The following is a 144,179-nucleotide window of genomic DNA, read 5'->3' on the forward strand; positions in this document are numbered from 1 at the left end:
TGCTGATAGGAAGTTAGGCTTTGAAGGGGAGGTGATATAAATGTAATTGTCAGGTTGTCCTTGGAGCCAAGGGACAACAGGAGATGAAGCCTTTCTTTGGCATCCCTCACTTGTCTGGAGAGAAAGGCAGCAGTTTGCGCTGATGAATCATCAGGTGTCCCAGATCCCAAGTTTAAGGAGCCAGAGATAAAAGTGTGGATCTCAGGCTATTTTATGGTTCAAATGGGTTGGAAGGGAAAACATTTCTTGTATACCAGCTGTGTGTCAAGGGCAGAGAGCAATCAGATCCAGTCTGAACAGTAGAGCGGAAGCTTTGGGAGCAGCTGGCTGGGCTCTGACTCAGGGCTGCATGGGGAAGTGTTGGTTGGTAGGGCTTCTCACAGGCCATGAGCTCAGGGGAACCATTCCTTGGCATTAGCACTCTCCAGCACGATGTGTTGGAAAACCACCATACACTCTACCTGCTTACCATACATTCTACCATACTCTGCCTGCTTCATTTTGGGGGTGGCATGGGCTGGGTGCTAGCCACCTTTATTTTGAAGCTATCACTGGTGATTTCCATGTGGAAAAGGATCACAATTCAGAACTAGACTTTCTCAGGTTTCCTACAGCCTGAATCAGAAGCAACAACTATACGTCCATAAAGAAGATTTGGGAGTCCTTGTTCACAAACTATTAAGAACTCCATGATGGCAAATTGTGGGTTAAACCATAGTGTGGGGCTCTTCAAAGGGCAGACATCTGTGGCTTCCCAGGCTCATGCCCACAGAGCCAGGCCTTGGTCTTTGGGCACTGTTTCTCCATAAACCTCCTTAGAAGGACCCTGGGCTTGCTTTTATCCTGGTGGCTTTTGTAAGTAGGATAGAAGCTGGTCCTCAGACCAACCACTCAGGGGTAGCCTCAGCACCAACGACATCTCCAGAAGTAGGCAGGGAAGCCTTGGCTCTTCTGCTTCTCTCCTGTTCAAAGTGATCTTATGCTTCCTCAAAGCCCAGTGCCTGCTGTTGGCCTGGGCCACCCCCTGCACCCCCGGGGGCCAACCAGGGGAAGTGAGTCTGCTATCCCATTCCTTGGCAGGTGCTGGTCACCAAAGGTCATTTTCCAGTTGCAATTTCAATCTTCTAGAATGAGAAGTTGGAGGGAAGACAGACTTTCTCTAGTCATGCAATGCAGTTTCACTGGATAAATGGCTGCTTGGTGGGCTGTGCTCATTCATCATTTCACAGCGACTTCTGGGGCAATGGACAGAGGGTCACAGAGTGGATGTCCTGCCCTCCCGGTGTATTTGGGGAACCTCCAGTCCTGTTAGCATCCACATTTCCATACCAGAGCCAAGACTGTGCCTTAAAACAGGATGTCCTCTCTAATTTACCTTCTTTGATTTTGTCTAGTTGGTGCCACACTCTGGAAAGTGGTGCTTCATAAACATTTTGTTATTATTATTACTTTGAAGGGTCACATAAGCACCCATGTTTGGAAGGCCAAGAATAAAGCTTGTTTGCTTCCTTCCCAGTTCTAATCTCACATGTAGAAAAAGGTTAATATTTACAAAATGAAATCAAGTAATAAATCAGCCAAGGATTCCAGAACATCTAAGACAGATGTTCACCTTCTACATGAGGACCAGAGGCCTAGAGATTGGAAGCTCCCAAGTCTGTGGTCAGTCGTGGATTGCTCATAGAATTACTTGAGATGACAGGTGTGTGCCACCATATCTGACCCATATCGCTATCTGAAGGATTTTATATTTCTAAAGGTAGCTTAACTACACATTGATCTTTTCTCTCCCCCCCCCCCCTTTTTTTTTCACGCTCACCAGTTCCACTGGAAGGCTTGGCCAGCTTAGAAACTGGTAAGATTTTTGTGATCATTTGGCCACTCAGCACTGATTCATGCTATTCTCAGTAACAGTACCTGACGTTTGTCTTAAAATGCGTCTTTCTTTCAATCTGTCTTTGTGGGTTCACGGAACAAGCTGCAGCCCTGGCTCAACAGGGTGGAGTAACTCAGGGATGGGACCCACAGTGTATTGCTAGGAAGTGATCAGTTCAGAAACGAACACTGAGGTTTGAACCCAGAGGATATGTACCCTGTCCTCATGTAGGTCTTGGGAGTCAAGCACATACAGGAAGTAACTTTAAAATATTTGAGAACAAAGAGTGCTCTGTACACGTGCAGAATAGTTGCTATGTCCACGGTTGGCATTTGAGGTATTTTCAAATGCTCAAGGTGTTGATGATTCACCAATGAAAACAATGCAGATGAGTGGGTGGCTAGAGACTCTATTCTCTCTCCCCTCTCTCTGCTTGAATGGAATTCAGTTTTCCTACAAGACCTCCCTAGTCTTTGGGACATCACATGATTCCCTAAGAGCAAAGCTTCACATAAAGTGCTCTCTAGAGAACTGAAGACACAGTGAGCATTAGGTCATACAATAGGTTCTGCGATGTTCTCATGCCTTTTGCCAAGGACATTTTTATGCACTTGTCAGGTTTGGGTCCAAGACTTAACTTTTGGAGTTATCCTTCCAAACAGTGAGGTCAGAGAGAAGACATGCCTCTAAGAGCTGGCATTCACCCCTATGGAATGACCAAAGTGTCTTGAGGAAAATCTGTTCTGATGACATTGGGTCCTGAATTCCATTATGCCCCTGGAGTCCTAAGCTGCCACTTTTTCCTTAATATCATGTAGGGCAAGGCTGCACTAAGTGGGAACCAAGTAGCACAAGATACTGTTATCCTTGTAAAAACAGAAATGTAACACACATTGCCACCTCTAGTTCACGCCATTTTATTCTGGATGTATATTACAGATAACACAACTCAAAACATACCAGTAGATATTGAAAACTAAGGCCATTCTGTGAGTTCTAGTTAAAACTTGGTGTTTTCCACATTATAATCTCTTTAAAAATGTAATATAAAAACCAAGATTCTGTTGTGAAATAAGAATTTAAGGTAAATACAAGACAACTTTAGGGCCAGATCTAATCTGAAGCTCCTAGTGTGGCAAAACTTTTCTCATCTATAGTATAAACAACGCTAAGGCAACCGCTACCTTAGCATCGAGCTCTCCTCTCACATTGGGATATAGTAGTGTTTACCAACCAGCAAGTGGCATTCACAGACCATTTTCCTCCCAGTGAGTAGCAGGGGGAAACTTAACCTAAGAAACATATTTACAGAACTCTTGGAACAAGAAAAATAAAAGGACCCGTAACTAAGGCACTGAAAGCACATCATTTATATAAAGAAATGTAAACAATTTAACACCAACAGGCTCTCTCCATTACTCTTTATTGTAAGAGTGCACGGGTTTATTATTGTTGTTGGGCCAGAGCATGAAGTCTAGGTGACATGGAAATGTCTGCCTGTCTGCAGAGTTCAGTCTTGGCTATACAGATTATTGACACAGTGCTGTTAAAGTAACTAATCTCAAAGTGATTTTAAAATGGAAGCTGTTATTTATTCCTCTCGAATCTGCATTGTGAGGGCATAGTAGGAAGATTTTATTGGCAGTCTTAAATGATGGGCTCTTTCAAATATTTATCTAGTGAGTTTTTAATCTTCTACCAAGCTCTTCAGCTGTGTTTTGGAGTTCCTTTGGTTTGTTTCATCAATGATGTGTGGGAGAAGAACTTGTCACCTAGCCAGTGCCCCTCCTTCTGGATTCATATTTTAAATAATTGGTCCATGTTATAAATAAACCACACTTGGTATGTTTCAAACCTTTCAGAATGGTACCTTTGGCAACTAGACAAGTGGCACTGCAAACATTTCAAAGTCTACCAAGTTCACTGTTAGAGGCTGAGCAGGCACATGGCACAGACCTGTGGGAGCCAGACGCACAGCTGCTCCGAGCCCAGGGCCACGGATGCGAGTGCGGCAGGGGGTGTTTTTGAGGCCTGTCACAGTTACTGAGGTTTCCTGAATTTACACTAGACACTTGTACTCATTTAGGATAGTCCTAGGCTCTAAATCATTAGCTATAGTTCTTTTAGTTGTTTTTAAAAGAAGAAACAGGTTAACACAGCTAACTGTAGAGGCAAGAACGAATAATTAATAAAATGGAATAATTTAAAAAGCCATACTGAAAAGCAATTTAAAAAGGAGACCTTTTTGTTTTTTGAAGGTATTTCTAATTTATGAAGCAAGTAGAGTATGTTTATATTCCTTGGTGTTGGAGCTTTATAATTACAAATTTTTGGTAGGTAATATTTGTTGTCTTACCTTAAACATGTTTTAAGAGAAAAAAAGATTTTCTCATCTAAAAGCTGTAGAGTTTGAGGATCCATAAGCCGATGGGAGTTCTACCTTGCCTAAGAGCACGTGGAGTCTACAGGGACGGGAGCTACCTATCTGCGTGGTGGGATGTGGCTTTTCTCTTTTACCTGGGACAAGTATAATCACACAGTTAAACTATTTCCATGTTTAAATACAAGGAAGTCTCACAGAAACATAGAAGACTCTTTCATTAAGGAAAGGAAAAACAGTTATTTCTTTTAACTTAAAGTCCACAAAGTTAAACATCTCAGTTGGGGATATTCATACTCATTAGTAAGTTCCCAACAGGATTAAAATCAGCTTTGAAGGAGCAGTACTGAAATAGGAGTTGGTACATTTCACTAGAGTAACTAGTTAATACTCTTTCAATAAAAACAGCATTCTGTCCGACTAGGGCTTTCTCAGACAATCTGCTAGGTCCAGCTCCTGTGTATTTACCTTTCATGACCACGCATGATTCAACTGCTGAGTAAAAAATCACTGCCAAGCTAAAATGGGATGTCACAAAAGAGAAGGCATTCATGCCCAAAGAGTACATAAAGCAGGAAGTGACCTTAGAGGCTGTATCAACACAGGAGTAAAGAAAACTGACAGATCTGCCAACAGCTATTGACTTTTAATTGCCTTTTAAAGCTTCAATGGAGTGGAAACAATAACAATCCTTTCTTTAGCCCCAGAAGGATCATGGTGGTCCAGAGTGGACTTAAATATTACCATTGAGAGAGGTCTAAAAAAAGGAGATTCTGTGCTATCATTGAAAAGGGTTTATTTTGTATTTTAAAACTACAGTTCATCAGGGGTACACGGTTGACTAATTCAGGAAAAAACCATTACTGCCCTGTTTGTAGGCATTTTTGTTGTTTTAATGGTAGAAGCTAGGAGCCCATGAACACGTGGAACACACAATAAACCTTCCTTTTTTGGTAAGTTTTAAAGAAATGTTTCACAAGACAGTTTCTGTTTGTAGAAACAGAATGTTCCTCAAAGTGTGCCTTTAAAAAAGTATGAGACTGCATGTGTACCATTTTTAATGGAGAAAATGTTACACCTGGCAACAAGTTGGAAGGAAGCCAGCTCTGTGCATGCAGGACTGACGGGAATGGAGACCTTAAGCTCAATTCCTACTTTTAAAAATTCAAATGAGGGTTTCCAAGTGGAGAGCCTGTGGTTGCTCCCTGAGACGCGTGCTCGTGATTTCCAATGGGAAAGGGCACAGGTGGTCTTCTGATACTCGGTCAGCACAACACACTGGGAGGAACAAAGCGCTTCCTAGCAAACTGGACATCACTCTCGGTGATTAGTTAAGTTCCAGTTTCTGACACTAGAGAAATAGAGTGGGTTTAAGGATGAGGGCAGTGCCCAAAGAAGGAGTCTGGGCATCACCTGCCCAGGCACCTTGGGGGCAGGGTGCTCACCTCAGGAGGTGAGATGGGCAGTCAAGTATTAGCGCGTGGTGGGCCAGTGCTTGTGAGTTCAGACTCTGGCTCTGGGAGTCTATTAGGAAATAGGGCTGGATCATTCGGAAAACTGTGCGTGCCTCGTCTGCTAACAGCTTGGTGATTGTTAATAATATTCTGGCCCAATCGATCCCTGCTATATACGCAGCATCAAAATTACATTCAGAGATTAAAAAAAAAAGTAGCAATATTTTCTGCACAAAATGAAGTGCAAAATATCTTGAACGAATAATGATAGTAAGAAACATTTGACATAGTCATGCAAAAATGTATCTCAGTTTACAAAGGCCGAGAACTACTTCTAAAATATCCCTAGGGTTTTCACATTGCGAACTCACCCCTCTTACTCCTTTTTCTTGGAATTTAAATTTGGCTGCTTGTATAAAAGACGATAACATGCAAGTTCGATCATTTCTAGTCCACCAAATATTCTCTCTTGCAGCACAAAGAAAACAATGACGACTATGAAATACCACCTAACGAAAGTATAGTAATATATGAGCAGGCACATTGCAGGGCTGAATAGGGTCCAGTAGAGTATAGACATCAACTTGACCACAATGACCCTGAGCTCAGACTTGCAAGGTGGAATCACACTCTGTCCTGTGAATTGAAAGTTTTTCTCCCCTTGGTAGAAGGCACGCAGCCTCTCTTCTTTCTCCTCCCACCGCTTGTGGCACCAGAGCTGAAGGTCCTCGTTGGAGGCAGGCAGGGTGTCTACTGGGTACCGATGCACGTGAAAGTGGATTTCCTTGGGGAAGTTCCCACACAGGAGGTGCTTCTCTGTTTGAGGAATGTTGTAAGGGTATGCCACAGTGATATCGTGGACAGCATCAAGGTTCTTACCTAGGTTTAGAAGAGATAAAAATATCTTGGCTTTAACAAGGATCAACTGGATGGAAATGCTGATTCACACTGCCAGGTAGAACCAGAAACACTGACAAATCAGGACAGAGTGAACCATGCTGAACAAATAGAGGCTATAAATACTGTTGTTCCAGGGCACTTGGGTCAATGTTAACTAGTCATCTTTAGTTGTTATTTTTTTTTTTCCTGCTTGTTAATTACTACCAAGACCTTTAGAAAGAAATTATCTTAATTCCCAGAAACAGTCATCTGCCAACAAAGAACTAAATGGATCAATACGAAGTCAGCTTTGAGATACACATTCAGGCATATAGACCCCCTTCTACCCGTGGGATTTGCAACCTTGACACCTCTCGTTTAATATACCCATCTCGCTCATCTTTAATTCAAATTTCTCTAACTACTAGAAAGAACATTTCAGGATATCTGAATAACTGGTCAGGATCACAAGAATGCTTTCATTTTTAAAAAGGTTTGAAAAAAACTTATCAAGCTTTAATAAGACTCTGACTTGAGACACCATCCTCTGTAGTAATTTCACTTAGGGGTTGTCTTTAGCTGTCACGTGCCAGATTCTAGACACAGAGAGGAGTAAGGCAGTCCTGATTTCCTTCCTCAGGATATTTCCAACATGGTCATGGAGAAAGGCACATGTAAGGTCCCTCCAAGCCTGCAGTGACACAGAAGGGGACTTCAGAGGGAGGGGCTGACCAGGCAGGTAAAGCAGTAGCAGAGAGCTCAGTGGTAATGGGGCACTGAAGGCAGGCTAAAGGCACAGCCCTCAGGCCCTCCTGTTGTCAGACCACTGTGGGGGGTAAAGAAGCATGTTAAATGGTGAAGAGTCACTGCAGGACTTGAAACTGACAATCAAGGCTTACCTGGAGGCAGTGATAATTGTGTAGATTAACTAGGGTAGAGCTAGAAGGAAGATTATTCTAGCAGCTGGTACAACACAACAGGCCTGAATGAAGAGGAGGCTAGGGGCTAGAGGAAGACACTTCTCCAAAAAGGTTACAAGGAAGAACTAATTTGTCGTAGCAGTCAGTTGGATGTTGGAGGATGGAAGGAAGAAATCTGGCTTGATTTTTCCTCCAGGCACTGCCTAGGGCATTTGTGATTAGAAGTCTTGGTGCAGAGTTAGACCTCTAAGGGACCAATATCCTAAACTTCTCTATCCCTTGTGTTCCCATGTTCTTTCTATCTCTGAATGTGTTTTTCATACTGTGTTAACTTTAGTGAGACTTTGGGGAGGGCTTTAATTTCTTACAGAAGTAAACAATACGGATTAATCTGCAAAAATCCAATCAGTGGTTTCCTATGGGGTGACAGAAATTTCTTTAAAGTGTGGATTAGATGGTATTATATTTGTCAGAATCATCATAGTGAATGTTTTAACTTACATGTATTTCCTTCTGTGTAAGTTTTACTTCAAAAGAAATGAAACGACTCTCATATTACACCACCATGCTCACCCTTTCCCAATGAACCCATTGGACTGGATGCTGTACAAATGGCTCTAGTCTTCCATAAATGTTTCAGTCTCTGTTGCTTGTGATTTACCTTAGGGTAAATCCAGGTTTCAGCTTGGTTTCCTAACAGTCTTGATCAGCACTTGGTAAGAGCTATGTTATAAAAAATAAAGCAAGGGGCTGGGAATGTGGTCTAATGGTAGAGTGCTTGCCTCGTATATAGGAAGCCCTGGGTTCGATTCCTCAGCACCACATATATAGAAAAAGCCAGAAGTGGCGCTGTGGATTAACTGGTTAGAATGCTAGCCTTGAGCAAAAAGAAGCCAGGCCCCGAGTTCAAGCCCCAGGACTGGCAAAAACAAAGCAAAACAAAATTTTATGCATCAGCAAGGCTTAGGCTCAAATATGTGGAGAGACAGAACATTGTTAAAGTGTGAATTAGGTGGTGTTAGATCTGAAACAACCATCAGGCCTTATTCAATTATATTCACATTTCATCCACATTTTTATAATTCATTCCAAGCTTTTCTATAGGCAGTAACTCGAATCCCAGCTTCTGCCTAACCTCTTTCCTCAGTCTTATCCACACTGCTGCACCCACATTGACCTGCCTGCTACCCCGCTGTATCTGCTTTCTTCATTCACTCTCACAATTCAACTTAGAATTTTAGGAATGGACCTTATCTGTTCTTAAATAGGCATCTGTCCCAGCCTTTCTCGTGCAAGTGGTCCTTAATGCTTATTGATCAACTAGTCATGAGAAATTGGTATCCAAATGTTATGAAAAATTTGTTTTATTAAGAAACTAAGCCACTCCATACTTTAGTTTTTCCTCTTGACAACCTCCAGGAAAAGGGCATGTGTGTGTGTATGTGCAAGACTATCATGTTCAATTATAGAAGCAGCATGCTTTGACAATGACAATGTCTACAATGCTGACTCAGCCAGCCTCCTGATGAGTTACCTAAATTTCTCTGTGATTCACTTAGTTCTTTTATCTATAAAGTACCTCTTAGAGTGTTTGTGAGAATTCAATGAAATAGTAAATGTAAAGACACTGATGAGCATGAATGCTCAGTGAATGACAGGCATACCATAATGTGAGGAACAAGAGACAAAGTGAAGAAGATGGCTCTTTCAACTGTCTGTTCATTTCCGAGTTTTCCTTAAGCAACACAAACTTAGAAATGTGTTAATTTTATACATCAAGAGGATGAATGGAGAATGGTGATCTACTACCCTGATAATTTTATATTAACAGAGGTCTCCAGTTAACACAAATCCAGGAGCCACTCTACTGCTGCAGAAGAGATAACTCCCAATTCCAGGCATGTGGAAGAGCTTGGTTCTGCCCCACCCTACTCAGAACTCCAGGCCCAGAAGAACCCGTGACACCAGACAAGTAAGCTTCCTCTTTGAGCGAACAGGGAAAAGTGTGGCTTGGCAAGACAAAAGTTGAGATGTGCCTTCACTTATCAGAACAAGAGTAAAATAATATGAAGATGAAATTATATTAACAAAAGAACTCTGTAATTATCAGGGATTTATACTGCCTTTAAAGGCAATGGGTATTTAAACATGCAAATTAAGATAGCTATTATCATGAAAAAAACATGTTTAGATCCCTTTGCTTAATTTGCTTAAATTACAAGCCTAGATGCTGTATTTTAGTTATCCACTTACAAGGGGCTTCGAAAGTAGATCTGTTCTGTTCTGGTACTGTTTCTTCTGGAACATTTGATACTTCACTGTTATTTTATAAAGCCAGCACTTTTAGAACGGCCATACTTACTTGGGCCCCAGTAGAAGAGCAAAGTAATTGCTTAATACTTCAAATCCTGATTTTTATTCTTAAGATTGAAACCAAGGAAATTTGAATATTGTACTCATGGTAAGGAAATCAGTGGAGGTTTGATAACAATGACTGACTTTTACAAATGATTTATCCAGAAGGAAATGTCTCCAACCATGTCATGAGTTGAAGCTCATGAGCCTTAGAAGGGTGCTACCCAACATGAAAAGCTCATTGATAATGGGAGACACCAAAAACCTTATGAATTGTATGTTTAATATCAGAGAACTGAAAGAAGTTTTTGTAGACTCTAAATGCATGTTAATGTGTAGAAGTTCTGATCTGTCCTTGCTAGCTAAAGTATCAGCTCTAGCTGCATACAGTTCACAGAATAATACAAATGTAGTTTTCAACCCACTGATGTTTTAATAGAGCTTGAAACATTTCAGTTTTTCCCCATTCCATAGCCAAATATATGTAGAACATACAAAACTATAATTTATTTTATATTTCATTTTGACACTTGACTCAAAAAACTGAGATGCAAAATACAAATCTAGTTTCTATTTGCTATATATAAATCTATAAATTTAATGACATACATTGGTGAGATAAAGTAGCCTGTCATATAACATGCATTTGTGTTCAAATAAAATGCTGAGTGCTGCTGATTTTTATTCATTGTTTTTCATGTTAAAAAACAAAAATCCATCTCACCTTAAGAGGAAAGAAGTTGGATTTAGTAACTAAGTAATCATTCACTGTACCACTCTGGTGCTGACATGCAACTGAACATTGCTAATAATAACACATAGCAAACTGGCTGAAGTCTCTATACTCTGAAGAACAGTCTTGAACTAATTCAGACATATGTAGTCTAAAAATACCAATAAATAAGATATCTTTCAGCTAAAAGAAAAAAGTTTATGTATGAGTCACTTAAAACCAACTGGCACTAAGATTCAAACAGTATCAACTACTTTGTTAGAGAAATCACTATCATTTCCTACTTGGAATGTCATTCACTTTTTCTTTGGCTTAAGTTGTTATAGAACAACTGGTGGAGTCAGACAGCTCTATTCCTGTCTCTTACCAGCTTCACAACATAGGCCTTTTCACTTTAAGCCTGTCTGTAAAGGCAGACCCTGGTACCTTCCCCATTCTGTGGATTTGTGATCACCTGGGATAAGGGCTGTAAAGTGCTTTGAGATGTAGCCAGGAAACAGAAAGTACATGTTTTGGGGATTGTTGGGTACTAGCATCCTTCCTGTCTGTGGGTGTAATCACCTTTAAAAGCTTAGGTGACTTTAAGTGTAGGCTGTTATTCTCACCTCACTTCTTTCTCTAGATTCCCTCATCCTTTGGTAAAAATGCCAAGTCTGTTATGTGTGTGTATATGTAAACACATACACACACACACACACACACACACACACACACACACACACTACAGTTTATTGCTTAACCATCAGTTCCTTCCTCTTTCATGGTAGAGAAGCACAGCTGTTTGGAGGGCTGACCTTAGCACTAGTAGCTGACACATATTCCTCTCTACTACTTTACCCACACTTTAGACATTTTAAGCTTAGCACAGATGTTCCATCTGCTATTGGCATCAAGAGTAGAATCGGAGGGGCTGGGGATATGGCCTAATGGCAACAGTGCCTGCCTCGTATACATGAGGCCCTGGGTTCGATTCCCCAGCACCACATATACAGAAAACGGCCAGAAGTGGTGCTGTGGCTCAAGTGGCAGAGTGCTAGCCTTGAGCAAAAGGAAGCCAGGGACAGTGCTCAGGCCCTAAGTCCAAGCCCCAGGACTGGCCAAAAAAAAAAAAAAAAAAAAAAAAGAGTAGAATCTGACTATTTGTGCTGTATGGTCATTGTCTGCTTGCCCCATCTTGTATTTTAAAATAAGGCAAAGGTGGCACTTAATCTTTTTCTAACAATAAAACACCCTGTACTTAAAAAAAAAAAATCATTCTTCAGACAGAAAGGTAAACATAAAAATGGTATCTTTATCAACAATCTTGCTTATCTTATCTGGATTTGCTTTTTTTTTTTTTTTTTTTAATCTTTTTTTTTTTTGGCCAGTCCTGGGCCTTGGACTCAGGGCCTGAGCACTGTCCCTGGCTTCTTCCCGCTCAAGGCTAGCACTCTGCCACTTGAGCCACAGCGCCACTTCTGGCCGTTTTCTGTATATGTGGTGCTGGGGAATCGAACCTAGGGCCTCGTGTATCCGAGGCAGGCACTCTTGCCACTAGGCTATATCCCCAGCCCCTGGATTTGCTTTTTTACAGATAGTTTTAGAGCCATCTATTTTCACGTCTATGTTGTAAATCTCCTGAACTTCGGTGTTTTATAAATGTGTGAACCTTTTCAGGTGTCTCCCTTCCAATGATCATTAGTATTCTGGATCTTAAAACTAAGTTTAATATTCCAGATGGAATGAAAATATTTGACATGTTCCATAGTGTGACAACACTGGTGCATTAACAGATCATCAAGGCAAGATCTGAGAGAAATTCAACCTGTGTCTAGTCACTCTATAGACAATGACCAGGAGGACCTGAGAAACACAGGTCAGCCTAGAAGGCAAAAGGAGAATGAGGAGACATAAGTTCTAGGGAATTCTAGTTTAACCAGACGGGTTCCCTCCTCCTCTAGACCTTCATTTCTGGTTTGTGAAGCCAGCTCTAGCTGCTAGCTCTTCTACCAGTGACTGTTGGTGCATCTCAAGGCTGGAGTTCTGGGTTCGGTGTCTCAGGTAGATACATGCAGCCCTCTGTGGACAGCAAGGCATGGAGGCACTTTCTAGTTCCTCCTCAATTGTTGCTATCCTTCTGCTTTCCTCGTTGCCTAACCAGGACTCTGGGAAGTTAGGGGAGTCAGGACCCTGGAGGGCGCACAGCAGACGAGACATCTGCAAGTTTCTTCTGGATCTGCAGAAGTCGATGTTAGGCAGTTTTGACCATGTCTTCATGGTTATTTCATTATTAGTAATTATTGATAGAGATTTTAAATTGAACAAAAATGTGAGTTTTATCGTAAGAACATGAACCCACATGTGATCAAAGTATACACAAGATTTTCTTATTACATATACACAAACTACAGATTAGCATGTGTACATAAAGGTTTGCTTAATAAATATTTAAAATTCAATGTGAGAATGTAGTGATAAGTATACTTTGTCTTACTGATGGATTCAGCAAATTTGCTTAGATGTTGCCCAAACCCCTGGACAGGAGTAGATAAAAGATGAAAAGATTAGATGTGTCAGCACATGCAGACTTTACTAATTTCTAGCCTCTGAAATAAAGGTGAACAGAGTTGGCACATTACATCCCCCATGCTCTGAGGGGAGGACTGAAGATGAGTAATTGTGCACTTAGACATAACTGAGTACCTACTCTGTATGAGCCATGCATTATTCATTCAACATGTAGTCTGTAAAGCGCTTACTCATGTGCCAGCCACAGCTGTAGACATGTAGGCACACTGGTAGACAAAAGAGATTCCTGCCTATATAGCATTTATCAGAGCACACAGTCACACCGAAGTATTTTAACAACCCTTGAGTTATCATATCTGTTAAAACAGCTGTAGAAAATGAGTCAAAGACAAACACAGTCTCCTGAAAAATCATAGTTAGCTGGCAGTCAGTTCTCTAAGGAAAGCCTTCCCCGATACTATTCTACTTTCTCACAGCTGAATAGTAAGAACAAGAGCTATAGCATCACACTGGCCTGGTTTTATACCTAGTCAATAATTTAACCTCCTTGCACCTCAATAATGCTTCACTTAGAGGCTAGAAACACACACACACACACACACACACACACACACACACACACACACACACACAGAGGAATCTGTTAGGCAGGCATTCTTCCACATGAACCATATTTCCAGCTATTTTGTGTTTGTTATTTTCAAGGTACGATTTCATTTTATGATTGGGCCAGCTTGGGCTGCAATCCTCCTACTTGTACTTCTCTTGCAGCTGGGATAACAGGTGTGCTTCATTGAGCCCTGCTATTGGCTGAAATGGTCTTTCAAACCTTTATGCCCGAGCTGGTCTCATACCCTGGCCTTTCCCAAGTAGCTAGGATTACAGGCTTTTCAAGTTTGCTATAACCTTATACTGAATTATTTTCATTTTATAAATTTCCTTTTATTGTTCACTCCTAATGAATAGGTCTATTAAACCAGAAGGTAGGTTCTCCCATTCATTTTGTGGCAGCCAACTCTAGCAAAATAAATACATTATAATCTTGTAAATTCAGAACACACACACAGAGCTCCAGTGGCGCAATCGGTTAGCACACGGTACTTATACAGAACACACACACACACACACACACACTTAAATCTGTAAATATATGCCCAAGGCAAAGTGTAATTACTACCTTACTATCTTCATTGTATATGTGATTCTGCCTGTAATTTCATTTTTTAAAAAGGAATCATATATTTGGCCAAGAAAGGGTTATTGTTGATACAGTGGGAAAGTGCTACTGTCTTCAGGAGCCAATAACTATCAAGTAGAAGGTGAATGTCTCTGGCTCTACTTTTGTCTTCTTAGCCCTGGGTCCTGCGCAGGGAACCAGTCTGGTCCGATAGTGTCAAAGGCCTTACAGCTTATCTTACACCATCTGGCCTGTTGTTTTCAATCACCCAGAAATCTGAATGCCCATTCAGTACTGTTTGGGGGTGGTAGCTTGGGCGGAGGGGGGGGGTGGGGGGTGGATAGAAGGATCAACAAAGATGAGCTATCCATGGTCTAAGGCATTCCAAATTAGAGACTATTAATCCAAAATAGCCTCTCATTGATGAAGGGAATGAGGGGATATATCTATTCTGAAGACTCATTTCCCATTGTTTCCCCTCACTGTTACCTGCTCATACAACCCTCCCTCACAGTCAGGTTAAAAATTCCATTGAGAACATACTTTATGGCCTTTATCTGCTTAACAGAAATAGTAATAATTCATTTATCCTTACCCTTGTTCTTTACAGGGCTCATTAAACAAAGAGAGGTGGTGGTCAGAAAGAAGGTGGATCAATACAGAGACTACTTCAAATTTCAAACAGTAAATTCTCAAATGTGGGCCTCCTGTATGTCAAGCTTTTCATTGTGCAATGGCTGCTACTACTGTGATGAACACAGTCTGATGGACTGTTACTTTTTTTCTACTAAGAAGGCAAAGAATCAGGTTACATGTAGCTCAATTGCAAGATAATAGTCTCTGGTTCTTCCAAGAAAGTAATATAACAGTAGGCTCTATTCTTCACAGAGTGTATGGGAGGTCTTTTAAACTTAAGAAATAAAGTATCAAAAGAAAATGGACTTCTTTCCCCCAAAAGATACATTTCAAAGAACAGAGTAGACATATGGACAATATCATCATCATACACCATTCTGATAGCTGTGGCCAAAATAGATTAATTTTTCTCTTCCTTTTTCCTTCCTTTCCTTTCTTATCTCAAATACAGAGGCTCACATTATACCAGATTACAAAACAACAATAGTATTCTATAGGCTAAGGTGTTTTATTTATCTTATCTTGGTATCAGAACTGGGGCTTGAACTTAGGGCCTATGAGCTCTTGCTCAGCTTTTTTGCTTATGGCTGGTGATCTACCACTTAAGCCAAGCATCCAATTTTGGCTTTTTGCTGGTTAGTTGGAAATACGAGTTTCTTGGATGTGGTCTACCTGGTCTGACTTTGAACTAAGATGCTCAAATCTCTGCCTCCTAAGTAGCTAGAATGACAGGTTTGAGCCACAGGCACCTGGCTAGGCTGATTCTTAACAGGCAGTTTCATTCTTTGCAGATTAACTATGAGGAAACAGGAAGTAAAGAGGAAAAGCACTTTCATCTAGGAGTAACTCCTATGAACTTGCATCTGTCTGAGTTGGGCTGCTTTAACCAACTGTCATGTTCGGGTCCCTTAAACACCACAGATTCATTTAGATGCTGCAGATCCAGGGTGTGGCTTGCAGATGGCCATCAGCCCTAAAGCTTGGGAAGAGCTCAAGGCTTTCTTGTCAAGGCTTTAATTTCAGACCTTGGCTTCTAAAAACTGTGAGGAACAAAATATTTAGTGTTTTAAGCTACCAAGCATGTAGTAATTATTTAATGGCAGCCTAGGAAGCTAATATAGTATATATTTTAAAATAATTAATATAAAAAAGAAAACAGGTAAAAATACTGAATATCAAGGAGTTTTTTTTTGTAATCATAATTTGGGGGAATTTTTTTTTCTACATTTTTATGGTAGTTTTGAGCTGTATAATGGTAATTTTGAGACTAAAGAGCAAGATTATTCGATCATTATCAATAGCTACACACAAACTGGAGACTGTTTTCCAAGTCTATCTGATCATGTGAGGAGCAGGACCCTGTGGTACATGTGGAGCTGCCCCATTACACAGGTCCTTCAAACTGGAGAGGTGCTCCTTAGCAGTGAGGAAGGGCGAAGAGTCTCAAACTCAGAAGTAACCTAGGAATGAAGCACCAGGGGACCTGGCTGAAAACAAGTTGTGAGTGTCATTTATTCTCAGATTCCTATTCAGTTTGTATGGTCAGGATCACACCAGGAAATCATTGTCTGCTACAGAGGATTGAAGGAACAATCAGGAAGAATACTATGGATAATTCTAAACACAGAAGACCACAAAGAATTGTGTTTAAGTATTACGTTCTGGACAAATATAAGACTCTGGCTTATTTGCTTCTGGGAAGATTGAGATTATATTTAGAAAGTGATCAATGAACGTTGCCTATTCAAATTATTTTCAAGTGTATTCAAGCAGAAAATGATTTGAAGGTCTAAATACCCATGACAGTGTAAATTACTCAACTTTAACTACTAGCTACCATAGGATGTGTCCATATAATGCACAACTTCTTTAGGGTATTGAGGAGTTTATTACTATCTTGGGACATGGGGGGAAAAAACATCTCTAGATAAGATTTTGATAATTGTGGGGCAGTGTTAGGGAGACAAAACAACAAAAGGAAAGAAGGCAAAGATAAGGTCCTCTGATATTGCAGTTTTGCTCAAAGATCCCAGTAGTTTCTAAGATTACCACTGAAAACCATTCCATGTGGATTCTGACATGTTCTAAACCCAGGCTAAATTGGCCTCCCTGACCTTTATTTTAGCCCACTAGGAAAAGAACAGGAATGAAAAACAAATAAAAAGCAGGTGTGTGAATGAAGTGCCTTTTTTGTTGGTCTAGAGTTCCTAGTAAAGTTTCAAAAGAGATTAGGACAACTTTGAAGTCTTTTATGTGGCTCAGTTGGTTCTATGATGTATAAATATTCGAGCACCTAAAATACTGATTTCTGACTTTTCTCCATCCACACCCATTTTCTGGGTGACCAAATATGTGATGATTAAGTTTCAATCTCTAGTATTTCCTCTTATTTCTAGACTCACATACTTGGTGGTTAATTTCACATTCTCTCTTGGCTACCTATAAGTATCTCAAATTTAACATGACTTAAATTGAACCTCATACTGGCCTTTTCCTCCCAAATCTGTGCTTCCTACAGTCTTTGTCTCAGCTAGTGGCAAAACCATTATTGCTCCAATCAGGACAACAACCATGAAGTCATCCTTGTTGTCTTACCATTCTCTTAATATCCACATCTAACCCCTTTGAAAATCTTGCTGGTTTCATGTAAAATATACTCAAAATCCAGCCATTTCTTATTACTTGCCAATTTAACCTCCAGTCACCTCCTCTATGGGTGCATCTGACACTGTCAAGCCTCTGACCCTCTGCAATCTTGCCATTCTCTATCAGTGCCACTGTTTCTAAAAGACTGTTAGTGCTGATGGGTGATCGGGCTGCCTGAGATGGTAAAGATTCAGAAGATAGATTGTGAAGTCACAGTCTCATGTGTGTAGTTATCAAGCTGGGGAACTAATTTTATAATCTTAGAATATTTACAAAGCTTGACAGGTCAGGTAACTAGTGACCTATGCAATGTGGGTAGGTGCCTACTAAAGACTTTGAAATGTCCTATTCCCCCTTTTCATTTCAACCTCTAGATGAATGTTTTGTAGCTTTGGCATATTTAACAATGGTAAGCACACAATACTGTTTTTAAGCTGAAATTTGGAGTGCAGTTCTTTATTAATTGAAGTATTATACTAGAAAGATTTGTTTCCTAATCAATTCTCAAGAATGTGTCTTAAAAAAATCAAAACCACCAACCTCTTCACAGAGCCTTTTCATTCCCTACTATGACATTTCCCTCCACTTTCTATGCACAAAACACATGGAGCCTTGGGTAGCTGATAAGTAATCACACAGAGGTGACATTTCCATTAGTGCAGACATTTTTCTGAGAGCAGTAACTGTTGAGTTACACTAACAAGACAGTTACATTCCTACTCTGACCTTTCCAAAAAAAGGCTCTCTTTTAAATGCTCATAGTACTTCTCCAGAGTTATGGGTTTTCCTTCTCCTTGTACTATTTCACACAGCCTATTTCTGCCAACCCAGCTGAAGTCCAGCTTGAAGGTAAACTGTTTTGAGCACCTCAAATCATGCCCAGGCCTGTGGTCTCTCAATTTCTAAGATTTCATGGTTACCTTCTTTCTCTTCATCTCTTAGCCTCTATTGACTTGGGACTCACTTTCATAACACTGTTTTCAATCAGAAAACAAATCCTGAAAGGCAGTGAGCAGGAGAGAGAGAGAAAGAAGAAGGGAAGTGTCAGCAGCTCTCAGGTAATTAAAGGGATATCACTGGATATGAGGAAGAAGCTAGAGGGCCTTTCCTTCCCTTCTCACAAGAATACTTTCTCCTCCTTCACTTCCTCTTCCCTACACTCATCCCTCCCTGAGACCTCCTGAAACGGCAGCTAGGTCATAACTGGGACCAATCATTTGGTTGGCTTTCCATTGGGCTTTATTTGTATCACATAAAAGAATGGTATTTTTCAGGATTTTTTTTTGCTACAGCAAATTAAGAAATATGCTTTATCTTTAAGTGATTAATTTGTATAGTTTTATCTCAATCAACAGATAGTAACAAAAGTATTTTCATACGCATATGAGAGGAAGGAAGAAAGGCTAACAGAATCAGCAATAAAAAGGAAGCTGGAGCTGAGCACTGGTGGCTCACACCTGTAATGATAGCTCCTCAGGAGGCTGAGATCTGAAGGTCGTGGTTCAAAGCCAGGTGGGGCAGGAAAGTCCATGAGACTCTGATCTTCAATTTATCACAGAATAAGCCAGAAGTAGAGTGTGGCTCAAGTGGTAGAGTGCTAGCCTTGAGCAAAAAGGAGCTCAGGGACAGCACCCAAGCGGAGGTCAAGCCCAGGATGAGCGGGGAAAAAAAAGAAAAAAGAAAAGGAAAGAAAGAAAAAATGGAAGCTGGGCAAAAATGCCAAAAGAAGGCAATAAGATCATACCTGTAAGAGAGGAATGCTGCAGGAAAGATGAACAAAGGAAGTTAAAATATCCTAACAAATGAAATTCAGTATTTAGTATGTACTTAATGGTCAGCATTGGGAAACAAGAAAAGCAGAAAAATGGAAAGGGTGAAGAAGCAATTAATGGTTAAGTACAAGTAGTTAAGTAATTTTTTTTTTAAAGATGAGTAGCATTACCCAGTGCAATAGCATTTTCTATCACCACAAAAACAAAACCCCAAATTCCTCTCCAAGTTATATTTATGACCACATATTATGATCATAAAGACTCCCAATTCAGAATACATATCCATGATCTACTTGTTTCAAATACCACCAAGCTTGTAGTAAAACAGAACAGATGTATTAAATGTGTAGCACCAACTAGTTTGAATGATAATTGATTCCTAAACCCAAGTAACACAAAAAAGTACTAAGTGGCTCCAACATTTTAATACACACACACACACACACACACACACACACACACACTCACACATATACATGTCTCTATCAGAATCAGTGTGTTGTTTTCAATGATAACCTGTTACAGCAATTATAATACTCTTGAATTAGCCGAGTGACATGAGATCTAAGCTTGTGTACTAATTCATACAACCAGGTATTAAATATGTGAGAAACTTGTGAATATGACCTTACTATGCCCAATCCACTGGTGTTAACAACAATTTCCACCATACTTTGATACATAAGTGGATAAACCATATTAAATTAAATTAGTCTTTTCTTGGGAAGCAATCCTAACCAGAAAGAGGTTCAATGACAAGCCTCAGCTTAGATGAATATGGTAATTATTACAGGCTAATATTTGTTCACACAAAAAAAGTTTGTTTCAGGATTAGTCAGAGACCAGAAAAAGCCAGAGGCATCAATTCAATAATAGAATGCCTAATTAAATGATAGTGGAATCCTAATTATAATGTATTGCATTGTCTTGCAAATGATTGATTTAGCACACTGCTTTTCACACAGTTCATTAAGGAAGCTTAAGTAAAATACAGTTACTAAAAATGAAAGAAGAGGAATTTGTAAAAAGTTACAAATTCTTAAAAATGCAAAGAAAGTTGCTAGGCGCCAGTTACTCATGCCTGTAATCCTAATTACTCAGGAGGATGAGATTCAGAGGATCACAGTTTGAGGCCATTCCAGGCTGAAAGTTGCAAAAAGTAGGGCTGGAGGCATGGTCCAAGTGGTAGTATACCAGCCTACCAAGCATGAGGCCTTGACTTCAAAGCACAATACCACTAAAACAAAACCAGCACAAAACAACAAAAATAAAAGGAAAAAGTCAGATGTAACAGAAAGTCTAAAGACTAGGTAAAAAGGAAAGTCTGTTGTAGCAAGCTGAGTTTAAATAGTACTAGTAGAAACAATGTATTTGTCTCCTTAACTTGACCATTGTCTTTATGTGCTTTAAATTATGTTAAAATGACATGGATCCATGCTGCAAGTGCTGATCAAGAGTTTATAAACTGCCACTACTGCAAATTCAAAGGTCTGGAAACAATCCTTGCCTATTAGACATTTAAAATGTAGTTGAAATGCAACACAGAAACTTGAGAAGAGTTAAGGAATAACATAGGCAAAAAAATAACAGCTAAAATAAAAGGTTAAGAAATGTAAAGTGAATATGGAATATCTAGTATAGAAAATGAATACCCCAAGTTTAGAAGAAGACAAGATCACTGTGGACCAAAATGCCTCAAACAGTTCTGTAAGCACGAAGGCTATTTTGACAAAAGACATGCATGCGCTACTTCTTAAGAGTTAGAAGAAACTAGGTTTTCAATGGTCAAAAATTCAAAAAAGGCAAAGGCCAATGAACAGAATAGAGTTCAAAGTCAGTTCATAGATGAGAACTTGATACACAATAAAGGAGGTAAAACCAACTTTTTACTACACAGTGTTGGGGACGAACTCAGAGACTCACCAAACAGATTCTGGTAAATAACAAATGTGAAAGTTACTTAATTAAAAGAACAAAATGGAGACTATAGAGCAAGGAATGTTTTCTTAAGCAAATAAGCTTGAAGAACATAAATAATAGGGCAAAAATTAACATTACATTGAGAATTTCTATTCAATAAATATGTGATAAAACAATATATGTTTGCAAACTGATCATGGGATTAATATCTGAAACATAAAAAACTAGTTAGTTCAAATAAAAAAATCAATAGACTTCATTAGAAAAATAGATGCTCAAACAGGAAATTTATAAAAGATGACACCAAGAAAATAACAGGCACTATGAGACAACCCTATTTGTGAAAATTTAAAAAAAGATAATAAATCTATACTAAAATTTTATAGGAGCCCAAAGAAGCAAAAAAAAAAAATACACATTAACTATAGCAGAATGATTAGTTATAGAAAAAGAAAGAAATGGAACATAAGGGAGAAGAGAATAACAACAAAACAAGTTAAACACCAAGATCAATGTCCCACAATGTCCCACAAACTGAGGTGTGATGAACTCTAGCCTCTGAACCTGATTCATTAATTAAAAATATTCTTAAATAATTAACAGATACTGGAAATCAATTCCTTTAATATTTATTCCCAGACCCTTCCTTATCCCTTCAAACAAAGGTGTATTTAGGAATATTCTAGTTCATTTTTTTTGGCCAGTCCTAGGCCTTGAACTCAGCCTGAGCACTGTCCCTGGCTTCTTTTTGCTCAAGGCTAGCACTCTGCCACTTGAGCCACAGCACCACTTTTGGCCATTTTCTATATATGTGGTGCTGAGGAATTGAACCCAGGGCTTCATGCATATGAGGCAAGCACTCTTGCCACTAGACCATATTCCCAGCCCCTTTAATTCATTTTTATTATTTATTTTTTGAGATAGGTCTCTCTGTGTTGCTCAAGCTGGCCTTGAATTCCTGGGCTACAGGATGGCTCTGCTTCAGTGTCCCATGTAGTTGGTGCCACCACACCTGACTGAACACTGTAATTTTAATACATTCTTAAATGCAGGAAAATAAAGGTCTGGTTTTGGTCCCCGTAAAACCTGTTGTAATATAAACACAAGATTATTTAGAATTCTTTGGTTCTTAGGTGCATCATTTTAGTTTTAGATTGTATAACTGCTGATACCAGCCCAATATAGGAATATAAATATAAGCATGAGTGTGCTATGACTTCTCAGCTCCCCTGAAGCCTCACACAGCGCTGTCATTTTATTAAGGTTATCTGGATTCAGATTTGATAAGGCACACATTAGGTTCCTCCAATAAATCCCACAGCTCTTCAGGTAGACTTCTAGTACTTAGCCCTTTTTCTAGTTTGTATTAAGTGTTAATATTGAATCAGCATAAACTCTACTTCATTGTTTTTCTTTAATAGGCTGCTCTATACTAGGCAAACACTGTTATCACTTGAGCCATGCTCCCAGCACCCACTCTGTTTTTGCTTTATTTTTTAGATAAAGATTCATGCTTTTAACTGGACCAACATCAGACAGTAAGAGATCCTTCTGCTCTATCTCCCATGTAGTTGGGATTACAGGCATGTACCACTATACCTAGCTCAAAATTTTATTCCTTGGATTATACACTTCCCAAGAACAGGTTCCATGACTCTCTCATCTGAACTTTTTAAATATACTATTCATACAAATACTGCCTATAGGAATGACTTGTTTTATGAAAACTAGGAAATGAGAAAAAATAAACACAAGGAAAGTCAAATGGTAGACTAAGTACCGTCTCATTAGTTTACTCACTATTCACAGAAGCCTCCTAAGGTGAGTGTTGAGACTTGAGACTCAGTCCAGGGTAACTGGGGTAACTTTTCCAGTTACAAAGCCAGACAGGGATGAAGTGATAGTTCAGCCAGGTCCATTCAATTGCAAAAGCCTGGTGTTAAGAACTGAACATTAGGAGACAGTTCATACTTTCTCCTTTTCAGTTTGATACACATGAGAAGAGAGACATTAGAGATTTTTTTTTTAAAGGTTTAGAGTTGACTAAGTAGGAGGATTATTCCTTGCCTCCCAGTTTGGATAGCTCTTTCCATGACATAAAAGGACATGGAGTGAGCCCCTCCTCCAGTTTTATTTGTGTTCTCAATAAACACAATTTTGAACACTGAAATCTGGAAGGATATACTTGGTCTTTAGATTATCTTTTTAAAAACACCTTAAAATGTTAACTTTGGCAGAAAGACTTTTAGACAAAGTCAAGTATCTTGATTTTATTATACTGCAAATTTAGCTGAAATTCTTTCCATTTCTGAAATACATTATAAACATCAATTAATCAACATTTACTCATAGAAGAGGAAATACACTGTCCTGAAACCAGACTGGTATGTTTTCCTGTATGTGATTCTGAACTAAGAACATTTTCTATATTTTCTAGGTATGACTATTAATACCTAATTTTACTTGAAAGAATTATGGCATATGAATCCCTAAATTCTTTCACTGACCTGTAATAAAGTGAGAAATGACATTACTTATCACACTGTGAGGGAGACCTATGTTATTATTCTAGTGAATTTAGATTGCTGTAAGTGAATTTCATATTGAATTAAAAATATTTTTTTTTACTAAAGTATCTTTTATATCCAGCCTGACAAAAAAACCTAAGTTTACAAGTCAGTAGGATGACGTGTGTTCTACTTATATATTTTGTTTTGTTTTTTGCCAGTCCTGGGGCTTGAACTCAGGGCCTGAGCACTGTCTCTGGCTTCTTTTTGCTTAAGGGTAGCACTCTACCACCTGAGCCCCAGCGCCACTTCCAGCTTTTTCTGTATATGTGGTGCTGAGGCATTGAACCCAGGGCTTCATGTATACAAGGCGAGCACTTTACCACTAGGCCGTATTCCCAGCCCCACTACTTATATATTTTTTGGAATATTTTTATTATCTTCAAGTAGTTGTACAAAGGAGTTTATGAATATAGTACATCCTAACCAATGTCACCCCTTCCAACATTCCCACCCATCCTTCCCAACCCACTCTTTCCCTTACTTTCTTATATGTATTTTTTACTTACTGATTTACATGGGTTGATTTTATATGCTACTTTGACAAAGTTTAGAATCAGTTCTAGTAGCTTACAGGAGGAGTCTATAGGGTCCTTTAAATACAGGATTATGTCATCTGCAAAAAGGGATAGTTTTATTTCTTTTTTCCTTATTTGGATTCCCTTTATGTTTTTCTCTTGCCTTATTGCTCTTGCTAGGAATTCCAGTATGATATTGAAGAGGAGTGAAGAGAGTGGATAACCTTGTCTCATTCTTGATTTCAGATTTTGGTTTTTAGATTTTTCACTCAAGTATAATGCTGGCTGTATTCCCATGTATAGGTTTTATTGTATTGAGGAATGCCACATGTATTCCTAGCCTCTCCAGAGCTTTCATCATGAAGTCAGATTGGATCCTGTCAAAAGCTTTTTCTGCATTTATTGAGATGATCATGTGGTTCTTGTCCTTGCTTCTGTTGATGTGTTGTATTACAGGTATTGATTTACATATATTGCACAAGCTTTGCATCCTTGGGGTGAATCCCATTTGACCAGTTTATGAATTGGTTGACTAGAATCTTATTGAGAAGTTCGGTACCATTGTTCATCGAAGAAATAGTTCTCTTTCTTTGATGGGTCCCTATCTGGTTTTGGATAATGCTAGCTTCTAGAATGAGGTTGGTAGTGATCTTTCCTTTTCTATTTCACTGTAGAACTTGAGGAATATCAGTGCCAGTTCTCCATTGAAAGCTATATAGAATTCGGCTGTAAATCCATTGGGTCCTGGGCTTTTCTTGGATGAGAGATTTTTCATTGCCATTCCAATTTCATTCCTTGTTGTGTGTCTACTTAATTGGTCTAAATCTTCTTGGTTCAGTTTGGGTACAAAGATGTTCAATAGGAATTTTCCATTTCTTCTATATTCTCTTGTTGGTGTAAAGTTTTGCAAAGTATTCCCTTATAATATTCTTTATTTTGCTTGTTTCTGTTATGATGTTCCCTTTTTCTTGTCTCTAATTTTATTTATTTTTGTGATTTTTCTTCTTTTGTTAGATTTTTAAGGGTCTGTCAAAGAACCAACTCTTTGTTTATTCTTTGTATGGTTTTAGTCTCTAATTTGTTTATTTGGGATCTAATTTTTATAATTTCTTCTGTCTACTGGTTTTGCATTTGGCTTGTTTTTCAAGAAGCTTGAAGTGCATCATGAGAGTGTTGGGCACTCAAAACTATAAATTTTTCTCTCAGTATTGTCTTTGCTGTGGCCCAGAGGAGCTGGTATTTTGTGTGTTCCATAAATGCTTGAATTTCCCTTCTTTTCTCTTCATTGACCCACCAATCATTCAGCAATGTGTTGTTTAGTCTTCATGAGTTAGAGAATTTTCTGTGATGGCTTTTACTGTTGAGCTCTAATTTAATTCTACTGTGGTATGACAAGATACAGGGAGTAATTTCAATTTTTTGAATTTGCACAGATTTGCTTTGTGAACTAGGATTGTTGAGAAGAATGTATATTGTGACACTGCAGGATGAAATATTCTCTAGGTACCGGTTAACAGTCTAGCTGGTCAATGCAGTTATTAACATCTGAGGCTTCTTAGCTGAATTTTTGCCTATCCAAAGGTGACAATGATGTATTAACATCACCCACAATCAGTGTGTCTGGATCTATGTGAGTTGTTCAGTCAAGTACTGTAGTTCTGGTTTGATGAAGCTGAGTGCTCCAGCTGTTCAATGTATAGATATTTAGAATTATTGTATCCTCCTGATGAAAAGATCTATTTGTGAATATCTAATATCCTTCTTTGTCTCTTCAACTGGAAGTTGAAGTCTATTTTTATCTGAGATTAGTATTGCTATTCTAGACTGTTCATGGGGGCCCTTTGCTTAAAAGGTTTTATTACAGCCTTTGAGTATGTATATTTTTTTGTCAGCAAGTTGTGTTTCTTGTAGACTTCAGATGGAGAGAGCTAGGGTGGTTCCCTGTTGCTACTCCATCATCTTTTCTTTCTCCCACCTACTTATTTCTTTCTAGTTTTATCTTACAGTGTTCTCCTCATCGACAATTCTCATAAAAATCCATCAGTGCTTCCTGGGGTTGTTATTCCTTTCTCTCTATGGAAACAGAAACATTCCCATAGTTTTGTGATAAGTTGACTCAACTAGAGACCCAAGTCTCTTTAGCTTGATTCTCTTGACATCTCTCTCTTGTTGGCCTCAAATTTTCTTAATTATGTGTATATATCTATATCTACACATATATGTATATTTCCATCCATCCATCCATCCATCTTCCTATCTATCTCTATTTGAGTGAGTGTACCACCTAAACTGAGAAAGCTAGAAAAGGCAACTTGATTACAAAAGCACATTCAATAAAACTCACCAGAAATACTAGATTGCATATTTAAAATGAAATCTAAACTTATATTTTGGTATAACTTTTAGTCAGGCAAACACCCACTCTAACGAGTCATCTGATTCATATATTGTGCTGGGTACTGTTAACTAAAAATTTACCTAGTCTAGTGGAGCTAGTGATCTTGGCCTAAATTCAGAGGTCAAAGCCAGTTTCATATGAAGCTGTTTCTGTTTCAAGAGGTCCCTGAGATGATGTTATTCTTGATTCTACTTGTGTTTACAATGTTCAGAAAAATCCATTTAATCAGCTACAGACCCCTAAGAATATACCTATAAGAAAACCAACACTGGTAACTTCCAGAAATTGTCAGAAATCCTAGGAATCCATCACTGAATCAAATAAAAACAGGAGGTTTTTAATTTCATCTTTTCTTTTAACTACATTTTATTTTTTTGCCAGTCCTGGGGCTTGAACACAGGGCCCGAGAACTGTCTTTGGCTTTGTTTTGCTCAAGGCTAGCATGCTACCACTTGAGCCTTAGTGCCACTTCTGGCTTTTTCTGTATATGTGGTGCTGAGGAATTGAACCTAGGGCTTCATGTATGCTGGGCAAGCACTATAAAGCTAGGCCACATTCCCAGCCCTTTTAACTAAATTTCTAAAACTCAAAAATTCTGTTGTAAAAGTATTCCTAGATTGTAGCTGGGCACTGATGGCTTGTGCCAGTAACCCTGGCTACTCAGAATGTGAAGACCTGAGGATTGAGGTTCAAAGCCAACCTAGGCAGTAAAGCCCATGAGATTCCTATCTCTAATGAATGATCAAAAGCAGGAAATAGAGTGTGACTCGAGTGGTAGATCACTAGCTTTTAGCAAAACAAGCTAAGAGATAGAGTTACTCAGACCCAGAGTTAAAGCCCCAGGACTGGCCAAAAAAAAAACAAACCCAAAAACCAACAACCCCCCCCCCCAAAAAAAACCTAGACTGAACACATTGTCAAGAATGTTTGAATATTATAATATCAGTTTATATTACATGCCACATAGGTCAATGCTGACTTACAACCATTCAGTAAACATATACTGAATGAATAGATAGCTGTCCTCACTGGCTTAATCAAGATAACTAATTCTTGGTAATATTAATTTTCATTTAAGGACCAATAAGAGATATTAAAGTATGTCTTAAAATATTAAGTAACTTAGGTAGTAAATTGACTTTTATGCTCCAGCCACCAGGAACGATCAAAGGTAAAAGTATCAGATTGTCTAGAAGACCAAAATACTACTTTCCCTTCTGTATCTACAGCTCAGTCAAACCTAAGAATGGCAAGAACCACTTTAAGTATGAAACAGTGGAATGCTACCTGCTAAACTCTTATTTTAAAAGCTAATTAGGGCAGTTCTATTTATAGTAAGTAAGCAGCAATAGTCCTGAGGTGATAGCTTGGGTTACCCTTCATTTTGAGAAAAAATAATCTTGCGGCCCCCAGGAATTATGTTCATTTTAATAATTCCAAATGACTTAGAAATTCTTGATCAGATTACCCCTAACCCAGATATCTGAGAACAAACAGTCTCTGAATGTCAGTGAAGTAGAAGTTGAAGGTTACCTGACTGAAGGCTAATTACAATTTCACTGAATCATTATTAATGGGAATAGACTCCTATGAATATCAGTGGGCCGAAAATAATCTAAATCTACTGAAATGGTCTAGAACACTTTTTGGTTTTCATGAAAATAAGATGAACTATTTGATTTTCTACATTTATTCTTTGTGCACCACCTCTAACGTGAGAATAGATAACAATGGTAAGAAGAGAAAGTAGGATGTCAGGGAGACATAAAGCAGTTTGGTTTTACATATACTGTATTTGAAGTGATAGTGCAATATCTAGATACTACCCAACCTCTTTACTAAAGAGTTACAGGAAAATCAGAAGTCAAGAGCATATATCCAAGAATCACCAGCAAGCAGAGGACAGTAGTATCACACTATAGAAGAAATCTCTAGTAGCAACCAGAAAAAGATCAGTTGGAGGTAGAAGTCAGAACTCTAGAGAACTATTTGTACATAGGAAAGCAAAAAGGGAAGACACCCTTCTAAGGTAGTCTAAAAGACAAAATCGTTCTGAGGAGCATGAGTATGAAGGAAAGATACTGGCAAACATGTGAAAAGTGAAGTCCAAGATGCCCAGAGTCCACGAACATTCAGATAAAACTTTTATCTATCTGTACTTTGCAAGGTGTGACCATTCTGATCATGATGTGATATTCTTAGTTTTTGCCAGATCAGCAGAAAGAAACCTCTTGGAACAGCTCTTTTGATTAACCTTCCTTTATGGGATATAAGCATTTATGGCATATAAGCATAAGAATTCAGCATTTTTGAAAGTAAAAATTTAAAGTTGGTAACTGTTATTTTTCAAAACATGAAAGGTGCCAGGTGCCAGTGGCTCACTCCTAAAATCCCAGCTACTCAGGAGGCTGAGATCTGAGCCACGTGGTTCGAGGACAGCCCAGGCAGGAAAGTCCATGAGACTCTTACCTTCAATTAACTACTAAGAGAAGCTTAGGGACAACACCCAGGCTCTGAGTTCAAGCTCCAGGACTGGCACAACAAACAAACAAAGAACAGAAAGGTAATTGAGGGCCTCTCACTACATGTAATATATATGTATTTGCTTCTTCATTTCTCTACTAGTTATCAGATTTATTCTGATCATTCACTTCACCAACATGATATTGTACCTTTAAAAACCAGATGTTATGGTATATGTCTACAGTCCCAGCACTCAGAAGGCTGAATCTAGAGGTAAACTTGGGCTACATGATGAAACCCTATTTCCAAAACCAAAGAAAGGTACAGCTTCAGAGCTATAAGGAGAAAAAAAGGTTCAATCATCTTAGAAGTGGAAACTGTGTCACTGATGAGGAAAATGGCTTTGGGAATTCTTTCTACATTAATGTAGCTAGGCAGCAACAGACCTACATATTTAAGTATTTTAGATATTTGAATACTTTAAACATTAGAGTAATCCCTAAGAATAGCAATGTTGAGAAAAATCTGGAGAAATAAACTAAAAACACAACATGCAAATTAGTCCTCTTTAGAATAAATCTGCATATAGTGTCTTGCAGTGGTACATCTTACAAAGGGAATTAAAGCCATGAAATTAACATTTTAATGAAGCAGACAGACTATTGAAGAAGTCAAGACAAGTCACTAATTGGAGCTTCCAGGTGGCCAAATGAGCTGAATAGTCTAAGCTAGGGCTGTTTGGAAATGACTGAATTTAAATTAGAAAACATAGCTGTGTGCAAACATGGTTAGGCTAGCAAATAGTCTTTGTAAACCTTGGTCCTATAAATGCTTAAGTTAAAATACTCATACACACATAGGCACACTCACACTTCAGTCTTTTGCTGAAGAATAGCTCTAATGGTCAGGGAGTTGGTCAATTTGGAAAAACATTAGAAGAGCTTTATATGAATGACACCTCTGTGTTAGAAGCCTTGTGATGTAAGAGCTGAGAGGGAGCTTGCAGGACATCTAGGGCAACTTCCTACCTATGGGATTAGCGCAGGACTGTAGGCAGACTCTTTCATTGTAAGCACCTTTTAAATGTTTTCATTACCTGAAGAAATAGGAAGTTGGAATTTGTTTCCCTGGGATTCCTATTTTTTTAATCTTATCTTCCAAAAGTAAGAGAAAATGATAGTATTACCTTTTGTACTTTATAGTTCTTCAAATGTGTAAGGCACAGATCAGTGAAGTACAACCAATAGACCAAGTTCACCTGTTTTTGAAAAGCCGGTAAGCTAAGGTGTTGTTGTTGTTGTTGTTTTTGGGAGAGGGGTCGTGTAATGGTAGTGATACTGGGGGTTTGAACTCAGCCTGCTAGACTTTTTCCACACTGCTGAACCACATCTCTAGTCCTAAGAATTGATTTTGCATTTCTTAAACGGTGAAAAGAATTTTATGACACATAAAAGTTCCATGAAATTCAAGTTTCAATTTCAACAAATGAAGTTTTACTGGAATACAGACCAACTTGTTCATCTGCATTACAACAGCACAGTTAAGTAGCTGCAGAGCCTAACTGGCCCTTGATATAGCATTTGCCTACCAGATTTACAAAAGCTGTCCTTTGTTCCCTTTGTATCCTTTTCATTAAGAAGTCATAGTTCCAAAGAGCACAGACAAGATTTCCAGACTACCAGATGCATTCCAATTTGTGTTTGTCCCTTCAAAGTTGCTAAGAGGCGGGTGACAGGTCCCATTGAGGTAGAAATGAGAAAAGCCTCTGCTCTACAGTCAGAGTTAGTGAAGGCCTAGACAATCACATGTACTTCTGGACACATATGCTTCTCTTTGCCAGGAAGGAGAATAACACCATATTCTGTCACAGCATCAGTGAGGTACATAATGTTTATATCACACAGCTAGACAAATAGCCACAGTGGAGTTAAGTAATAGCAATTACATTTCTTTCTTGTTCTACTAATCAGTACCTTACTTTCCTCACTGCTGCATTTTCTAGAGAACTGTCACTTGTTCATTCCTAAACTGTCCATGAGAACTACAAATTATTTTCCCATCCAACTCATCAGCTTCATGTTCTTGCAGACATTCTTCCTGGATCCCTGCACGTCCTTACTAGGACCAGCTTTGTGATGTGGACTCTAGTGGCTCACACTGTTATCTTGGAGACTGCTTTCCTGTGGTGTTTTCCTTTCCTTATTTCCGAAATCACTGATCATCAATATTTTTTGGGTTACTGTAATATTTTGTTTGAAATTTTGGCTATGTTCAGAATTCTTAGCTTGAACCCATTTTCCTTTTTTTAAAAAGGGAGGAAGAGATGGAGAATAAGGAAAAAGGTATAGAGGGAGGGAGGGAAGCAGAGAGGGAGGAATTTTTTCTGTCACTATTACTTAGAACAATATAATATCACACTAATTTCTGATCTTTGGACTTTATTATTTCTAATCTTTGGAGGCTTTTGAGATCCTTGTATTTTTTTTTTTTTTTTTTTTTTTTTGGCCAGTCCTGGGCCTTGGACTCAGGGCCTGAGCACTGTCCCTGGCTTCTTCCCGCTCAAGGCTAGCACTCTGCCACTTGAGCCACAGCGCCGCTTCAGGCCGTTTTCTGTATATGTGGTGCTGGGGAATCGAACCCAGGGCCTCGTGTATCCGAGGCAGGCACTCTTGCCACTAGGCCATATCCCCAGCCCCGTTGTATTTTTATTAGTGTGTCAGTGTTCTGAAATTTGTTGGTGCCTATGCTATGTGGTGATTTTTTTCTTTCACTGTATTATGTCTCCATTTAGAACGCTGAGGAAGCAGTTTTCGAACATTTACTCTGTGCTACATATTATTTCTTATACATTGATTCTATATTTTATATAACATATTAGTACCCTCCCCCACATATACCTTTTTTGGCAGTGCTGGGGTTTGAATTCAGGGCTTTTCACTGATTTTCTACTTCTGAGTTACCTCTAGGCTTTTACCTCTAGGCAATTAGTAAAAGTTGGCTTATTTTAGTAGCCTTAAACATTGGTCACAATGAAAACAAGACATTCTAAAAAAAAAAAAAAAGCAATCACATAAGAGTTCATAGTAATTTACAAGTGGATGGTATACATAGACACAGAGGTAGAAGTTCACTTTTACAATGTTCCACTAATACACATATACCAAATTCAAGGCACAAAAGTTTGCTTTACAAAAAAATACTGTAAAAAATGTAATTTGCTGTTTTTTGGGTTTTTTTTTTGCATTGCTTATTTTGTTTTGCTTTGTTTTGTTTTGGTCAGTCCTGGGCCTTGGATTCAGGGCCTGAGCACTGTCCCTAGCTTTCTTTTGCTCAAAGCTAGCACTCTGCCACTTGAGCCACAGAGCCACTTCTGGCTGTTTTCTGTATATGTGGTGCTGGGGAATCGAACCCAGGGCCTCATGTATACGAGGCAAGCTCTCTTGCCACTAGGCCATATCCCCAGCCCTGCATTGGTTATTTTGGTGTAAAGTTTCACTTTCTGCCTAGCCTGTTCCTGGATCATATAGTACACTGATTTCACATTTTATTACTGTAGCTGAGAAAATAGGCATGAAGCCTCACAAGTTTTCCTTTTTTATTTTTTTGACACATCTCCTGGAATCATGATTTTCCTGATCTTAATGTCCCATATAATTGGGATGACAGGCACATGTATACTTAGACCTGCCTCAATCAGTCCTCCTGATCTTAGCCTCCTAAGTAGCTAGGACTATAGATGTGGTTTGAAATTCAGTTTCTCAGCTACATATTTTATTTCACTGAGGCAGCATGAGTATTGTAAGGTAAAGCTTTATTATCTTCACTTACCAATAAGACAGTAAATAACAACTAGTGATACGGAAATATGACTCTAGAGCAATTCTTAAAATTCCAAATTCCATGCTATAAATGGTTAAGCTTCACTGTCCTTGAGAGATCTATAATCCTTATTCCTAGAGATTTTCTTGTTTCTCTCTAAATTTACATTTTGTCCATTAAAGGGGATGGGAAAACAGTTGATCTTACAAATGAGCTAGTGTGGCTGGAAAAGCCTCATTCTAGGATATAAATGATGCTATCAAAAAATGGCTCAGATAGGGCTGGGGATATGGCCTAGTGGCAAGAGTGCTTGCCTCGTATACATGAGGCCCTGCGTTCAATTCCCCAGCACCACATATTCAGAAAACGGCCAGAAGTGGCGCTGTGGCTCAAGTGGCAGAGTGCTAGCCTTGAGCAAAAGGAAGCCAGGGACAGTGCTCAGGCCCTGAGTCCAAGCCCCAGGACTGGCCAAAAAAAAAAAAAGGCTCAGAGTGCTTAAGTTTCCCACCACTGGAACGACTGCTTTATTTCACAGCACTAAAGTAAAATATGATTCTTTGTTTTTTGTCAGTCCTGGGGCTTGGACTCAGGGCCTGAGCACTGTCCCTGGCTTATTTTTGCTCAAGGCTAGCACTCTACCTCTTGAGCCACAGCGCCACTTCTGGCCTTTTCTGTTTATGTGGTGCTGAGGAATCAAACCCAGAGCTTCGTGCATGCTAGGCAAGCACTCTACCGCTAAGCCACATTCCCAGCCCTAAAAGATGATTCTTAATGTGCAAATGTGTAGAAAGGAAGAACACGTAAGACATAAGGAAAAACAATCCATTTGTGACAAGCTCTTAAATAAATCAGGCAGAATGATGCTTTTGCACAGGGCAGAGTAGAGGAAAATTCCTAGCACAGCTAATTCTAGGCATAAGTCCAGGCCAAAAGAAGATCAGGCTAAGTCAATGATGAAACGTATTGAGGGGTAGGTGGTGACAAAAGCTGGCTTCATGCACTGACTACTGAAGGTCTTCCTCACTTTTAGGCTGAAATACTTTGGATTGGTAGTCTGCTGCAAAAAGGAATGAATGTAACTCTTCTGGAGAGTGTTTTCATATTCCAAGTTGCTGATAAGATCCAGTAAGTTACACAATTGCAAACAGTGTTAGTGGTTTTAAAAGCTCAGTAATCTGCTCTGTGGCATCAACATAGATGTAAACAGAAGCTTTCTCAAACACTCTTATCTAGCCATTATTTGCTGGTGAAAGCCCAGTAGGCCATCCATTCTTTTTATCTGATTAAATCTGATTGCTATAGCCTGCCACCCAAAAGCCTTGAGAAAAAAGTGTAAAACAACCAATCAACAAATCTTTTATCCAGCAAGTGAAGTTTCTGGACATCCCGTATTTCACTCTTAACAATCCACTTGCAGATGGCCCTAAATCTGACATGTTCTCTACTTTGTACTTAGAAGATTATATCATTTAACATCCATTTTGTATGTATGTGTGTATATATGTACACATATGTATATACACATATGTATGTGTATATATACACACATGTATATATAATGTACATGTGTATACATGTATATATGCACATATATACACACATATACAAATTAGAATGTACTATTTGCAAAGAACTTATATACATCATTTATCACTTAGTTGACTATCACTGTATAAATGTAAAAAGAAATATAACAAATATTTAAATGTTTTCATTAACATGCTTTATTCCTCTTATCTGTTAACTCTGGAATTCGCAGCCTACACTGCTATTGCAAAGGAACATGTGTTAAACTGGCTGTACTCAAGGGAACCCTGAAGGTATTCATTGATGTGAAGTTAACTGGCCCACATGGGATGAAACCCACAATCTTGGTCTCATTGGTTCTCAACCAAAAGAAATAATGAATTGAAGTAAAGTTAGTGCTCTGGCTTATTTTCTTTCTGTTTTTACCACTTTAAAAATTATGTTCACTCACAGAGCAACTTAATGTTCAACAGGCCCTAAAATATTACAACAGTTCTTGGCATGTAGCAAAAAATACTTGAAAAAAACGACAGCATGCCACATTCAAATTTAGTATCCCAAAATTTAGGCTTTCTTTTGGAAATCTATGTATACCTACCATCTGAAGTCCTTGCTATAGATATCATCTTGATATAAATAAGCCCTTCTAATGTATTATTTCTAAATGTACCTATTACATTCAGCAAAGCTCAGAATTGCTAGGGATAGTCTTCAAGTTTATGTTTATAAGAGAAACACAAATATTTTGCAATGCTCTATGGGTACTTGAAATATTTATTTGAGAATTATATAAGAATGATCCAACATGGCTAAAACTACATAGGTACCTTTAAAAAAATCTAAGAAAATGTGATTTACTTCTTTTTCCTAGAGAAGTATCATTATACACTATTTCATTTCAATTAACATGGTACTCCTGAGAGAAGAAAATGATCCAAATTATGTGCTGAGAAATGAAGGAGAATCCAATGGTAGTGACCGTTCACTCTGGTGTAAATGCCTAGGAACTCTGGTTCTACAAATGTGTGTCCACATGTGCATAAGCACAATTAAGGAATTCTAGTTAGATATGGCTCGAGAGAACAGTGATACAACTTAATGAAAATGAAGGACGTAAATAAAAAACAAAGGGACTCACAATAGAACCTTGGTTTGGGGCTCATACACAATTCCCATTCAGCTAGTCTGTCTCTCTTATTAGCATGTTGGCTGTATTAGATGAGGCAGATCTGTGTTCCTTAACTTCTATGTTTTGAGGGCCTGGTTATAGTAGATCACCAAACCTAGATAACAAAAAGTATTGTAGGGTTATTTTCCTCTTAGTTACCTTAACATTTGAAATATATTTGGAATATAAAAGTTGTTTAAAAATTTGTAGATAATGACTAAACTTCAAATACCTTATTTAATGTCATAAAACAGTTCCCAAACTCCTCTTTCATTTATCATTCCTTTTTGCACTCACAGCCTTGAACTTGCTAGATAGGTGCTCTATCATTTGAGCCATACACTTAGCTCTCTGGACTTTCATTGGCTGTTTAATAGGTTCTCTCATTTTGCCTAAGCTGGCCTGGACCATGATCCCCCTATTTAAGCTTCCTAGGTGCTGGATAGGACATTCACTGCACCTACCTTTTTATTGGTTGAGATAGGGTTTCGTGGGCTATTTTGCCAAGGCTGTCTTTGGGCTAGGATGGGCAGGTGTGAGCCACTGGTGCGCAGCTTCTTTTATTAATCTTTTTTTTTTTTTTTTTGGCCAGTCCTGGGCTTTTGGACTCAGGGCCTGAGCACTGTCCCTGGCTTGTTTTTGCTCAAGGCTAGCACTCTGCCACTTGAGCCACAGCGCCACTTCTGGCCATTTTCTGTATATGTGGTGCTGGGGAATTGAACCTAGGACCTCCTGTATACAAGGCGAGCACTCTTGCCACTAGGCCATATTCCCAGCCCCTTTTATTAATCTTAACGGGTAAAACATAAAGATTTTACTACTGAACTTTAACACTAAGCTCAATGTTTAGCAGCTAAAAGCTGTAAGTAGATAATTAATAACAACTATGATTATGTATTTAACAATAAGGTACTGTTATGTACTTAACAATCAGGTACTGAGCTAAACTCTTCACCCAGATGTTTTGTTTCTCTAAACAATCCTGTCAGACAGGCATACTCATGTTAGATATAATAGAGAGTCTAACAAACTGATCATCATGCACTTTGAATGGAAAATAACTCAACATCTTTTTCTTCAGTAACTATAATATTTCCATCTTCAAGTTCAGTTATGACTAAAGTATTTTTTATAGTGCCTTAAATGTGAGAGAAGTGTTTATTTAGCTCTGGATTAACAATCCAATTTTATTTCTAAGGTCAAAGACTGAAATCACAGCACAGCAGCTTCAGTATTACAAAACCATTTAGTACATTTTATTTGTGATTTAATATGCAGACATATTAGCATTGGTTGGGCATTTATTTGTTGGTTTACTGGCACTGATTGTTCTCGTTTTAATATACTTGGTACCTCTGAACTCTGTGTGTGTGCACGTGCGTGTGCAAGCGCTGGTCCTGGGAACTCAGGGCTGAAGTGCTGTCCCTGAGCTTTTCTGCTCAGGACTAGTGCTCTATCATTTGAACCATAGTTTCACTTCTGGCTCTTCTTTTTGGTGGTTAAATGGAGCTAAGAGTCTCATGGACTTTCCTGCCTAGGATGCCTTTGAACCACAATCTCAGCCTCCTAAAATAGCTAGGATTACAGATGTGAGCCACTTGTGCAAAAATCAATGAATTTGGCTGTTTTACATTCTGGCTTAACTAATTGAGTTTTCCATGAGTATTTAATATATTTCTATGTCATTATTTGGTGTTATATAAATTAGTACATGAAACTCTAAGTTTTAAACAGTGAAGAATCTCAAAGTAAACATATAATCACTTTATTCAGTCTCTTCTTCCACGTAGAAGCCATGCCTTATTACTCCTGGAATATATACTAGGACCATCTCTAAGAAATAAATTTACTACCTCTTCCTAGGGCAAATTAAATGTTATTCTAATTCATTCATCACTTTTTAAAAAAGAAATCAAGTGCTTTCCCTGCCACCTATAAAGTTGCTGTAGCTAAGGAATAATGAAGTAACTATCTTTTATCCTACCCCAAAAGAAATAACAAAAAGTCATAGTTAAGAGTATTCTAAAGGTCAGGTATGATGGGGCACCCCTGCAATACAAGATACTTGAGAGGATTGCGGTCTGAGGCCTGCACAAAACCTCAAGAACCTATGTGAAAAATAACTGAAGTAAAAATGGACTAAGAGTGGGGCTCGAGAGAGTACCTGCCTAGCAAGTACAGGCCATGGAATTCTTAAAGAAAAAGCATGTTTCAAAAATCCTCTCTAGAAAAAGCACTAGAATAGTAATTGTAAATTGTAAATGAAGCAGATGTAACTCCAAGGCCACTATGAAGGCAAAAGGCCTTGAACTTTCTCAGGAGGAGTCATAACCATCAACTCTTTTTCAAGGCAAAGTAATTTCATAAAATAAAATTTTAAATGCCATACAAGGGGCAAAAGTTGTGTGAATCATCTCTCAGATTCCAGACTTTATTGTAGGGATTGCTTTTCAAACATGAATGAAAGGCTAAAAGAATCTTGGACTGTTACTGAATATCTGTCAAAGACATTAAGTGGACACAAAGCATGTTAAGAGCATCAGTCGGTTGGGCAAGCAGTTCAGTGGTAAAGCATTTGCCCAACATGCTTGAGGGCCTGTGGTTCTTGATTTGATTTTCACAAGGGAGGGAGGGAGGGAGGGAGGGAGGGAGGGAGGGAGGGAGGGAAGGAGGGAAGGAAGGAAGGAAGGAAAGAAGGAAGGAAGTTAGGAAGGAAGGAGATACAAAGGGATTTACAGATTTTCTAGGCAAAAGTTCATCCCTCACCAAGCTGGTGACACACCTGTAATCTTAGTACTCAGGAATCAAGAGGCAGGAGAATTTTTAATTCTAGGACAGCTTAGGCTACACAGAGATACTATTGCAACCCCCATCCCCCAAAAAAACCCAAAAAACGTTCACCCCTTGTAGTTGGATACTTTAATATTTGCCTTGAATAACAAGGATAAAATAGACACAATCACAAATATACAGATATATTTACTTTGCTTAAAAAAAAAGACATCCAATATACTATGTAAATAACTCTAATAACATCAGTGTTTAAAGACTAGACTTCTTAAGGACTTGTATAGTCGAGGAACCAGATGAACAAGAGGACATATTCTTAATGGGGCTAATTAAAATCTTTAGTAGACAAGTGTTCCTCTATGGCCACACAATGTCTCTTCTCAGCCACTTCTCAGGGTTAGGATGAGCACATACATACTCTAGTCACTGGGTTCTCAATTCGTCTAACTGAAAGTAAATGCTGACCAAGGTCATCATCCAGCTTTAACTATGTTGCAGAGACTCTAACATTGTGTCCTAGAAGAACTACTGCTATCCTGCTACAACATCCAATCTTAAGATGACATTTTGTTCTCAATAAAACTAAATGTGGAACAGTCTTTCAAACGAAAGACATTATGTAATATTGCAAACAATGTTCCTGAAGCCCACTGTCATGAAAGAGTTATGGCAATGAGAAGTCTCAAGTGGGCCTAACTGGGATTTAATATCTGATGAATAGAAAGCAGGCCAATTTGCTAAAGGATTAGTCTGCCAAATAACCAATTTGCAGAATTTACAAAATGTACTGTTTACCAAAATCCTGTCTAACTATCAAGTATGTAGCAATTTGTAATGGAAACTTTTTTTAAAACAAATATTTTTAAACAACTTTTAAAGACTTCTCCAGTTTTATTTCACTGGATTTCATCGAATCTTTTATTAATTTGTTATAGCTGAACCAACTAAAGGATTAGGCGATCTGAGACCGAAGAACCCTGGAGTTCTGACTCACAACAGCTTAATCCTATTTATAACATGAATTTTCATCCACCCACCTCTCCTTTCCCCACTCCCATATATGTGCATGAAATGATATGACAGTGAGGAGAAGATCTCTGAAGAGATGACTGAGGGCCAAGCCACAGGAAGAGCATAAAAAAGAACAAAGACAACCAGGTGTTTTCCACCAAGGATTACATGTGAGTCAGAGGGATTATTAGATACCAGAAGCTTCTAGTAAAGGCTGAAGGAACATTTACTAGGACAAACTTTAATCTATTTGATCCTGGGGATGGGAGGGGGGGTGTCACACCACAGAGCACACAAAGCCACACTCATGGTTGCCACCAGCCTGTATAGCCATGACTTGATCAAAGTAGCTTCCTTGAAGGGCAGACTTCTACCAAAGGCTGAAGCTCATGAGACACTTACTGGTAGACAGGTAGACATTATTGGTGGACACTTGGAGAGAGATACTGAGGTTTTAGCCAGGTTGAAAGAGGCATTAAAACAAGCTATTTGGTACGAACAGAACTTCATCTGCATTTTTAGGCTAGGAATCTTGTAATCAATCATCTTGAATAAAAATGAAATTGTTTCTACTACTAACAAACTCCCAACTATTTTTTCCAAAGAACTATTAAAAACAAAATGTTTGCCCTGAACAATTGAGTCTTTCATGCTATAGATAATGGGTCATAGATAATACACCTATATTTACAGTTACAAAAGCCTTACAATATTATAAGACTTCTCAAACTTCAGATCCTCCAACGATCAACTTAATGTATCAAAAACTGTCTTCAGATCTTGTGACTTCAAATTCAGTATAGCTAAGTTTCTCTAGAGTGCTTTTCTGAGAAATTTTATAATAACAACATAGCTAAAAAAATAGTATTTTTAAAACTATAGTAACCACATGAGAAGGATGTTGAATTCAGTAGCCACAATATCATGAAGAAACACTACCATGTTTAAGTAACCACAAATTGCCTAGGTTTATAAACAAAAAGAACCACAGATTTCTGAAATTTCTGAAAAGCTATCAAATCTTGTAAGTGAAACATCTTAGAAATAGTTCAAAAAATTTTTTTATACCACTTGTTCCCCAAACTGCTGTCAAGGGACAGAATGGAGGGGACAGCAGGGCCAGTGACAAGGAGCCAAAGACTGAATTTGTAACCAAGAGATTCAGGTGTAGTAGGCTTTTAGAGGTGAAGGCTGACTACAGGGATGGAGTTAATAGGAGTAAGGATGTGGTGATTGGATAGTAAACAGACCTTCCAAGGAGCTTGTGCCTGCCGGGAAGAAAAGTGAGCAGAAACTGGAGAAGTAGTAGGCAGAGCATCAGGGTAAAGAACTGTGTCTTCATCTTTTTAAAAGACCAAAAACATTTGAACATAATTAAACGCTGAAAATAAGTGAGTACTAGAAAGTTAGAGCTTAATGACCCATTAGGCATGGGATGCTGGAATGTGTGGTGGGCAGGGGAGTCTTGACCTGTAGAGAATGGGAAAGGTGGCTAGGGAAATAGTCAATCAGGATAAAGGGCCCAGTTGAGACTGGTAGCTGAGTTGAGTGGTGGTACCCCCAAATTTAAGTCCACTGAAAGCTCAGAAAGTGAACTTATTGGTTAGACACAGGGGTTCACATTTATAATCCCAGTTATTGAAGAAGCAAAGAATGGGAGGATTATAGTTCAAGGCCAGCCTTGAAAAATTTGGAGACCCCCATCTCAACAAATAAAAAGTTGGATATAGTATTGTACACCTGTCACCCCAGCTACACAAGAAGTGTAAATAGGTCCAGGCCAGGCATAAATATAAGATCCTACTAGAAAAACAAAAGAAAAAAAAAGTCTGATTATGTGGCTTAAGTGGTAGAGCATCAGAGCTCAAACCCTAGTAGAGCTAAAAAAAAAAAGAGGTAGCTTTATTTGGAAATAGGTCTATTGCATCTGGAAAGCAGACACCATTAGTTAAGTAATGATGAGGTTACTTAACAGGGTTAGGGTGGATCCTAAATCCAGTATGTGTAGTAATTTTAGGAAGAAGAACACAGGGCAAAAGGCCAAATACAGATGAAGGCAAAAGACAGAGTTCTGCTGATACAAGCCATGGAAGCCCAAAGACTGCTGACAAACACCAGAAGCTAAAAGAAAAGGATCCCTCTTTATATGCTTCAGAGACAGCAGTCTTTGGGGAATAGTGACTCTGATATTTCGTGTTCAGACTACAAGACCAGTTAAATGTCTGCTTCTTTAAGCAGCCCATTTTGTAGTAGGTTGCTACAGCAGCCCCTTAAAATAATATGGCAACTTTCACTTATAAGGACAGCAGGAAAGAAGCAGAAGGGTAGTCAAACATATGAAAATGGAGCCCATCTTCCTGGTAAACAAGATTAGTTCTTATTCAGTGTATATTTACCTAACCTAGTTTGTAACTTGGTTATTACACAAACACACACACACACACACACACACACACACAAAACCATTCTGATTTTTAAGACTTTATTCACAGCTCTTAAGTTAACCAGAGATTTTTTAAGTATTTTGAAATATGGTGATACTGGTTCTTGCTAGGAAAGTAATTCAGTCTTCATTAGCAAACTTCTCCAATTCTCTAAATTGTAGAAATAAAATAACAGATAACTGATGTTTCATGATATTCTTGTGAAGAAAAGGCCATCAATAAAGACATAAGCCCAGTTTTTTATAGTCAAGAATATAGTCACTTCTTATGGTCATTAGTAATTAGAGGGCCAATGATCCTAAGGATAACAGAAAGTGGACTAACGATGATTAAAAAGTGGAGTAACTGTCATCATGAAAAGTCTTTTTCTAAGCTTCCACAGCAAATAAAAATTCAGCTACTAAAAAAACAAACAAACAAAAACTCCATGTTATGGAAACAACTGTTATATCACTGTTGTAATTACTTTCAACATGCCATGTGAAACCATAGCTTCTAGAGTTGATGATCCTCTTGTATCCCCTTCCTGTAGTTGTACCCGCACTATCACTGTATCTTATCTGAGAACACTGGAAACTGTATATACTGGTATTAGAACTAGGAAAGTGAAAGGGAATATCAAAATCGAGAGACAAAGGATAAAAAGACAAATTACTCCAAAAGCAATACTTGCAAAATCATTTGGTGTAAACCAACTGAACAACTCTTGGGGGGAGAGGGAACAGGGAAGGGGGAGGGGGGAGGAGGGAGGAGGTAACAAACAGTACAAGAAATGTACCCAAGGCCTGACGTATGAAACTGTAACTTCTCTGTACATCACTTTGACAATAAATAAGAAAACAAAACAAAACAAAACAAAACATTATCCCTTAAAGAATAGCATTCAGTAACAGCAATAGTCACAAGATAATATGTTGGAAATTAACTGTACAACTTGGACAGGAAGATTGGGGGCAGTGAAAGTGGGAGAAAAATGAGGGAGGAGATAACCATTTTGACAAGAAATGCACTCACTACCTTACGTATGTAACTGTAAACACCCTGTACATCACCTTGACAATAAAAATTAAACTTAAAAGAAAAACAAACAAAAAAACCTCACTGTCCAGTTACACACAGACAAGGAGCTAGAGAGAATCATAGCAAGAAACCCAGGGAAGCTTCCAGGTCATTGTCAGAGCATGGCTACATGCCATCAACTTGCATGCCACACACTGCAATGATACCCTTTAATCTGTGAGACTGTAGCATCTGCATCAACCATTAGCTACATGTTATCTTGAGTGGATTCATTCATTATAACTGTGAACCAGACAGCCAGAGAAGAACAAGTGTCACCAAAACAAAGCCATTTTTGCTGTATGTGTAGAGGGCAGGACCAAAAAGATGAAGCCAGGGCAGGGAAGCTGTCGATATCCTCTTCCCTATTTTTTCTATATCTTATTCACATTACAGACCTGAGGTTCAGAGTTTTATCTGCTCTGATGCCATTCCCTACAGTGAGTTTGGCAGTATTTTGCTGGAGATTGTACTGGAGGTTGGGGGTAATCTCCTCATTCACTTTAAGAGCCAGTATTATGGAAAGAAGAAAACAATTGACATACATGTATATTAGGAAAGGGCCAATGGCAGGCAGAGAAGAGCATTGCTGTTATGGCAGTGCGTAAGATAAGTTCCGGATGATCTGTCTATGATCTTAGAGCTCACAGAAATGGAATTTGAGTTGTAACAGGTAGCTCTATTGCACTAGAAGCAACTGTGAAACTTCTGGTTTAGGGATTCAAGTGAATAGAGAAATTTATACTTGTAATTACAAATTAAGGTTTAAGTACTAAGTTTTATTTTAACAGTAAACCCCAACAACACCCTTTTAAGTAATACTCAAATAGCTAGCTATATCTGCTGTCAGCTAAATTTAGTTCATCTTAAATTTGTGTGGGCTGAATTTCAGATGAAAATACCTAACTCCTAGAGTATAAAGTAAGCTGGTCATAAGAAAGGAAAATTTTGAGACAATACAAAGATCTGAGTTATTAAAAATTCTGAAGCCATAAAAGAGAATGACCTTTTTAAGAGAGCAGCAATGCACTTCAATTTATGGAAATGTTATGAGCGACTTGCCAATGGACACAAGGCTGCATAAAGTAAAGAATTCTCAGGCATGCTCCATCATCTTTGGGACATCTAATGTTCCTTTTTCTGTAACTGATGCCACTTTGATGTTTGAATCCTGAGTTTGTCCCACCTTGGCAAACTGTAAACCAAAAGTATAAGATCTAAAGTTGGTACACAAAGTTCCCTTAACACAGCACAATGAGGCACAGAGTAGGAAATGAACTAAAAGAAAACTTAAAGGAAAGCCTAATAGGAAGAAATTTAAAGAGGGATCTTTGGGTTTAGGGTACATTATGGCATTAGCATCTGACTGTTAGAAAACCCAAGGTAAGAGCTGTACAACAAGCAAGGATGGACACAATAGAGACTGTGCTTCAGGTAGGCTGCTAATAGCCCAAATAATGCAAACAAGTCAAATACTAAGATATCAATACTAAGATACCAAATACTAAGATACTAAGATACTGAGATACAAACTTAGGATAATCACCTACAAATGAATTTTACTCTTAAGGTAAAAAAGGATGTTATATATCTGCATAAAGCAATGTTCACCAATTGCTTATGGGATTATTAGTTTGGTAAAAAAAAAATTCTGACAACTCCTATAAAGGTTCACTGGTCTTTTAATTAACATGGTTATGGTGGGTTTATTTCATTCAATATTTACGAACAATTTGGCACCAGTGTTTTAGGTGGGCCTGAGGTTTGGGGTGGGTAAAGAGAAGGAATAGGGGAGAGGGAAGGAGAAACAGAGATGAAGACAAGACATGGTTCTTGTCCCCAAAGCACTTAAAATCTAGTAGACAGAAGATATATTTGCAAGCTGTAGCAGACTGCACAGAGGTTTGACAGCACTTCCAGCTGAAGGGACCAAGAAATACTCTTATGAAGTGAACATAAAAACATAAGATGTGAAGACTTCCAAGAGAAGGGAGTCCTGCACAATAGGAAAAAGCTGGGCCATTGTGAGGAAAATGAGGTTACCACAGCACGTGGAGCTTAAAACTCAGGTGGCTCAGAGTTGTCTAAGGGTATAGGGCTTTGTGAGGCTTTCACTTGGTTGTGGTCAGCCTCCTCTTCCCTCAAAAAACTGCCTCCATTACCTATCCCAGCAACATTATCTAACCTCAGAACCTTCCAGAGAAGCATCCTTTTCCTTTTCATCACCTAAGCCAGTCTCAACCTTTCTCTCTCCCTTAGAAAATGAGAAATCCTCCCAACTTTATTTCTATATCTATTCCTTTCTGATAAAAAAGTTCCATTATGAATCCATTCATCTTTAGCTTTACTCTATTGAATCTTCTCAGATTTAAAAACACTCTATTCTCCTGTTCTTTTTCATATGACTCTCTTTTTGTTGACTATGCTAGCTCTCTTCTTACCAGCAAGCCTCTGGTGGGAGCTAACCTCTCTCCACTTACCTCAATATTCATTATCATTATAACTGGCTTCTGTCACTCTCATTCCTGTGAAATGGTTCTGTCTCTATTTCTCCAAAAATTTGGTAGCTGCTTACCCAAAGGACCTTTCTAGGATTTCACAAAGATGTAACTGGCTAAAGAGTCCAGAAAAATTGGTGTTATCTTAGAAAATGTACATACATTAAAGTTTATGAGTAACAAAACCTGCAAATTGGCCAACTACTACTGAAAAAGATTGATTCAGATAAAATCAATACCTGATGATATAAAATCGTGATCATTTACACATATACAGAAAAGGCAAGTTTTTTTTAAAGTCTGGAAACCATTAATAAAAATATGAATAAGACGTTTCTTTAGTGATTCTTTCCTAGGTAACATCTTGGTTTGTAATTGGGATAAATCATATTCTATTCATTCTATATGCATCATGCAGTCTGTAACTATCTCACCCATGGTTCAATGGGGATGTAGAAAAACATGATGTGCAATTTTACTGAGTATCCTCTTAAATTAAACATAATGCAGGATCCTTAAAACATGATACTATTTTGGGATAATGGTGCTGCTGACAAAACCAAGAGATCTTATTTTTTCTAAAAACAAGTAATAAATGACTCAGGAAAACAATAAACTCTTCTTAGACTACTAAAAGGGAAACATATTATTCACGAGTCTTAGAGTACTTAAAAAGTCACAATGATTACTCTCACAACTCCCACTAGTTCTGGTTCCTTGTGTTTCCAACTTTGTGAGATATGAGATTGTGTGACAAGTAAAACTACCATTCTAACCCAGCTAATAAGATGAACTCTGAGACCCACCCAGACCAGTCTCCTCTATGAGACATATAACATTAACTATACTCTCCTAAGTTACAAATTCAAATCCTACTATCCCTCATGATCTAATGGATACACATCTGTCCAAACATGTACACACAGATGTGTTCCTCAGTTTCTATTCTGATGCTGTCACCAGCATGCCTTGATCACAAGGTATTAACAAAAACACAGGCCTTGCCTAAAATTCATATTACATGCATTTTCAACAAAGAAATTTTCTTTAGAATATTTAAATATATACCTTTAATACACACATGTTTAAAGAAGACGCATAGGAGAAGCTCTTTATGTTTCTCTGCCTAAACTATAGTCATCCATCAGGTATAAGCAAGTCCAATCAAGTGTTTTCTTATTATTTCACATCTTGCTCAATATGCATCCCTAAAGGATTAAAATATGAGCCTTCACTAAAACTAATTTAAGAAGTAGCCACAGGCTACCTGAATTAGTGAAGAAACAATGAACAAACATAGTAAAATTGCTTTTTGCTGATCAGACAGGTTGTTTTTAGGCTGACTAATGACTGTAATCTCAGCTACTTGGGGGGCAGGGATAGAAGTATAACATTCCCAAGTCTGGGCCCAGGCAAAAAAACACAACACACTATATGAAAAATAAAGCAAAAAAAATGGCAGGAGGTGAGGCTAGAAGAGTAGAGTTCTAAAGGAAAGAAGCAAATAGTTGGGAGGAGCATGGGGAAAGAAGGGGAGGGGAGGAGAGAGGAAAAGGAAGGGAGATGTTTAAAAAAAATTGAGATACATTTATTTCACACTTATAGGGATATGAAGCATCATTACAAGGTATATAGTGAGAAGAAATGCCCAAATCCCATAGGAATTCCAAGCAAAGCAAAACTCATACCTTAATCTACATCTTGATGTATATCTTGATCCAAGGGAGTTTTGTTTATATTGCTGTTTTGGCCTTGAAAAGGTAAAGTGATTTTAATTTCTGTAACTAAAATTAATTGATAAACTACTTGGATATTCCTCTTGGATTTAATATTATGAACCTCCTGTGGTCACTAATACACAGTTCTGGGTGAAAACAAGCAGATCATGCAATTCAGAAAAGAAGGTGGGAGAAAAAGGAGGGAGGAGGTAACAAGTTTGACAAGAAATGTACTCACTATCATACATATGTAACTGTAACCCCTCTGTACATCACCTGACAACAAAAATTTTTTAAAAAAGAATGTTCAACTCCTTGTTAGGCATTACCAATTACAGATGAGCATGAGTCATTCCCATGTACTCACATTAGGAATAGTGTAAATTCCTTTCCTGAGTGAAAGCATATCATGGTCAAGTTGGTAGGTCTTCTGTAAGAATGAATAAATGTAGAACAATCTGTAAAAAGAGTCTGTTGTCCATCTTTGAGGAAAGCTGGCTAACTGATCCTGCTATTCAAGAAGAATGATAAACATACCCACAAAAAAGGTCATTGCCATTGCAAATCATAGAAACCTAATGCAATGAAGAAAAGAAAAAAAAAGACAGGAAGAGCCCTAATGCCATGACTTCTAAGAAGGTCAGTGCTAAAGCTTATGTTTGACTAAAGCAGCTTTCCTTAGCTGGGATAATAACATGCCAGCCCATCAAGTCCAATGCACACATAGATTATTACTTGCCTTTGGCACTTTGAACCACGTTTCACTTACTTTACCTTCTGCTAAAGACCATTTAAAATCCTATGAAGAAACAGGGATAAATAAAATACGAATATGTGATTTTTCTTTTTTTTGTACAACAGCCTCAAAAGTTCTGTTAAGGGTTTCAACATGAGATCCAAACTACTTTCTGGCTACATTTGTACAACAAGAAATTAAACCAAAGAACTGCAAATTTGGAGAGATAAAATCTGCCAATAAAAGTGGATGCCAATCTACAGATAAACCAAATGTCTCTCAACCCAAATTTCTCACATGTATTATCTAAAACATTGTGTAACATCCTCACACTACCAAAAGCTAGCTGCTTAAAAGTCCACAAATGGACGAGTAGAATTCCACTGTGTATATATACAACGTTTTCTTCCACCGAGGGACATCTGGGTTGATTCTATATCTTGGCTATAGTAAACAATCCTACAATGAACATGGTTGTGCTGGTAGCTTCAGTGTAGCATTGTTTGTGTTTTATTGGATAAATGTCCAGGAGTAGGATTGCTTGGAAGGTCTATGCTTAGTTTTTAAGAAACCTGCACACTGCTTTCCAGAGTGAATAAGTTTACATTCCCACCAACAGTGTAATAAGAGTGCCCTTCTGGCTGCATGCCCACCAGCATTTGTTAATATTAGTTTTCTCAATAATGGCCATTCTAACTGGGGTGAGTTGGAACCTTAATGTTGTTTTGATTTGCATTTCTTTTATGGTCAGAGATATTCAACACTTCTTTATGTGTATATTGGCCATTCTCCTTCCTCTGAGAAGTTTCTCTTTAACTTTTTAGCACATTTAATGATTGAGCTGTTGAGTTTTTGAAGGTTTACTTTTGGGGGGTTTACTATTTGTAAGGGAATGGAAAGACTTGGAAACAATTATATTAAGCAAAGTAAGCCAGAGCCAAAGAAACATAAGTTGCAAGGTTTCCCTCATCTACAATGTGCCCATAAGTCCACAAGAAAACAAACTGAGTGATTATATATACATATATACATATATATACACACACACACACATATATATACATATACACACACAGGGACCTGATAAATTATATAGGACTCTAGATATTCTATTCATACACTGAGGCCAAAGGAGGGTATGTATGGGAGTGGTTGACAAAGGCTCAGTAACTTGTGCATATGATCATATAAAATAACATTATGAAATGAGCTCCAAGAAAAGGAAACAAGATGTATTTTTAGTTGTCATTGTTGCTGTTTTTGTTTTCTTTTCCTTTTGTCTTGTTTCTGTTTGTATTTGGGAGGGTGAAGGGAAAATGTGGAACAAAGGGTGAACAAATACAACAGTGGTATCACTAGACACCATGTGGAAAATGAACTGTTCATCTTGTGTGTAGAAATGTGAGGGACAAGGTGGGAGAAAGTGAGGGAAAGAGAGACATGGTTCAAAAAGAAATGTACTCATTACCTGATTCATGTTATAACTGTAACCCCTCTGTATATCAACCCTACAATAACAATAATAATAAAAATAATTTAGTAAATAGAGTCCACAAATATCCTTGTCAATTATCTTAAATATGTTAAACATGACAAACAATTTTAAAATCACAAATAGTTACTCAATAGTACTCAGACAACTGTTAGAGAGATACATGTGTGCCATCACAATCAGGCATGTAAATGTGAACCATAGATAATGGTAATGGTAAAAGACAAAGACAAGCAGTGTAACATGGAGTTCATGTCAAGCTATCACTCCCACCCATAAGCTATCACTCCCACCCATCCTAGCCTGAGTAACATTAGTATAAAGCAAACTAACAGTGTAGATTACTGTATTTATTATAATCAAATGCAACTATAGAAAAGATACTTTATAAAACAAAGCTTGAGAAGTTTAAATTAGTGGTCTTACCATTTTGTCTCTCAATTACCATTCTCTATTTAAAGAGATGAAAGAGCCACAATAAAACTGTTTGGGTTTTTACTGATTATCACAAAATCAAACACACTAAAACATTCATTTTGTGTATGTGTACAATCTTGATGGATCCTGCCAAATTAAAAAAAAATACTTGGAATATGGTCAAATGTAAAGCTCTTGTGGAGGGATGAAAGCACCTAAAAACATACATGCTTTTTTCCCTCCTGTGTTACCTCCCTGGAAACAGAGAGATGAATCAGAAACATCTCACGCATTATGTAGTACCAAGGAATCAATTTAAGGTAAGCACAGCAGTAGTTTGCTCCACCCAATTTCTATTACAGAGCAAGTATGGGTGCTTTTAGCAGTCATATAGCAAGTACAGGATGCATGCCTATGTAACAGATAAGTGCATTGTTATATTTTATAATAATAAATATAATTATTCTATATTGAAGAATATGAAAATAATCTAAGCAGAATGAAAAAACAGCACTTTCAATGAGCCAGTTTTCTACATGAATAATTGTGTATTTACTTTAAGCTTATCATAAAGCAAAGGAAATGAGTAGAAATGAATAAGAATTTGCAAAGAAAAAACAAGGCTTATACACATACAAAATGAACATGTGATAAACCACCAGGCATAAGCCACCAACACAGGGCAATGTTTGTAAATCCAGAATAGCTTTTTAAGATCTGTTTTTTCATCCTTCCTTTGGTACTGGAGTTTGAACTTATGCTCCCAAGGCAAGTGCTCCCACAACTTGAGCCATTCCTCCTCCAGCCCTGGGACTGTTTTCTGGTCAGAATTTGTTTTTCAAAAGGGAAGGCATGTATACTTGGTTTGCATGTGCACACACACACACATACACATAACAACTAGATATAATACTTGCATACTCTGTAATACTCAAATATCAGTTTACTTTTTTTTAAATGGATGAAAAGTCTAACTGGAAAAGAATGCAGAAATTTTGAATAAGGATAAAGAACAAGAAAACTAGAAAAGGTACATCATTTATAAATAATAAAATGGACACAAGTCTAGAATAAAGGACAAACAAAGCAAACATTTTTTGGATAAACCCAAAAAAGAAGTAAAATATTCACCATAAAGGTACATACTGTACAGAACCAAAGGTAAGCATATATCCCTGTTAAGATAAATTTTTGGATTTGTGGATCCATTATATTCGAAAGTCTCAGCTGTACTGGGAATAAATTTTGCTCTTCATATTGAAAGGAAGCTACAGTATACAGCTGCATACAATTTTCATAGTTATCTGAAATCTTTTCCTTGTTTCAGTTTTTTAAGGACTTAATTTGGTGCACACATTACAGTGTATGCAACAGTATTCCTTATGGTTTGTGTACAGTCCATAAATGTTATCACTCACAAGCAATCTCACACATTTTACTTACAGAAGTTGCTTCCACAATTCTAAATTTTAAAATAAACATTTTATAAATGTCAGTTATCAGCATTTTTAGGATGCTACTCTTAAGAATTTAATGTAAATTTTATAATATGACATCAATATCTAGTCATATACAAGTTTTCAGAATAAGTTTAATAAATATAATTTTCACTCATCAATTGTTGGGGATTCTCACTGCCCTTCAACCAGCCCTGGGGCAGTGTGGAAGGGAGCCCCTCCACCTTCCGGCCTCAACCGGAAGAGAAGCAAGCCCAGCTTGGCTACATGTCTAAGGCGGGGCCCGGCCCGTGGGGGGGCTGTAGTCCCCGCTCACAGAGGAAGTTTCATGACATCACCTGATGGGCATCCCAGTCAGCCAATCAGTCAGTCACCCCAAGTCCTTCCCCTTCCGCCTTTGTCATCATAATAAATCCTTCTCCCCGCCCTCTGGGCAGCTGAGACCTGTTCAACCATCAAGCTGTCTCCCGGGGATTCTCTTCCTGCACCAGACACATGAGGGAGGCTGGCGGGGAAGGGGATTTCGGCATTTCTCCTCAACTCAGCAAAGTCCACAAAGATACGCCTTATTCCTTCTGCCAGTGGGAGGGGTAGGGCTGAGTCTCTTTCATAATTTTGGGGTTCAGGCATTTTCCCCAGGAGGTAGGGGAAAAGGGGTCCTCAGAGGCCCCGACAATCAATAAAAAATAATCCTCTAGTAACAGAACATATATTGAGACCTCAAAAAAAATGGTACCCCAAAACATGTAGTCATTATATCTAAGCATAGTTTTTTAAATCAAGAGTAGACACATAATAGTGAATGGCATTTGAGAAACAGTGTATCATCAGCTCAGGACAAAATTTTTCTCCTACTAAAGTCAAGTGGTAAAGAGATGCCCAACTATGATGGCTGTCTCTTCAATACCATCTCAGAATCTGAAACTCCCTGAGTAAGCTGATAAACCATGGGAACATTAAGAAACACATTCTCATATGTATTATACATGACCAATGCCAAGATTTTATTCATCTAGGTTACAAAGAACATATTCTGTTTTACTCTACAAGTAGCCCTAATCTACCACAAAAAAGACCCTCATCTTTTTATCTTTCAGTAGTTAAAAAAAATAAGAGAGTGTCTTTAAGTTAGTGATTATTATCTGTGTATCCCTCAGCTAGCCTTCTACATTGCTATTAATCATACCTCAGTCTTGGGGATTCATCTTGGCCTTAAGGGGGGAAAGGGCGATGAGAGCGCTCCCGAGACGCCGCCCTTCCCCCAGCCCTGGGGCAGTGTGGAAGTGAGCCACAACTATCTCCTTCTGGGTCCAGAACCAGAAGGGATAGCTTTGAGACCATCCCCCACCTTGCGCCAGCGAGCACATGTGCTCCCCTTTCGAGGGCTTTGCCCAGAGGGCCGTACTATGGGAAGTGACGTTAGCCCATGAGGGAGGTCCTTGGGAGCTGCTCTTGGACGGACAAGCTCGCCAGCCTATCGCCAGCTCATGCTCAATCCTCCTTATCATCACTATAATACTGTGAGCCCCTCCTGAATAAACCAGATTGCTCTTGAAGCTTTCTCCGAGACACCGCGTGCGCCTGGCTTCCTTCGTGGGTAAGGAGGGAGGAAATGGGATCTCGTTCGGCTACGTGCACCTGAGGCCTACCCTAACTCCCCCACTCCACTCTGGCCTGCCTGCAGGTGGGGCAGCCAGGGGAGATAAATCTAGCCCAGCATTTGGCAGCCCGAACGTGGGGGCACAGAGCCCAAGGGAGTAAGTCTGCGGCTACCGGTAGGCCCTCAGGGAAATTTATTTATTTATTTATTTATTTATTTTGGCCAATCCTGGGCCTGAGCACCGTCCCTGGCTTCTTCCTGCTCAAGGTTAGCACTCTGCCACCTGAGCCACAGCGCCCCTTCTGGCCGTTTTCCATATATGTGGTGCTGGGGAATCGAACCGAGAGCTTGATGTGTAGGAGGCAAGCATTCTTGCCAGTAGGCCATATTCCCAGCCCCATAAAATATTTTTAAGCTTCAATAACAAGAAAGAAAATTTAAAACAAGGAGAAACAGTTTGAAAGGATAGAACTTAGAATGATATATATATATATATATGTATATATATATATATTTATACTCTAGTAGAAACAAAGCAAACACACAACAGTGGAAATCAAGGCATCCAAGATAAGCTTTTTTTCCCAGTTATTATTTCAGAAACAATCTATTTGTGTAGTGCTATATGACTGGTGTTATATTTTAAGAAAAGTGTGTTTCTGATGTATTCTCTAAGGATTAGAGAAATAGAGGAAGTAATAAATGGAGAAATAACAAAAAACCAAAGAGGTCACTATAAAGGAAATCCCTTATAAACTTTTCCACTTAAACAAAATTCACAATAAAGCTAAGGAGATCAAAGAGAAAGCTTGGAGGTGGGGAGGAAATCCTACAAGGAATAAGTTTTTGTAGCTTTTGGAAGAGACTATCTCTACACTTATTACAGTGGGAAAAGCACAGGCTTTAGCATTAAACAGATCTGATTTTAAGTTAGGCTACCCTACTTAGCAGCTGTATAACCCTGGGAGAATTGTGAAAGGGAGTCAGTCTCCAATGGCATGGTGTGGCATACCTACTGCCTGGATCAGTTAGGAGAATTAAATGATATGTGAGAGTGGCGGGAGGCAGTGGTGAGACCAGGACCTTACGAAAAGGCTGACTCCCAGGTCTTATCTTTGAACTGAGTATCTTGAGATTTTAAAAGGTACCACAGAGTTTAGGTGCTGGTGGCTCACGTCTGTAATCGTAGCTTCTCAGGAGACTGAGATTTGAGGATTGTGGTTGGGAGCTAGCCTGGGCAGGAAACTCTTACCTCCAATAAACTACTCAGAAAAATCCAGAAGTGGTACTGTGGCTTAACTGGTACAGCGCTAGACTTGGGCAGAAGAAATAGAGGGACAGCCTCCAGGCCCTGAGTTCAAGCCCCAAGACTGACACAAAAACAAAAATTTTAAAAAAAAATCAAGAAAGCACCATGCGTGGCTGGGTGGTTCTACTTCATAGGTAAGGCAAGGAAATAACATACATAATCCCAATGCCTGGCACACGTGAAGTAGGTGGTAAAAGCTAGTTATTTCAAGGTACAAAAAATGATAGCAGTTTTCATCAGAGCTGTTTTTTTCATTAAACATAATATCATAGGATATGTCATATATGAATAGCTCATATTGTTTTGCTATGGGGGTGAGTAAAATCAACAAAGGACACAAAATAAATGCCATTTCTAATCTAAAGCATGACATGAAGATTTGATATGAAGGAAATCTGAAAGTCTCTGCCATGTGATCATGTGTAATTACTGAGGTAAATATGAACAATTTCTGTTTCATGTTATGCAAATCTCCAAGTCGCTTTGGTAACCCACATGGTAACCAGTGGGTCACGCTGGTCAGTATCCCAATCTCATTCTGGTTTTGTTGTCTTTGTCAAAATCAAAAGACAGAGTTATTTGTTCCTTATACTGTGACCTCAAAAGAAAGTCAACTGTTAATCTACAAAGATACTTGCAAATTTGAAGAAATGGAAAAAAATCTCAGAAAATATTCTAGCAAATGTCAAAGGTCTTTTGTACAATTATATTATTAACATGAGGGAAAGGGCTTTTCATATTTCATAAATGATTTTCAGACATGAGAAGCTTTATGAAAAGGTCATGGTGCATAGTATAAAATATACCCAGCATCTCAAAAGTTTGTCTGTCTGCCTTTCTTCCTTGCCTCTTTTAACCTGCTGTTAAGGAGGCTAATTGAAATGCAATCCTAGACGAAGCTGACTGAGTGAAATAAATGCAGATATGTGAGATACCAACACAGTACTGTCTTTAGTCCTTCACTATACAAATCTACAACAGGCCACAAACAGACTGGACTGCCAGCAAGCAGTTGTGAACTGAGCAAGAAGTCCCAGGAATTGAAAGAGTGGAACACTGCTGAAGGCAGCTGTCTACGACTGTTATATGGCGTTTGCTTCCAATTTTCTCAAAGCAAATGATACCTCCTGGGCCCAAATGAAAGAGGCAAACATCTATCAGATAACAGAAATGTTGTCAGAAATTCTCTCTTGTTGAATAAAGACTATGCTGATCCAAACTTCTTGGTGGGAATTTACTTTTTCTTTAGAGGTTAGCTCTGTATGCTCTAGATTAGTGAAAAGACCATTATCTTCAATTCTATCTATTTAGAATTTATGACTGAGCTAAATATAAATGAAAATGAGAAAAATTTTTACCACAAACAAAATGTTTTTATGAATTTCAGATCTAACCTTAAATATACATTGCTGCTGATTTACCGACTTACAACATGAGTTTACTTGAGAGAATTACTCTAGAAGCAGACAAAACTAAAATAATGAATATTTGGGTTATCAAAGTTAGCAATGGCCTCAAACTATATAGTCTTATCAACTAGTTGCTCTACAGTCAAGTCTTCAACTCCTTCAGTTTGATTTTTCTTTCCTTTTTTTTTTTTTTTTTTTTTTTTTTGCCAGTCCTGGGCCTTGAACTCAGGGCCTGACTGTTGCTGGCTTCTTTTTGCTCAAGGTTAGCACTCTACCACTTGAGCCACAGCGCCACCTCTGGCCATTTTCTGTATATCTGGTGCTGGGGAATCAAACCCAGGGCTTCATGTATATGAGGCAAGCACTCTTGCCACTAGGCCATATCCCCAGCTCCTTCAGTTTGATTTTTCCAAGGTGATTAAGTCAGTCCCTATTAATCCTGAGTCTGTGTCCTAGCTTACACTGCTTCTCAGTCATCCTTGTTTTTATTCTGCCTACTCATCACTTGCAGTCACTACTATTGTCTAAGAGAAATTCAGCTGCCTTCAAAAACCTTACTTAAATCTATCAGTACTATATGATATCTGTTTACTGAATGTTACTGCATTTAAAAATCAGCATAATCTATGTACAACATGCAAAGAACTTAGCACTTAACTATATTGCCTTATATTATGCTTTAGATTTTTTTCTTACCTATCCATGAAAACTATGAACTTCTGAAGACAAGGTCATGTCTCAAGTAGGACATCCTTTGAACCAAGTATTTTTTTTTTTTGACCAAGTATGTTTATTCTCTTTTCCCGCTACTCTTTTTTAAGGTTTCAATGCACAAACTTGTGCCCCCTAATGGTGAAAGTAATTATTGCATGTCCTCAACTGAGAACTGGCTTACAAGGAGTGGGGGTGAACAAATGAAGAGAAGGTGTGAAGGAGAATGCAGTAACAACTTCACTGTACACCCTATATAATGAAGAAAAGTGAGGGAAGGGGTAGGTTAGGAGAGATGAGTGAGGATGAAAGAAATGACACTGATCAAGATGCACTCTACTGGGCTGGGGATATGGCCTAGTGGCAAGAGAGCTTGCCTCATATACATGAGGCCCTGGGTTCAATTCCCCAGCACCACATATACAGAAAACGGCCAGAAGTGGTGCTGTGGCTCAAGTGGCAGAGTGCTAGCCTTGAGCAAAAGGAAGCCAGGGACAGTGCTCAGGCCCTGAGTTCAAGGCCCAGGACTGGCCAAAAAAAAAAAAAAAAGATGCACTCTACTCATAAACTGCTTTGTCGAATGATAACTCCTTTGTACAATTAAAGATAATAAAAGTTCTAAAAAAAAATTATGTCCCCCCCAAAAACTGTACACAACAAAAATCACACAATTGAAGAATTGAGTTATTATTGTTGAAGAAAATAACAAACCATGAGAGAGCATTATTAATATAAGTTCTGGTGTAATTATTTAAAGGTTTAAAACTATGTAGTCAAAAAAAGGTTTTCGAGATCAGATACTTTTAAGATTCTCTTTATCACTGGTCCTTGATGAAACTGTTTCTATTTCTGTTCTCCCTCCAACTGTCCCCAAGAAACCAGACTAGACCTCAGCATCCCAAACGACAGCTCTTTAGTGTATCTTTGCTTCTCCCATCATCTCAGGCAGCGCCATAACCACAGACATACCTTGTGACTATCATTCTTTCAGAGTCTGGCCATTTAGCCTCTTTTTTTCCCCTTCATTTTTCTTTTAAATTAAAGAAATAATCTAGCTGACTATTCCTATAAAAGTGCTTTTTGATTTGGAAGCTTTACAAAAAAAAAAAAAAAGGTACAGTTCCAGACTGCCTTTCTAAATGAAATTAACAGAATCACCTTAATTATCATCTAGTTTTCTAATTTAAACAAATGAAATATGTATTTCTCTCACTAACCTGACACATGGGGTATGATGGGGTGTGGTGGGAGAGTCAGTTGCCAGTTCTGCACAAAAATTACTAGCTGTGGTTGTTAACAAACACTATAAATACAATACACATTCTCTAATAGGCAGCAAAGCTATATGTCAGTGTTCTACCAAAACATTTCCTACATTTCAGAACAAACAGCTTTATAGATATATTCTTACTCACAACAACAACTTGAAATTCTCCTGTCCGCACAAAAGGTATGTTCCAATGTCATAACTCATTAACAGGGAAATCTGATCAGAAACACCTATGAAGACATCATTGAATAGCACAAAACAGAAATGCACAACTGACTAAAAATGGTAAGTGCTAGAAAGATGCCACAATCAAAGTATCATATTACGAAAATGAAAGAAATATAACCACCCTAATGTCTCACTCTCAAGGCATGAGGATCTACACCCTCCACGAGCATTCACTTGTCATGCACCATGGGATTGTTTAGGCCCTCAAGTCCATGCCCTATTAGTACAGCCGCAAAATTGCAAAAAAAAAAATTAAACAGACAGGGTCAACTGCTTCCGCCAAAACCAACGTAAGGATTGTTGGGGAAGCACATTTCTTTAAAATCACGGGTTTTTAGTTTTAAAGAAGCTTCATCTTCACAGGTCATACTTTATATCTTGAAGCACATTAGGGACTTTAAGAGATACACAGTGATGCCATTTATCAAAGAAAAATTTTTTTCTTCTTGCATGATGGTCAAGAATTTTCATGTCAGGCACAGGCAGTTGTAAAGATAGTGTGGTAACTGCAGATGAAGGCAACTGTTTATCAGCTAAGGACTAAATATAAAGTTTAACAATGTTTGCCAATTTTATTAGAAAAAAACGTGCACTTTGAAATGGACACTTACCTTCTCTTAAATGGTCTACTACAAAAGTAAAGCCAGTAGTTCTTGGATGCAAGACGTATTCATATTTTTGAAGTCCATTCTTTTCAGCAAAATCATTACTTCGAGCCTTGCTATTTTCTAAAAATAACAGACCATGATAAACCATAAAATAAGGGAAGACAATGAGGTAAACGTATGTAGAATTTCTTAAGTAAAGGCAGCTGTTAAATGTTCTATAATTACTGAATACAGTATATGTATTATTCAATACAGTATAATTCAGATGATTCATCAGACACTTTAGATATTTCTTCACAAAGATCATAGACCAACTTGAAGGAATTTTTTTAAGTCACAGTATCATGATTTTCTTTTTTTTCTCCCAGCTGTACAGAGTTTGAACTTAGGGCTTTACATTTTTTAGACAGTGTTCTCCCACTTAAGCCATACTTTCGTACCCCACCTCCTTATTTTCATTTTTAAGGTCATTTTTCAGATAGAATCTTATGTTTTACCCAAAGTAGTTTCATACTACAATCCTCCTATCTATAGCTTCCCTAACCACTCACTGGAAAGACAATCATGAACCACATGCCAGCTTGTTTTGTGAGATGGGAGTCTGACTAGCTTTTGGCCCCAGTTGGCTTCAAATAGCAGTCCATCTGGATTTCCCATGAGCCATCATGCCTTGCTGTATCAATAGATCTTTAACAAAAGATCCCTGAACTTTATATTCAAATCTTTAACATTATTTAGAAGACTTTACAAAAGTCAAAATACAATGAGAACCAAAATATAAATGAACTATTAATAAACTAAAAATTTCACAACTATAATCTTTATATAATAAAAATTGAGGCATTAAAATACAAAATTGTAATAAATTAAGACTAAAAAACTAAGAGAACAGAAGAATTTAGACAGGCAGAAGAAACAACTAGCAATCAGAAAAAAAACAGATCAACATTTTTTGACCCAATAATTATGTTTTCAAAGCAAATAACTGCCTTGCTCAGGCACAGAGTAGGCCAATATTACTAACCAAAACCACTCCACAACAGAATGGACACAGGATTAGTATATCATGTGTAAACATCTGAACACGGTTTGGCTGGATATAGTTACAGAGTCAAGTATATGTTCCAATTGTTGGCAAAATCTTCTTTTTCCATTCCATGAGGTAAGTTGAAAAGTTCCAGGAAGAACCAAACCCATTATTCAGCAAATACAGTTGGAAAAAGTGTCCAGAAAATCTCCCTTAACTGCTAGGAGAGATCATGAAATACCTTCTGATCACAGCAGATGTTAGGACTTGCCATGCCCTACTGCATTCTTAAATTTATAAGCTATTATTCCAAGTGCAAGAAAAATATCTATATAAACACAACTTTCCTAGGAATCAATTTATAAGAACTGAATGCTCCAATGCTCAACAAAGTATATATTCCACAACACTAAAATATCCAAAGAACCTGCTGAAGAAAGTGACACATTATTTTTATAATAGAAGAGTTGAATTTTAAATACTTAGTTCCACAGCAACTAAAAAGGAAAAGCCTTACACATAGACAAAAATAAGTTACTCTCTGTCATTTGAGAATATCCTTGGCATGGGGATATGAAACATTGTTCTATTAGAGGCAGCTGAAAGACCTTAAATGGGATTAGAAGTCCCAGAAATACCACAAAGATGAGTAGAAACTAACTACTTGTTATTCTTCCAGTAGACTATGGGGACTCTGGAGACAAAAACTGAATTTTGTTGTAGATGTGACTACAATCAAATAGTCCTGAAGTGTACTATCACTGCATGGGAAGGTAGAAATAATCTGAGGGATATAGTTAGCAAAGCCTTCCCTCCACCCTCACTTCATCTACCTGCCCCAGACTTTATTTTAGTAAGCGTACTAGCATCCCTACTTGGACCACAACCTCCTGTCAGCTCACTCCCTGTAGCTCTCCCACTCCAGACTACTTTTACCCACAAGGCTATGGCCACCACTCTGCCATATTCAGGCCAGCTAGGCCTGCTCCCACCTCAGGACTATGTAGCTGTCCTTCTGTTTACCCAGAGGCCTCCTACCTATTCAGACATCAGACTTCTGCTTGAGCATTCAGTCTATAAACAGAAATTTAACAGAAGCTGGGTGCTGGTAGCTTCCACCTATAATCCAACTATTCAAGAGACTGGGATCTGAGGACAGTGCTTCAAAACCAGCCTGAGCAGGAAAGAGATTCTTACCTCCAAGTAACAACTTCTCCAAAGCAAGCCAGAAATGGAGTTATGGCCCAAGTGGTAGAGTGCTAACCTTGAGCAAAAAGGCAAGTACTACCTCCCAATTTTAATCAATGAGTTAATTAATTGGTATTTTTAGAAATCAAATATGCAATACATAGGATTCATGTTTTAGAGATGTGCCTAGTTTATAAACATTGACATAGTTAATACTACTCAAGTCTGCAACGGAATCAAAGATCTCATTATGAATGTTTCTCAATATATCTGAATTTCTTTATCTATTATGGTTCAGTCACCTTTTATTTATTTAAATAATTGTGCAAATTGTAGTTTTCATCTTGAACTCTATATGGACAACAGATTCCATAAATTATTTCTCTACTGTGGTATAGATAAGTATGAAAAGTACTAATTTTAGTAAGACAGAATGTGAATGTATATATATGATACACTGTACAATATTGTGTTACCAATTTTTTGTCTGGAAAGGTAAGAAAGTTCTAAATAAAATCCTCCTGTGTCCCCTCCATAACTCAATGATGGTTGATTTTTCTTCAGGAAGGGACAAAAATTTTCCTGCCATATTAGGAGAAAGGCAACACATTAATTTAAATCCAAATAATTGAAAATAGTTCAGTTCAGATAATTTTCTGAGAAAATACTTATTATTATAATCATGATAATATTTTTTCTTTTCGGCCAGTCCTGGGGCTTGGACTCAGGGCCTGAGCACTGTCCCTGGCTTCTTTTTGCTCAAGGCTAGCACTCTTCCACTTCAGCCACAGCGCCACTTCTGGCCATTTTCTGTATATGTGGTGCTGGGAAATTGAACCCAGGGCCTCATGTATACGAGGCAAGCACTCGTGCCACTAGGCCATATCCCCAGCCCAATATTATTTCTTTTGTTCTACACAAGAGTATGTATAGAACAGGTAGGAGAAAGGATAAACTTTACCTATAACACAAATTTTAATTTCAATTTATATAAAGATAATAGGCTGGTAATTTAAAATATGCCAAGATTTTAAACAGCAAGCTCTAGGATAATAAGTGTACATAATAATAGCCTCCTTTGGTTTCCCATAATAAATTCAATACAGTGAAAGCCTGCAGTCCTGGGTACTGACATGCTATTGATTAAGTGAGTCCCCTAAGGGGTGAGTTCATTCATCTTGTTGATATTCAGCTACTTCATTTGATGATTTCTAAATTCCTCTACATTCTAAAATTCTGAGAAACCCACGCTACCTTACCTGTGAGATCAGTTCCTTCTGGGAATATGAGGAGTTGAAGTGGTTCACGGATATCACAAAAATAATTAATCATGTCTTCAAAATGACTCTTGTCATCTTTCCACTTCCTATGAATAAAGATATAGGCAGCGGCTTGCATGGCCCAACCTAGAATGAATTTAACAAGCAATTGCATACAACTTTACTACCAATTCCAAATTATATATTATTAGATATAACTTTTCAGATTTAATTTTACTATATTTATCGGCCTATGTATCCCACAATATAGCACAAATTTAGCATTAATTTTCAGTTTATTAAATAACACATATACCACAGAATATTTTTAAAGGTGTTTGTTCATCCTGGTGTTTACAAAAATTCTCAAAACCCTTTTTTAGCTGGGCATAGTGGTGCATGCTCGTAATCCCAGTTATATGGGAAGCAAAGGTAAAGAGGACTGCAATTTGCCGCCAATCCAGGCTCTACTACTTTCATATGTATTAAAGTGTTTTCAGCTGAACAACACTGACAAGTGGAATGTATTTCTCCATTTCTAGTGAGAATGTATACAGAGGTGGGGAGTTATATCCATGAGGCACTCCTATAACTCTTTCCTAAAACTCTTTGTATCTTCCACAAAGTCGAGAATGAAGGATAGAACAGATACCTATCTATGCTCTTTATCCTCTCCTCTAAATATAAGGATTTTTCCTTTTGGGCCTCTGCCTTCTTATATTTCATATACATATCACCAATGTATTTAAATATTTTTTCTTTTGACTCTATGAAAATGTTTCTCTATTTTGTATTTTAAAAAAATCACAGGACATCTATAAAAGGCATTAGTTTTCTTCCATTGTACTGTTATCAATGTGTATTTCCTCCACATTTAAAGCAATACTTAGATTTTCAGGTTTTTCTTAACCTTGTTACATTTTTATAACATTTATCTCATATTTTTACGAGTTAATAGCAATACAACTTATAAAAATTTAAATTAGTCTGTATAACCTGTCTTTTTCACAGTTTTCCACTGCATGACACTATATATTTAACATGAATTTCTCAAACAAAAGTTGAAAGTCTGCAGGTTTATAAAGACAGAATCTATGGATACTGGTATAGAAATCCTCATAATCTTTCTAAAATCTCATTTTTAGTATCAGCATTGCCTTCTCAAAGCACATAAAAGGTATTCCTGAGAATATAAGGGCATGTTGCCTGTATAGTATTTTTCCCCTAAAGCCATAACCCCTACCTAATCATGAAGAAACTTCAGAAAACTCAAACTGAGGAGCATTCTACACAATGTCCAACTAAGTCTTCTTCAAAATCACCATGAAAAAACAAAGACATACTGAAACAGAATGGAGGATGAACAAGGAGACACATGGACTGAAAAGAATAAGAGACTCTCCTCAGTGTGATCCTAGGGCAGAAAAAAACACATTAGTGGAAAAGTAGGCAAACTTAGTGTTTAATAAAAAAAAAATTGTACCAAACAATACCAATTAAAAATATGGTGCCAATGTTAATCTCATGTTTGGAAAAATGAAACCCTTCTGAGATAATAAAATCGAAGAAAACTGGGTGTAAACAAGAAAAATTTCTACATTATTTCCATAAATGTTCAATCAACATAGAATTATTTCACATAAAAGTTTAGACAATTTACTGATCAAAATTCTACTTGAGTAAACTAGTACAACCACTCTGGGTGGTAGTTTGGAGACTTTTCGAAAACTAAACATAGAACCACCCTATGGTCTACCCATACCACTCTTGGGCATCTACCCAGAACCTCAAAAGTCAGGATACAGTGAAGATACTTGAACACCCATGTTCACTGCTGCACTATTCACAATGGTCCTGTTATGGAAACAGCCCAGATGCCCTATAAAAAGTGGATCAAGAAAATGTGGTACATATGTACAATCAAACTTTACTCAACCATTAGAAAGAAAAATATTATGTCATTTGAGGAGAAATAGATGAACCTAGAACAAATCATGCCAAGTGAGGTTAAACCAAGCTCAGAGTGACAGACAAAATGTTTTCTTTCATTTGTGAAAGCTAGATCTAAAATACAGCTAGACATGATAACTTATACAGGACTCTGCACACCAACAGATAAACTAAAGGAGAATATACTTAAGGAAAAACCCAATGGTATAACTCCTCTGAAGATCAAAAGTATTACCTATCAAAACAAATTCCAAGAAATGGAAATAGGCTATGTTACTGCTGCTGCTGGTGTTTGTTTTTGTTGTGTTTCTAGGTGAACAGAAGAAGAGCAAAGGAATGGAGGGCAGAAGAGTAAACAAATGCAGTTATTGCATTCAATATATACTATGTAAAAAATGAACTAGGCAACTTGTGGGCAAGGACAGGAGGGGGAAACGAAGGAAGGAGGTGACATTGTCCAAGAAGTATTGTACTCATTACCTGACTTTTGGAATATGTAACCCCTTTGTACAACTCCTTAATAATAAGAAAAATTTTTTTAAATTATATTTGATCAAAAAGATACAAGTAATGGCCTTTTGTATTTTAAATTTTAGAATTCACTTATTGTGCCACATTACTTGATTTTAATAGAAGGATATCAGTAACATTTCTAAGATAAAAATTTTGACTTTTTTTAGCTTAGAATAAAATTTTTAACTTTCGACTATATAACGTATCTCTAATACATGGTTCTCAAACAAAAAGAAAATATTTTTTGTGAAATTTATTAGAAGAAATAAAGAGATGTGGCGGGGGGGGTGGAAGAAAGCTATGTAGCTTTAAAAAAGATACATGTAATAAATTCCACAGCTAATAGGTAATCATCTCTTCATATAATATTGTGATTCTCTTTCAAAACTTTCTCTTTTTAAAAATCTATCGTAATTTATATACATTTTACATAGCCACAAAAGAAAGAACAATTAGAAGCACTGGATTAAAACTGTCCACTGAAGGGCTGGGAATACAGCCTAGTGGTAGAGTGTTTACCTCATATTCATGAAGACCTGGGTTCAATTCCTCAGCACCACATACATAGAATAAGCCAGAAGGGGCGCTGTGACTCAAGTAGTAGAGTGCTAGCCTTGAGCAAAAAGAAGCCAAGGAGAGTGCTCAGGCCCAGTCAAGCCCCAGCACTGGCAAAAAAAACTGTCCACTGAAATTAAGGTTAGCAAACAACTGTAAGCTACAGAGTCCACACTTTGTAACTTTTTGCCATTGTTGCAAAGCATCATTTTAAAGCTGGTTCAAATCTGACTCCCATCAAATTTATGGGACTTGTTTTACCATTAAATATAAAGCCGATGAGAACCCTATGGTTTATTCAAAATAATCCTTTTACTACTTGCTTATAAAAATCACTGTTAGAAAAGCACACCTTTTAAATAATTCTCAGAGGAAAGGAATCTCTTGATTTTCAGCAAACTCTGAAGGTAAAAGTCCTGGAGATAAAGTATGTTTCCTAGCTCACATTTGGGATGCTTCACCTTCACCACAAACAATATCAATCTAACTAAGGTATTAGTATCAGCACACATCAACAAGTTATCCAATCTAGGTAGTGGACTTTGTAATGTAATAAGTGGATGATTAGATAACCTTAAGACCCAGAGCTATTTCTCCTAGCCAAGTAAACAATCAGCTTCCACAGCTTAGGGCTCTTGTTTTGTTCAGAAGTCACTAACAAAAGTCAGTCACCTTTAAAACAAAAGCTTAAGTTCAGTTGCTGAGATTGTAATGCCATCCTAAAAAATGCACTTAGTGCAAGAAGGTCTAACCCCTGACATAATCCTAGGATGTGTCATCCTAGTATACAGTATGGTATGCTTTCACTGATTGAAACTTTTTCCCAAAGGTGCCTCCTTGTGTCCCACTCTTCCTCAAAACTAATCTCAGCCAAGCAACACTGGCATTTGAAACTACAAAATCATCAATTATAAGAGCTTATTTTTTCACTGCCAGTAGAATTGCTAATATGAAGTGATCTGTCTTGTATTCAAATTAAGCAGATATGTGTCTTCTGGCACAGGAACTAAAATATGTCTAGCATTCTCTTTCTACCATCATACCTCAGTTATGTTTTCCATAAAAACCTTGACTCATGATAATTATTTAATAAATTCTTCTACAGGACTCCCAACACAACTCCAGCTCTTGATTCTGAACCTGTTCTATATAATTTATAGGAAATAAATGCAGATTTATTTTTAATTCTTTCTTGTGCCTTGAATCTGGAGCCAAACAGACCTAGTATCCAAAGTATTTCTATGCCATATCTATGTATAAGGTAAGTTAACATTCTTGAGCTTCATTTTCCTTAACAATAGGATTATATTATGATATGCAGGTATGATACTTAAATAAGAAAATGTATATAAAGTTCCCCCCCAATAGTTTGGCACAGTGACAAATAAATTACCAGAATATCAGTTGCCCTTTTCTTCCCTTGAACTTACACTGAAACTGAATAGAATAACTTACATTTTCTTTTTAACTCTGATTTAAGTTATACCAAGGTAAAGGAGTACAAACTGTTCATACAAGAGAAGAGACCTTAAGACTGAGTAAAGTTAGAGTTACTTTACCATGACTCACAATGGAAATCTACAAAGTTTTGTTTATAGATCTATAATATATACTCCTAAATACATGAAATGTGGACAAGCAATGCCTGTTAAGCTATATACTGAACATGAAAAGGGTAATAGTTATTGGTTTCAGGATTCTGCCCCAAGCAAGCTTGACTCTAAGTTAATTTTAGAAAGAGAAAGGAGCATTCTATATTTATATTTGAGTCAAACTGATTCACATCTGGAGAATGTAGGCTTTAAACATACTGCTATATTAAATGTGGACAGAATTTATTTGGCACTTTACTTGCATTCTACATCACTGATCCTTCATATGCAGATTTAAGTTTTACCAAATGACTTCTAGTCTACTTTGCTTTCTTAGAATCATCAGCCCAGTCTCTGCATTCTAATTCATGTTTTTTTTTTTTTTTTTTTTTTTGGCCAGTCCTGGGCCTTGGACTCAGGGCCTGAGCACTGTCCCTGGCTTCTTCCCGCTCAAGGCTAGCACTCTGCCACTTGAGCCACAGCGCCGCTTCTGGCCGTTTTCTGTATATGTGGTGCTGGGGAATCGAACCTAGGGCCTCGTGTATCCGAGGCAGGCACTCTTGCCACTAGGCTATATCCCCAGCCCCTCTAATTCATGTTTTCGAGATAAGACAGTGAGTATTTATGGGAAGACAGTATTCCATGTAAGAGCTAATGAGAGAGAGCTCTGGGTTGTGGGCTGTTCCAGTCTGGAGTGGGGTGTCTGCCTCCGCTGACAGGAGAAAAGAAAGAAATGTGTCTGATTTCAAGTATCACAGATAATTTCTATCTTTAACAAACCTTGATACATTGTCTTAGAGAACTATTTCTGCAAGATGGTCATGGTGTCTAACTCCTCCTGTAACTCTACCACTTCCGGGGGCCAAGATCAGAAGGACTACAGTGCAAAGCCAAGCCAGGGAAGCAAATTAGTATGACCTACAGCTGGGCACGGTGGCACGCACATATCATCCCAGCTACTGGGAAAGCGTAAATAAGAGAACTGTAATCATGCTGGTCCAGGTAAAACATAACTAAAGCCAAATAGCTAAAGACATGACTCAAGGGGTTGTGAAGCTGAGTCTAAGAATCAGTACTATCAAAACAAAAAACTTCCTGCATATATTTAGAACTACCCCGGCTACCTTAAGTGGTTGTTATGTAAGAATTTTCACTGGGAAGCAGAAATGTGGGACCCCTTACACTAACACACTCAACACAAGTGGAGGTGAACGTTTTCTTGAGTTGTACCTTAAGTATTGCCTTACAAATATTTAAGTTAGGTTGTTTTCTCTTTCTTTTTTTTTTAACAGACTTCAGTATTTCTCGTCCAAAATGCTTGGTACCAGGAAGGGTTTCATGGGACATCTTGCAATTTGGAACACTTGCATAAACATGAAATATCCTGGACATGTGACCCATGTCTAATCACAAAAGTGATTTATTTCATCTAAACCTTATACACATAGCCTAAAGATAATTTAAAAAATCTTAATAATTTGTGGCATTTTGCCAGTTCCCATCACATGAAGTCAGGCATGTAACTTTCCTCATGGCATCATGTTAGTGTTCAAAGTTTTGGATTGTTGGAACATTTCAAAATTTTAATTTCTTAATCAAAGGGTATTCAACCTCATATATGTGCTAGACCTCTTTTACCTGTCATCCACTTTAAGTACATTTTCTCTCTTGACTTTTTTCTTTTTCTCATTTCACTCTTTTTTTTCCTACAACATACTATGAAATTGCATGTTACTTTACTTTCTCTTGGGTACCATGTAATTTATTCTTCATTTCTGATTTCTAAAATGTTTTATTTTTCTTTAAGTGATTTCCATTATATTTCATTATTATTTGTATTTTTCACAATGTTCTTTTTCATATCCCAAAGTGCTTGCTTGATGATATTTAATTCCATTTAGAATGTTGGGTTATAGCATTTTCTTTTTCCAGTTCTGCCCTCTACTTAGAGGTTTTCTTTATGGTTACAAAATTATTTTATGGTTATTGGGTTTTTGCTGGCTTACTTTTTTGTGGAGGAGGAGGAGGAGTAAAAGGGAAGTTGTTTCTTGGTTCTTTTAATTCCTACAGAACCTTCTCTACATCTTCAAGTTCCCCCCTATCCCCCTTTAGGGGTCCACACTTAGGGGAACTGTTCCTCTGATTCTTATTGAAGCAATTCTTTTTTGAAGCCTTTCACAACATCTCCCTAGATCTTGCGCTATTTGAGCTACTTTCTCAGTACTTTGGCATTTTGATTCTGTTTCCTCTTATTTGCACATCTGAGTTTTCCATACCCCATAAAACCATTAAGCCTCACTCTAGGTTACACAAGTTATAAAGGTAAAACTTTGGGCAAAAGAGACTCTTGAGAATTTATCTCTGTGGGAATTTATGGTGCCATTCTTTGTCATCTAGTCATGCTGACTAGACGGTGACATGTAGTTTATTTCCTCTGCTTATTGATTTGATAATTACTTTTGAAACAGTGAAGAAAATCAGGCAGCTGTCATTGTCCCCCAAAAATCCTTTGTAAGGAAGTTTTTAATTATGGATTCAGTAGCTTCATGAGATATACAATTTGTCACTTTTTCATTTATTGTTAATATCAGATTGTCAGTTTTACTCTTCTATATTGTCTTCATGTATACTTTCAAACTCATTGCCATGTTATTTTTAATATCCTGTTACTGCATTTTTGTATATCATTAGGAATAAATTAAGACATCATTCTTGTTGTAGCTGTTAATGTGTGACTTCCCTTTTTTCCCCTTGACTACTCTTTTCAAAAACTGTTCTAGATTTTAAAACACTGAAATTTTTGACACTTCTCCCATCAAAAGGCAATCTTTGTGTATCTTCCTTTAGAATCACTGCTTATTACTAACTCCAGCAATGATATATGGCAGGCATGATGCTATATGAATTCAGAAGCTAAGTTATAAAATGATTTAAATTCCTGGTGGTTCACTGGGAATTGTTACTCAACAGGGAGTTAATTGTCATGTAACAAATCTAATTCGTTATATAAAGTGGACCATTATATTGGAAAAGTGGCAAAAAGAAAGACAAAATTATAATCACAGAGGCAATAAAAACAAACAGACCCAGTAAACCAACCACAAACCTCCTTATTAGGTTATCCTATGCCCACCCTGTGGCCTCACAACTCAAACCTCATCATTTCAGTATACCCATAAACACATGGTTTAGAGAGCAAAGGGTTCAAATAAGAAATGTTACATACAGAAAACACAGAAATTTACATGTAACAGATGGGGCTATCAGGAGTCCAGGGGATGTTTTTGGTAACTATATGTCAGTAACTGATTTGACATATAGTGTAATAGTTTGTTCCAACTTCACATTAGCAGGGAGCAATTTAATTTTAATATGTGATGCCAAAATACCACTATTCCTCTAACACACATGAAAATGTTGTATTCCTAACCATTTAAAGACAAAAGAAGGAAAAGCCACAGATAAAGAAAGTTCAGAAAACATCAGCATCTAGGATAATGCCTAACATAAAGAGGTGCTCATCAATTAATATTTATCAGACAAATAGGTACCTATCAGGTAATGTCAAGTACCTCATCATTAGAAATCAATTTCTGGCCTAAAACACAAGCATGACATGCAATAAAAAGTTGCTGTTGTATTAATTTATACCCTTTAAAGTTGTGGTCCTCAAAACTGTATACACTTGCTAAAGAGAAAATGAACATACCAGTTTTCTTCAAAACTAGATTAAAATAAAGTCATCTACCATAGCAAATTCATTAAGAAAAAGAAGCTGAAAGTATTTTAGTGTACTGTGAAAAAATTGGAATGGCTTTAATAGTTATGCAGAGTTCACCATAGTAATTTATAATATTGTTTTCGGTGAATATTGGGGCTTGAACTCGGGGCCTTGTGCTTCTGGTAAAATAATATGTGAAAAACCTACCAAATCCAGGAACACTTTTGAGACTGGCTTTGAGGCAAATTTTCTCCAATCTGAGGTAGCTGTATCTTGTGAGACAGTTCCACAGGAACATCCAGTCTACTCTTGTCCGATGGTTCATGATAATTACACTTCTTTCTCCAGGGACAAATGCGTCACCTGTAATAACCACTTTTACACCAAATATGGTCTCCAACAATGCCTAGAAAACAATGCAACATAGAGCAAACTAAAGTTATGACTTTTCCTAGACAAATTTTCTCTCATGTCCTAATACATCTCATGGTTTCTACCATATAAAAGCATATTTCCCATAATTCTTGCTCTGATAATAAATAAAAGAGGGAAAAAAATCTAGAAGAATGAACTTACGAAGTACTACTTATATTTTTAAGTTCCACTAATTTAAATTTTTGACAGCTTTGTAATAGAAAAATGTTAACTGTACTTGATCTTCAAGATACATTATTAAGTTAAAAAGACAAAAGTGGAGAAAGTATACAAGATTCTACTATGTAACATTTTAAGAATCTAGATAGTTAAGACGACTACTGATTTTTCTATATAGTCAAAGATGCAACAGTGGGGGCTGGGAATATGGCCGAGTGGTAAGAGTGCTTGCTTCATACACTTGAAGCCCTGGGTTCGATTCCTCAACACCACATATATAGAAAAGCCAGAAGTGGTGCTGTGGCTCAAGTGATAGAGTGCTAGCCTTGAGCAAAAAAGAAGCCAGGGACAGTGTCCAGACCCTGAGTTCAAGCTCTAGGACTGGCAAAATATGTATCAGTGAAAACAGTACTAAAAAAATCTTAAACATTTTCTGTAAATTATCTTTTTCCAATCAAAAGCAAAGCTGTTTTGTTTTAATAACAGATTACTAAAGTAACTGTTTCTCTACTCTAATGCTGTCATCCTACTACTTCCAACAGTGCCTGACACACAGCAGATGTTTAAATATTTGCTGAATTTGCTCCATTAACTTTTCAAATAACCATAAATATTTATGAAATATTTGTAGAAAAGTATATTATAGGCTGGGATTCTTAAAAGTAAAAAACAGATAATATGAAAACTTGATTACTGATTCAATTACTGATTTACTTTTAAAACATTTATTATAAAATAAAAACTAAAGTTCTCTTAAGTACATATTATGATTATCTTTCCAAATAAACTGTGAAAGTCAATGAGCTATCGGTATGAACAGCAACAGGGGAGTACAAACAATGTAGAAAGAAGCAAGATAGTATAAAAAACACATACACAACAAATATCTATGTAATATAATGCTTTCTGAAACAGTGGGATACTTTACAAGCAAATATATAGACAGTAAAGGTATAAAAATAAGAAAATAAGTATTTTTTAAAAGTGCACAGCAGTTGCTTCTTCTACATATGTACACAGGTACTCTGCTAGGAAGAAGGTCTGTTAAGAAATATAACTTCTACTCTAAAACAGTCTCTGGAAAGTTGAGGCAGAAGATAGCATAATCTTCTAGACTCTAACCTACAAAGAAAGTATCCTTTTCTACTTTTAAGCATAAAAGATCACGAACTACAAAAGCATATTGCTAAATTACTTCTTGGCCCAGAGGATACATATGAAGTCATTATGTAACATTAAGCTGGATTAACTCTGCTCTACTTTCCAAATATGATTTTTTTTGGCTTTTGTAAAGAATTGAAATGCAAAAGACCTTAGTTTGATTGGAGGAAGTTAACTAGTATATGTTCCACTAACAAAAAAGGATATTTTAAAAGCCTAAATACCCCAAACTTCAACTCTAACTCCAGATGTACTATTTCTAAAATACAATTCCTATGAATACCAAACCATGTTTTTTGCACTTCATTATGGACTAGAACAAAAGATAATACTTTCACTTGTCTCAGATTTGTCTTATTTCTAGTATAGAACAGTGTGAGTAATAAGAAACTAATATGAATCTTTTCAAATGTTGTAATGCTTTATGTCTTAGGAATAACACTTCTCAAAACTTTTACCAGTATCACCTAGAATTACAGACATGGAAGTATTTTCTAAGACACTTTACACATCACCATTTGTCCACATTTTACCTGCATGAAAATACAAGGCTCTGAAGCTCCCCTCATGATCACGACCATCAGCTTTGCCAACATGCCTACTATTCTCATTTATCACTTCAATGAATCCTCAGTCTAAGCCCAGAACAACCCCATGACTTCACCTCCAAGTCTGTTTTAGCTTTCCAGTTTAGTTTAAACTCAGCTCCTAAGTCTCTAGCTATCTATATAAGGCCTTACAATCCTAGGCCTTTCTCCAAACACTCAGCACCTACTTTGTTAAGAGGAACAACATAGACAGCTGTTAGATTCATCAATCTATGTTTATTGAACATCTATTTTATTATAGGACTAAATGCTATCAGCAGACAGTGAAGAGGCTTGTATCTGAGGAAGTTAGAAAATGATAGCTAAGGGGCTGGGGATATAGCCTAGTGGCAAGAGTGCCTGCCTCGGATACACGAGGCCCTAGGTTCGATTCCCCAGCACCACATATACAGAAAACGGCCAGAAGCGGCACTGTGGCTCAAGTGGCAGAGTGCTAGCCTTGAGCGGGAAGAAGCCAGGGACAGTGCTCAGGCCCTGAGTCCAAGGCCCAGGACTGGCCAAAAAAAAAAAAAGAAAATGATAGCTAAATTACTTACTCGTGATTTAAATAGACTCATATAATTTATTTTTTGTTTTGTGCTAGTACTGGGGTTTGAACTCAGTCTTGGGCTCTGTTCAGCTTTTCGGTGATGGGTGGGTCTACCCCTTAAAGCATGCCTCCAGTTCTGACTCTTTAATTGGAGATAAGAGTCTCTTGGATTTATCTGCAGAGCCTGGCTTCAAATCCTGATTCTCAGATCTCAGCCTCCTGAGTATCTAAAACTATAAACATGACTACCAACCAGTGCATGGATTTCTAACTTATTTTTATAATTATGGGTAATTAGCTAAGACTCAAAATTTTGAGAAGAAGAAGTTGCTCAGGGAAAATTCAGAATTTAACCCTGGTAATATTTTTTGATACAAAAAATGAGGGCTTGAGAGTAATTCTGTGGTAGAACACTGGCTTGGACCCCTAAGTGCCACAATAAACAACTGTCTAAAAATGAAATGAACAAAGACATGCATTGCCCATTATACAAATATTCAAAGACAGGATGGTCGCTCTGCAGATAGATTCCTACATATACAGGCACGTTGGACTAGGTAATCTCTCAGTCGTAACTGGACTTCTAAGATTGTTGATTTTACTACTATATATCATTTAACACAGCAAACATTCCTTAAAAATTGTCATACAGGAAATCCTGCCAACAAAATCATTTTCATTTACATAAGAAACTTACAAAAAATAATTGCCTTATTTCACAAAGGTTATTCTTTTTTAAAAATGTCATTTCTAATTTATTTTTAGTGAAAGAATATTGTCTAAAAAAGGTATACCTATAGAAGAAAATTAAATTTTAGATTAAATTACTTTTAAAATAATGTGCTTAAAAATGAAAACTCTCCTAGCACCAAGTAAAAGTATACAATAAAACATGCTAGAAGATATCGTCACAGTTCTACTTTTTCAACAACACAGATATTCACTAATTTAAAATTATAAGTTTTTCTGAACCGTCTCTTTTTGTTTGGTTTTGGTTTTTTGCCAGTCCTGGGGCTTGAACTCAGGGCCTGAGCACTGTCCCTGGCTTCTTTTTTTGCTCAAGGCGCTTAGCACTCTGCCACTTGAGCCACAGTGCCACTTCCAGCTTTTTCTATATATGTGGTGCTGAGGAATCCAGCCCAGGGTTTCATGTATAGGAGACGAGCACTTTACCCCTAGGCCATATTCCCAGCCCTATGAATCATCTATAGGGGGTTCTGATTCTGTAAATTCCTTAGCTGAAAAGATTCTCTCAGCTTGATTTTGTGACTACTTTACATTTTCTGTTTTCTTTCTTTTCCATTTTACTCAGATCAGGTGTTTGCCAGCATGAATGAACTTAAAACTTTCTTCTTTAAAAGCATTTATAAGTGGGGCTGGGAATGTGGCTTGGTGGTAGAGTGCTTGCCTAGCATGCAGAAGCCATGGGTTCGATTCCTAGGCAGAAAAAGCTGAAAGTAGCGCTGTGGTTCAAGAAGTAGAGTGGTAGCCTTGAACAAAAAGAAGCCAGGGACAGTGTTCAAGCTCCAAGTCTCAAACCCCTGGACTGGCCACACCACAAAAAAGCATTTATAAAATTCCACTGGACTTATCACTTGGGAGAACTATTAAGTATCCAGGCTTCATATGATTCTTATGAATCCTTGAAGGTTTTCCATTATGTAAAGCCCTTAAGACTGGACAGACTGAATTTAATATCAGCTTTTCTTAAATAATTTACTTATACAAGTTTCTTTTCCTCTTCATAAAATGGGTGTGATAGTGACAAAGGAAACAAAGCCATCTTTCTTAATGCATGTGCACACAAGTAGTCTCAGCTGTTATCATTATTACCCCAGAGCTTTCTTTTTAACAAAACTTTCTAATTCTTCTCCATATATGAGTTAAATATGAAACCATACTGTGGTATTATCTAACATTCCGTTAGCATCCCTCTCTTTGTGCCTGCAGAGCAGACAACTTTAAGTACAATTAAAGAAAAGAGCAAAGAGGGCAAAATCTGGAGGAGGGATTATTTAGAAGTATCACATTTCATAAGAGATTTATCTGAATAAAGAATTAAAAACATAACTTCTAGCAAGGGATGAATGCTGTTTATAAAAATCACTCACTGCAGGATTCATTTTTAAACCACAAGGTGAAAAGCATGATGCAAATTTTTTATATATTAATATTCAATTTATAGGAACTTTTATGAAACAGTAGTCTATCAAGGTAGAATGACAGCTTCTGGAAATAACTCCCAATCAACCTCTTCCAAAGAGGTTTAGAATGGTACTTCCTCTCCCTACACACATCATATGGGCAGGCAATGTGACTGTGGCCTGGGGAAAACAGGTGAAAAAGATCCTTTATCAAATTATGAATGTACTTGTATCTTACTGATTTCATCTAGACAGACAGATAGGAAATCACTTTGTTTCTAAATTTTTTGTACATCTAAATTTTGTGATTACTGGGCAAGAATTGAATTAATATTATCATTAACAGTTTACTATATTAATCTATTTTGTTATATTTTTATAAAATACAAAATTGAAATGCAAAATAAAATTAATGATGTAAGAAAGTCTTCAACCAATACCTTAAAGCTTTATACATTGTACTATATATAAGGTATACTACCATGTAGGAAATGTTTATGAACTTTCAATATGGTTCTTTATTAGTTGTTTACTAGTTGTTATTTCTCTCCAGTTTTTCTATTTTCCACTATAAAGTCTAACGCGCTTTTTATCTATAACATAAAGGGCTTCTTCTCCAACTCAAATCTGACTCTAACAAGGTAAAATGAATGAACTGGACAACTAAGACAAGCAGAAAACCACCTTTGTACCACATAACTTACCACAGGTAGTGTGAGCCAGGTGGCCACAAGGCGATTGCTGATCCAGCGATACCAAGATGGGTTTATAAACACTAAAGGTATGATAGGTCCCAGCATGAAAATGCTTCCAAAAAAGCTCCCTCCAAACAGAGTGAGTATAAAATAAATCCCTTTCCATGACATCATGATTCTGAAAGATATAAAAAAATAAAAAGGTTAATTTGGTTACTATATGTTTTAGGAACCCAAATTCCACATCTAAGTGATTTATAATGATATTTAACTACAGGGCTACAAAGAAAAGGCTCAACTAAAAGATGCAAGGGACTAAATTTTACGGAAGTGACCCTCCAACACGTTCTACCAGTCTTACAAATTACATTAGTAGTTAGAAATTGATGGTCTCAGCCAGGCCCCAATGGTTCATGCTTATAATTTACTTAGGAGGTCTTAGATCTGAGAATCTCAGTCCAAAGCCAGACTGGGCAAACAAATCCTAGAAACCCTATCTCCAATTAACTAGCAAAAAATTGGAACTGGAGGTGTAGTGCAAGTAGTAGAGTTTCAGTTATGAGAAAAAGCTGAGCAAAAGCTTGAATGCTTCAGTTCAAGCCCCCAATACAAAAACAAATCAATACTCTCAACTGAACAAAACTATGGAAAACAAGTTGTCTAAGAAGTCTTTTTTTTTCTTGATAAGTAATTAACATAAAATAGAAGATTTCTTTCCCAGGATGTTATCTATCATAGAATTTAAAAATACTCTGCAGGGTTTTTTTTTCCTCCCTAATAGACAGAGAACTACAGAATGGCTTCCTAAGTGTGAGGATATCTATAAACAATGAGTTTAACAGGGTGAACTAAAATATAACTTTTACTTTTTTATTATTACAAAGGTGATGTACAGAATGGGTTACAGTTACATAAGTCAGGTAATGAGTACATGTCCTTTTGGACAATGTCTCCCCTCCCCTTGCTCTCTCCCAGTTTTTCCCTCCAATCCCTCCATACCCACAAGTTATATAGTTCATTTTCAGCATAGGGTCTAGTGAGTACTTCTGCTCCATTTGTTCCCTTTGTCCTTCCATTCTAAAATATAACATTCAAAATGTCTAGAAATGTTCATTCTTTGCAGTAACCCTAAAAATAATATCTTCAGGCTCTTGGTCTTAAGCTGATTATTGGTCGAAGGGGTAAGTAGAAGTCAGACCTTCACTAGCTTTACTGAACTATTTTCCAGAGATTCTTTAGGGGATTCTCACAACCAAAACCTCATGTGGATATTTTAAAAGAAATGGCTGGAAACACCATTTAACATGAGCACTAAAATAGTTTGATTTTATTATCTAAACTATAATAAGGCAAAAATGTATTATGCTTCAAGATAATAAAATTATTGAAAATATTACAACAAGAAAAACAAGTCTTGAAATTCACTAATTTAAAGAGGATTAGAGATCAAGACCTCTGAAATATTTTTAAAGAATCATAGAGAGAAACAGAAATAAAAATTTCAAATATACTACTGTTTTTCTAAAGATAAATAAGTCAAAACCCTTAAAGACACAGAATCAAGTTGATCTGAGTACCAAGTATGTTTTTAGATTTCTACCAATTCTTGGCAGTGTATATACAAAATCCTCTGAAGTACAGACAGAATACATATATACTAAGAACTGATTTTTTGAAGACCTATAGATCTGAGCTTTTAAGAAGTGGTAGAGAAGAGCTGGGAATATGGCCTAGTGGCAAGAGCGCTTGCCTATACATGAAGCCCTGGGTTCGATTCCTCAACACCACATATATAGAAAAGGCCAGAAGAGGCGCTGTGGCTCAAGTGGCAGAGTGCTAGCCTTGAGCAAAAAGAAGCCACGAACAGTGCTCAGGCCCTGAGTCCAAACACCAGGAGAGGCAAAAAAAAAAAAAGAAAATGCTTGCCTCTGGGCTGGTGATATGGCCTAGTGGCAAGAGTGCTTGCCTTGCATACATGAGGCCCTGGGTTCGATTCCCCAGCACCACATATACAGAAAATGGCCAGAAGTGGCGCTGTGGCTCAAGTGGCAGAGTGCTAGCCTTGAGCAAGAAGAAGCCAGGGACAGTGCTCAGGCCCTGAGTCCAAGGCCCAGGACTGGGAAAAAAAAAAGAAAGCACTTGCCTCATATACAAGAATTGCCATAGGCCCCAGAACTTCTACTCCTGGTATAAATACAAATGGACTGAATTTATATGTCCACGCAAAACATTGTATATGAATATTCACAGCAATAAAAATGTTTAAAAAAAAAAAAAAAGAAGTGGTGGAGAAAGATCTCAGGGAAGCAGAAAACAAACCTCCTCTTGACAAGTGAGTCAAAAAGTCCTGTTGTCCGAGGCTTCCTCCACTTTGCTTTTTCTGAGGCTTCCTCCTTTTGTTAAAAGATACCACAGGCAGTTTTTCCCAGTATAAATTAAATCCTTTTTAAACAAGAGATTAGGGAAAAGGAATATAAACTTAAATTTGGTATTCTCAACCTCCATTTCTTTTTAAACCTTCCCCCTAAAATAAATTCTGTACTGTTCCTATTCAGTTACACACCTTGTAACTAACTACCTTTTTATATCTGCTGTTTTCTTCTGCCAAGCAACATTCAGCAGCTCATTTATATACCTGCTCCTCTCACCAGAACTATACTTTATACTGTATCCACAAACGACAGCCTCCCCAAGATCCCCCAGCAAAGGTTTTGGTACGTTTCCTCCTCATCTACTAATTTCTGATTTGATGTGATTAGAAGAAAATATATAGTTAGAAGAACTCAGCTATCATCTAATGAAATCTCTTCACTGCACAATAGTAAAGCTGAGGCCCAGGAGAGTTAAAATCGTTTCTCCCTGAAACCACAAAACAATCTAGTGGCATCCAATCCTTTCTGTCTATCGCTTCTCTGGCTCATCACATCATACCTTTCTCCTGCTGAGAAGCTGAAAACCAGAGTACTAAAGAAACTTTTAAGCCTATATTTAAATACTTAACTGACATACAAAGATATACTTATGCATGAATACACTACACTGGGATTATTCAGAATAAATCTAAAATTATTTCTCCATCCTTTCCCACCTTTTCAGTCATTTATTTATTTTTACTGACTCAAAAAACATACAAAGAGTTTCCCTACTACATGCTTATGAACTGTGCTAGTAGAGGATACGAGAGTAAATTTGACAGACATTACTAAACTTTTAATAAATCGGCATTCAATTTTGTTCTTATTTGTTTACTTATTTGTCTGTTTGATTGCTAGTGCTAGGGATTGAAAAAAGCTGGGCTGTATCCACAGACAAACTGTCACAGATGTATCAATTTCTACATTTCTCCCTTATGAGTTCCTCCTCTTCTCTTCACCTAATCTAACCATTTTCTGTATCTTCTTCCAAGTTTCAAGAGTTTGATGGACAAATTAGGTTAGGAATTAGTGACATATGGGGCTGAGGGCAGAGTACTTGTCATCATGAGCAAGGTCAAATACAAACAAAAAAGTTTAAAAAAAAAAGAAATTAAAAAATAACTAGCTGTACACTTATTTGGAATTGTTACCAATTTACAAAACAAAACAAAAACCAACTGACAATACTAAGCACTGGCAAGGATGTACATACACCTCCCTAAACTCACACACAGTGCAGATGAGAAGACAAGTGGTATGCATGGCACCTCAGGAAAAGTGTGGCAGTTTCATAAAATGTGAAATCTAGGTTTACCATGTAATCCTGAAATGCCACTACTAGCTACCCAGAACAAATGAAAATTATTATCACATACAAAGTTCAATATAACTTTTATAGCACCATTATTCATAACTGTCAAAAACTGGAAATAACCCAACTGTCAGTCTGGAGTACACCACCAAACAAAAGGCAAAACAGAGTATATGAACTGAGACCACACCTACTTGCACTTCCTTATTTAGATGCAAATGTTTTTCTTGGAGTCTGACTATGATATTGGAGGATATTCCCTGACAAGTACTAATAGAAACCACTGAGGTTAAGTATGAACTGTTGCATAGGATGCAACCATACTATATTTCATGGACTCTTTGTTTTATTCACATAATAGCTCATGTGTTAACAAGTAGCATTGCTCTCACAGACTAATGGGGAAGTTATATGCACAAATGAGAGCAAATGACTAAGACAGTGTAACGTCTGAGACAGTGTAAGGTTCCACAACTAGGCTGTAATGTAGGGGGAGATGAACTCCTCCGAGATGCATTTAAGAAGACATCATCTTAGAGGATGCGTGATTGAATAGGGGAACAGAAAGAACAAAGCATAGTTAGCAAATTGGGTAATACTGAGATATGAGATATACTAATGACCTACAAGAAACCACAAGGGCATAAGCCCTTGGAAGAAAGTTGGACACACCCAAGCCAGGATGGCCAAGATTACCTTTGTTAGGAAGGAAAAATATGCTGAAGCCTATGATTCATGTTTTAGGATAAATGTGATGTGGTATATATAATGATGGACTGAATCAATATACAGATTGCTTTTGTTAAGAGTCTTTGGGACTTTAAAACAAACAATGCATTAGGACTTACTGTCAAACCTCACAACTGAGAGGTGTGTGAGCTAGGAGAAATAGTTTCAACAATTCAAATACTCCACACTAGTCATCACACTACAATGCCTAACCTGTACACTTCATCTGTGTAATGTGAAAAGGCTAGGAGGAAAAATCACCGTAAGGCCTCTAACACAGAAATCATGAATATTGAAATATATATTGAATACAAGAAATTGTGAAAAGGAATTCCTTTTTGGACTCCTAATGTCTACCAAGCACTTTACAAAGGGCTCTTTTTGCTCAAGGCTAGGGCTATACCATTTTGATCCATAGCGCCATTTATTTCTAAGTTAGAACAAGATTTAGAAAATAAAGTTGAAGGAGGGACATGGATCAAGAAGCACTGTACTCACAAACTGATTTGTGGAATGCTAATTCCTTTTGAAACTACTTGATGATAAAATACTATAAAAAATAAATTTTAAAATAAAGCGGAGAAAATCCTCCCCAAAAGTTAAACAGAAAGTAGAAAGTACAGTAGAAACCAAGATGGGAGGGCCTAGGTACCACAAGAAGAGTAATGAGGCCATGTGTGCACAGCTCATGCCTCAATCTTAGCTACTCAAGAAACTCTGATCTGGGGGCTGGGGATATGGCCTAGTGGCAAGAGTGCTTGTCTTGTATACATGAAGCCCTGGGTTCAATTCCCCAGTGCCACATATACAGAAAACGGCCAGAAGTGGCACTGTGGCTCAAGTGGCAGAGTGCTAGCCTTGAGCAAAAAGAAGCCAGGGGCAGTGCTCAGGCCCTGAGTCCAAGGCCCAGAACTGGAAAAAAAGAAAAAAGAAAGAAAGAAAAAAAAGAAGCAGCTGTGATCTGGGGACCGCAGTGCAAAGCCAGCCTGTATAGGAAAGTCCAGAAGACTCTTATCTTCATCCACCTACCAGAAAGGCCAGAAGTGAAGCTTTGGCTTAAGTGAAAGAGCACTAACCTTGAGCAAAAAAGCTTAGAAATAATACCCAGGCCCTGAGTTCAAGTCCCAGTATTGGCACAAAAAAATAGAGTAATAACAAATTGGAGGGAGGAAATTAACAAACAACAAATAATAAAAAAAAAAAATCTCCAGAAAATAAGGACAAGGCATTCCACATTCACAGAACCTACTGAAGGAATGAAGATGAAAATAAGTACCAATCTTTCAGAACAGTAAGGACAAAGAACATTCCATAAAATGCCAAAAGGAAAAACAGGTCACATACAAAGGATCAGAAAATTAAATTAGTGGTGTGGGAAGCATGGATCCTCAAATGACAAAAGTGCTTACAAGCCCAGTACAGGGCCCCAAGTTCAATCCCCAGTATGACAGTGTAAGAAGGTAGGTAGGTAGGTAAGTATGAACGGCTGGATGGATGGAGAGATGACTTTCAACTCCCAGAAACAAGGCAGAAAAAATAAAATAAGCAATAAACAAACAAGCAATTTTTTTCAACTCCTTGAGGCAAGAAGAAAACAGAAAATGTCTGGAAATTTCTAAAGAAAACTATTTCCAGCCAGTCACTTATCAATCAAGTATTAGTATAAAGACACTCACCATAAAAACATTATCAGGGCTGGGAATGTGGCCTAGTGGTAAAGTGCTCGCCTTGTATACATGAAGCCCTGGGTTCGATTCCTCAACATAAACAGAAAAGGCTGAAAGTGGCATTGTAGCTCAACTGGTAGAGCACTAGCCTTGAGCAAAAAGAAGCCAGGCCCCAAGTTCAAGCCCCAGGACTGGCAAAAAACAAAGCAAAACAAGAAAAACATTATCAATATATGAAAGGTGCCAATCAATGTTACTTCTCATATAAACTTTTTTGAAAAGGCTACTGGAAAATTGGCTCCACTAAAACGAGTAAACAAAAAGGAAAGATCTGAAAAACAAAAACCAAAACATTCGGGGCTGGGAATATGGCCTAGGGGCAAGAGCACTTGCCTCATATACATGAAGCCCTGGGTTCCATTCCCCAGCACCATATATACAGAAAATGGCCAGAGGTGGTGCTGTGGCTCAAGTGGCAGAGTGCTAGCCTTGAGCAAAGAGAAGCCAGGGACAGTGCTCAGGCCCAGAGTCCAAGGCCTAGGACAGGCAAAAAAAACCAACCAAACAAACAAAAATGCCACATAGATGATAAGTCAATGGAATCCCAAAGATGATCCAGAAACGACATCCCAGACAGACAGCCATGCTTAAAGGAATTTAGTCCAAACTGTAGAAGGGTGACTTAAGAAAAGATTCTGGACTGAAATCTCTGTCCTCAAAAAGCCTATTATTCAACAAACCATCTTTCTGAGCCAAGAACACAATGCCCAGGTGAACCTGAACCAAATTCTAATCTACACTTGGCTTCTTGACCATGTGCTAATATAATTCCTGTTTTCTCTTTGATATCCTACTTCCAGATCAGTCGATGACACTAATTTTATCTGAAAATAGTTTTTTGTTTGTTTGTTTGCTTTTTGCCAGTCCTGGGGCTTGGACTCAGGGCCTGAGCACTGTCCCTGGCTTCTCTTTGCTCAAGGCTAGCACTCTGCCACTTGAGCCACAGCGCCACTTCTGGCCATTTTCTGTATATGTGGTGCTGGAGAATTGAACCCAGGGCCTCATGTATACGAGGCAAGCACTCTTGCCACTAGGCCATATCCCCAGCCCTGAAAATAGTTTTTTGCTTTGCCTTACACTTGAGATATGGAAGGGAAGCATGATGAATTCAGAAGCAGAAAACATATTCCCAATGGACAACAACATCTGTAGACTCCTGCCAATGTCCAACTGTGATGAGGCCTATTTACCAGGATTCATTTGTGCATGAACTTTCCCACTATCTTGCCCAGAAGAGGATATGGCTTGTCTCTAAGAACTAAAGTCAAATGATCACCCATGGACCTTGCATCTCTAAGAGCTTTCAGCTAATAAATTGTAGCAATGTCAGAGGATGCTCACTTCTCAATTCTTAAAAAAAAAACCAATAAATTCGAACTATATATAGTGTTTCAGGATTCATATGCAGATGGTAAAATTTTAAAGGAATACAAGACAATAAGTATAAGCCTAAGGGTTAATAGTTGTATTAGAGGTACACAAAGGGTTATAAGGTACTGGCAATGTTTTACTTCTCAAGATGGTAGTTGTAGATATGTTTACTAACAATGATCTTTAGACCATCAGAGGCAATATGCACATATACCACACACCATACCCTTTTGTTCTAAGTTACATTAGCAAGATAACAGAAATGTTTTTATTGGTTATCAACCTTGGGGAAAACAGAAAGGGACAATAATCACTTAATTTAAAACTTTAATTATTTAAAAATTTTAAGGATACATTAACTAAACCATAGTAGAATTCATTTTTATTACCCCTAATCAAACATAGTATTTTTTTAAAAAGCAAGTTTGGGGAGTCAGTTGAGATAAATATACCAGAGAAGTTTATACCTTTTCAAAGAGAATGCCAAAATAAATAACCAACAAAGTTTAAAAATCTAATACATAAAATAAAAATGCAAATAAATGTTAACTTCAATCACTACATTGTCTATACATGAATCACTACAGCAAAAAGATCACTTAGCCAAAAACTAAGGATTTTTTTAATTTTTTATTTTATTTTATTTTTTTAATTTTTGGCCAGTCCTGGGGCTTGGACTCAGGGCCTGAGCACTGTCCCTGGCTTCTTTTTGCTCAAGGCTAGCACTCTGCCACTTGAGCCACAGCGCCACTTCTGGCCATTTTCTGTATATGTGGTGCTGGGGAATTGAACCCTGGGCCTCATGTATACGAGGCAAGCACTCTTGCCACTAGGCCATATCCCTGCCCTCCCCCGCCCCCCCCAAAAAAAAACTAAGGATTTTTAACAGCTAAAATAATCATAACCTGACTACTGAAATTATTCAGCAATCTGAAAGCATTTAATCGCATTCGCTATCAGAACAGTTGAAGAGAGGTGCTCTTTATGCATTACTCTTCCTGTAATTTTCACACCCAATACAATCACGCTAATTTCATTTTTTTCAAGTATTAAGTAAAATATTTATGAGCTGGTTAATTTCTTTTAATTCTACATATGAATGCTACAATCCTGGACAGTGTGTTCTGAAAAATACATCAGTACTTTCTCTGTAATTGCAGTTTAAGAGAATACACAAACTTATTTGTCATCCCAAAAGGATCCACATAAAATTTTTCACAATTTGGTAACATAAACACATCTCACATTCCTGATGAAATGGTATGCTTCTTTATTCTCCCAATGAGAAATGAATTTGTTTTCCTTTCTTGTCTCAAAAGACAGAAAAGATCACAACTAAATTTAACGTTTAAGTCTGGAAACAAAGATTGTTATTATCTCCTCCTCTTTTTTATTTTTATTCTCAATGGTATTAACATGTGTCTTTCACCATAAACCACTTTTAGGTTCTTTAAGGAAGTAGACTACCAACTTAAAATAAAATGTCACCATTCATGATTTTATTCATCCTTCTAGTTAAAAATTTTGAGTCTCTATTAATACGTGGTGTCAGGAAACCACTAGAAAGTTTTCTTTTTAAAAATCTGTGTTATCCAGAAGTGGCACTGTGGCTCAAGAGGCAGAGTGCTAGCCTTGAGCAAAAGGAAGCCAGGGACAGTGCTCAGGCCCTGAGTTCAAGCCCCAGGACTAGCAAAAAAAAAAAAAAAGAAGAAGAAGAAGAAAGAAAGATAAAAATCTGTGTTAAAAAGCAAAACATTATTTTTTTAATAAGAAAATCATCGGAAGAAACAAATAAAGACATGCTTTGACAAAAACAAGTCAAAAAGAAAACACCCTTCTATATCAATGAAGCATTCCTATCATTCAAATGGCAGGCAGAGGAGGCTGAAAGGATAAGAGCTGGCTGGGGCATACCCACCTATTTAGAGAACGGACTGACAGTACAAGGAGAAACAACCAGATAAAAAGTTTCTTCTTCCAAAGCACCAGGAGAAAACACTACTATGGCCACCACCATCATTATTATTCCCCTCCACCCCCCACCCCCACCACACACAGAGAAAAGGCACAGAAAGCAAGCTAGAGAAGTCTCGAAGGAAATAAAATCTCACTTTTAGCAATTCTGAATAAGTACAACAGTTATTAAGGAAGGTCAAGCCTCAATCACCCAAACTGAAGCAAGGAAGAACGTTCAACTAACAACAGATTTCAGTCAAGAAACCAATTAGCTCCTTGGGGGTGGTCTACTCTTAAGTGTTCTTAGAATTGGGCAAGGGTTGTGTCAATACCATGTTCTTATAACCTATTTTTTGATATTTGGTAAGAAAAGAAATGGTATGTATCAACATACAACTTACAGAGAAGTATTATATAAACATTAGATCCACATAAACAAGACTCTAAGCCATGAAGCAATTATTTTACTTAAAATGTATTTAAAAACTTAGTATACAGAAAGGAGGGTATATGTGCTGTGGGATTCTATTCATCTAATGTTTGAAAAGATAAGCTGGGAAGGTATGGAGCAGGCATAATAACTGTGAGAAGGATCAGGGGTTTCTAAGATTTTAGTAATTCTCTATTTCTCAGTTATACTTGTGTGCATTATGGAAATTCCCTGGAATGTGAACTTGGCTTATGTATTTTATTATATATTTAAACAATATTTGGAAAAATTTGTATATAATAAAAAATGTTGGTGATCTTAAGGTTTGAAGTCTAGGTCTTGTGCTTGCTAGGCAAGCACTCTGTCCCTTAGGCACACCTCCAGCTCTTGGTGCTTTAGTCATTTTCAAATAGGATATCATAGATCCGCTTGGGCCAGACTTAGACCTTTGAGTGTCTGACTTATGCCAACTGCATAGCTGTTATTACAGGAATGAACCATCATTCCTGGCTTGTTTGTTGCGATAGGATCTTGCTAACTTTTTGCCTAGGCAAGCCTCCAACTGTGATCCTCTAGATCTTGGCCTGCAGAGTATGTATAATTTAAGCTGAAGACTTCATAAATGATACAATTATATGAAGATTACAGGAAGAAAATATATATACAAACAAATGTTGTACACTTCACTGTTTGAGACCAATAAAGGTTAAAACAAGATAGGCACTCCCAACAGATTGGCAGCAATGTCTGTTTTGACTTTCCCAGATGTTGTTTGTGCCCGTTCCTTCACAGAGGGAGTACAGGGTGAGAGTCCCTTCGGAATGGTTACTACAATCTGAATATGCCTACCACCACCAATTCCTTCTTAGTATTTACCCCAGGAAAATATTCAAATGTATAGAGAAGGATTCCCTGTGGCACTGTCCTCCAGTGATGGAGGAGGACAAGCTAAATTGTGATACATCTGAAACCCTATGCAGCAGCTGGAAAGAATGAAATCAAGATGGTTAGCTTAAAAAAAAAAAAGAACTGCTTTCCAAAATGTACTGCCAACAGAAAAACAATGTGATACCATTTTTGGAAAAGGGAAAAAGATGACTTCCCAAGTCTCTGCCACCATATGGTTTATATAGATAAATGAAGATGGGTGTGATATCCTACATTCATATTCCCAACTACTGGACAAGATGAGGCTAGAGGATCTCTTGAGCCCAAGAATTCAGGACCAACCTGAAAACAAACAAACTGAATGAAAGAAATCCATCTAAAAGATGATTGCCAATGGTACATGCAGTGGCCTCTTTGGGGCGAGACAGCCTAGAATGGGGAGGAGGGTCAAAGAAACTTTGTTACGTTTCTTAAAGAAAACACTTCCATTTGTTAACTGTTATAAGAAGAAAAGGAAGAACATGAGAGGGAGAAGTTTAAAACAGCTGAAATAAGTCACTTTTCCAGTAATTCCTATTTCCATGACCCCATAATGAAAAGCAAAAATGATTAAATGTTCAAATAGAAATAGCTCACAGCTCTTTGCCAAATGATTACTTGCCATACTCCAGGCTCAAGTAAATTTTAACAAACTAAAAAGCGACAGAAACATAAATTGTATAATAGAAGTAAAACAACATAGTATCATCATACAAAATTCTCTCGAAGTCACTATTGAACTGGGCCTAATGGCCCAGTATGTAATTTCTGCATTCAGGAGGCTGAAGCGCAAGGATCACCCCTTCTGGGCCAGCAAATGAGATCCAGTTTCAAAGCACATTCGCACACAGCATTTGCAACACACACACAGACACACAGACACACACACACACACACTTCACCATTTAATTTACTATATGGCATTTATATCCATTCACTTGAAATGTACAGCTCATATTTTGTTTTTCCTTTCATAAGAAATAAAGCTAGTTAGTTATGTGTAGTTAGGTGAGGTATTGAGATTGTTCAAATAAGCCAAGAATCTACTAAAAACTCCACATACATAAAATAGGAGTCCATAGTGATGTATTTGTATATACAGTCTCTTCAGAACAAATAAAGTTCTAGCAGAAAATTACTGTTTAAAAGTCACACACACACACACACACACACACACACACACACACACACACACACACAGAGAGAATGAATGTTTTCCTGTATATGTGCTGGTCCTGGAGCTTGAAGTCAAGACCTGGGTGCGGTCTCTGTTTTTGCTAAACACTAGTGTGTTCTACAGCTTGAGCCACAGCTCTATTTCTGGCTTTCTGGCGATTAATTGGAGAAGAGTCTCCAGGATCTTCCTGCCAGGGCTGACTTTTAATCATGATCCTTAGATCTCAATCTCCTGAGTAGCTAGGACTACAAGTGTGAACCACTAGCACCTAGCCAGAATGAGTTTTTTTTTGTTTTTTGTTTTTACTATATCCTTGTTTACTTCAATCAAAAGTATACTCATGCATTCTTTTGTTTCTAGGCCAGATTTACTTTACTTAACATGATTTTTTTTACTTAGCATGATTTTTTTCAGGACATTACATTTCTTTACAAGCGATACAATATCATTCTTTTTAATGCATGAGTAAAATTCTATTGTGTATTTCTCATAAATGGAACTGTAATTCCTTAGGCTAACTCATAATCCACCAAAATAAACACCAGGAAATAGGTTCTCAAAAAGGCCTGAGAGCTGGGCACCAGTGGCTCATGCCTATAATCCTAGCTACTTAGGAGGCCGAGATCTTACGATCAGTTCAAAGCCAGGCCAGGCAGGAAAGCCCATGAGACTCTTATCTTCAATTAACCACCAGAAAACCAGAAGTGGCACTGTGGCTCAAGTAAGTAGTAGAGCACTACCCTTGAGGTGAAGAGCTCAGGGACAGTGCAAGGGCCCAGAGTTCAAGCCCATGGCCAACAACAACAAAAAAAGGCCTGAGAACTTCAGTTTTGGGGTCTTTGGTTTTGATTTTCCCTCCTCTGCCCCATCCCTCTTCATCAAGGGGAGAAAGGTTGACAAATGAAGAGAGGAAGTGGGTAGAATGCAGTCATGAAATTTAATGTATATCCTACATGATAAATCAAGAAAACTGAGGGAAGGGGTAGAGTAAGAGCAATGGAGGAAAATGAAGAAAAGGATGACTTATAGACGCACTGTATTCATAAACTGCTTTGTTGAATGGCAACTCCTTTGTACAACTACTTAAAGATAATAAAATCTATAAACCTATAAGACAAAAAGGAAAAGTTAGTCTGTCTAAATTTACCAAGTTGTTTTCATTGTTTCATTTAAATAGTCTACAATCATCAAAAATACATATAGTGTGTACCATTAAACACAACCATTGTCAGGCAAGGTGCTAGCAAGGATACTAGAAAGGAATCTGCTACATCTGTGGACATTACCCAGGTGGGGAAGAAAAGAAGAAATTTAAAGAATGGGAAGGAGGGAAGGAGAAGAAAGATAAGAAAGCACATAGTAAATGTAAGTCATGAAAAGTCGCCAATCAGGTTGTAATACCTAGGAAATCCAGAGCTGGAACTACAGTCACTGCACTTTACACATGTTGGTCTTATACCAGTTTCCTCAGCACACAATGAAAAAAGTGAGGACTGGAAAGATTGAGGGACCTGACTACTGGCAGGGCAACCAGTGGTGACATAAATCAGCTAAGACTCACTCGTGTCCTGTGACTATTAGACAGGATTCCCCAAGGCTAAGCCATGAAGAAGAAACTAAGACACAAACAAGGTTTGGGCCTTGAGGATGGACAATGCTTAGTGCTAAGACAAAAGATAAAAAACATGAAGAAGCAGGCCTGGGGACATTGTTCTGGATGGTACACAAGGGAGAGTGACTGAGTAGTCATGAAAAAGTTGTACCCAAATCTCAGATTTCTGCTGGATTTTGTTGCCTCCAAATTATTTCAGACAATATGAATTATTAGCAGCATGAATTTTAAAATGAAATGTCACCACTGCTTTTCTGTGTGAATGACAAAAACATATTTGAACAATTTCCTGTTGTTATACAAGGTTTCTCTATAAGACATAAGAGCAAAACCACATACACCCACACTACGTGGAACACTGCTAATATGAAACCATTTCAGAAAGGACAATTAGGGTAACCAGGGTATCTCCTACCTGTTATTTAAGACAATACTTCTTTTCCCAATTCAATGTTATAGTCTTTAAAATGGTACTCTACTAACTTACACCAAATGAGAAAACATATATCCAAACAAAACAAGTATATGAATGTTCACATCAACACTATTAAAAAAAATAGTCAAAAAGTAGGGAGAAAATGTCCTTTACTTATTGGATGAAAAAATAAGAGGCATGTAACAGTGGATCTGACAGAATAAACAAACAAATAAAAAAGGAATGATGCCAGATGTATCTAATCCTAACTACTCAGGAGGCCAAGGCTGAGAGGATCATAGTTCAAAATCACCTTAAGACAGAAAAATTGGAGAGACTCTTTCTCCAAAATAACCAGCAGAAAGCTGGGCTGGAAGCAGAGTTCACATGGTAGCGTGCCAGCCAAGTTCAAGACCCTGAATTCACACCCTGGTATCAACCACAACAAAAGGATTGGGCACTGGTATCTCACATCTATAATCCTAGCTATTTAGGAGGTGAAGATGTCAGAATCATGGTTCAAGACAGCACAGGATGAAAAAGTCACAAGATTCTATCTCCAATTAACCAGAAAAAAAAAAAAAAGCTGGACTTGGAGTTTGGCTCAAGTGGTACAATACCAGCCATGAGAGGAAAAAGTATAGTGAGAGAATGAGGCCGTGAGTTCAGATCCCAGTACAAATACACACACACACACACACACACACACACACACACACACACGGCAGGCAGTTAAAAATACTGATCCATGTTATTTACACAGAAAACACACAATGTACCGAACCGACTACATGAAATTAAAGCAGTCACTCATAAATGTTTATATATTGTACAATTTCATTCATGAAATGCCCAGAACCAACAAAGGTATGGAGAAAGATAAGTGCTGCTTCCCTGGAGCTGGGAGCCCAGGGAATGGGAAGTGACTACCTGTGAATACAACATTTGTGGGGGTTTAAAAACAATATTCTAAACATAGACAGTAGTGATAGCTACAAAGCTTTGTGAACAATCTTAAATCAACTGAGTTGTTTACAAGGATATGCATGTACCTGTTTGGTTTATAAATTATATCTTAAAACAAAAAATAATTTGTTGGTAGATTACCAACAATTCTACCTAGAGATTATGGATTCCTGAAAGGAAAAAGAAATTATAATCACCTCAGAAACTGGAAATAAAGACACATACAAGTGTGTTCCTCTCATATATGCAATCTATGGAAAAAGACATGAAAGTAGAAGGGAGATTATGAGGACAGAGAAAGGGGTTCAGTATGTTGGGGGAAGATAAAATGAGGAACAACGTAGACAAGACCAAAGTATAAAGGCATGTATGAAAATGTCACAGTACAAACAATGTTCTCATTTTTTGTATATATACTAATAAAACTTTTAAAATATTCAAGTAAAGTGAAACAACAAAAGACGACCAGAAACTGGACAGGGTAAAATTAATTTTAAAGAAAGAAAGAACCAGTCAGAAACATGTTAAGATGTTATCAATGGCTGTCCCTGTGTTGATTTTGATGGTTGACCTTTGTTTTTGTTTTCCAACTGAGTGGAAAGGGTAATATTTTTACATGATAACAACAAAATCTAAACAATATTTCCAAAGAAAAAGTCACAAGTCAAGATTTCTTATTATTTCTTACTATATTAAGGGATAGATAGAGTCATCTCTAATTATCATTGAGAGCAGAGTTAACCTCTAATGAGAAGTAGAAAATTTGAATTACACAGTATTAAAGACACCAGCCCATGGTTTTTCATATGAGTTAATATTCAGACATCAATCTTTTTTCTAATCTGAAATTACTGGCATTCACTAGAAGTAATAAGACATCAATACTTCAGAATAGCACCTGACCACTAACAGGACCAGACAGGAATAAAATGCTTCCCTCTGTATAAACTACAGTTCTCCAAAACAACTCAAATCAACAATCTTCCTTACTAAGATTCATAGTGTGTCAATACTCATAAGAATGTCTTCAAAAGTTATATATTAATATTAAATTAACATATTTCATTAAGTAAAACAAAGGTAATAATCATTCATACTACCGCTTCTTTTAATAGACATAAACAAAATGAAATGAAGAAAATAGTTAAATCAGGTTCTCTCTTACAGTATATTCTTTACATGGCACAGGGTATTTCTCAATAGGTGTACTGAAGGTTTGCCTTAAAGGTGTATGCTAGGTTATGTACTTTCTTGAAGAAAGAACCCCAAACTTTCATAAAAGGAGTTTGAAACACAAAAGGAAAACTATTGTTTAAAAATTATAATTCAGCAGCAGCCTGAAAGTTTTTTGGTTTTTTTTGCTGGAAAGAAATTCTAAAGCAAATTCATAAAAACCATGTTATATAGTTTTCATTTATCAAATACGTTTTTCAAATTATCAAGGCAATATGGTGGCATCAAAGGTAAATTATATACAGTCACTATTCTAGATAATAACTAAGAGTCAGGTATAAGTGTGATTCAAACATACCTGCCTAGGAAGTATGAAGCACTGTGTTCAAATCCCAGTAACACTAGAAAGCAAAAGAAAAACAAAACAAAAAAAACCCCACAAAATACTAAAGAAAAATCATAGATTTATTACTCACACATAAAATCATATTGTATTATAGATTTTGTTTCAGAAACATTTGAGATGCCCATAAGTATTACTTAATACCTCAAAAGCTGAATCAAATATATTTTTTCCAACACCATGCTCTGTATATTTGCTTGGCTGACACTCTTAGATGGTTATTTTGGAGACAGAGTCTTGCACTTTTCTGCCAGGGCTCACCTGAAACCTTGATCCTCTAGATCTCAGCCTCCTGTGTAGTTAGGAATACAAGTATGAATCGCCCACATCCAGATTTTTTATTCAGTGTATTTCAGATGAATCCTATCAACCATGGAATTCTTTGTGAATGTTACCAAGGTTATAAAACACTTCTTTTCCGGCTTATTCTAAATGACAATGGTTGTGTTTCATTTCACATACAAATGTATATTTTGTACAAGTAACAGGATTCATATCTGCATCATCTGCACTGTTATTAAGGCTACTACTGTAGCCCTCCTTTTCCCCTAGACTAGCAAAAAACTGAAGAAATAACAGATGGAGAATGACCTCAGACTCTATTCTCATACTTTAAAATGTTTCATGTAGCATGCTGTCATTAACAAATAGAAACATAAGTGAAAAAAATCAATATGAATGCCAATATCTCATTTGGTAAGGAAAGACATAAAGCTTTAAAGAAAGCAATTCACATTTATAATTTTTAAATATTATTTGCGGAACAACATATAACTTGACTTAGACAAAAGATGATAGTTTTAAGAACAATGTAAAACATTCATTAAGATATGAGAAATGACATCTCTGAAAATAAAATCAGTTTTAAAAATTCACAGGCTGTTAATTTGGTCTAAACTTGATTTTAGAAAAATATAAGTATACATCAGTACATTAAAAAAAAATTCATAGGCTGTCAGGGGCTAAAGGCATAGTTCCTTTATATCTCAATGAGAGAAAAGATCCAGGTTCACTTTTGATAGCTTCTTAACCTTTCCCTTCCTTCCCCTATCTCTTCCCCCTTCCCCTTTCTCATTTCTATCACTTCCCTTTCCCTTTTCCTTCCCTTTCCTTTTTCTTTTTTATAAAATTTTTGGCACTAATGGGGTTTGAATACTCAGGGCCTTATTTGGACTCGCTAAGCCATGCCTACAGTCTTTTTGCTTAGTTACTTTTCAAATCATGTCTTGCATTTTTGCCTGTATCAGCCTGATCATAATCTTCTGATTTATGCTTCTTTCCTAGCTAAGACAAAATAACAGGTACACATCATCATGCCTGGCTTTCACTGGTTGAGATGAGATAGCTTTTTGCTTGGGCTGGCCTCAAACTGATTTCCTGCTATCAGCCTCTCCTGTAGCTTGCATTGGCAGGTGTGTATCCAGGAAAATTTCTTATCTAGATCAGATCACTTCAAAGATTGTTTACTCAAAAACTTTCATTTATTCTTTCTTTAAAAAGTCACCAATACAAAACTTTTGAAATAGAAAAGGTCTGAGCGTAGTGCAAAGCTTCTCACTCTCATTCTGGTCTCTAGATTATTTGATTCTGTTCAAACTGGTTGCTTTTAAAATAAGCCTCTTTCCAGGGATGAATAAAAACTTATGGGAGAGAAGTAATGAATTGAAGTACTTTACATTTTACTTTCCCATTCTCATGACTCCACAAGAAGGTGAAAGTATAGCCACTGTACAAGTGAAGAATGTGAACACAAACATTCAAACACACCTCAACTGTGTAACAAGTAAACTGGCAGAAACAGGATTTAAACACAGCCATTTAGCTGTAAAACCTGTGCTCTTTTCAATAGAGGACTTTATATTTGTGTAACAGAAAAACCCACACTATGAAAGAAGCAATGCATGGTACAGGCAGAAGAAACACACAAGTATTCTCCAAAATGGGATCAGAGTAGGAGTGTCTCCTACAATTCCCACCACTGAAACAGGATTGTAGAGAGAATGGTGACTATCCACTCACAAAGACACAAAGTAATCATAAAACCAACAAAGCAAAGTCCAATTTAAATTAATGAAGTTTAGTCAAGGTCAGGTGGTACATACTTATAATCCCAGCTCTCTGAAGGCTAAGGAAGAACAGGAGAGTTCAAGGCCACATTGGCCTTGAAATTGACCTTTGTCCGTGGGCCACTACTAAGGAATCACAATGAGATATGGACTCACTTCACTTAGATGAAAGCATGAATCTAAAGATGAAAGAGAAAAAATTACAAAGACTGCTACAAATACACGTGAAAACAAAATCTAGTTATAAAAAAGTCTATCAGAGGGGGTGGGGGGAATGAGGGAGGAGGTAACAAACAGTACAAGAAATGTACCCAAGGCCTAACATATGAAACTGTAACCTCCCTGTACATCACTTTGACAATAAATAAGAAAAAAAAAAGTCAGCTATTTAACAAATCTGACAAAAATTTAAGTAATACAAAAACAGATTTAATTCTCTAGATCATCTCTGCTGATTACCTGTAGTTTTGATGAAAAAAGAATCTGATGTATAGGCTAAAGTCAAAATTATATAAAGTTAAGACCATAGAGCTGATAAGAACATTCTAGAAGTCACAGAGACAGCACTTCTCCAAGAAACTGAGTAGGTGAACTACTAGTCCTGCTTATTTTTGAAAATGGAGTCTTGCACAATTTTCTTCCAGGGTTGGCATTGAAGCCATGATCCTCCAGGTCTGATTCCGAGTAGCTAGGATTGTAGGTGTGAGCCACCAGCAACCAGCTTATTATATATTTTTCATGGTTCAATCTTCTGTCAAGTCTGTATTAGAAACTATGGCTTAGTTCTAAATAGTCACACAGGTTTAAATCAAAGAAACAGGAACTTCCTCCCGTTGGAGGTGTGCCTCAGATTGGCAGAGTGCCAACCAATGAACAAAAGATTCAGGTACAGCGTTCAAGTCCCAGTATCAGGGGGAAAAAAATCCTAGTTATACTTAAAATACATGTTCAAAGAAAGAAAAGATTTTGCTTGTCTAAATCCAAAGTCAATTCTTATCTAAACATATAATGTTTTTGACAAATACTAAATCCAAAAGGAGAATATAAGAAGTTAATTAGCAAGCTAAAAAAGTCTCTTGAAGCATTAATACAAAAATTCCTTTCCTAAAATAACTACTACAAGCCAAAAAAGTGGCAATGTATACTATTTTTCTAATGATTTGCTAGAGGTTTAGGTGGCAATGTTTAGTTACCATTAAAAATAGCAATGAACAGTATAAAATGCTCTTTTTCTTAAAAACAATCAAATAAAAATATTCAGCAATGGCTGGGCACCAGTGGCTCATGCCTGAAATCCCTCTCAGGAGGCTGACATCTAAGGATCATTGTTTGAAGCCAGCCTGGGAAGAAAAGTCTCTGTGAGACTCTATCGCCAATAAACTATTCAAAAAAGCTGGAAATGGTGCTCAAGAAAAGCTCAAGTGGTAGAGAGCTAGCCTTGAGCACAGAGGCTCAGGGTCAGTGCCCAGGCCCTGAGTTCAAGCCCCAGGATCTGCAAAACAAAACAAAAAACATTTCAGTAATGAACAGTGGTGATGGATGGCTGTAATCTGAGAACTGAGGAGGTTGTGGAGGGAGGGCCAAGCGTTCCAGATCATCTGGGGATATCTTGCCTCAGACAACTTGAAATACATAAATAAGAACAAGACCTTTATTTGCAGGATAGTATTTAAAACTGAACACTAAAGAAAGTGATCATTTAGGAAGCATTCATGAGCTTTTAATTACTAGTCTAATAAAAACCAAAGCTTTATTTTGAAAAAAATCAATTCTTCAATTCTTCCATTTGCACCCCCCCACAACTAAGGGCAAGTGCTGAAAAAGATGACACTGCACAGCATGCCTCCCCAAATATAGGGAAAACGCTGTCAGAAAAATTCAAATGGAACAAATTCCATTTACTGGAAACCTAGTATATTGCTTTAATAAGTTCCAAACGTTCATGTAAATGTTAGCCATACATCTTTCTAGTTGATTTAGAATTACTCAGCTATGAGAGGACTCAAACAAATGAAGCAAACCATGAACGGAAAGCATGTGCTGGTAATTTCTACAGTTAAGTGGTTTCCAATGATAGCATGCAACTCTTATCATGGTGCCTTCCATGGAAAAAGTTCAAGTATTTATTGATGACAGCTTAGACTGAGTTAAGTGGAATTATTATCAAAAATCACTACTTCCACATATTGGTCTGTTCAATGTTTGGATAATTGAATTAGTCAGATTATAAACCACTTTCTGCTTAACTGAGAGTTACTACTTTCTTTAAAAAAAGTTTCATGCACAATTATTGGTACCATTTTAAAAATCTGAAAAGTTACTTTTAAAAATAAAAGGCATTTCAGGTCACTGAAACTTAATTTATTGCAATTTAGAAAAATAAAATATACTTGTAATAGTTCAACTTAATTAAAAATTAATTAAAACTTAAAAAAGGATGGTTGGCAATGTTAATGTTACACTCTCATACAAATGTGCATGTGCTTATGCATTCTGACCATAACAGTTGTAGTCATATTAAAATATGATCACTAAGAATTACAGAATGGGCAGCCAAATTCCAGCTTTGCCCTAAACTCTGGAGAGGGAAACTAGAACTACAATAGGAATTTTATTCCGGACAACACAGTTCTACCAATACTCTACTAATGCTATTATCTTGAAACTACACACAAAATAGTACTAATTAATGGTAGAGTAATGTGTTCTATGACATTAAGAATAAAGGAAAAATTGAGTCCAAAACGAAGGCTACAAAGTATAATCAGTTACTAGGTCTTAAAAGTAACATTAATAATTTCCAAATGAGATGTGTACTCTTCAAAATTACTGATTCAGGAAGGCTACAATATTTATTCCAACAATTCTATCCAGTTAGAATCTTTTGATAATACCTTTTTGGGAAATCTCTATAGAACTCCTTATAGATTCCGTTCAATAAATGGTAGTAAGTCTCCCAACATGTCTGGTGCATGAGAGTTTAGAAGGCACTTATAAAGTCCCATGAGACTTGCTACAGAATATATGGTGAATCATCGAGCAAAAATAAGATGTAAACAGAAGATGATGAGAAAATTTACTTTCAAGGCAACCCTGGAAACATAAAACCTTCCAAGGTAACTGCTCTGAAGCACATTGTTCATTGGGGTATCAATGTAACTCAATCCTACAACGAAATATGCTCTCATTTTGTCAGTAAAACGAGTAAAGAACAAAGAATTTTTTTAATCTATTAAGGATTTTAGTCTTATATTCAAACTAGGGAACTGGGATGTCTAATATTCTTTGCAACTGACTTAATATCTAGCCCCTCTTCTCTGATCCATCCTTCCTTCCTTCCTTCCTTCCTTTCCTCCATTCTTGCTCCCTCCCTCCCCCCTCCCAACCTCCCTCCTTCTTCTCCCTCCATCCCTTTTCCCCTCGTTGTCTTCCTTCCTCACTCTATCTCTCTCAGTGATCCCCCTACTATGTATCTCAGGCTGGGATAAACTACAGAAAAATCACCTAACAAGGATGAAGCAAGATCACAAGCCTAAGCAAAGTTAGCAAGATCTCATCTCAAAACCAAAAATAGGCAGGCATATCATGTTCAGAAAGCAGACTCTTCAGTAACACTTTCTCTTCCAGTAATTATCTTACTATGTAGAATACTAAAAAAGAACATGTGAATGAGCTGCTGTAGTGGATAACACTATGATTCTAAACATAATACAGCCTCTAAATATAAGTAAAATCATATCCAGTGACTGACTAAGCACTGGTTTTGAAATAGTCATACACACACTCTTTCTTCACTGTTATGGAAAATATTTTATACACTATATATTCAAATGGTTGCTATTTCTTTTCATTTAATGACAAGAGTACTTATAAAAATATTACTAGAATTATTACACACATTTTGGGATTCAGTTGTAGCCAGTGCCAATTATAACATGCTTAGAAAAACATCTAACCTACAATGATTAAAATTCTATTTATAAAGGAAAAAAATCTAAGCCACAGAAACAGTGCTTAGTTTAGAACAAGAACATGTACATAACTGCCAAATAAAATCCGTATTTAAATATCTGTCTTATTGCAACACTGCAATTACAAAAGAAAAAAACAAAATGAATTTCTAAGTGTTTCAAGATGAAATCGTCTTTGCATAATTTTCAAGGCTTATAATTACTTTCCTGAAAAGGTAAGAACTCCCCAAGTTTTAATTTTTATAATACTAACTCTAGAAGTTAAAAGACTGAATGTTCAACTTTATTCTAAAATGGAACCCACCTATGAAATTCGGAATCTTTTATCAAATGCTAAAACATAATGGAGGTCAATGGTCAGTGCTAATTTCTATAGTTATTTATGGATCATGCAAATCCCTAAGCTTACTAAATGGTGTTTTAAGACACCTCATATAAGCCGGTTAGCAAAGGACCCCTTTTAAGGTGACTAGCCACAGAGATTCAAGCAACTATATACTCTCTCATTTCCCACTTCCTTTTCAGTCAACCACAATAAGCTTTTTGTCCCTACCATTCCACTGAAACACTAGGCATAAAAAGCCCACTTTCATGTTGCCATATCCAATGGTACTTTTCTCTCCTATACCTACCTCTTGGAAGAACTCAATACATGTCCTCCTTCAAATACTAGTTCCTCTGTAGCACCACCCTCCAGGAGAGAGAGTGATTCCTTAAGGAGTCATTCTTTTCTGATTGTCTTTCACTCTTCTTCTTCTAATTGCTAGACTTCTTATTACTCAGACATTGTTTTCTCTCAAGCCTTTTCCTTTCTCTAGGCTACCTACCTTTATCCTTTTGCCATGCTATCTTTTTATTGATTTTCCCAATATGGATACCCAACACAGATCTTGTTTGAACTCTAGACTCTGATTCATCAGATGAATAACACTTGAACAATGATTGTTTATCAAAGGTAGCATATCCAAAATAAATGTCCTAATTATTCCTCCCTTGGCTGTTCCATTGCTCCCAATCTTTCTCTATTTCAGTCAATGGTCCAAGCATCCACCCAGATGTTCTCCCAAGAAACCTAGGACCAACTTTGATTCCTTTCTTTTCCTCACTCCCCAAAGTCATTAAGATCAGCAAGAAGCCTGTCAATTGTATCTCCAAAATAAATCCTAAATCCAATATTCTGTAATAACACCTTTGTCAAAGCAATCACTTTAAGCTTGGGCAACTGCTGCCTTCTCTTTAATTTTTGGTCAAACCAGACATTCAAACTTTTCTCCACACTGAGGAAAAACAATTTGTGAGTCTGATTATACCATTTCCAAGTTTCAAAGCCTTCAATGGCTTTCCTCTGAATCTTTAGTAAAGTTCAAATTCCTAAGAGATCGCCAAGCCTTGCATGAACTGGCCTACACACCTGGCCAAGAGCACTGTCTACCAGTCCCCTAACCAGTTCTTTAGTAGTCTGTGCCCTACATCAAGGAGGTGCGCAAATTGTCCAGACTGCCTAGGATGGTGTTCTGAGAGTTTTTGAAACTACTTCCTTTCTTCCTTTTAGATGTAAGGTGTCAGCTTAATGTCAATCACTAAAGAAGCTCTCAGCAAAGCTGGCCCCTATTTTTACCACATTCCTTCCTCTCAGTAGGTATTCTGGCCTCAATCATGATTGCTTCATTTCCAATTCTCATTAGAATTTGTTGCTATTTTACTAATCTGTTTTCTTGTTTTCCAACTGTTATTGTTGTTTTCCCTCTAAAATTTTAGTTCTGTACTATGTGTGTGAGGGTGTCAATCAATCAAAGACCAGAGTATGCAAAATAAAAAGGACTCCATCAGTAGTTAAGGAACTGAAATTCAGAGGGCAGATTAAACAGCCTCAAATAAGCATTTTGAAAAGGAGGAAAAGTGGGAGAGCATATAGAGAACTGTATATGGAGAAAAAAGAAGACTATATGACCACAAGAAGATAAAATGTACATAAAGTAATAACCTCTAGATATGCATTTTGAGCCACTGGGCACTATGGAGCTATCTGATTATTACTTCTTTCAAATGCCTGTAGTCAAAGGGAAGTGACCAAAGTTGACAATATAGGCACCAGTTGAAGACCTGTAAAAGTTCTGCTGCTGAATGGCCTCCCAACTACATTTTGAAAAGCATGTCCAATGTTGCTTTCATAGTGATATTCCTTTTATTTTCACAAGGGCTATTCAGAATTGTTCACTACTATATCCTTTGAATAACAGCAAACTTAGAAAAGGCTTAACATCTACATGTGGAAAGACTTAATATAAAAACAGTAGATTCAGCATCTGTTATTATAAGTTTTCTCAATAATGGCCATTCTAACTGGGGTAAGGTGGAATCTTAATGTTGTTTTGATTTGCATTTGTATTAAGGACAGAGATGTTGAGCATTTCTTCATGTTCCTATTGGCCATTCTCATTTCCTCTTCAGAGAAGTCTCTCTTTAAGTCTTTATTTAGCTCACTTATTAAAGGGATGGTGTGTCTTTGAGGATTTGTTTTTGGGGGATTTAATTTTTTGAGTTCTAAGTATATTCTAGATATGAGGCCCTTTGTCTGTTGTATGGCTAATGAAGATCTTCTTCTAATCTGTGGCTTTCTATTTGACTTTGTCAAATAATCACAATTGAGAAACTGAATTAGACCCCCAAGAAGCCAGGTGACATGAATCAGGAAGTCCATCTGAATCTTATAGACATTTTAAATTATTGTCTTAAGCCTTCAGTTACAAATACTATGCCAAATGTATACTCTTTGGTTAGCAAAGTTACTTAATCAAAATCTTTTTAATAAATCTCCTATAATTTGCCATTCAGTGCAACTGTGAAATGTTGCACTGGTGGAATGTTATTACAAAATCTCTATTTTTTGACCAATTTATAGCCAAATTTTTAATTCCCAGATGAAAAATTATGCTTTATAGTTTGGGAATTCTATCAAAATATGGAAAGACAACAGCCACAGAACTCAACTAAGGTCAGGCAGCATTCCAAAATTCAGCTATACTGAATCTAGAATATATTTTCCAACAGAAATTACTTGATAAATAGTGATCAGGTTTTCAGATCGGCCTACAGAAGCCAACTCCACTCACAATTTATCTGAAAACAACACCAATAACAGTCTTTAGCCACTATAAATAAATCTAACTTGGAATTATGGTTTAAAAAACTATCTCTGACTGCCCCCAATCTGGTATGAGTTCTCTCACAGGCTGTGGGAGGCCCCTTTCCTATCTCCCTTTTCTTTCAAATGCCTCTATGACTGGCTTGTACATTTTTTTATCTTCACCAACACTCTTCACTTGGTTCATAGATGCTGAGCCACAAAATATAGACCACAGTTTATTTATTCCTTAGTTTCTACTGCTTAGGTAACATTTTGATATTTGTCACTGCTAAAAAAAAAAATTCTAGAAGAATAGTGAAAAAGAAGACAAATACAAGGCTGGCTGTAGTGGCCTATAATCTCAATTACAAGGAAGAGGAAACCAGGCAGATCCAAAGTTATCTGGGACAGAAAGTTACCTAGATCCATTTCAATGAATAAGCTGACCATAACGGTGTGTGTCTACGATACTAGCTACTCAGAAGTCATAGAAGGACTGTTGTCTAAGGCTGGCTGTGGGCAAAAATGAGAAACCCTCCTTGAAAAATAACTAAAAACAAAAAAAGTCTGAAGGAGTGACTCAAGAGGTAGAGTGCCTGCCTAGCAAGCATGTTCAAATCTCAGTACTGCCAAAAGGTAAAAAAGCAGGAAAAGTAGAAAAATCATAAGAAATCTTTAAGAAAAGTGTTTTGACCACTTCACCAAAAACCACGAGTCCAATGGGATTTTTCTAAGCTTCTACTTTAATTGAAATGTTCTTGTCTAGTACCCTGCTTGATCCTTCTAGGCTTTAAATCCTAAACTGGGCACTTCTGAGCACTTCTCCTTCCAGAAGAAAGCTTCTAATTATTCCTTCTCATGTTTCCTCTGATTTCTCACTTATACTCTAAATGGAAAGATAATGAGACACACCAAAACCAGTCTTTAGATGCATACAGAACTGAAATAAGAAGTGAGGGCTAAGGGGCAGTCAGGCCTTGAAGGTCACCACTAATCTGTGAATTGGTTATGTACAAGTTAGGGACTATATATAAATCTCAGGCACAAAGAAATGGTTTCATAAATGGAAACTAGAAAATCTCACAGAATCTTTCAAAAAACATCTACTTCATATATCACAATATATAATAATACCTGTGCTCTTCAAGGCTCACCTTATCTTTCCAAAGATTAGACTGAAGATTTATCTTATCCTAATGTAATACTGACCGAAGCACAACACAAAATGTCAATCTAAAACATCAAAAGCTGGCTCTAATTTGATGAAATTAACTTACCTACAAACAGAAAATTCAATTTCTACTTAGTGATGAAATCTATAAGGGCAACAGCTACTATATAGCCTTGGAAATCCAATGGGTGAGAATGGTAAATGACTCTGAAAGACAAAAGAAATCTAAAAGCCATGACTTCCCTCCAAAAACAAAAGCCATGACTTCCCTCCAAAAACTCTAGGCAGGGTTGGGGATATAGCCTAGTGGCAAGAGTGCCTGCCTCGGATACACGAGGCCCTAGGTTCGATTCCCCAGCACCACATATACAGAAAACGGCCAGAAGCGGCGCTGTGGCTCAAGTGGCAGAGTGCTAGCCTTGAGCAAAAAGAAGCCAGGGACAGTGCTCAGGCCCTGAGTCCAAGGCCCAGGACTGGCCAAAAAAAAAAAACTCTAGGCAACAGAATGAGAATAGCTTCTCTAGATTACAAATAATGACTGCTTTAAAGAAAGTAATGTGTCATTCAGTCAAACACAAACACCACACATGCTGAAAACTAAGAGCAATCTATAAATATAACTTATTAAGCTACCATTTCTGTGACAGAACCTAACCAGAAACTATAGTCTTCAGCAATGTAAAGAAAATATGATCAAATAAAATTTGAACTGACTTGGTACAAACACCTAAATACCCCTTATAGAGCTGTAAACAGTTAAAATTACCTTAACCTACCCACTATTAATTTACATAGGTTGATCCTAGTTCTACCACTTATTATATGACCCTATGCAAACTATTTAAACTCTCTACATCTTGATTTATGCACCAGGAAAACAAGATTATTGTGAGAATTAAATGACAAAGCAAACTGTTTTGATAATCTCTAGAACAGAGTTACATGTCCCATAAAAACATGTTTTAATCATTTCCCCCATACTGATGCATGTTACCTGAACTCACATCAATGATTTCATAACCCCAAAGTGCTAGGCATCCAATGAAAGCCCAATACTTGCTGGCTGAGAACGAGTCATCTATGTTGTATCTAGAATCTTGAAGCTAAAAGATTTTAGAAGTTATCTAGAATAATTTCATTAATTTAAGACTTGCTAGGAATTGTCAAATCTTTTTTCAAACTTATCTGGGAACAGAAACTTGCCATCTCAACAAAGCATTCCGCTATAGTATTAACTGCTAGAAAGTTCTCTCTGAAGATTTCACCGTACTGATTATTGCCTCTCAAAAGTGTTTCTGTTAAGATGAATTCACTAGGGGGCATTATTTATCAAGAAAAATGATATCAGAAATAACCATTAAAAAGGAATTATTCAATATTTATTCTGAAATACACTAAGCCCAGTATACAAAATATGTATGTTAATTTTAAAGTTACTTAGCATATACTGAAATACTCAAGAGAAATTAAAACGAAGACAAGTCGGGGGTCATGAAATCCTAATACCAAATCTACCTGTCATGGTATACAGATAAGTGATGCAGATTTTAACAAAAGGTGGGTTCTTTCCAACCTAGTACATTGCCTCTCAATAATCTGACACAATTTTATTAGATTGTAAGAAAAAAGCATACAAAACAAGATTGCATATGTTACTACTGTCCCTTACAGCCAGAATATGTCATCATCAGCAACTGGGGAAAAAAAAAAAAAAGATACAGTACCAAAGGAGAAATTTTAAGTTTCTATAAGCCTAACAAGAAAAATCCAAACCCAAATCAATTCCTGAAATTATTGTTTTTTGTTTTGTTTTTTGCCAGTCCTGGGGCTTGAACTCAGGGCCTGAGCACTGTCCCTGGCTTCTTTTTGCTCAAGGCTAGCACTCTACCACTTGAGCCACAGCGCCCCTTCTGGCTTCTTCTATATATGTGGTGCTGAGGAGTCGAAACCAGGGCTTCATGTATACAAGGCAAGCACTTGACCACTAGGCCATATTCCCAGCCCCAATTCCTGAAATTATTTAAATCCAAATATTCTAAATGCCTGTGCCTTAACAACACAATGATACAACTATAAAAATTCACCAGGTTCCAAGAGGGTTAAAGAGAACTGAACTCAATCCTCTAATACTGACTTACTGCCATTCGCAGTAACATAAAAAAAATCATGACCAATACCAATTACCATATCTGCCTACACTTTATCAGACTCCATGCTATAGAAGCTATTTTACAACTCTATACCTTATGCTGCTAGGTAGAAAATTTGATGGACTTCCCAGTCTCTGCCAGGCCCTCTTCCCACAGAATCTTGTCCCCATGTGCAATCCATTTCAACATTCACTGCACATAAATTTGTAGGTTATTTTACTTTTTCTCTGAATCAGTTAACCATGTGCCTGACTCCCTCATTCGCTGTTAGGTAAACAAATCTTTAACACATGGTTATTTTTCCTTTCTTTCTTTCCTTCTTTCTCCCCTCCCCTCCCCTCCCTTCCTTTCTTTTTTTCTTGCCAGTCCTGGGGCTTGGACTCAGGGCCTGAGCACTATACCTGGCTTCTTTTCCCTCAAGGCTAGCATTCTACCTCTTGAGCCACAGCGCCACTTCTGGCTTTTTCTGTTTATGTGATGCTGAGGAATTGAACCCAGGGCTTCGTGCATGCTAGGCAAGCACTCTTACACAAAGCCACATTCCCAGCCCTCCGTTATTTTTATAACTAAGTCCCAATCTTCATCTCTCAAGGACCTTGAAAGACATTTTTGTGGTGTTTAAGCTATTACTCAGCAATGTGAACCAACAGGTGATGATCAATAACAAAGACAAGCCAAATGTTATTATTCAGTAATTAATGTAAGGATAAATAAAATAAAATTTTGTTTTTAATAAAAGAAGACAGGTAGCTCTCTTCTCCCCTCAGGGCTAATAGTAGCTTCTGATGGCTGTAGCAATGAAGTTCTTGGTGGCTTAAAACAACAGAAATTCCTTGTCTAGTGCTGGGAGACAAAAGTCTGAAATCAATATAGGCATAAGAGGTCATGTTTCCTCCTGATTCTCAGAGAGAATCTATCTTGCCCTTGCCCCTTACCAGAATTCCTTGCACCTTATCATTCCAATCTGCCTTTACTGTCATACTGCCTCCTCTTCTCTGTGTACCATCTCCCTCTGCTTCCCTCTCTTAATATATATGATTGCTTTTAGGATCCATTTATTCAATTCAGTATAATTGTTCCAGTCTCAATTCTCAATTTAATTACAAAGACTTTTATTTACTATATAAAGTAACAGTGAACAAGATTAGAACTTAGATCCCCTATAGACTTATTTTCAACCTACCACAGGCTTCTTCTCAAAAACCAAATAGGTCAAACCTCTGGTTAAGAATTAGATAATTCTGCTGGAGGCCAGTGGCTCACCCCTGTAATCTTAGCTACTTAGGAGTCTAAGATCATAAGGACTATAGTTCCAGGCTGGCACACTCAGAAAAGTCCATGAGATTCCATTTCAACAAAAGACACTGTCATTCCAGCTTCAACATAAAGCCAAAAGCAGACAGTGGTTCCATGCAGGAAGTAAGACCTTATCTCAAAAAAACAAGCACAAAGAAAGGGGATGGTTTACCAACAGACTATCTGCCTAGCAAGTTCAACTGTCTGAATTCAACTCCATCCCATACATTCACACAAAAAAGAATAAGATAATCTTACTCTTAGAATGTCAGAAGATCATAAGGCTTCTTTCTTGGTCGATGTAAACAATCCCACTGAAATTAATCAGGAATCTCATCAGATGTATAAAAAAATTATCGGAGATCATCTGAAGAATACAAGAGAAAATTTGCCTATTTATCTATTGCCAGTGGCTTGCACTTATCCTAGCTACTCAGGAGGCTAAGATCTGACAATTGAGGCCCAAAGTCAATCAGGAAGAAAATCTGTAAGACTCTTATTTATAATTAACAGCCGAAAAGGCAGAAGTAGAGCTATATCTCAAGTGGCAGTGTAGTAGCCTTGAGCAAAAAACATCAGGGACAGCACCCAGGCCCTAATTTCAAGCCCCAAGTCTGGCACAAAGAGAAAGAAAGAAAAGAAAGGAAGGAAAGAGAGAGAAAGAAAAGTTGATTCTGATCAAATTTTATAGTCCCTTCTGAACCAACTACATGCGTGCATCTGAACATGCATACTTAATGAATTTGTTTAAATCAAGATTCCTCTCCTTGTACTTTGGTAAGGGGAGAGGGGTCTTTTTCTTGGCAGGATTTTCTTATGACCAACATGCTTTACAGAGTTGAGTAATACTAAACTAAGTTCTTAAATAAATTTGAAACAAACTACTTTCCAAAGGCAGCAAAATTTATTTTTATCCTCTAAATTTTTCCAGACAATTTCAAGGCCCACTAGCCCTTGAATGTACTCCAGAATTAAGCAGTTTTAATTCCATGAAATTAAAATAGATTCCAGATGAATGAGGAGCTACATGTAAAATACAAAAGCAGTAAACATTAGAATCAAATATAAAAATGGACAAAAAATTCAATAGTCACGTATGAAAAGATATACAACAAAAATCCAATTAAGGCAATGTTATACCATGATTTCAGTCACTACATTTTCATATTTTACAATGTTATCTGGAAAACGTGGGAAACAAAGATTTACAGCTACTAGGCACATAAACTGATAGTGCTCTTTTAAAAGTCAATGAGAGAAAAAAAATTAATGTATATACATTTTCACTCAATATTTTCATTCTAGTCTTCTCAACAATAGTACTCATAAAATAAAGAAAAAGATCTATGTATAAAAATGCTCATTAATGGCTGGGGTTTGGCTGGAGTTGTAACTCAGTGGTAGAGCACTTGTCTATCATGCCTGAGGTCCTAAAAGAGGTGGGGGGTGGGAGAAAAGCAATGTTTCATTCCTGAAACACATGTATGTGAAAATTAGAAAAATAATTATCAATAGAGAAAATGGCTACATTATAATCAACATACATATAACGAAATTTTATACAGCTACTTATAAAAAAATAAAGTATACAATATAAGTTGTCATTTAGAAAGTTAGTCATGATACATGAAGCTTAAAAAGCAACTTACAAAATAATAAATGAGTGAACTTAAGAGGAAGAAATAAAATCCTGAAAAATCTCAATAAATGATAATATATTAATAGAAGCCACATTTTCAGAATATATCTTCTAACACGGGAAAATCCTAACAATATAATACATAAGTAAAAAACAGAATATAAAACTGTATACCAGACTGAAAATAAAGCTCAAAGGTAAAGTGACTGGCTAGTGTGCAGAGGTACTGGGTTCAATCCCTTGTACCAATAAATTAATTAAAGTTCATGAACAAAGATTTCTGAAAACTATTCTTTACCAGAACTTACCAATCTACAGACAGGTTACTTTAATACATTTATTTCAATGTTCCACAACTAAAAGTGTTTTTAAACTTCATGATTTAAAATATCTTCTAGCGTGCTCAATAATATATAAAAAGGTAACTCTTGAGCCAAGTGCCAATGGCTCGTGCTTGTAATCCTAACAACTCAGGAGACTGGGGTTTGAGGATTGCTGTTCAAAGCCTGCCTAGGCAGGAAAGTCTGTAAGAGTCTTATATCAAATTAACCAGCAAAAAGCTAGAAGTAGAGCTGCGGCTCAAGTGGTAGAGCACTAGCTTTGAGCACGAAAGCTCGGGGACAGCACTCAGCCCTAACTTAAAGCCCCAGGAATGGCACGCACAAAAAAAGGTCATTCTTGATAAAAATCATAATTAATCAACATGTTTACTTGATTTTATCACTCGTTGGCTCTAAATTTGCTTTCAGGTTATTCCAAACAATAAGAACAAATATTAGACATAAAGTTCTTGAGTAAAAACCATCTGCTTTTCAAAACTCATTTTGGGGGCAGGGCATACATCCTGGTCTCAGAAAAGGCTCCCTCCACACAAAGAAAAAGTATTTGCTGCGCCCAACAATACCTCCACTCTGTTTCACTCATATTCTTGCTGTCTACAAAAGTCCTCTCTGGCTCTGAGAATGCTACTCTCTCCTCAGGACCACACTCAAATTATACCTCTTATTCCATGAAGTTGTTCTCCCTTTTATTTCAAGAAACATTTAATTACCTGAACTACTCAGTTGGCTAGCATGTGCTGTTTTTATACCAACATTCTTTTCCTAGATTCTAACTTTCCAATTATACTTTACAAGGAGCTGGAACACACATGTTTCATTGCTAACAAAACTCCTGGAGATACAGATGGAGTGACCTATCCAAAAAATACAGTAGGGGTCTGTTTTGTTCCATGTAAAGACTGGGGTGGTGGTGTTAGTTTGTACCTTGAATGGCTGCTTAAAGAGATAGGTTTTATCATGCATAAAAAGAGCAACTAAAAGTTTCTGAGCTCAAAAATTATGGCTGAGTTTAACAGAACACACTTGTAATCCCACCATTCAGGAGACTGAGGCAGGAGGATAAAGGGGATTCTTAACTTCAATCTTCCTGTAGCTCGGCCAACATAGGGAGATACTAAATTTTAAAAGAGGAAAGAAAAGGTTGTAATAAGAGCTTAGCTTAGAAAAGGACGTTTTTATCACATACAGTAGAAGAAAAATAGTAAAATTTACAGAAAGAAAAGCAGTTTGACTCAATATGAATGGTTAAAGGACTTCAGGGTAAAAAGGCAATGAGTTCTCCAACAAGACCTAGCTATGTGGGCTAGGAATGTGGCTTAGTAGAGTGCTTGCCTAGCATGCATGAAGCCCTAGGATTGATTCCTCAGTACCGCATAAACAGATAATGGCAGAAGTGGTGCTGTGGCTCAGTGTGGTAGAGTGCTAGCACTGAGAAAAAAGAAGCTCAGGAACAGTGCCCAAGCCCTGAATTCAAGCCCCAGGACTGGCAAAAAATAAAAATAAATAAAAAGACCTAGCTATTGTGACCCTGGGGAAATCATGACTTTGCTTTCCTGCCCAAAGAACAGGGAGATAAAAACAAACCTTACCTCACTGTGGTGTTCTATGAAATCATGCATGTAGCACACTAACCACGATGACTGATAGAGGCAGGTACACTGCAATCTGATACCAAGTCTGTGACACCAGGTAAGTGCCCTACAATTCACTTCATTTCTGCTATTCAATCAGATTCCACAGGTATAGAGCAAGGTCCCAACAAAAGCACTGTTTCTGCAGATGTCTCCAGGTTTTTCACAATAATATCACACTTGACTGCAAAACCAGAAGTTCCCCAAATCTTCCAGAATTTTACTACCACAATTCTCAAGAATCTCCAAAAACAATATACTTAAACAATCACACCTTTATTATAAAGGCTACACCAAAATGAGAGCTGCATAGAACAAGGTCCAGGTGAGACAGATAGGCCTCAGGCCCTGTCCTTAAGAAATCCAGAAGTCATTTGGAATACACTGCAAATAACTAATGTAAACTAATAATTTTTTAAAAAGAAAAACACAAACTAGGGGTCAGTCACCTAGTACATGATGTGCTTACCACAATCCTGGACTTTTTATATGGGGTTTCATTACCTACAAATAAATGATTGCTTAAATAAGTAGCCACAGGACTGAACTCTGCCCAGTCCTCCACTCCTCTAAGACCTCAGAGACCACAGGGTAGGGCTCAAAGTTCTAAAACTCTAATCTTAATCTTTCATACATGTACAATGCCCTTTAAAACTATTTAAGGACTTAGAGCCCAGGGAGTGAAACCACATGCCCATAATCCTAGTTACTTACAACACAGAAATAGGAGAACTATAGTTTGAAGCCAGCCCAGGCAAAAATTAGGATATCAGTCTCAAAACAAGCCAGATGTGATGGCACAGACATAAGAACTTACCTGAAAAAAAACAACAACAAAAAAAGGGGGGGGCAGGGCTGGGAATATAGCCTAGTGGCAAGAGCGCTTGCCTGTATACACGAAGCCCTGGGTTCGATTCCCCATCACCACATATATAGAAAATGGCCAGAAAACGGCACTGTGGCTCAAGTGGCAGAGTGCTAGCCTTGAACACAAAGAAGGGACAGTGCTCAGGCCCTGAGTTCAAGGCCCAGGACTGGCCAAAAACAAAACAAAACAAAACAAAAAACCTAAAAGCAAAAGTACCAGGGCATGTGCTGACCTAGCAATCAGTAGGCCCTAAACTCAATTCCCAGTATAGATTTGCAGTACTCTGATTAGAGAGTTCTACAGGATTTTAAAGCTCTGTTAAGAGTCATGGGAAAGATCAGAGGCTATTATATTACATATATGACACAAGGAAGATGTTATTTTAGAAGCCAACGAGCAGATTATTAATTACAAACAAAAACGTATTACAAAATAGCAATAGAAAAAAGGCTAGAGGAGGTGTTCAAAATTATCTATTAAGGTTTAAGCCCAGACAATTAAATAGAAGAAACAAGACATATCCTGGCAGGACAAAGCCACGTTGAGGCTGAGGCTGAAGGTGATGGGCCAGGGATTTCAAATGGGCATTGGCCACACTGGGATTAGGAGCCTAGGGATGTGAGAGGACAAGGCCAGAGTTAGTTTTCAGAGTTATCCATGTAGACAAGATCCCCATTCCCTATTTCCTCAAAGGGCTCAGTGCTCCAAGGGGATACCAAGTATCACTTAAATCAGTATGTGCCCCATAGGAGTCAAATAAAAGCAAGTTACTGCCTACAGCAAAAAATGCAGGATAAAATTCTAGAACACATTCCACTCATATCTTGGACTGTAAGCAAAATGGTACTTAGTTCTTAACCTAAGGATTGATAAAGAATCACATGATTGATTGAGTGCCAAACAGAAATGCTGGTTATGTTCTTTGATAGAAGCATATCATTTCATTTTCTATCAAGAAGCTTGTAATACGTATTAACAGAAATGTTTACTCTCCAATAAGAAGATTTCAAGCAAGCAGAGAATATTTCCACAACAAGCATAAACAGGAACAACTATGATCAACTCAAAGAGCTATGTGTATCTGGACACAAAATGAAAACCTCAAGTATGGATAACTGCAAGGACTTACCCCAAGCTTTTACAGCCCTGTTTGTAGGAAGTACACTCAGTGGCTAGGAACTGTCTTCTTTATCACTCATGGGTTAAGAAGTATCATAGTTTATAGAAAATAAGCTGATGTCAACTTCTTAGAAGAAAATCCCAATTTGGTCTTTGGGAGCCTGTGAACATGACAAAATAAACCAGGCACTGGTGGCTCACACCTGTAATCCTAGAAACTCAGGAGGCTGAAATCTGAGAAACGCAACAATTCAAAACCATCCCAGGCAAGAAAGTCAGTAAGACTCTTATCTCCAATTAACCACCAGAAACTGTAAGTGGAGCTGTGGTTCAAAGTGGTAGAGTGCTAGGCTTGAGCAAAAGAGCTCAGAGACAGTGCGCAGGCCTTGAGTTCAAGCCCCGTGACAGACAAAAAATAAAAAAGTAAATTAAAAAAATTTATGTAACTGCATGACAGTGGTTCATGCCTGTAATCCTAGATACTCAGGAGACTGGGATCTGAGAATTGCAGTTCAAAGACAGTCCAGGCAGTAGTTTATCTCCAATAAATCACTCAGAAAAAGCCAGATGTGGTACTGGGGCTCAAGTGGTAGAGCACTAGCCTTGAACACAAAGAAGCTCAGGGACAGACCCAGGCCCTGAGCTCAAGACCCAGAACCTGACTTCAAGACCCAGTACCAGCAGTAAATAAATAAATAAATACAAACTAAAGAACACAAAATTTGGATCAATGTGCTAGCCTAGTCAGATGGTCATGGTGTAAAGTGGTTGTAAAGGTCTATGGAAATACAACTGACTTGATTCCTACTGGGACAACCCAGGAAGTCAGGGACTATGTTGTCCTGATGAGAAGGAGGTGACAGCCCAGCACATGTCCAACAGACTTGAGAGAGACAGGAAGTCTGAAATAGTAGCATTGTTCAGGTCCTTGGAGTTGCTTCTCTAACAGCAATGCTACTAAACAAGGTAAAATCTGAGCCTAAATCATCCATCAGTGACTACTTAAGTATTAAAATCACTTCTGAGATGGGCAAGGTGGTATATATCTATAAACTCAGCAATGGGAGACTAAGGCAGAGGATCTCAAGTACACTCTGGAGAGAAGACTCAAGATGGCATACTAGGGACAGGGCAATACCAGAGCTCTGTCTGTGTAATCAAAATAGAAACCAAGAGAAAGGTAAGCAGTCACAGCCTAGTGCCAATTAAGAAACACCAAAACTTGTAACTCAGAAAGGAGAAAAATCAACAAGAAAACACAACAAGACTGCAAAACAGTCCTACTGCAGGCCACCAGGCTGCAGCCTGCAGCTCTGCACAGATCGAAGCTTGGCCTGGCAGTATGCAGAATGAGGAGCCCCACTCAGAACAAAACCACACCTGGTGCAAACCTCCGCTTTGGGAAGCCTACCACATTGAATGGCCCTAAACTCAGTGCAGATCACCAATCGGAACAAGACAGCAGCTGCAGCGCAACAACAAAAAAAATGGCTTCACAGGCAAAACCCAGGAAGGACACCAGAAGAGCACCCAACACCATTAATCAAGCACTCCTCACCCCCAGGTGGCCAGTGAGAAAGGCTGGGGAGGAACTCAACCCCTGGCTCAGAAGCAGGCTGGGACATAGTAAGTGGGGGAGGAAGCAGAAACGTAAGACAAAAAGTCTCAGCTAGGAAGCCAGAGACTGCATAGGCCTGAGCCTGTACCAGGAAAGTGAGGGTTTAACTTCCTTTAGACTGTATCAAGAATTGGTGCTGGGAGGAGCTGGGGACAAGGGACAAAGTTTGGTGTTCAGCACTCAAAAGATGCATCAGTCTCAGCTCACACTAGGCAAGAGAGGAATCAACCTCCACCCAGTTGCATCAGAGATTGGGTGTGGGTGAACCTGGGACAAAGGACAACACCTGCGACTCATACTCAGAGACTACACTAATCTGAACCCATACCAGTGCCTGAAGATCTAACCTCCTGCTGCCTTGGACAATGAATGTGGCCAAAGCTTCCAGCCAAGCTCACTACCAATACCAGTAACTGTCAGGAACCCACACACAGAGGAACCAAAAGGCAGTGCTCCAAACCAGAGTCCTACCATTCAGCTCAGCCCTCAGGTCTGAGGGGAAAAGATGCCTCCAGCCACTGCTACCCAGAACTGGAGGGCAACAAAAACAAGGAGCACAGGCTGGAATCATAATGACATTAGTGTGATTTGGGACAAATAACTCCAATGTGCCTATTTCCATAACTGCAAAAGTTGCTACATCACAACGTTGCTTGGTGACTGAGTTGGTACTCACAAAGGTCCTTGCTACAGTGCCTGGCAGAGTACAGTATATTTCTCAACTATTATCACTGCTTTTAACTTTAAGTCATTTTATATTCACTACCATGTGTCTCCCTTACAACAGCACAACAAGATGGTTTGGACAAGAAATGTTACTCCCTTTGCAGAGATAAAGCACCAACAGAGAGATCATACAACTACTGAAAGTTAGAGTTTTAATACAACCAAACATATTCTCAATCTAACTGACCAAATCTGCACAAATCAATTTGGAAGAGTCTTTAGGAATCCTTTATTCCTGTGGTAAGAAGCCAGACTTTTAGACCTGGTGACATCAGATGAATTCTGCCATTTGTTCAAGCTAATGGCAGAAGCCTGGTTTCCACAGTGTCTGACACAGTGGGCACTCCAGAGACAGTAACTATTGATGCCAGAAATACCAACTGTCACTGTGCCCTCTCAATTATAATACAAAGTACTCCATAAAAATCAACCTCCTTAGAGAACAAAAAAATCACTTCATGTTGTGCAATCACAGCTGGGGGTGTGACTCAAGTGGTTGAGCCAGCCCTTCAGACACAAAGCCCCAAGTTCAATCCCAAGTATTAGAAAAATCCTATGGACAGATATTATCCCAAGGTAAAATGTCCCAACTGAAACTCAAAAAGGGAAAGAAAAAATGATAAAGAACTACTCACTAATTCAAAAATAGACAATTTTGCGACAGGGCTTTTCATCAAGACAGTTTTCACAAAAGTAATCCAACTATGCTCCATGACATTAGGTTTCTCTGCCCAAATATGTGACAGCTGTGAATGAACTAACTGTACTTTATCTTGAAAACGGCTTCAGCAGCATTTATCTTCAATACTTTCCAGGAGTTTAACAGAAGCCCTGCCCTATCTAATCCACGGCCATTCAGTGTACCTAGATAAAATTAATGGATTTCAATGGCAGATGCTATGCCTCCAGGGCACCCTTTGAACCAAGGAAGAACCGGAAAGCTACACCTTTGTATTTTATTTAAATATTTTAATTGAGCGATTAAAATACTAAGGCGTACTTTAAAAAATCAGACTTGACCAGAGGCCCTGGCAAGGCCCACCTTTCCCTCCGTGGCACTGCCCCAGCTGGCGCCTAGATGGGCGGCGGGGCCCTGGCCTTGACAGCTCCGGTCCCTGCCCCGCACGCACGTGGTGTAGCCTTTCGGGACGGGTTTTGCTTAAGGGACTTAACGGGGCACACGACTAGAGGTGGTGTTCCGGGGGCCAAGCAGCGCCCAGATCGGCCTGTATCTGGGCAGAAAGGCCCCAGGGTTCCTTCTGTGAACACCGATAGGGCGACCAAAGCCCGTCGTCCCGCGGGCCCCGGGCCCTGGCCACCCCAGCTCGCGCAACCCCCACCCCCACGACAGACCCCCGGCTCCCGACGCGCCCACCGGCCCCCGAGAGCCGCTGCTCTCCCGCGACTCCACTCCCCTCAGCGGGCGATTCCGCCCACCGCGCCGGGACTCCAATTCCGTCACCGGGGGCCGAGGCTCTCGAGAATGGCCGACCTGGGACTCAGGGGAAACGGCCGCTCCCGCTCCCCCGACGCGAAGGCCCCCACGCCGCCGCCATTTTCCCAGCGCTGTAACCCCCACCTGACAGCCCCGGCCTCCCACCTGTGACAGGCAGGGCAAGCCGTGCGACGCCGCGAGGGGGGGGGGGGGACACGTGAGCCGGCCGGGACCCCCGGGGGTGTCACCACCTCGACGTAGAACCCGCCGCTAACTTGTCTCCCGGCGAGGAGGCGTCTGGCCCCGTCGCCCTAGTAATGCGTCCCATCGGGCTCCCTTCTGATTGGCTTCGGGGCCCGTGACGTAAAGGCGTCCTGGCTGCGTGGGCCCGGGCTGTGTGGGAAGCCCGACTCCTGGGGGCACCCGCGGTCCCGGTGAACGACCCCGAGTGCCTGTCTTCGAGGTCTCCCTTAAAGGGACCGCGCCTCGTTGGTAGTCGCGCATCTTTCAGTAGAAGAGAGGGCCCGCAGACCCAGCGGGTAAGAACGCATCAGGGAACCCAATGACTCCTCCAACCCTTACAGTCCCTCGGTGGAAAACCTAGAGATCCTAGAGATTCATTTGCAAGTCAATATTCTGGTCAGAGGGCTAAGTCAAAGGACAAAGCAGCACTCAAGTGTATTCTAGAATCCAAAACTCGTGCTCAAATACCGATTTTCCAGACCCTAGCTAAACCGTCCCTCCTCTGGGCACCCATCAAGGTTTCAACACATCCCTTTTAAAAGTCTTTGTCCCTTCCTACCTTTTATCTGTCCTCAAGCCTACTCGACTGAGCTCCTGAATGGTGGAGACTATGCCGAATTAAACCTGTTTGCATTTCTTTCTTGGTACAATGCTTCCTGCCTGCTACCTTTCCACAAATACGCAATAAAAAATCTCCAAAATAAACTTGGTGATATTGACCAAGAAGCATTGTACTCAAAACCTGACATATGGAATTGTAACCCAATTTTACAATTTCTTAATAAAAACAAATTTAAAAATCTCAGAAAGAAGTTAAGAAACATACCAGTCATGTATGTTCAGATATTTTATTCATTTATTCAGCCCAGAGAGGAGTGAGTTTAAAACAAAATAAAATACGAAGTGCCTTCCCTAACAGAATTCATATCTTCCAGGTTTTAGATGCAAAGTTTCAATGAGCTAAGTTATTATATGCCTCCTACCCCCAAATCCCTGCAAATCTAGCATTCCTGTCCTAAATCAGCTTCATAATGTCTCTAATTTTGTTCAAAACACTTACTTAAGAGGTGCTAAAACAAATTGTGTTAAAAATGAAAAACAGGGCTGGGGATATAGCCTAGTGGCAAGAGTGCCTGCCTCGGATACACGAGGCCCTAGGTTCAATTCCCCAGCACCACATATACAGAAAACGGCCAGAAGCGGCGCTGAGGCTCAAGTGGCAGAGTGCTAGCCTTGAGCGGGAAGAAGCCAGGGACAGTGCTCAGGCCCTGAGTCCAAGGCCCAGGACTGGCCAAAAAAAAAAAAAAAAGAAAAACAACCAAGGGACACACCAGTGCAAAAACCAACGTTGTCAATGTCCCCATGGCATTGGGCCCCAGTCATATTAACCTTTACAATAAAATGACTGGAATAAATGATCTGTAAATTCTTGACAGTGCTAGCATGTCTTTAGGAGTTGGCATGAACATGCTGCAGAATGCTAGAGTGCTGCCCAGTGACTGATTCTTCTTTTGGATGTGCCAGAGGTTCCACACAGCCTTTCCTCTACTGTAGGTAGATGCCTGCAGTTTGCTGAGATGTGGGAAGAGGTAGAGCTGATGGACTGCTGCCCTCCTGTGATGCCAGGTGGTTGGTTGATCTGAGTCTAGCCCAGAAGTAGCCACACTCCACAGCAACTGAGTAAGATGGGCTCATTCAGTCTCTTCCTCCACCCCTTGTACTCTAGCTCTGTTTCTTAGAGGTTCTGGGGGTTGAACCCAGGGTTTCCTCAAATCATCTGCTACTTGAGTCAGAATTCTTAAACCTAAGGACATCTCCCAAGTATTGTGTTTCCATTCTTAATAATAAAACATATAAGATGAGGTAACTTGTCCTTCATTTATGGAGAAAATATATTTTGTATCCATTTCTTCCACATAAGGCTAATACTTTAAATAATGGCATTATGCAGGATTATTTTCTCTATTTTGATAGAAGTTCTATGCTTATACCAGCTGCTAACATGGGGGTAAAGTGTATACAGAAAAATATCTGTACTTCTTTTTTTTTTGCATCTTCTAAAAGTGTTCCCAAAAATTTTTAATAACAATTATTTCAAAATTTTATCCAAATAGCAAACTCTTGAATTTCTGTGAAGTTTATCTGCTAGAATATGTGTTTCTCCTCAGGGTATTCAACATATTTATGTTTCTTGCTCATCGGATCTGACTAGCATGACATTCCAATATGGTAGACCAATGTGATACCAGATGGTTCAGGTCCCTTTGGAATGTATTTTGTGAGAAAATGGGAAAATTAGCACAGCCATGGAGCAAGACAGAAAAAGTAGAACGTTGTCAGTCCCACAGGAATGTTATCTTCCCTGGATATGAGTTTATCTTTGTGTTCAGTCTTGGTTTGTGGGGAGGAGTAGAGGTAGATAGATCCAGGAACTTATAGTTCACCTTTCTAGCCAAAACAGCTCTTACTATTAAGTTAAGGGACAATTTAAGAGTTCAATCAAACTTCTAAGTATATTTGTCCCAAATCTACATTCAGTTATCAGAGAAATAACTACTGGGTTGGTAACACTCCACTTATTGAGATGGAACTAGATAAAGACTGTGTTATCTGAATCCAATATGCCCCTACTCTAATGGAGAGTGAAGAAAAGACAAAAGATTAGGAAACAGAGAGGGGGACAGGATGGTATCTAGGATCTCTGAAAAGCCACATCATCCATCTTTCCTTCTTTCTTTCTTTCTTTCTTTCTTTCTTTCTTTCTTTCTTTCTTTCTTTCTTTCTTTCTTTCTCTCTTTCTTTCTTTCTTTCTTTCTTTCTCTCTTTCTATCTTTCTCTCTTTCTTTCTTTCTTTCTTTTGTTAGTCATGGGGCTTGAACCCAGGACCTGGGCACTGTCTCTGAACTCTTTTGCTGAACTCTAGTACTCTGTATCCTTAGGCTACAGCTCCACTTCTGGATTTTTAGTAGTTAATTGGATATAAGAGTCTCACAGGGACTTTTCTTCCTAGGCTGGCTTCAAACTGCAATACTCAGATCTTAGCCTCCTAAGTAGCTAGAATTACAGATGTGAGCCATGGCGGCTGGCTAAATCATATCATCTTTAATTTGGTATTCAGCATCCCTTCAAAAAGTCAGCCTAGTCCTTTTTCACTAGCCTATGGTTATGCATAATAAAATATAATCATAAATCACTTTGAAGACTGATTTGCTATGGTGAACTATGTGGGTCTTTCTTCATGGAAAACAGTTTTTCTTTCAGTTCATGCATTCTCAGTCTGAGAGCAAGCTCAGGTCTTGAAATCAGGCAAGGGGTTATGATTTTTCATTGGAATGATGTCTGACTCCGGCCTTCTACTCATTCTTGATCTTTTCATATTATATAATAAGCAGTATCTTTTCTATCTGTGCATTTATTTTGATCCTAGAATGACTGTCTTCTAACAGACATCTCTATAAGGTCAGATCAGGCCCCCTGGCTGCCACTTTGACCTTGCTATCCATTCTGGAAATTAGATTGCCATGGCTTCTCACAATTCTCCCTGCTATTCCAGAAGACTGTTATCTCCACTACTACTAAGATTTCATGTTCTCTAACAGAACCTTCCACCATCAGCCATGGGGCGCAGAAGGCAAACACCACTGAGCTTCTCAACAACACTGATTCCCCTAAGCAGAGAATTTATCATCACTTTGATGAATGGGGCCATTTAGGCCCTCCAGAAGAACAGTTAGCTGGAAAGCTTTCTAGTTTTATGTGGTTAATGCATTGGCATGCTTGCTTTTCTAATTTTTTTTATTCCTACATCTACATTCTGTCATGAGTTCTCATGTCTCTATTTTATTTTATGTGGCCATTTGCTGCTTCTAGCTTCTGAGAGCAATCTCAAGAACATGCTAGGATTAACTCTTGGAGCTATGATATTATTAAATTATTATTAAATACTATGAACCTGCCTCTGGCTGGTTAAACTCACCTACACTCACTTTATATTCAGCCTGTTCCTAATCCATCACCCTGGGAATCTATACACTCGATGCTGTGAGCAAGATCCTGTGGTGCTTGTAGCATATAATCCCCTTTCTCTCTTTGTAGTCCTAGAACAAGATGAGATTTGATTCAGAAGAGGCCTCTATATAGAGTGCAAGTAATAATGAATCTCTGTTTTCCAACAAGTCAGAGAGGCCAGCTCCAATCTAAGGGTTTAAGGTTCTCCAGATAGCTTCATTCTCTATGAAGACTCTGACTTTCACATTGGTGATCCTCTCAGGATAAGAATCCAGCCTTCCCTGTAGTTCTTCTATTTGTACAGTTAAAGCTCTGTCTAATTTTCAGCCTGGACTAGAAGCCATGAGAATCTTTCTAAATGCTTCTGAAGATACCTTCTGCCTCTCACATGTTGCTTGGCAGCAATAGGTCCTTATCACCATAATCCTCCAAACCGATCCATCATCAGCTTGGGCATCTTTCCACTTGAATTCTTCCCTGGTTCCACAAAAGCCATCTGCTTGTGTCCCTGTAACCAAGAGCTAACCATAGTCTGATAACTAGCAATGGGCTAGGTCCTCATTGCCATCCAGGAATCCAGCTGCAGAATCTCATCTTTAGTCAGCTTCCTATGCCACCTCCAGTAGGGGTCTTCCTAGCAACAGAGACTCAAGCAATAATACTCATGCACTGAGGGCTGAGGATTGTTTGTTAATTAGTTTTAAGTTTCTCAACAGAAAAGGGTAAAAGAAGCAGAGAGAAAGAGAAACGTTAAAGATGTGTTTACTTGTAGATTTATAGGCACATTCTTGCTACCACAAATGAGGGAATCTATGTTTTTCTGGGTCTAGCTTCCTTCGCTTAATATAATTTTTTCCAAGTCTTTTCTCCTTACAAATGGTACAATAAATAATCATTCTGTCTGATGGATGAGTAGAATTCCATTGTGTATATATACCACATTTTCTTGAACCATTTGTCTACTGAAGGGCATCTGTGTTGATTCCATATCTTGGCTATGGTAAACAATGCTGCAATAAACATGGTTGTGCTGGTCACTTTAGTGTGGCATTGTTTATGTTCTATTGGATAAATGATTTTTAAAACACACAGGAGGGCTGGGGATATAGCCTAGTGGCAAGAGTGCCTGCCTCGGATACACGAGGCCCTAGGTTCGATTCCCCAGCACCACATATACAGAAAACGGCCAGAAGCGGCGCTGTGGCTCAGGTGGTGGAGTGCTAGCCTTGAGCGGGAAGAAGCCAGGGACAGTGCTCAGGCCCTGAGTCCAAGGCCCAGGACTGGCCAAAAAAAAAAAAAAAAAAAAAAAAACACACACAGGAACATGATAACTTATATAGAACTCTAGACATTCACACGTTGAGGTCAAAGGAGGATATGCATAGGAGGATCACAAAGGCTCAACAGCTATGTGCATATGATCATATGAAATAATATTTTTGAAGTGATTTCTAAGAAAAGGAAACGAGACCTTTTTAGTTTCTGTCATTGCTGTTTTTGTTTTCTTTTCCTTCTATCTTGTGTATTTGTCTTTGGGAGGGTAAGGGGGCACAGAAAAAGTAGAAAAGAGTTAACAACTACAAGAGTGGCATTCACTAGACACCATACAGAAAATGAACTGTAGATCTTGTGGGTGGGAACAGGAGGAACAAATGGGGAAAGAGTGAAGGAAGGGAAGATATGGTTCAGAAAGAATTGTATGCATTACCTGACTCCGATAACTGTAACCCTCTGTATATCGCATCTCTGATAATAAAATATTTAAAAATTAAAATAAATAAATAAAGATGTAGTCTCCACTAAAGACTAGCCTGGGCCCAACCCATAGAGAGCCCTAGAGCAGGAACTACCCTGCAGAGCAGCTCATCCTCAAGGCAAGAGGATTCATTTTCTTATCTTTTTCTATCTGGCATTCATTGATTACAAGTAAACCTGAGGGTAAGGGTACAGAATCAGCTGGACAAAGACCCCTTTGGGCTGAATAGTATCCTCTGGAAAATGGCAGCTGGAAGCCACTAGTACCTAAAGCTCACAGCTGAAGGAGGACTGATGTTCCAACTGGGAGTGGACCCTTCCATCATAGACACGCACACATGGTGACTGCTACGTCAACATTCTAAAATTTTAATTTAAAAAGAAGAAATCTAGCCAGGTGTCAGTGGCTCACGCTGAGATCTGAGTATCATGGTTCAAAGTCAGCTGGGGCAGAAAAGTCCCCATGAGACTAAAAGTGGTACTGTGACTCTAGTACACCACTAGCCTTGAGTACAAAGAGGCTTAGGGACAGCACTCAGGCCCTAAGTAGAAGTCCCACAGCTGACAAAATAATGAATGAATGAATAAATGAATAAATGAATAAATAAATAAATAAATAAATAAATAAATAAATAAATAGAAATCTATGTTGTTCATGCCTGGCACCTCTGAGGTGCCTACAAAAGCAATCAGTACAGTAGTAGAATTAGGTACCAGCAAATCACTGCCCTACTATTAGAATTTTAACCAGGTGCATATTTTGCCTATTTTTTTAATTTTTAGGAGGGAAAAATTAAAAGCCTCTTTTATATGTCTATTGGCTTAAAAATGATATTAATCTTCTGTATACCCAGAAGGGTAATTCCTCTCACCCCCAGTTTCTGAAGCCTTCCCTACTCCTACAACCTAACATCACAGCTGATAAATGTCTCAACTTCACAAGTTATTGATTTAATAGGCACATTTAATAGGGCACTCTTAAAAGCTCAGGGAAGCACTATCTCAAACAGGAAAACCCAGGTCTCCGTTCTTATAGTAGAGGGAATATGCAGTGGGCACTGGCACTGGGCTGGTGTCCTAGGGTGACCCATTTCTTCTAGCTCATAGCCTCTGTGGTGACAGAAGTCTCTATGCCTGAGACTTGGCACTATTTTTCTAAGTTATACAGTAACATTTGAGGTTCAAATGGCACTTAGAACCAAAGTTTTAACTTACTGAGAAACAAGGTTTGTTTTTGGTAGTTGGAGAATCTTGATGTTAAAATAAATGGCTTGCAAGAAGTAATAGATGAATGCTAACACAAACCAATGGTGGAACCTAATTCTGAGTCTTCTTTTTTCACTCCTCCACTCACCTCCATCTTTTGTTTTATGCTTACTCATCCAACTTTCATTTTATGTCCCAAGTCCCAGGCAGGGCTCAGCCAATAGAAGGCACTAGAGGGAATCTGTGGGAGATCTAGGAGAGCATTTTCCTGGCTTCATCTTGTGGGGCTTCAGAACAGTACTGGCTTTATATTCTGCCTATTGTTCTGCTCTCACTGAGTTTAGGGATCCACTCCCTCCTCTTGTCCCTTCAGGTCGGGCCCACTGTGTGAATGCTTAATTTTACAGATATATATATATATATATATATATATATATATATATATGTCCTCAAACTGTTTCCCTAATGTTAATTGCACACCCCTCCCTCTCTCTCTTCCTTTTCTTTCCTTCCTTATGTATTTACTTACCTTGATCTATCAATCTATCACTTTATTTGCTCTATCTTTTTAATATCCTTTCAATTCTCTATCCTTTCAGAGCCAAATATGTCACATTTATTTTTTTGCCCCCAAACTCACTGATACATGCATAAACCAAAATTTCACTTAGACTATAAACACCATTTTAATCTAGAAAATATAAAAGTAAAATCAGAACTGCCAGAAGACCCTCCTATCCCACTGCAGGGCATCTTTCTTAAGGAATGTAAGTCAGCAACAATAGGACACCTGCATACCCATGTCTTAAGCAGCATTATTCAGAACAGCCAAGCTATGGAATCAGCCTGGATATCCATCATTCATGAATACTCACAGACTCATGCATGCACATATGCACACAAGCATGTACGTGTGTGCACTTATACACATACATACACATGAGTATTATTCAGTCACAAAGAAAAATTAAATTATGTTGTTTGCAGGAAAATGGGTGGAACTGCGGATCTTCATGTTAAATCAAATAGTACATGTTGTCTCATATGCAGAATCAAGACAAAAAAAATGACATGAGTATAAAAGGTGGAGGACAGGCTGATTTGGGATGGTAACTAGTTGAAGAAAAGTGGGTGAGAGGGCAGGGTAAAGTGGGGTGGTGGTGAATGTGGTCATAGTTCTTTATACATATATATAAATAAAATCTCTTAAAATAGCTTAAAAGTTGAGAGAAGAATTTTTTTTTTTTTTTTTTGGCCAGTCCTGGGCCTTGGACTCAGGGCCTGAGCACTGTCCCTGGCTTCTTCCTGCTCAAGGCTACCACTCCACCACTTGAGCCACAGCGCCGCTTCTGGCCGTTTTCTGTATATGTGGTGCTGGGGAATCGAACCCAGGGCCTCGTGTATCCGAGGCAGGCACTCTTGCCACTAGGCCATATCCCCAGCCCTGAGAGAAGAATTTTTAAAAAGTGATAGAGGGAGTGCAATTGATCAAAGTACATTACATGTATGTGTGGAAATATCACAATGAATTCCCTTTGCACAACTAATATATGCTAACTAGAAAAAGAAGACAGAAATGAAATAAAATTTCCTTTATTACTTAGAGCCATGGTGATAAACTATCATCAATACAGATATAAACATTCCTATTGCTGCACACTGCAAGCCCTCTGTGTTCATAAGAAATGCTTCAGCAATAAGTAACAGCAAACTCAGCTCACAGGGCCTTAGATACAAGGACATTCATTGTTACTGAACTCAGTGTGCAAAGACGCAGCCTTGGCATTGGTTCTGTAACTCAAGAATGACATCAATGACTCTGCTTCTTTCCATCTTTCAGCTCTGCCTTCCTTAGCATCATGACATTGAATTTTTATGGTTATTGCCTTGTGACCACAAGACAATCACCACAATCCTGGACATCACAATTATATCCTAGGGCAGGAAGCAGTAAACAAAGGAAAATATGTTCTCCTTATGAGACTTTGTGTTTTGATCCAAAAAGAAAAATCCTATCCAGGTGCTCCCCAGTAAATATCCCTTGTTGTCCAATTGAACTTGGTCATTGTCCACCTTTATCTGTGAAGATTGTAGTAGGAAAGCAAGTACCTGACTCTTGGGTCTACAACAGCAAGTGGCAAAGAAAAGGTAGAAAATATCAATCATGTAGCCACCAACAGTGTCTGCCATGCCCTGTGCCACAGGTGAACCCTTAGCCTGATTGTTCCTCTCTGAGAAGTTCTTAGGCTGTCCACCGATAGAAATGTCTTGGTACCTTTCTCCTGTTATTTCTCTAAATGGCAAGGTCCAATTCTTTTTTGAAAGTATTTTTGCTATCTTTATGTAGTTGTACAATGGAGTTACCATTCACCAAAGCAGTTTATGAATGCAGTGTATCTTGTTCAATATTACTCTTTCAACATTTTTATCCATCCTTCTCAACCCACCCCTTCCCTCACTGTTCTTAATATTTAGGTTATATATTGAGAGTTTTTTTGCTTTTAATAAATAAGTTTATGTGTACAATTTATCTTGATCTTTGCATCCCTTTAACATCTTCATCTCCCCTTTGACCCACACATTCCCTTATTTTTCTCAATTCTGTGGTATGTACAATTTATTTTTGCCTATAATCTCACCCTTCCCCCTTCATTCTTCTACCTGTCTCCTCTGGCACCACCCTCCCCTCTTGCAAGTAGCCATTTTGTCATACTTATTTCGTTGGGCTTTGACTTAGTCTTTTTAAATGAATTATACTATTTGAGCTCTCCATAGAGTCTATTAACCCTCTAAAAATAATCCCCCAAAGAAACAACGACCCTATTAACAAATGGGCTAATAACTTAGAGACTTCTCTAAATAAGAAAAAATGGCCAATATACACATGAAGAAATGTTCAGTGTATCTGGTCATAAAGGAAAAGCAAATCACACAACAACACAGAGATTCCATTTTACCCCCATCAGAATGGCCAATATCAAGAAAATTAACGGGCTGGGAACATGGCCTAGTGGCAAGAGTGCTTGCCTCCTACACATGAAGCTCTGGGTTCGATTCCCCAGCACCACATATATGGAAAACGGCCAGAAGGGGCACTGTGGCTCAGGTGGCAGAGTGCTAGCCTTGAGTGGGAAGAAGCCAGGGACGGTGCTCAGGCCCTGAGTCCAAGGCCCAGGACTGGTCCAACAAAAAAAAAGAAGAAAGAAAATTAACAATAATAAATGTTGGTAGGGATGTGGCCAAAAAAAGAACTCTGTTACATTGTTGGTAACAATGTATGCTTGTTTAACCACTCTGGAAGCAGTATGGAGGACTGTCAACAAACTAAACATCCAGCTACCCTATGACCCAACAATTCTATTCCTGGGCATTTATCCAATAGAGCATAAACAAGGCCACACTAAAGCTACCAGCACAACCATGTTCATTGCAGAATTATTTACCATAGCCAAGATATGGAATCAGCCCAGATGCCCCTCAATGGATGAATGGATCAAGATAGCATGGTATATATACACAATGGCATTTTACTTATCCATGAAAAAGAGTAATATTGTACCACGTGTAAGGAAATGGAAAGACATGGAAAAATTATATTAAGTTAAGTAAGGTAGGCCCAGAGAAAATGGGTTATATGGTTTCCTTCATTTGTGGTAGTTAGAATGTGCCTATAAATCTATAAGTAAACATATCAAATGAATTAACTGAAGCAAGGCCCAATTCTAACCTTTCAATGTCTATTTGTGTCCTCCTCAACAATTGAATCACCTCTTATGGTCACACTGTCAGAGATGACCATCCATAACCTTCCTTGGATTTATTTTCTATATGCTGGATGCTCTGGCATCTAGCTCCTCATGACCAGAGAAGGATTGTCTATCTCAGTTAACTGATTTCAAGAGACAGCAAGAAACTTCCAATAAGCTTGCCTTTTGTAAACAAACTTCCATATCAATCACAGTACTGAAAAACATCCAGAAACCCACTTCCTCTGGTGTGGGTTCTTATGTAGGTCCCCAGCCCAGTGGGTTCAAAATCAGTGTCATTAGAGTAATATCAACATATTGGTAAGTCTGCTACCTTCTGAAGGCTTCCTGTGGAGAGTATGTTTCCTTCCTCTTTTCAGCATCTTGTGGTCATCTCTGTGGTTTGTTTTAGGGCCCTTCCCTCCATCCTTAAGGTGCATCACTCCAGCCTGGCACCAGTGGCTCATGCCTCTAATCCTAGATGTGGAGGAGAATGACATCTGAGGACCATAATTCAAACCAAGGCCATGCAGGAAAGTCTGTGAGACTATTAACTCCAACTAACAACCAGAAAGTATGAAGTAGAGATGTGGTTCAAGTGGTAGAGTGTCAATTCTTGAGTGGAAAAACTAAGCAAAGATGTAAGGACCTAAGTTCAAACCCCATTACTGGCACAAATAAAATCTGAAAAAAAAAGTAAAAGAGCATATCATTCCAATTTCTGCTTCCAGCATCACACCATTTTCTATATCATAGTAAAATCTCTCTGTCTTTCTCTTATAAGGATACTTCTGATTACATCAAGGCCCACTGGATAATCCAGGATAATCTTTTCATCTCGAACTCCTTAATTTAATTGAAATTGCAAAGTTCCTTTTGCCATGTAAGGCAGCACTCGTAGGTTACAGAATTAGGGCATGGGTAGTTTCATTTCGGTTTGATGTTTTAAATCTTTATTTATTTACTTATTTATTAATTTCTTTCTTTGGGGAATAGGGCTATAGATCATTTTGAGAGCCAATCAAGATATATGCAGGACTGTACTCCCTCTAGAGGATCCAGGGCATATGCCATTTACCTGCCTTTCCCAACTAGAAGCCACCAAACTTCTTTGCTTATGGCTCCTTCCTCCACCTTCAAAGTCAGCGTAGCCCAATAGCTATACCCTTATGAACACATAAGATGATGCTAAGTGAAATGAACGCCATGTTATGGAAACGATTGTTATATCATAGTTGTAACTACTTTCAACGTCCCATGTGTATCTGTAGCTTCTATTATTGATGATGTTCTTGTATCACCTTCCTGTGGTTGTACCTACACTATCTCTGTAATCTTATCTGAGTATATTGGAAACCGTGTATACTGGTATTAGAACTAGGAAATTGAAAGGGAATACCAAAATTGAGAGACACAGGGTAAAAAAAGAAAAACAACTAAAAAAGCAATACTTGCAAAACTGTTTGGTGTAAGTGAATTGAACACCTCATGGGGGGAAAGGGAAAGGGGGAGGAGGGAGAGGGGTATGAGGGACGAGGTAACAAACAGTACAAGTAATGTATGCAATGCCTAATGTATGAAACTGTAACCTCTCTGTGCATCAGTTTGATAATAAAAATTTGAAAAAAAAAAAGTCAGCATAGCATCATCACATCTCCCAGGAAAACTTCAATCCTCAACTCCATTATCACAGCTCTTTCTTTAACCCTAACCCTACTGCCTCCTTTTCCTCCTAAGGCCGTGACCATGGTCATTTAGGAAAATCTCAACTGGAAACTTACTTTGAAGTTCCAGGGGCAATATTTTCACAGATCTAGAGTATGAGGACACTGACATATTGAGATGAGGAGGCATTTATCTCTCCTCTCATATTCAGCTAGGGACAGCTCAGTGATTGCTGGGGACAAGGAGAGCAGGAGTAGATGGGAGGGGCTGACAAGGAGCCTGAGAAAACTTCTGGGAGCTGATGGTTCTAATTATCCTGATGGTATGAGAGTCTCATGGATTTCATATTTTTGGCCTCTGTCAAAACTTAAATTGAATGTCTTAAATATGTGGAGTGTGTTGTGTGTCTATTATATCTCAATAAAGCTGTTTTAAAAAATGAACCCTGAAGCACAGAGTTCTGGGACACATTAATAGGAGTAAGCATTAGTATGGCTAAGATATAGCACATTTACGCTGTCATGTAATATACCTATACCCAATGCCCATATATGGGGCATCCTCTGAATAGTTTTGTATAACTGAGATGGTAACTCTTACCATGAGGGCTGTGAGTACCAGATAGATACTCAGTAAATAAATAGTCATTCCCTTCCTTTTCTTTTTGAGACCTATCACCAGAGTTTCAGAGAATTCTAGAGTATATTCTATGTTTTAGGAGCTAAGAATCACTGTCTTCTTGATGAAAGGGAGAAAGATGTCTGAAAAAAACACCAGTTGGAGCCAAGAGACTAGCAAATAGACCTTTACTTAAGGAATACTTGACTTTCTATGTCCCGGGCTCTGAATTACAAAGAAACATACAACATCCAATGTAACTCTTCTGTTCTTAGAAATTTAGCCTGGTTCGTCTTGTTCCCGAGTAAACAGACAATTTTCATGAACAAATAATAAGAGATAACCATGTAGAAGCTTCCCACCAGTTACAGTCAGTGAAATAAATAGTGATTTCTGTACCTTGGGTCACAAAGTCCTGTTGTCAAATACACTTTGTTTGGTTTATAGTAATGAAAAGAAACAGAACTGTACTCCAGACTGGTCAAATAATCAAAATCCATTTCCAGGATGTTCCTAAAGGAGGAAAATATCACTTATATGCTCCCATCATTTGTCATTTATGTGTTCACATATTCAAAAGGAGGTATTTCCTATTCTTAGATCAATGAAAAATGTCTTTTTTAAAAAGGAGACCTCATCCAAGGCAAAGGTGACAGCAGTCTTTAATCTCAGGCTCAGCAGATTAGACCCAGGACTCTGGTTCGTTGGTACAGGTCCGGTGTAACCTTGGGGTTAAGGACTCCAGGGAGCTGCATACCCCAGGGGTGGTGTGGTTGGGAGCCCACCAGTCCTACTAATAATAGTTCTGTGAAACGCTCATTTGTAGCCAGGTTTTATAACTTCCAATTCTACAGTCAAACCAGGCTCTGTGTGTTGTAGAATCTCCCAGCCACTCGTGAAGTGTTTCTTCTTTTGATCCAGCGACCAACAATTGAAGACTTGGGTTAAAGACCTTCTGTGGTCTAAACCCAGCCTGAAGCCTGAGGCCCTTTTCAATGTTCAAGATTCTCACTCTTGCTGCTCACGATGAATAAGAAATAAATTCCTGCAGAGGAGATTTATGTCATAGCCATAACTCCAGTCGTACAATTCAGTAGACCCATTCTCTTACGGTTCAAATGTACTACTGACCTTGAGTTTGTATTTTTTAGTTGTTTGTTTCCTTCCCTGTTCAGATTACTTGGGAACTTTTGTTAGCTTAAACTCTTTTAACCTTTTCCTTGCTGTGTATGAGGAAAGCTAAAGCTGTTATCAACTTCTTACTCTACAGATACTAACACAGGTTTTCAGTGTTTGTTTTTATTATTATTAATTTTACATGATACAAATCTCCCCTCCCATCAATATTTGCATTATGGTGCTATATATTTGGTAATGATCCTTTAATATTGGGAAGGGATTTTAAAAATACTGTGATTAAACTGGGTTTCTTCCTTTGATTTTCATATTTTAAATAAAGCCACAGTCATTTGTACAAAAGAAAGCATCTGTCCCTGGGCAAATCTTTTGAGGACAGAGGTCAAAGTAAACTGCATTAAGTTTTTACATCATTTCTGTATGTATTTGATATATAGGTCAATATCTGTACAAATTTAATCTTTTATTTTCTGGTAATGTGATTACTGAGGAAAGCATTTGAAACTTTCTCACAAAGTGTATATAATGGCATGAAAAATTCCTTTGGAGAAATTTATGTTTCCTTCATTTTTACCAAATTGCAAATTCAGCATGGATATGAAAAGCATTAAAATTATAACTTCATGTACAAGATGAAAATAATTCACTAAATTTGCCCTTTTTTACACAAAATAAAATGTTAAAGTTAAAAAATAATAAAAATAAAAAGGAGACCTCAGGCTGGGAATATGGCTAGTGGTAGAGTGCTTGCCTTGTAGACATGAAGCCCTGGGTACGAATTCTCAGTACCACATACATAGAAAAAGCCAGAAGTGGCACTGTGGCTCAAGTCGTAGAGTGCTAGCCTTGAGCAAAATGAAGCCAGGGGACAGTGCTCAGGCCCTGAATCCAAGCCCCAGGACTGGCAACAAAACAAAACAAAAAAAGGGGTCCTCCTGTTGAGTTTGCCTTGGAATTATTTACGAAATATACTGCATACCATGACTGTCCTAGGTTTCATTTTGTTCCTTTTCTTTTCTTTTTTCTTTTCTCTTCTCTCCATTTCCTTTCTTGTCAACTCAGGGTCCAAATGCTTTACTACTTGAACCATGTCTCTACTTCCAGTTTTTTGCAGGGTAATGGGAAGTGAGTCTCTCAGATTTATCTGCCTGGGCTGACTTTGAATCTCGATTCTCAGTGTCCTAAGTTTCTGATTGCAGAGTTCACCTGAGACCCATCTGCTATTTTTTATTTTTCAGTGTTCTCTCTGACATGGTGTCATCCATGTTAATTATTGCTTATGATACTGAACATCAACCAAGTTAGGAAAATAGAAATAAATAACAGGGAGATGATGAGCAAGAAAAGAGAGAAGCAAACAACAGATTTCTCAGGCTTCAGTTTGTCACAGAAAAACTGTCAAGTTCATAGTTCTTCAGGCAAGCTCCCAATACAAAATGAACTTATGATATATAGTCATGGTTACATCACTGGTAAGTATGGCAGAGAAAGCCGGCTGTACTCAAGCTGCCCTTACCAACTCTGTAACTGAGGAAAATGGGTTCAACTCCCCTGAGCCTTAGTTTCCTCATTTCCAAAGTGAATATAGTGAATATTCCCTATCTTGTGAGCTGTTGTGAGGAACTAGCATGTGTGGTAAGGAGATGGGAGTTGTCTTCTCCTCCCTTCACCCTTTTATCCATCTTTCTAGTTGGGCTTAAGGATTTGCTCTAGCTAAAAGCCTCAGGGAAGAGGAAAATGCAAATGTCATTCAACCCAGATAGAAAGTGTTCCTAGGCTCTGACACATGGAGAAAAATTAGCCCTCTAAAGCACTAACAGAGTAGAGAGTTGTGGCCTATAGCCATATTTTGACACTGAATCATGTCCTGTTTTGCATTGTTCTCTAATTGTTTCAAGTCATTTCCCCTTTCCCAGATTTAGTTTCCTAGATGGTTGTAGCAAGGGCTCAGATCAGATTCTCTTTAAACATCTTCTATTATTAGTTCTCTTTTCTACCCATATACCTCTGTTGGCATAACAAAAATAGAATATATTACTGCCATGAAGAGCTAAGCAAAGCTCTCATACACAAAAGAACTTCTCTCCGGTTTGACATCTAGGCAAGCATCAGGACTTTTGGCTGTTGACTAGAACATACCATATGCTGTATTATCCTATTAAAGTCTCTGCCTACCACATTCAACTCTATCCCCACCCTTCAGAGAGCATTTGATCAATCTCTAAGCTCAGTAGGGTACAAGACCATAAGAATTCTTCTAGAATCAGTAAGCGCTCAGATATTTTTAGTTTTTGTTGTTTCTCATAAGGGAACAGAAGTATTCATGCTTACTCACAAGAACTGGCTTTAAGTATTAACTACACGTTAGAATCACCCAGGGAGCTTTTTCCAACAGCAGAGATCATAATTATATTGGTTTGAGATAGGGTCTGGACAACAGTAGTTTTTAAAAGCTCCCCAGGCAATTCTAAGTGCACTCAAAATTGAGAATCATTGATCTAGGCCCTGATACTGGAATGCAATCACTGGGGCCCATACCTGATTTCCTGCACACATCTGCAGTGGCAGGGACAGACCCTAAGTATGACAGATGTTAGATGAATGGAGGTATGAACAAACAAGTGTGAGAGGGTACATTCAAGAGAGTATTAAAGCCCAGCAAACTGTGTTCCCAGGTCTAGTCCAATCACTGTAGTAAATATGAGCAATTATATTCCCTATGCCCCACTCTATTCTTTTGTCAAAAGAGGATAATAATACTTGCTTTATGCTACTCTCTGACTGCAAGGATAGTGCTTGTTTGTACATCATATAATTCTAAGAAACTGTTTAAAATGAAGCATAACAGGAAGTAGAGATGTGGCTTGAGTGGTACAGTACTAGCCTTGAGCAAAAAGTGAAGCTTAACAGTCATCAGAGCCAACTGTCTTTTTAATCAAACCTAGAATTGTGGATTCACGCAGAATCTGATGTGTAGGGGTTGGAGGAAGGCCCCTGGTGGGAAAGAGATCCAACCCTGCCAGTATAGTAGCGTTGTTCCTCCTTCTAGGAGGTTGCTGTCAGAACAGCTGAGACTCACCTAGAGGGTCAACAAAAGAGCAACGCCACCAGCCTTCATCAGGTCTCCAATTTCTGAGCCTCCTTCTTGCTCTCTTGGACAAAGAAGTCTGTCTTGCTCTCCTGGACAAAGAAGTCTGTACTCTCTCCTTCTTGCCCAGAAAGCAGGCAGATAAGACTTCATATGACATAAGGTGGCCCTCCCAGCTGGAAGTCCTAGTTGAGGACTTGTATCAATCCACCAGTAGCCAAGAGGCTTGTCTCAGTTCCCTTGGTGTCTTACTCTCACTTTCAAATAAACTTTACCTCTGCTCCCACTTTTCTTGGCTCATAATTCTTTAATTAGTGCAGGAAAGAAAGGACCCAAGACCCCTAGATTGTATTAAATCAAGAACTATTTGCTTTCCAGAGACCAAATGACCTTGGGCTTCCTAGATCCCAGAATTTTAGCAAGATTTTATTCTGAAGCTACCAGGTATGTATGTTTGGACAACTCAAATATATTATGACCAGGATCCTTAAAATCATACTGACTGGGAAGCATCCCCAGCACTGAACAGTCCTGTCCAGAAGCTGTTAAAGGGTCTTTTCCTGATTGCCCTGGCTCCTATCTTCCCATTTCTTAGCACAGTATATCCTAAAGTAAGTGCTCAGTGAATGTGTGCAAGAATATTCCTGGATTTCTTTTTATTCTAATTATCTGTAAGTAATTGTACAAAGAGGTTTCAATCCAGTGTATCAATTTATGAATATAATGCATCTTGATCAGTGTCATTCTTCCATCATTCTCCCCCATCTCTATCAGCTCCACTCCTCCCCTTAAGTTACATGGTTCCATTTAAGAAAAAGTGCATGCCTGTACCCATAGCTATTCTGGAAGTGGAGATCTGAGGATTGCTGTTCAAAGCCAGTCCAAGTGGGATAGTCAGTGAAACTTGTGTCAATGAACTACCAAAAAGCCAGAAGAAGAGCTGTGTCTCAGAAGTAGAGTGCTAGTCTTGAGTATACAAGATCAGGGACAGTACTGAAGTCAGGGATAAGCCTTGATTTCAAGCCCTGGAGCTCCCCTCCCCCCACCAAAAAAAACCCACGACGATTTCTACATTTTTAATACCAAGTACAACGTTAATATTTCTTGGGTTTTGTTATTATTATTTGGACGATTCACCTAAATGCTTTGGAGTTGTTTCTTGTAAGGCCCGTGCATTGCTGGAGCCCCCACACCTCTGTCCTCAGCAATTCTGTCTTACCCTAACCAACTAGCCAGGCCAGTCCATGGCCCTCTTCATGAGGGAGTATGTGGAATTCAGACAAAGCATATGGTGTTTTCCCAGAATCTTGCTGTTTTTATTTACGTTTTTAAATAACTTGTTTTTCTTATTGTTACAAAACAGCACATGTTTGTTTGAAAAAAAATCTGGAAAAAGCCAGGAAAGCAGAAATTAAGTACAAATCTTTGTAAATCCCCTGGTCTAAGAAAATTACTGTTTAATGTTTCCAGTTCTGTGGCTGTACACAGAAACACACAAGCCTATTTAGAAAAATGGGGTCATCCTGGACTTAGTGATCTGTAGCTTGCTTTTTCACCTAACTATGTCTCACCACCTTAAATGGTCATCTTGCATGATTATGTGCACCATTATTTATCCTTCTCCCATGTGTCCACTTCTGCTGCCATTAATTCCTCCCAGTTATTTACAAACTGAAAAGCATAAATTAGAACAAGTGATCTCAACTGGCAATACAGAGAGCTTCTCTATCTACCAAGTGCAGTGGTAATTCCAGCTTTGACCAACCGTGTCTGCTCAGAGACAATCCCTATTTCTTAAGAAATGTTTGTTTCATCAAGAGTTCCAGGGCTTGGGCTATAACAGAAACAAGAGTTTATGGAGCAGCCATACCCTTAAAACTGCTACAGTTGTCTAGCAAACTGGAAAATTCCATTACCACAACCAGTGTCAACAGCACAGGACAGAAAGGAATGTAGAAATTCAAAGAAAGAATTTGATCACAGAGACTATAGGTAATTGACAAAAAGTCCATGAACAAAAGGAGAAAGTGCTGGCTTCCAGACATGGGGTCCAGTGCATTTGCACTCCCTAGATTAGGTAAGGTAGTAGGCGTGCAACACATTTATGTCAAGAATGAAACTAGGCTCAGTTCCAGGTTCTGGCAGCAATGCATCTAGCTAACTGCATCTTTAAAAGCCCCCTGAGCTCTTGTCCTGGGTCCTCATTAACCAGTCTTAAAATGCCCCATTGGCCAAGTGCACACACGCCTATACCTGCTATGACATGGTGATTCCTTCAGAGACTAGGGCTCAGAAGAAGGGATCGTGATGCTGATGACTGGAAGGTGGTGGGGGCTAGCAGAAGAGCAACAGCTGTCAATCTGAGGGGTGCGGCTCACAGAGCACATAGCACAGAGGCTGCCTTCTGTTCTCTTCTCCTTACGATTGCAGAAGCCTGAGCTAGAATGCATGCCTGCACCATCCATTCACCAAAATGCTATTCAGGGGCATTTTCAGTCATCTATCTAAACATGTAATTTCTTGGTTCAATGCCCATGAATGAATGAGTAAATCAATGGATAAAAGAAAAATTTACACACACATATATGATTTAAAATGTTGTCTTCCAAATTTTAATATTGGTGACTTTCTTTAAAACCAAACAGAACTAAAAGGACCTTAATAAAAATCATTCATCATTTGCTTTTCCCCACTGATGGCATCTGCTAATCTGCCCCAGTTCTGGCTATCAAAATCAGCTGATCCTTTATCATGTTTTTGGGTTTGCTTGTTTTTGTGCCTCTTAGGGCTTGAACTCAGGGCCTAGGCACTGCCCTTGGGTTTTTTCCTTCAAGGTTAAAGCTCTACCACTTGAGCCACAGCTCTGATTCTGGCTTTTTGGCGGTTAATTGGAGGTAAGCGTCTCACAGACTTTCCATTCTGCTCCCGCTGGCTTTCAAGGCAAGATCCTTAGATCTCTGATTAGCTAGGATTACAGGCATGAGCCACTAGTATCTGACTGTTTACTCTTTTTGTATTGGCCATTCTTTGGGCACTTGGCTCCATATTTCCATACATGATGCTTATTTGCTTTTTTGTTTGTTTTGTTTTCTTTTTCAGATCTGAGGACAGAATTTAGGCCTTGCACTTGCCAGCCTAGTGCCCTTCCACTGAGCTAAATCCCTAGTTCCTACATTATGTTATTGTTATTCTATTTTAAACTTCGTATCTGTCTCCTTTTATCTAATAAAGATATTTTTAAACTGCAAATAGCTTTGTTAGGGTATAACAGACCTTTAATAACTTGCACATATTTAAAGTATATAATTTCACAAATTCTGCCATAGGTATTCAATTATGAAAGCGTCCTCAAAATCAAATACATGAACATATATCACGTTTAGATGTTTTTGCACATCCCTTTGCCATCTTTCCCTCCTTTTCCTTCCCCGCCTTCATCTCCTAGACAATATTTGCTCTCTGCTACAATTGATTAGTGGCAGATTTTTGTGTAATGAAACTACACAGTGTGTACCTTTTCTTTGCCTGATTTATTTCACTGAACATAATGACTTTGTATGTATCAGTATAGTTGATTTCTCGATATTGCTGAGTCCCCTGAATGGATATGCCAGTTTGCTTATGAGTAAATGGTAGTGTACTCAGTTTGGGCCTGTTGCTGATAAAACAATTCACATTCTTAAACAAGTCTTCATATGGAAATCTGCCTTCATTTCTAGTGAGTAAATACCTAGAAATGAACTAGCTGAATCCATGTGGTAGGTACATGATTGATTTTATAAAGAGACCAGCAAGCTCTTTTCCAAAGTCATTTACCATTTGTTAACTCCACCAGCAATGCCAGCATTATAGTTCTTCACATCTGCGTCCGCATTTGGTGTGCTCAGTCTTTCCCATTTTAGCCACTTTAATGTCGTGGTACATAATTGTTATTTCAGTTTAGCTCTAGTGGCTAATGATATTGAGTTTCTCTTCATATGCTTATTTGCCATTCCTGTAGGTTCTTTGATGACATTTCCAGGTGAATGGGATCTTATCCAGCCGCTCTGATACTTTTTTTTATATTGCAAAACCCTGTCTATTTTCAAAGTGCATATTTGTAGCACATCTTTCTCTCTTCCTCTTAGGTAAATTGAATCATTCTCCATCGATCTCACACCTAAGATTTTAAATTAGTTCTTTGTGTTCTCATTATCTCTTATTGATATCTTCACCAAAAATGTATGACCACACAGTAAATGGCCTCTATTGAATCTCAGAAACTAAAACTTTTAATAATGAAAGTGGAGTCTCTATACAGTAGGTTAGACACAAATATTGGCTGTAAGTATTGCTCCTGAATGTTAGTAGTATACAGCAAGTATACTCTGTACTCTGGAACAAAGACATTAAATAAGAAGATTGGGTCTTGGAGATTCGGAATATTGAGCATGACTTCAATTTTGATTTACGCAAGTGGAAAGTTCCAATGTACCTCTGCATATGTCCTTAGGGACCGGTGGAACACTAAGGTCTAATAGGACATTCCTCTATAGGTACTCTCTGCAACTTAGCTCTCAAAACTCAAGAGAGACATTGAACCTGCTGCAACAGGCAAGTTGGAGCTATTGCTGACTTCAAATACAAAGATCAAAAGCATCAAGCACTGCTTCTAATAATGAAGTCCGAGAGGAAGGTGAGAGCATGCTCTGGAATTTCTCTATCAGTCCTTGTCATCTCCAATGACAAGTAAATAACCAAACAGTTTTCTCCTAGTACATCAGATTTCAAAACACACAGAAAGAAAAGCTGAAAATTCTGTGAGATAAAATCTGAACATGAGATAGGACACAGGACATCAACAAAAGCAATGCTGCAAGTGATAGAAAGATGGAAGATTCTGACAGCACAGGAGCATTTTCTTCATAAGACAGACAGCTCTGGACCTAGATAACAAAATGAAATAGTTATTGCCTGGACTTGGCCACTAATATAAAAAGATAGTGGGTACACTGTGAAATTGCAAGCAAAATATTACAGCTCACTAAAGGTTTCTGCCTGAGAACAGACAAACTCAATTAAGCAAAAACCGTGTGACTGTCCCATATCAGGCCCTGAGATGAAAATGGCCTCCTAGGTGGGGTCAGAGGAACAGGAGGAAATCTGGTACCAGCAAACCATGGATTGGCCTAAGGGCAGGAAACAAGAAGAGCAATAAAAAGCAAAGGTTTCAAGGTAGCAAGAGATTGTTGGTGACAACTGCCGGAAAGAGATTTAGGAGAGTGACCTTTTATTACTTTTTGGATACGGACAGCCAGTGTCTCATATCGTTTTCCTGATGGTATAGTGATAACAACGGCAAAGCAACAATAAAGGACAACAATCAAATAAAAATGATTGATTTCATTTAGTTACTAGGATTGGCAAAGGCAGATGTGGTGCAATGCAAATAAATGGTGGAAACCAGTGTTAACAGAGAAGGACTAGTTTAAGATCCAGCTAAAAATGCAGAAAGACAAGGAGTTTTTTAGGCCAAAGGTAAGCACAATTTAGGGCGACAGATCAAAGCATTCGGGGATCTTTGTTATCTCTCCATAAAGTATTGCTCTTTATCATTATGTCCATAAAAATATGTAGGGGTTCCCTAATGCCAGGGTGACCCAGAGAGCCCAATATTAGCTGTGGCAAATGTCACAAGAACCTCATTTTCAGAGATTGCCCAAGGTTTGAAATTCTAGTGGGAAGAAACACAAAATATGTTGATGAACCCAGAAGTGATAGATTTGGAGTTGGGTATTTGTTTTTTAAATCCCTGGGATGAACATGTAGGAGTTTTGCATAGACTTCAAATCTGTATACATCTGATTTGGTCTTTTCCAGTTTGGAACCCTCACCTCCTCTTCCACTCAAGATTTTCCAGGAACATCACTTTCCTACATAGACCCTGAACATGATGCCTCAATCTCCAGGGTCTAGAGGTTACTCCCAGGTGATCTCCTGACATCTTATCCCAGAATTGTCAATTCAAAATCTCCATCACCACAGAATATACTATCTTCTTGCTTGCTCTGTGGGGTAGAAGAGAAAAGCATTGAGGCTGGGCAAAGGAGATAATTTGAAAATAGAGTCTTCTCTTTTATCCTATAGAAAGTTGAGGACTTCTTTCATCATCAGCATCAGCATCACCATGGAAACAGATATTAAACACTTGTGGAACAACCAAGCCAATAGCTTTACATGGAATAATATAATCAATCTTTCTCTTAGTGCCACAAAGAATGCACCATTACCATCCCCACCGTACAAGAAAAGTAATTGAGGTTTAATTCACTGAGGACAAAGAATCTGAAAGACTAAGAATCTGAGACATAGCAATCAAAACCACAGCCTGCCATCTTACCCACTGGGCTATACTTCTCCTTATTGCCTTATTGTTCCTAGATAAAAAAAAATATGGTAAATTCCTCTCCAGGTTTGAGTTAAATATACAGTAGATGTTCAATGATATTTGTTCTTTGTAGTTCAAATGATTGGTTAGTGCTTATGATGGCCTGTTTGAAGAGTTTTTATCACCATTGCTTCTTTCCATCAGCTGATACCCTTCCCTCAGCTGGCCAGCCTGTCTTAGAAGATGTAATTGTTTTCAAGTCTCAAGACCTGGGCCACTGAGACTCTATGTGAAGAAAAGCATAGGGCAAACTTTCACTTATGGCACTTGAGTATTTTGTCAGTGGTGGGAGGGGACATAGTGGGGCTCAGATGATCAGGCAACTGCCAGCTTGAATCTATCTTAGAACTCTTTATTATTGTCTCAGAAAAACTGAAGCCAGAATGAACATCTGCCCAGACTAGTAAGAGAGGAAACTGCCTTTTTTTCTTTTAGCTAATTAATTGCTTTTTCATTTGCATCAGATGGTTCCACTTTATTGCAGTGGTTTAAATACAAGGACCTGAGAGCCTGGATTCACTCTTTCCTATATAGGGATAGTAAGTAGGGCCTTCTACCTCCCAGCTCCAGTCCCATCTTTCTCTGGCTGGGTCCTTAAAGAAGAGGATCTCATACCTACCTGTGCTGGGTGAACAGCTAGAGCAGAGAAAGGCAATATAGAAAAGTGTCAGAGCAAGAAACAATGCCCAATGACATATTTCTAGTGATCTGTTTCTGCCAACTAGGCCCCACCTCTTACTTTTGCCCATCTCCCAATAGTGCCATCATATTATGAATCCATCATGTGATTAACTTATGCATTAGGTCAAAGCTCTTAAGATACAATTGTCTCATGATGCAAATGATGCTCTCAAAGACACATCCAGAGAGGCAGTTACTCTTCTAGGACCTAGGTGATTCTCAATCCAACCAAGTTGATCAAGATTAACTATTATAGCTGGCTTGTTCTTCCTTAAAGGAGTGAGCATCAGACTCAGAGACCTTTGCAACCTACAAGTTTGGAAGTGGAGTGCACATGGCTCAGTGGAGTTTATTTGGATTCATCCATGATGCATCAAAACAACACCTTTCATGCTATAAGATATAAGTGCTGTGATTACTTAGAAGGGCTAACTCACCATCCCAAAATAAATAAAAATAAATAATGGGATCCAGGAACTCGGTAGTTGAATGTGAGAGAGTGACATCAAGAGGATATGGTTAGACAAATGAAAAGAGGAAGAAAGGGGAAATAGCGTCATAAAATTCAATGCATATCCTACAAAATTAAGAAAATTGAGGAAAGGTGTGGGGTTGGGAGAGATAGGAGAGAATGATGAAAAGGATGACAATGATCAAGATGCATTGTATTCACATGTTACTTTGTTGAATGGCAATTGCTTCATACAACTACTTAAAGATATCAGAAAGAATGATGTTTTACCATTTGTAAAGAAATGGAAGGACTTGGAAAAATTATTTAAGCAAAGTAAACTAGACCCCTAGAAACATGGGTTGCATGTTTTCCCTCATATGTTGTAATTAGCATGTGCCGATAAACCTACAAGTAAACACACTGTATGGTAAAAGACCAAAAAACGACATGTAGACATGATAAATTATACATGATTCTAGACATTCACACAATGAAGCCAGAAGAGGATATTCTTAGGAGAGGATCACAAAGGCTCAATAGCTATGTGCATATGATCATATAAAATGATGCTTATCAAAATGAACTCCAAGAAATGGAAACAAGAGCTTTTTTGTTATTTTGCTTTTTTCCCTCTCTTTTGTTGCTGTTTTTGTTTTCTGTACCTTTTGTCTTATATGTAAGTTTATCTGTTTGGGGGAGGGGAGGAGGATACAAAAATGGTGGGACAAAGGGTGAAAAAATGCAGCAGTGATATTCAATAAACACTATGTTGGAAATAATGCAACTTGTGGAGGAAGGAGGTCAGGAGGGAAAATCTGGGGAAAAAGGAGGGAAGAGGTGACACTGTTCAAAAAGAAACATACTCATTGCCTGACTTATATAACTGTAACCCTCTGTACATCACCTTTACAATAACAATTTTTAAAATGTTAGAAAAAATAATAAAATGATTAGGATAGCAAAAATGGGAATAACGTAAAAAGTAAAAGAAAAAAGATATGAAGATGTACTTATGCTTTTCAGCCTAGGGGTGTGTGTGTGTGTGTGTGTGTGTGTGTGTGTGTGTGTGTGTGTGTGTGTGTGTGTATTGGTCATGGGAAAGAGTAAGATGGCAGGTACGATCAATTCAAAGCAGTGAGAGAACTCAAAATAGTATATGTTCAAGGACAAAATGTTCTATCATCATTCAGAGAGAGCTGTTTGGAGTGAAAAATCCAAAGAAATAAAAAGAAACTGAATACCTATGGGAAGAATTATATGTACATGGAGGTGGCAGCAAGAAAGGTTAAGACTCAAGGTCGAGTCTGGGCTGGAGTCTTCTTCCCTAGCCAGGGATCATATGGGGGAATTCACTATTCCCTCTTCTCAACATTTTTTTTTTTTTTTACCAGTCCTGGGGCTTGAACTCAGGGCCGGAGCACTGTCCCTGGCTTCTTTTTGCTCAAGGCTAGTACGCTACCTCTTGAGCCACAGTGCCACTTCTGCCTTTTTCTGTTTATGTGATGCTGAGGAATTGAACCCAGGGCTTCCTGCATGCTAAGGAAGCACACTACTGCTAAGCCACATTCCCATCTCCTTCCAACATTTTTTCCAGAGACTTCATGGTGTTTCAAACCAGAGTTCCACCGACTGGTCCCTACATATAATTCCCCAAGGCTTCTTCTCACCCTTGACAGTTTTATCCCTTTAGGCCAGTGTCCTCCTTTAAAACAGTAATGTTCTTAAAACAGGGGGCTATTGGTCATTTACTGGCACAGAAAGCATGCTCAATAAATGTGTTGCACAAATGAATGAATGTAAACATCACTGGGGGCAAGGTTGAATGAGTTGATGGATTTTAGAATGAAATACAACTGTTTATCTCAGGCATTCTAAATGTTTTCAGCTGGCTAGGTGTGATATCTTGAGCCTACATTGATTATTCAGTCATTAATGTTTTCCCCAAATATTTGTTGGAAGTCTGTTGCATTCCAGATACTGTTATAGGAGCTTAGGATTCAATAGTGATAACACAGATAGCCTTGCCCAAAGTCAACTGATATTCCTGTGAGAGACTTACAGTCAGATCTGCTACAGATTTGTAGAGTCTAGAGCAACATGGAAATGGGTGACTTCGAGTTTAGACATCCAACAAGACAAAACAAAACATAATGGTATTGTTAAAGGTACTAAAGTATAAGACTGGATATGTAGGTCAGTGGTAGAAGATCCGTTTAGGATGCTTTAGGCCCTGGGTTCAAGTAACAGCACTATCAACAACAACAACAAAGTACAACAACAACAAAAACCCTTTTTCCTCAATCTCCCTCTCAACTTTGCTTTGCATCTTTTAATTTACTATTTAAAGGTCTCTCAAAACTAGCATTTAACCATTATCATTGTGATTTTGACCATGTATCTTTATAATGTATAAGGCTAGTTTTAAATGTAAAACAAGAGGATATAGTGAAATAATAGCTCGTATTTTCGAGCTTATAGATGCAGATGGACTTAATTTTTCTTTCCAGAACAGTAGAAGCTGCATAAAGCTAATTTAATTATTTTTTTAAATTTCATTCCTTCTCTGTACATCAGTTTGATAATAAAAATTTGAAAAAAAACTTGAACTAATCAATAAATGTTTAAAAAAATTCATTCCTTGTTATATAGCATTCTATCAGCAATCTCTACCTTTAGTTTATGGCGGAATAAGGAAAGAATAAAAGAAAAGAAGACATGGGTTGCCTTCTCTATTTCCTTCTCTGCAGTTATTTCCAATGTATATCTGTGTGTATGTACATGTGCATGCATGTGCACACTTGCTCACCCATGCAGGTGCTATTTAGGCACTAGCAATACTCAGAATACAAAAGAATTTGCCTTAAATTCAGAAAGAACACAGTGGTGCTCCTAAAACTGAACAAGAAATTGGATCCTATCCTGCCTGACTCGTGTTACTTACCTGTGTAATGTTAAAATTGGTTTGGAATGCACTTTTCTAGAAGCAATGTATGTTTTATAAAGAGCCACAAAAGGTTTCACCCTCTCTCCACTTTGTCTTGTTCAGTACACTTATTTTTAAAAGAGAACTCTAGAAAGCTCATATTTCATAGATGCTTTGCCTCATAAAAACTTATATTTAGAATATATATACACATATTTGTATATATGTATATGCATCTGTATACACTAATGTGGCTCAATGATTGCACACATTAAAGAATTCTTGACTAAAATCAGTATATATATACATATATATACCTGTAATCCTAGCTATGCATGAGGCTGAGATCTGAGGATTGTGGCTCAAAGTCAGCCAGGGCAGAAAAGTCCACAAGACTCTTATTTCCAATTAACCAATTAGGTGCTTGCAGCTCAAAGTGGTAGAGTGCT

The 144,179-nt window shown here is 38.1% G+C and overlaps 1 protein-coding gene across 2 annotated transcripts; it reads right to left on the reverse strand.

Moving 5' to 3' along the window:
- Nucleotides 1–2,777: 2,777 nt before the first annotated feature.
- Lclat1 (lysocardiolipin acyltransferase 1) lies at nt 2,778–116,100 on the reverse strand. Of its 2 annotated transcripts, none has more exons than XM_048353189.1 (6): nt 115,945–116,100; nt 76,019–76,187; nt 70,486–70,684; nt 61,948–62,094; nt 58,477–58,593; nt 2,778–6,589 (listed from the first exon to the last, which is right to left on the reverse strand). In XM_048353189.1, exons 2-6 carry the CDS (start codon nt 76,181–76,183, stop codon nt 6,087–6,089), a joined length of 1,131 nt encoding a protein of 376 aa, XP_048209146.1. In that variant the 5' UTR covers nt 76,184–76,187; nt 115,945–116,100; the 3' UTR covers nt 2,778–6,086. The 2 variants fall into 2 exon arrangements, with proteins under 2 accessions (XP_048209146.1, XP_048209147.1); XM_048353190.1 differs by lacking the exon at nt 115,945–116,100 and adding an exon at nt 79,393–80,507.
- Nucleotides 116,101–144,179: the final 28,079 nt, after the last annotated feature.

The sequence above is a fragment of the Perognathus longimembris genome, chromosome 8 (assembly GCF_023159225.1).
Source record: "Perognathus longimembris pacificus isolate PPM17 chromosome 8, ASM2315922v1, whole genome shotgun sequence".
In the NCBI taxonomy this organism is placed as follows: Eukaryota; Metazoa; Chordata; class Mammalia; order Rodentia; family Heteromyidae; genus Perognathus; species Perognathus longimembris.

Excerpts from the sequence above, each read along its gene's own strand:
- Lclat1 (XM_048353189.1), bottom strand. The coding sequence starts at position 76,183 with ATGATGTCATGGAAAGGGATTTATTTTATACTCACTCTGTTTGGAGGG. Across the intron at positions 62,095-70,485 it reads CAAAAGTGTTCCTGGATTTG|GTTGGGCCATGCAAGCCGCT; the intron begins GTAGGTTTTTCA and ends AATTCATTCTAG. Across the intron at positions 6,590-58,476 it reads AGTAGACCATTTAAGAGAAG|GTAAGAACCTTGATGCTGTC; the intron begins GTAAGTGTCCAT and ends TTCTAAACCTAG.